The sequence below is a fragment of the Lepidochelys olivacea genome, assembly GCF_965140295.1.
Source record: "Lepidochelys olivacea isolate rLepOli2 genome assembly, chromosome: 8".
NCBI classification, from domain to species: domain Eukaryota; kingdom Metazoa; phylum Chordata; order Testudines; family Cheloniidae; genus Lepidochelys; species Lepidochelys olivacea.
In genome coordinates, this window is record NC_140418.1 from 43847707 (window position 1) to 43953852 (window position 106146).

General features: G+C 50.7%; 1 protein-coding gene across 2 annotated transcripts; it reads right to left on the reverse strand.

Annotated features, from left to right (window-relative positions):
* Positions 1–43905: 43905 nt before the first annotated feature.
* LOC311524627 (cysteine-rich protein 2) lies at positions 43906–102221 on the reverse strand. 2 transcript variants are annotated; one of them, XM_084635912.1, is made up of 9 exons: positions 102062–102167; positions 66061–66140; positions 64093–64187; positions 53334–53391; positions 52448–52585; positions 50229–50297; positions 48722–48816; positions 46881–46938; positions 43906–46028 (listed from the first exon to the last, which is right to left on the reverse strand). In XM_084635912.1, exons 5-9 carry the CDS (start codon positions 52536–52538, stop codon positions 45961–45963), a joined length of 381 nt encoding a protein of 126 aa, XP_084492038.1. In that variant the 5' UTR covers positions 52539–52585; positions 53334–53391; positions 64093–64187; positions 66061–66140; positions 102062–102167; the 3' UTR covers positions 43906–45960. The 2 variants fall into 2 exon arrangements, with proteins under 2 accessions (XP_084492038.1, XP_084492037.1); XM_084635911.1 differs by lacking the exon at positions 66061–66140 and having other exon boundaries at positions 102062–102221.
* Positions 102222–106146: the final 3925 nt, after the last annotated feature.

Consider the following 106146-nt stretch of genomic DNA (forward strand, 5'->3'; position numbering starts at 1 on the left):
GTTCTGCGGAAAAGGACCTAGGGGTGACAGTGCACGAGAAGCTGGATATGAGTCAGCAGTGTGCCCTTGTTGCCAAGAAGGCCAATGGCATTTTGGGATGTACAAGTAGGGGCATAGCGAGCAGATCGAGGGACGTGATCGTCCCCCTCTATTCGACACTGGTGAGGCATCATCTGGAGTACTGTGTCCAGTTTTGGGCCCCACACTACAAGAAGGATATGGATAAATTGGAGAGAGTCCAGCGAAGGGCAACAAAAATGATTAGGGGACTGGAACACATGAGTTATGAGGAGAGGCTGAGGGAACTGGGATTGTTTAGTCTGCAGAAGAGAAGAATGAGGGGGGATTTGATAGCTGCTTTCAACTACCTGAGAGGTGGTTCCAGAGAGGATGGTTCTATTCTCAGTGGTAGAAGAGGACAGGACAAGGAGTAATGGTCTCAGGTTGCAGTGGGGGAGGTTGAGGTTGGATATTAGGAAAAACTTTTTCACTAGGAGGGTGGTGAAACACTGGAATGCGTTACCTAGGGAGGTGGTAGAATCTCCTTCCTTAGAAGTTTTTAAGGTCAGGCTTGACAATGCCCTGGCTGGGATGATTTAATTGGGGATTGGTCCTGCTTTGAGCAGGGGGTTGGACTAGATGACCTCCTGAGGTCCCTTCCAACCCTGATATTCTATTATTCTAGAAGGTGTGGATGTGTCAGAGACTGAACCTGCTCATGCTATAAATAATAGGAGAAAAGACCCTGGTATTTGGGTTGATTTCAGTACCGATGACGTAGCTTACTGGATAGATCGTGGACCAAATGACTGTCAACACCACACTTGGCCATTTGAGAAATCACATTGGACTTTTACCAATGGCAAACAAACAAGATATTGTCCACAAAAAATATTTTTCAGCATGAAAGAGAATGGTTAGAAATACACTCGAGAGTGGCTACTGTATTCACCATCAACAGGGTCTGTGTACTGTTTTGTTTGCAAACTTTTTGCATATAAACCTTCAACATCCTGGTTTGCTGCAGATGGATTTAGTGACTGGCGGAATACGGTTTTAATTGAACAACATGAAAATAGCATTACCCACAGAGATTCAATGTTGAAATATTTAAATTGAAGACAGGGCTTTGGATTGACACAAAAATTGGACGAACTAATTCAAGGGGAGCGTGAATACCGGCAACATATCTTGCAGCATGTTATAGCAGTTATTCAAACATTAGCTGAACGTGGTCTGCCTTTCTGGGGATCAAATGATACATTTGGATCATTGCAGAATGCAAATTTTCTTGGGATTGTTGGAGCTTGTGGCTCAGTTTGACCCATTTTTAGCAGGCCATATCTCAAAATATGGGAATGCTGGCAAAGGTAACCCATCATACTTATCCAAGACAATATATGTGATGAACTCATTGGTCTAATGAATGACAAAGTTTGTTCAGCTATTGTGGATGAAATAAGTACTGCTGGGTACTCCAGTTTATCTGTCGACTCTACACCTGATCTTTCACATATTGATCAATTGAGTATTGTATTAAGATGTGTGTCTCCCACAGATGTAAAACCAGTTGAACGATTTATAACATTTCTCAATTTGAAAAGCCACACTGGTGAAGAAATGACAAATCAAGTACTGCATTATCTGTGCCAAGTTTGCAAAATAGATTTCTCAAAGTGCAGAGGTCAATCTTCTGACAACGCGGCCAACATGTCAGGGCGTTATCAAGGAATGCAGAAGAAGCTTTTAGAACAGAACAAATATGCCATATTCATACCATGCGCTGCACACTCTCTCAATCTTGTTGGCTGCAGTGCTGTTGATTGTTGTCCAGTGGCAGTAAGTTTTTTTCCCTCAACAGTCCAGTTACTTTATACATTTTTCTCTGCCTCAACACACTGATGGCATATTAAAACATATTTGGGCAATGATCGTGTGTTGAAATCTCTAATACTCGCTGGGAGGCACATGCAGTGGCAACAAGTCCAATTTTGGAGTCCTACTCAAAGATTGTGGATGCATTAGAAAGTATAGCTGAAGACCAATCACAAAAGGGAAAAACTATACATGAGGCAGAAAACATTGCAAACAAGATGCAAGAACTAGAAGTTGTATTCATGTTGACCATGTGGAATGAAATTTTACAAACAAACACTTTTACAACACAGCTCAAGCTCTCCAAGAAAAAGAACTGGATTTGAAAACATGTGCAGACCTCTATCAACTATTAGCAGACCACTTACATACCTTGAGGAATGATTTTGAAAGATCTGAAGACATATCAAAAGATATCTTGCCTGATACTAACTACAAAGAAGCCCAGTCCCGCAAGCGAATCAGGAAAAAACAAGCAAATGATAGCAGTGCAACAGAAACAGCATTGAATCCTAGAGACAAATTTTGCGTATCTACTTACTATGCTATAATTGATAGACTTGAAGTTCATATGAAGAGGAGAGGTGAAATGTACAAAGAAATATCAAGTAGATTTTCTTTTCTAAACGACATGGACTTATCTGACGAACAATAGTCCCAAAAGCTAGTTGACTCATACCCTGTTAACTTGAACATGAATCTCTGTGGAGAAGTACGGCAGTTCCACTGTTATATGCACGCAAAGTTTAATGAAACAGGAAGAATGAAATTCAGTCACATTGATCTTCATGACACAATATTGGAAGACGGAATACAATGTGTATTTCCAAATGTAGAGCTCGCACTACGTATTTTTCTAACACTGATGATTACTAACTACTCCACAGAACTCTCTTTTTCTCAGCTGAAAAGAATAAAAAACCCTCAGAGAACAACAGTGTGTCAGGACAGACTTGAATCACTTTCCCTATTGTGTATGGAAGCGGACATGCTTCGTCAAGTCAGTTTCGATGAACGTATCCAGAATTTTGCAATCAGAAAAATCTAGAAAGAATCTATTTTAATTTCAGCATACATGTAAGTTTTGTGCCATTTCGAAAAATAAAATGTTATTTTACGGTATAATATTGTTTTTATTTTGAAAAACATATGGGGGGGGCACCATAATATTTTCAGTGCTTAGGGCCTCTAAAGGCCTTAATCCGGTTCTGCCCACACCCTGTGGGGGCAGCAGGTGGGGGCTCCAGCTGAGATCATGCTTAGGGCTAGTCAGGAATTGTTCAACAAAACATTTGTTGTCAGAAAACACTAACTGGTGACACCAGAACCTGCTGGGGGATCACGTCAGTTTTGATTATTTCTGTTCTCAGAAAGGTTTGTCAGGTCCCAGATGGAATTTCTGGTCAAAACCAAAGCCAGAGAGATTGGCCACCAGAACAGGGATTTGAACCTGGTCTCCCACATCCCCAGGGAGGGCCCTGTCCACAGGGCTATTGGCTAGGCAGGTTGGTGGTTTCTCTCTCTGGAAGGTCTCTGTGTCACCCCAGTGCAGAATGGGAACATTTTTGAAATCTTGACGGTTTTCCTGGGAGAACTGTTTCCTACAGAACTGGATGCATAGACAGGGAGTGAAAGCCAATCCCTGCCCTGAAGAAGTTACAATCTAAACGGAGAAATGAGAGGAGGGAGGATTACTGACCCCAAGTTACACCTGGGGAGATATGGGGCTCAGAGTGGATGTAATGACTTGGCTGAGGTCATGCTGTAGCCCTCAGCTGACCCCTGCGTTCTTGAACCATTGAATGAAGAGAGCTCCTGCGTCACACCCATTGCCTTAACCACACAGCCATCCTCCCACTCAATATACAGCCCCACTTCCCTGGGTGCTGGGGTCAGCTGGCATTCCCAGAGCGCTGAGTCTGACAGGAAAGCATATTTTAAAAGGCTGAAGGAAGCACCAGGCTTGGATCTGCTCAGGGTCATCCTGGAGCAGTTTGTGTCAAGATAGGAAGCAGGCCCCACACCCTGGGCTCTGCATTCTTAGGGGTGTGGAGTGGACAATGTGTGCTTATTAGGAACATTTGATCATGTTTTCTTGATTATTACTATTATTTGCTATGGGGTTTGCTTTTCTTTTGGAATAAACCCCTCTGAGGAGTCCCAGATGCATTCCTGGGGGAAATCCTCTGTCCTTGCTAGGAAGGAACTCAGAGGAATAGCTAAAGGCCTGTTTTGAATTCAATTATCCTCCTCCTGTTCAGAGCACCAAAGCCAAAAATGTCAGAAGTGAAATCAGGTGCCTAGCTGCAGCCAGCCAGGGGCTGTTGTCTGTGGGTAGTGACCACCCACAATTCCAGGTGAAATTGACAGGAGCTGCTGCTGCTCAGTACTTCCATAAAATCAGGGCCCCTTGGTATCTCAGGTTGGTTTTCTTCCTAGGGTTTACCTCAGCTAGATAGATGAAGGTAAAGAGCATTTCCCCTGCTCCAGGCTTGTGATTAAATCAGGATTAGCTAATAACCTTGATCTAATCTCAGCCTTTCTTCCTCAGCTAGACAGACCCCATCAGAGGGGCATAAACTTGTATGTAATAGGACAGTTCTCTTGCTGTCCTCCTCAAACCAGGGTAAAAGCCAGAGCTCTGTGCTGATTTATAATCACCAAACCCCAGGAAAGGGACCATGGGTGGCATCTGGTCCTTAAAGGATGGCAGCTTTCCTGCAGAATCTAGATTAGGAATGACTGAGTAACATCCTCCTAGCCAACAGTGCTGCATCTCACCCCTTGCAACAGGCGGGAAGTTGGACTGCTGTCCTTGGCACTTAGGGGAACGGATTTTATGAATGAAAGCCCTGAAGCGCTAGGTCTTGGCAACAGTCACTGAACTCAGCAGGACTAATTCTCTCTTATGTAAAGCATGCACTCCCATCCCATTGGCTGGGAGCAAAAGCCTTTGTAAAGCATGTGTGCGGCAAGATTTTCCCGATAGATCATGAAATGAATTTTAGGGGTGAGTCAAAATAGGATGGGGTCTGACAGAGTAGGGTGCGGGAAGGGGTTGAAAGGGGTGCTCCCCCCCCCCCAAGGCCACTGCCATGTATCACTGACAGCCATCTTCACAAAAGAACAAGTTGATGGGCTTCTACCAAAGTCCCCATAGAGCCCTAGCTCAGACCTCAAGCTCCAGGGCATGCTCTGAAATCCCACCCTGTCGCCCAGGGATTGCTCTCGCAGAAGGCCAGCAGCACGATCTGGAATTGGATGACTCCCATTGTAAAACTGCTTTTAATGCTTAGACTGGACCTAGCCGCTCCCCGAGCCCTCTCCCATCAATACACACCATGGCCACAGCTGGGAGTGGGTGCTCCCAGGCCAGCACACAGTGACAGTGCTGCATTGGCAGAGAGCATCACAGTTGGTCCCACCACATGGCCAGTGCAGTCAGTGTCTCTCTTGGGAGCTTTACAGCTCAACAGCTCAGGAAACTCCACCAGGGAGCAGTTCTCTGTCCGACCAGTGGTGAGACTGACAAGTGGGGTAAGACTGATTCCCGGGGCTCCTTCGAGCCCAGTGACCTATCTAGCCTCTGAGTCTGAGCCCTGGTCTACCCTATGGGGTTAGGTCGAATTTAGCCGTGTTAGGTCGATTTTAAAATGACTGCATCTGCACAACCAACCCCATTCCGTCGACCTAAAGGGCTCTTAAAATCGACTTCTGTACTCCTCCCCGGTGAGAGGAGTAGTGCTAAAATCGACCTTGCTGGGTCGAATTTGGGTAGTGGAGACGCAATTTGATATATTGGCCTCTGGGAGCTATCCCAGAGTGCTCCAATGTGACCACTCTGGACAGCACTTTGAACTCCGACGCACTAGCCAGGTACACAGGAAAAGCCCTGGGAAATTTTGAATTTCATTTCCTGTTTGGTCAGCATGGCGAGCTCAGCAGTACAGATGACTGTGCAGTCCCCCCAGAATCGCAAACGAGCTCCAGCATGGACCAAAAGGCAGACACTGGATCTGATTGCTGTATGGGGAGAAGAATCTGTGCAGGCCGAACTCCAAACAGAAAGAAGAAATGCTAATATATGTGCCAAAATCACACAGGGCATGGTGGAGAGAGGCTACACCAGGGACACACAGCAGTGCCGCATGAAAGTTAAGGAGCTCAGGCAAGCCTACCAAAAGACAAAGGAGGCAAACGGTCACTCTGGGTCAGAGCCCCATACATGCCATTTCTATGATCAGCTGCATGACATTCGGGGGGGGGGGGGGGGCTGTACCACTACCCCACCACTTTCTGTGGACACCTGTAAGGGGGGAGTTTCACACAACAGGGAGGAGGATTTTGTGGATGAGGAAGAGGAGGAGAAGAATGCGCAGCAGGCAAGCGGTGAATCCGTTCTCCCCGGCAGCTAGGATCTTTTCATCACCCTGGAGCCAATACCGTCCCAAGGCGGGATCCCCGACCCTGAAGCTGGAGAAAGCAGCTCTGGGGAGTGCACATTTGTAACTACAGTAAAGGGTTTAAAAGCAATAGTGTTTAATGTTTGATTTGCCCTGAACAATTGGGATGTATTCGCAGCCAGTACAACTACTGGAAAAAGTCTGTTAACGTGTCTGGGGATGGAGTGGGAATCCTCCAGGGACATCTCCATGAAGCTCTCCTGGAGGTACTCTGAAAGCCTTTGCAGGAGGAGGTTTCTGGGGAGGGCTGCCTTATTTTGTCCTCCACGGTAGGACACTTTACCACGCCAACCCAGTAGCAAGTAGTTTGGAATCATTGCAGCACAAAGCATGGCAGCGAATGGTCCTGGGTCGATTTTATAGAAATTGATTTTATACAGTCGATTGTGTATGTCCCCACTAAGCGCATTAAGTCGGCGGAGTGCGTCCTCAATACCGTGGCTAGCATCAACTCACAGAGTGGTGCACTGTGGGTAGCTATGCCACATAGAATATCAGGGTTGGAAGGGACCTCAGGAGGTCATCTAGTCCAACCCCCTGCTCAAAGCAGGGCCAATCCCCAAATCCTTCCCTATAGATAGCTGGTGTCTTACCCCCTCTGTCTCCACTGATGAAAGTATCTGGTTTCCTTGTTGCTTTGTCCCATCATCTGACTAGCCCTTAGTTGCACAACTTTTTAATATTATTTACTCTAAAATTCCCTGCCACTATAGCATAGGCCCACAGAACTGTATGAATTCCAGATACTGAAGCCAGGGGCGTTAGATCAGGAGTGAATTTGGTCTGTTCTCAAACTAAAAGGCAACAAATAAAATGGGACAAAAGGAAAAGAAAACTATACATGGAATACAAAGTTAGCCAGTGGAACTCACTGCCACATGGTATTAATCACCCATTTAATTATCCAAATGAGTAAGCTTCAGAAAAGGATTAGAGTGATGTTTGTCACCCAGTGTAGCTTCTATTCCAAGAGCAGGGGCCCTGGAGTTCGGGAGCAGCATTCCTGCAGCTTGGCTGGTTCTGCCTGGCTCATGGAGAGCCCACCCTGAACCACCTCAGTACTGCCCTCGACTGGCTAATTCACCAACATGTGGATCTTTGATTCTCTGCAGTGTGCTTTGATTTCTTCTGCCTGCCCACGCTTCGGGCCTTCTAGTGTGGTGCTGGAAACGTGCAACCCTACAAGAATGAGCAAAGCTGCGTGAGACCCTTCCCTGCCACAGGGAGAGAGGCTACCTAATTCTCTTGGCAGGTTGATGTGGGAGCATGAGGATGGGAAAGGAGGGGAGAGCTCTTTCCCATCTCCCCAATCCCCTCTCTGCAGCGTTCAGGCAGCCCCAAGGAGCAGGGAGCAAGTGGGGATAGGCAGATGGGGGAGCAGGGTTAATGGAGCAGAGACGGGATGGGGGAATCTGCTATATCTGCTCTTCCTGCAGGTCTGAGCAGCACATGGCTTGTGCATTTTGCTGCCATTGCAGAATTTTTCCAGACAACTCAGGCCTGTGAGACACCTCTGGTTTCCTATGGCTTTAGAGTCTCTCTCAGCTAACACGATCAGGAATAGATATCCTGACGGACAATGCTCCCAAACCAAGGTTCATGTGTCTGCTAGGGAAATAACTGAGCCAATGCCAGAATGCCAGCGGGGGTCAGCCTCAGCAACCTGCAGCCTTATCTTGTCTAGAGACCTTGGTTTAGCTAACATAGACATTATCAGGATAAAATGTCTATCTAGGCAGCCCTTAATCCAAATCAGAGGGTGGAGCTGGGTATAGGAGCATCAAGTCCAAACTCTCCCAGAGGTACTAGGAGAAGGTGACTCAGTTCCATGCAGCCCTTTGAAAATACAGGCTGGGCTGTTTGTTTTTGTTTAAGGAATGTTGTTAAGGAGGTGACGCAAAAACCAGGGAGGGCGGAGGCTTCAAACGATCCCCTCTGGGCTCATCCCATCCTGCAGAGGGACTGTGGAGCAATAATAATAATAATATAGTTGGCCTCTTTATAGCACCTCTTATCCAAGCATGTTACAGCACTTCTCTAATAACTCCCCCTCCTCGCTCCCCTGAGGGCTGGAGGAATTGGAAGGTCTTCTGCCCCCTCTACCCCCAAAACGTTTTCCCCATCTCTGCTCCTCTAACCTCTCGGAGTAGGGTTACAGAGGAGAGAGGTGCCTTTTCCTTGCCCCTAGGTTAGGAGCCCTCAAAGGAGGCTGCTAGGTTTTGGTAAGCTATAATGGTGTGAGGTTGTGGAATTGCATCTGTTTACACTAGGGCTCAGCGTTTTGAAGCAGAGCCAGAGGACAAAGGGCAGGGGCTCATATACAGAATGCAGATTATTCTAATCTCCCTCTTAACCAGGTTAGTATCACTGCTGCAATTCAGGGTTATCGACAGAGCCATGCGTTTTCATGGGGCAGTGCAAAAATCAGCATGGATGGAGAGCCAGGAGCAGAAGGAGACACCACAGGATGAGAACACCATTTCCCTGGACACAAGCCCTTCTCCCAAGGTTTCCATTGAAACAGACCCTACAGAGTGACACTGGTCAAGAGACAGCAGAGCTCCAAGATTCTCCAAATAGACAGCTGCAGATTCTGCAGAATTCCTCTCCTCTTAGCCATAGTTCAGAAAAAGTTCAATTTAAAAAAAACCCAACTGCGTTTACAGTTTGGCACATGATTTTAATTTGACAAGAAAGTTACAAAACAGCTCAGAAAAAGGAGCAGGGGAAGCCACCAGAGGTGTGATCTGATGGAAAGGCTGTCAATGAGACAGGCCATTCTTCTGACTACAAGACAGAACACCAGTGCCCTGGGATGTGGAACAGGATAGTTCTAAGAGCAGACACAGGCAACTATTCATGTCAATCACAGAGATTTATACTCTGCTAATCCTATTCTAATCTGTACATGGAAACCACAGAATTAAGTAGACTGTAAAACCAAATCATCCCCTAAGGAAAAAGTCTGGGAAATGTCTTAATAAAGATAAATGGGCAGCTAATGTTTTTGGGCAATGGGAAACAGAAAGTGATGATAAAGCTATTTTAGTAGGACTGCAAACTCACCTGTTCAGGCCATAAACCATCTTCTGTCTGACAGATGAGGAGGCAGGGGGTTGGTTAGCCAATAACTGTCCACTGCAGGGTTTCTTGCACTTTCCTCTGAAGCATCTGGTGACAGCTACTGGCAATAGCAGGAAATTGGCATGGCTGGACAATTGATCTGAGGAGTATGGCCAGTCCCATGTTCTCTACGGAGCGTGATGAGTAGGACTGGGGACAGAGGGCCAGGTTTCACAAGGGACCTATCTCCATCTGACGCCAGAGTGCTCAACGATGCAAGCTGGGTCAGGCAACCAGCTTTCAAATCCGACAGCCTGAGCATGGACCACAGGCCTCTCGGCATGCATAATAAAGATCTTTTCCCTACAACTCTGCCCTCCTGTAGCATCACTTATTGCTAACAAAACACCCCACAGGACCCTGGGCTCCAGGTGCTGGGGGCAGCAGGACCCTCTCCAAGGCACTGCTGTTGCAAGGGTTGGCCACCTTTGCTGTGAACAGGAGGGAGGCTGACAAGACCGGGGGTGCCCCTACCCTGGCTGTCCAGAGAGGAGCAGCAGCAGCGGCACCTGGGGAGGAGGGGTATGTCTGGCCACCCGAGGTGAAGTGGTGGTAGCCATGGCAGTGATTCCCAGGGCCACATACCTCCCTGCTGGCTCAAGTGGTCAAGCAAAGCTTTCCCAGCTGTGCTGCTCTGTCCAGCCAAGTCTCCTCATGTAACTAGCCCAGCTGGGGTGGGGCTTGGAGGATCAGTCCAGTGGGTTGGTGTGGGGGTGGGGAGAGCTGAGATGGGCCAGACAGTCCAATCTCCTCAGGACTGGGGAGAGCAGCAGCTCTTCCTCTCCCCGTTGTGGTTTAAGGTGGGGCCTGCTCCTTATACCTTCCAGGCTGTGCCTGACGATGTTACACTAGTGATATTGTGTCATGGGATCCCCAGTCTCCATAGATATTAAGGTCAGAAGGGACCATTATGATCATCTAGTCTGACCCCCTGCACAATGCAGGACACAGAATCCCACGCACCCACCCACTCCTGCGATAAACCTCTCACCTATGTCTGAGCTATTAAAGTCCTCAAATCATGGTTTAAAGACGTCAAGGTCTGAGGCTTATTGTCAGTGCTCCTTAACGTGGCCCTACTCCTGGATGGCACCACTCCTGACTCTCCAAGGTAATCCAGCTCTCTTCAGTGGGCCTGCTTGGGTCAGTAAGAGCTACAGGATTGGGCTCTTATCTGGTATCACACTTCCTGCTATAGGATGAGCTAAGTGGTCCACCTAGTGTCATTCCATAAGGGGTAGGAAATGGATACTGGTGCAGTGGTCGCTCCCATACCATGGTGGAGACATTGAGGCAGGATTGATTAGGTAGAATAGGAGGATCAGGTAGGACAGTGAGGGGTGGGGCCTGTTAGAGAAGGATCAAAACCAGACAAAGGAGTAAACAGCAGTGAGCTGGCCTGGGAAAAAACGTGGCTGGCTGGCTCTAATTACAAAGGAAGCTGAGCTCCAGAAGAACAATCAAGTCTCATGATACACAAGGTTAAAGGGAGAGGTTTGTAACAATAACACATCCTAGGAGGGCTGTGGCAAGCATGTGGCATTGGCTGGCAGTGACTGATGTAGACGCAAGGCATGAGGAGGCCCATGGATCAGTACAGAAGTCAGATTAACTCCTGGCAGAAAGTCAGGTACAGGGGCCTGAGGGTGGAAAGTCTGCCCAGGCAGGTGGAGGGGATGTAGCAACCCCGGCACACATAACCCCTCTCTACTAGAGGGCTCAGCGCTGATCAGTGCTGTTCCAGAAGTGGACATCAGTGTCTGGATTGGGGGTATGACCAGGGCACCTGGACATATGTTGATTCAGTACTGCTCCCAGGCAGCCTCCTCCAGCAGGTCTCCTGTGAAGCCCCAGCTAAAGCCATTCTCCCTGGGGTCAGAGCAAACATCACTGCCTTCCTGTGGGCCACAGCTGCCCCTGCTAGGTTAGGGCTGTACTAACTTCACCCCTTGTGCAATGGTTTAGAGAAGTCTTGTAGCCCAGAACACTCCAGCGTCCAGGGCAGCTGGGAATCTCCCCTGGGGGTTCACATTGTGAAAAGCGAGTCAGATGAGTAAAAGCCACTGCAGAGTCCAGCAGTTTCACATTGTGCAAGGGAAATTTCCACTCAGACTGAGCATCTTCTAGTTGCCAGTAACAGAACCACACAAACTGGGGGCCAACACTAGCTACTAGCTCATAGTCCCCAGCTACCTACCAATGCAGGGATGTGCTCCTGGGACACTTGGGGATTCAACCCAGACCAGCGTGGGCCTGTGTCACCACCTGCAACTCTGGATGCCTTAAATGCTATGCTGCTGCGGCTCACAGCCCTGACACCAACAGTCAGTGGGTCACACCTGCCTTCAACCACCTAGTCACTGTTTGCAGAGTGACCCCCCACCTCTAATTCCTCCCCTCCAGTCCCAAACTTCCCCCAAATGGTCTCCCTGCAGAGCCCAGCCCTCTCCTGGGACACTCACTGAAGTAGTTACAGCTGCTGCCCCTTTAAGAGACAGAAAATGCAGCTTGGTATCTTGAATAGAGCAAACAATCACTTCAATCCAATCAAAGCACTGGGCTGGTTTAGATACAAAGTCAAACAAGTTTACTTGATTAAAAAGTCATAGGCTTAAGTGATACCACATACAAGGAGTAAGGACAGAAAGGGTTACAAGCAAACCAAAGTAAGACTAAAACCATCTAAGACTAAAAGTTTACTTCAGCAAGTTACAATCTTTGCCTCAGCAGGTTTCTCACCTATATTCAGATACCAGAGACTTCACCCCCCTTGGCTGAAGGATCCTCTTTTCCTCTAGCCTCTTAGATCTCCCCAATAACGGATGCCAAAATGGCTTTCTGTCCTCATTGATATCTTCAGCAGGCAAGAAGCCCTCCTGAGGCCCGGCTTCATGGGCCCATGAGGGAGATTCATTTTGGCAATCTCACACACACACACTAGGTTGATGGCTTCGTTTATCCTTTACGTAACTGTGCCTTCATTGTCTCTGCCAGGCTGGTCAGACAAGCAACTGCACATTTCTTTGTCTAAGGCAGCCTAGGCTGTAAGAAGGTAACTCTAGCACATACTGATACACACGCCATACAGTGGTTTTCAGGACCAGAATGTTAGTGTAACCCACACACCTCCTGGATGTGGTGTTTTGTCCCATCTAGTGGCACCGAGACCATTTAAGAGAGAGATTAAGAAGTCTGCTCTACAGCCTTAGCTAACAGACACATGGCTTTTAGCTCATGCAGTAGAGGCTCATGCACTAAGCTCCAGAGGCCCTAGGTTTGATCCTGCCCACCATGTTACATTAGCAGTTAATATATGATCCATGTCTAGTTGGCAGCCGGTATCAAGTGGAGTGCCCCAAGGGTCGGTCCTGGGGCCGGTTTTGTTCAATATCTTCATAAATGATCTGGAGGATGGTGTGGATTGCACTCTCAGCAAATTTGCGGATGATACTAAACTGGGAGGAGTGGTAGATATGCTGGAGGGGAGGGATAGGATACAGAAGGACCTAGACAAATTGGAGGATTGGGCCAAAAGAAATCTGATGAGGTTCAATAAGGATAAGTGCAGGGTCCTGCACTTAGGATGGAAGAACCCAATGCACCGCTACAGACTAGGGACCGAATGGCTAGGCAGCAGTTCTGCGGAAAAGGACCTAGGGGTGACAGTGGACGAGAAGCTGGATATGAGTCAGCAGTGTGCCCTTGTTGCCAAGAAGGCCAATGGCATTTTGGGATGTATAAGTAGGGGCATAGCGAGCAGATCGAGGGACGTGATCGTTCCCCTCTATTCAACATTGGTGAGGCCTCATCTGGAGTACTGTGTCCAGTTTTGGGCCCCACACTACAAGAAGGATGTGGATAAATTGGAGAGAGTCCAGCGAAGGGCAACAAAAATGATTAGGGGTCTGGAACACATGACTTATGAGGAGAGGCTGAGGGAGCTGGGATTGTTTAGCCTGCAGAAGAGAAGAATGAGGGGGGATTTGATAGCTGCTTTCAACTACCTGAGAGGTGGTTCCAGAGAGGATGGTTCTATTCTCAGTGGTAGAAGAGGACAGGACAAGGAGTAATGGTCTCAAGTTGCAGTGGGGGAGGTATAGGTTGGATATTAGGAAAAACTTTTTCACTAGGAGGGTGGTGAAACACTGGAATGCGTTACCTAGGGAGGTGGTAGAATCTCCTTCCTTAGAGGTTTTTAAGGTCAGGCTTGACAAAGCCCTGGCTGGGATGATTTAACTGGGAATTGGTCCTGCTTTGAGCAGGGGGTTGGACTAGATGACCTACTGGGGTCCCTTCCAGCCCTGATATTCTATGATCCCTTACAGAACCCTTTTAGACATGGATCATGACAACGGTGTCAGGTGCAGGGGGCATACCAGGCCTGACAAGAGGAGGGAGGAACAGAGGAAGACAAGAGTTGCCAACACAGAGAAGGGAACCTCTTTGTGACAGTTCCCCAAAAAGTGTTTTCTGGTCCTGTTAATGACATAAGCAATACAGCTTACCCAATGCCCACGGGGGAACAGGGGCATGACACAGTCTCATGTTTTCTTTTGCTACCCTGTATGTGCTCCTAAACTAACCCTGTAACAGGGCATTGCTCTCAAACGCACCCCCTTGCAGCACAACATGGCCCTGCAAGTTGCACTGATTTTCTCCCAGCCCAGAGGGCTGAGACCAGGATTCCCCCTTTGTGGGGCTGGTTTATTAACTCTGGTAGAAGTACAAATGCAGTAGCCCTTCAACTCCACCCTTCTTCTGGGAGCTGATCAAGGGAGTCCTACATTCCAGAGTCCCACAGCCTCCCCCTGGGCCAGGGTAGTAATTCAGGTAGGCTTATGCTCCTTGCATTCCTGAGTAGCACAGCTCTCCTCCTAGGGCGGGCTGGTGAACAGCCAGGCTCTTCCTTGGACCAGGAGTCCCCAGCTCTCCTCCTCGAGCCAGTCTGTAGCTCAGGCCAGCTGCAGGCTTCAGCTAGCTTCTTCCCAGCTGGCTCCTTTTCCCTAGGCAATCCTCCCCCCTGCCATGCTTGGAGAGATTATCAGAGCCAGGTGCTTATTACTGACTTATTTCAGAGTAACAGCCGTGTTAGTCTGTATTCGCAAAAAGAAAAGGAGGACTTGTGGCACCTTAGAGACTAACCAATTTATTAGAGCATAAGCTTTCGTGAGCTACAGCTCACTTCATCAGATGAAGTGAGCTGTAGCTCACGAAAGCTTATGCTCTAATAAATTGGTTAGTCTCTAAGGTGCCACAAGTACTCCTTTTCTTATTACTGACTTAGTTGCTCACCAGTCACCTAATTACTCACTTACACGGGGCTGAGATGGGCTCCTTCTCCAAGTCTGTCTTGGAATAAACAGGACCCTGACTCCTCTTAAAGGGCCCCCGACAAACCCACTCCAGCTTTGGTATTTACACCCCTTATCTTATCTTAGGGCCTGAGCCAAAGATCAATGAAGTCAAGGTGAGTCTTTCCATTGATTTCAGGGGATTTTGGATCCGGTTCTTAAGCCATCCCTGAGCCAAACTATACCTATTTCGCTTTTTGAATAGTTTATCCTAAATCAAATCCTCCAACCCTTGAGTCATTTTGGCTCCTATTGACTGACTTTCCAGCACTGGGTCTGTATCTTTCTTGTACAGGTGCCCAGAACTGGATGCAGCATTTCAGCAGAGGTAGCACCAGAGCTGAACTGCAGGAATAATGGCCACACTGTTCTGTGCTTTGTCTAACAGGGCCAATATCAGCTTGGCAGTCTGCCATCACCCCTCTCCCGCGCTCCACATTACTGCTTCCAGCAAATGCCTTCCCATTGGGCAGATGTGATTAGATTATCTTTTCCACACACAAATTAGCTCATATTTGTCCAGGAGGAATCTCCTTTTGGTGTTTCCTGTCCACATGTCTAACCACTCCAAGTCCACGCAAGGTTTTCTGTCCTCTGAACAGGTGCTCCCCAGTCCAGTAGCATCTGTGAATGTCATTAATATGCTGTTTGCTCTCTGCTCCTGGTCATTAATGAAGATGTTAAGTGAAACCAGACCAAATCCCACTGCATATGCTATCTAGGCTTCCATTTGAACTTCTGCCCCCCCTCCACTTCAGTTCCACCCCCTTGAGGCAGACCAGAGCAGTCAGCTGTACCCAGGGCTCCATCAATCAATAGCCATGCCCCAGCCCTTTGAAGGGGGCTGCTATCCCCCAGGTGTATTGATTAACAGCCTGAGGCAAAGCAGAGTGTGGGAAATGTGCCACGGCACTGGTTATTTACATGGGCTGGGATGGCTCTGGGCCACATCTTGCAGCAATGTTGCTCATGCATCTTCCTCTGCAGTTCCCAGCAGAAACGCTGGCCAAGGCAGCACTGTTCATAGAATGATACAGAACCAGGCTTATGTTTCTTGTGGCATCTCCATGTGTTGGCGGGGAGGGCCTTGGGGGTTGTGTGCACACACGCCCCATTCCCTCATCCACTGGAGCTATGAGTCCAGCAACAGAGAAAGGCAGAAACCAAGCGAGTCTGTGATTGAAGGGGCCTGAGGAGCTCAATGCTTCAGGGGAGGTAGAATACAAATCACCCCCACAAAACCCCAGGAGCTTAATACTCTGCAAGCCAGCGCATTTGGAGCAGGGGGTAGTTAGGAGACCCAGCGAAGAGGGCCCACCACAGGCAGGAAGAGAAGAGCATGCTGCATGTACAATGATTATCTGGGAGACCCAGTGGGGGCGTGTATACGTATAGACAGGCCCTAGGGGAAGTGACTCAAGCCCTCAGGTGCATGCCTAGATCCCCAAGATTTAAAAGTCTGCTGTCAGGTCATGTCAGCTGGCTCTGTCTGATGCTTTCTAACACTACAGTCTGGACAAGGCAAGTTAGCCAGTTTAGCAGATGCTAAAGTACGAGTGAGCTCACACTTCACTTGGCCAGTTTAGCAGGGGTCAAGGTGTAATCTGCTGTGTCTACACAGAGTCCTATGTGTAGTCTAGGCAAAGCAAAGGAGCAGGGGTCAGGACAGGGTCAGATACCAGTGACCTCCTAACCCTGCTCTCTTTCCTAGTGCAGACAAAGCCTTAGAAGGTGTTAGTTCAGCTGAGCCCTTAAATCCTGGTCAAGACAAGGGCAGCTTCACTGTGCTAGGGTCTGACTCGGGGACAGAGCAATTCAGGAATTAAACAGGCATCAGAGAGGCACAGGAAAGCAGCACAGCTCTCTTCAGCTCCTGGCACGGCACTCATGGAGCACTGTCACGAGGGCACAGCCGCTCCCAGCACTGGAAGGAAAGAGCCAGTTTGTCCCTTTCTAGAGAATAATTAGGTTCCCGAGTGAAATGCTGCCCCAGCTCCCCCTGTTCTGGCCATGCGTGGGATAATACAGCCTCTTCCCTAGCCAAGCCCAGCTTCATGTTAGCTGGAGCTGGCAGGTCAATGAGCCCCAGCTGTATCTGCTCCCTGAGTCCCTTCCTGCCTGGTTCCAAGTCTCTGCATGCCTGAAAGGAAAAGGAGGTCTGGGGCCTTGCCTCTAGCTACAGCCACCGCTCTACTGCCCAGGGCCACCCTTGCTCTAAGACAATGATCCTTGTGATGGGGCGTGCTACCCTCCAAACAGAGGACGAGGAGAGTGGTCATGCCTCCTGCCAAGGGCCCGGCAGGGAGCAGGCCACTCTGTCTGTAGCTATACATTGTGGAAACTGCATGTGTGTGTTGCTGTCTTGTATTCTCACGTGGATTCTAGCGGGGGGGGGGGGGGCGGGGAGGGTGTGAACTGGAGTCTGGGTTGGAGGGTGCCCTAGGGCTGCACACATGGCTACACAAAAGACGTGGCTAGTTGTGCTCTCTCAGCATACTCCTTCGCTCCGATACAAGGTCAGGCAGCTTGTGCAGGGGACAAACCTGAACTGGGACTTGTTAAGTGTTAGGGTTATTTAGATAGCTGGAGGCTGTTGTTTTGGCAAAGGCTAGGGCAGATTAGGATGACATGTAACAGAACTGCCACTTTGGGAGAAATACTGACATTGCAGCTGGGGTCCCAAGTATGAGAGACAGCTGCTACTGGATAATAATGACAATTATTTGGGGCTGTTTGCTTTAGATCACTGGTCATGGTGCATTTCCCTAGGCAATGTCAAATTCAAAACCTCTGCAGCTGGCACAGCGCATGAAGTGGTGCCTCACTTGTGAAACAGGCACTGAATAGGAGGGATTTCTGCCCTTCTCACTGCACCTTTGGACGACACTGGGACTCACTCCACTGAAAACCTTATACCCTTGGAAATATTTAGGTGCCTAACTCCCATTGACTTCATTGGAAGCTCAGAGCCAAAATACCTCTGAGGATCTGGGTCTTAGTATCGTTCCCTCCTACCCAAATCCCTGTAGATGAGGTCCCCTGTCCCTCTGCAGCCCCCCCCCACCCCGACCCACATGGCAACACTCGGGTTTTTCTAACTTAATAGGTTGCTAAAGCTTCCAGCTTCTCTTTGGCCTTTGGCACTGACCTGAAGGGTAACTGGTATTAGAGAGCCCTCGGGCAATGCAGTGTTCATGGGAAGCCCAATACAGCCCAGCCACCATTCATCCCAGTCTCACAGTATCACTTGCTTTGCCTTTGTGGTCTATGTCACTACGTAAAGAGGCCATGATTCTCCTCGGCTTGAACCCTCCTTAAAAGGTACCCATATCTCAGAGCCAGGGCAATACAAATCGGTGATGTTTTTGAAGATAAATAAATTAATAAATCAGATTTTTTTTTTTTTTAGAAAATAATCATAAGTTTTTCTTTTTAAAAATAGCCCTGTTCAAATGCAAGCTGAATTTAATACAAAATATGTTAAGGCCTACTCTTATTATAAACTCTTACAACATTTAAATAAAAAATAAATACGCTCAATCCATAAGCCTCATAAAAAACTTTAGTTAAAGGCTGCTTTTTATGTAAAGGAAATCGGGGGGGGGGGACGACATCTAACTTTGGAGGTCAAGCATTACAAATATGGCATGACAGGTCATGCACTGTATTAAGGACTTGATTCTGTGGGGACCCAGGAGCTGTGCTACTGGGTGCAAGAGACTGGCAACGTTGTCATGGGTTTCGGGACCTGGCCTCTGACTCCAGGAGATACCATCATCCACTGAGCCCACCTGGGTGGTCTCATATTCCTATTTTAGAGCTTCTCCCTACCGGAGCTCTGATTGGCTCGGTTCTCAAATTATGAATATCTATAAATCCACCCATCATTCACCATTTTCTAACATACTAAAAATATACAATTAAAAGAAATCTGAAAATACTAAGCTATATAATTGCTTAAATATCATTATGCCAATCCCTCCTAGGAAGCAAAAACATGTACCAAATTGAGTGTCCAAGCTCCATTTAGTTCTAAATCAACATGGTTTCGTGTTTAGATCTACCACTGGGAATGCACCATTCTTTAGAAACTAATTGAAGTACAACTGGAAAAGTTGATTAAAATCCATGATTTAAATCGAGGCTTTCTACTTGGCATTATAAATAATGATGTAAATCACTGCTTTAAATTGCTTTGATTTAACTCAATCTGCCTGCTCAGAACAACCCTGGCTACCGGAAGAAAACCTCCCCAGCCCTTTGAAATGTTGGCTGCAGTCCCTAGTGAGCATTGCACAGCCTCACCCCAGATGTGACTGTGGATGTGCACACACAGTCTAGCATCTTCCACCCTCGATCCTGCTCTTGGGAGGTGGCTGCCCCCATCTTGCTAACTCTGGACCCCTTCAGTCTTCAGGCAGACACTGCTGCCCGGCTTCGGTTGAAGATTCCCAGTTTGAGCACATGGTGGTTTTCCAGGCCAGGCTGAAGGTGACTGTAGCATGGGGGGGGAAGGCGGCTCACTACTGAGAGACAGAGCCAGCTCCTGTCCTGGCCATGTCTCTGTTACAGAAACAGGATGGCAGCTGATTTCTGGCACCATCTGAGCATTGCACTAATTTGATCTAATTTTTGTTTTATAGTTTCCCCCTAATAAAACTGTCAAGGGAAAAAGTAAAAAACCCCAGTAACTGAAAGTCTCCACATGTGAGTAATCAGCCAGCCCAAGCCCGGGGAGGCTCCTTTTTCCATTTTCTTAAGTGCTGTTTAACTTTAACCAGAGCTGGCGTGGATATGTGCCAACTGGCTGCCGGGGCCACCGCCCAGCATGGCAAATAAACATTGACAGGAGCAGGGTTGAGTATGTTTTCGCTTTCCGGTCACCATGGCAACATAACACAAGAGTGCGGGCAAGGCGTGGCACTGCAGATGGCAGGAACAGAGCCTGCACTCCCAGGGCAGACCAAGAGGCCCAGCATGGGACCAATAGGGAGCCTACAGAAATTGGCTGAAGAGAGCACAAGATGCTTTCTGTGGAGCTTTGATCCTCGCTACAGAATGGCTCAGAACCCCAATGGACAGGCGACCATGCTCTGGTAGAAGCCTATAGGGCAGCCCTGCCAAGACTCCCACCTCGGGATGGGCTGTTTCAGGATTTGGGACTTTTCCTCTGCTCCCTGTAGCCACCTTAATCTCCTGCCACAAAGTGAACTCCCCCAGCTCCAGCGCTGCTCAAGCTCGCTCCACAGCCACAGCAAAGAGCCAGGCCCCGATGCAGGGCACGTGCCTTGCTCTGTGGAACAGCTGGGTGCCTGGCTCCCAGCTCCGAGAAGTCACGTCTGGGCTGCCTGAGGGAAGGGCTCTGTAGCTCTCCCCACTCTACCATCAGGCCTGGAGAGGTGGGGGAGGCTGGGAAGAGGGGGCGACAGGCTTAGAGATCAGAGAGGACCAAGAAGTAAAGGAGCCAAGGCCCCATAGCAATCCCCCTTAGGCATCTGACTGACCGCTTTGTATTTCATCTGGACTCCATCTTCCTCCTGCAGTGCCACTGGCCACGGTCCCTCTACACTGGCCCCCTCCTCCTGCTGACTCTGAACTGGCCAGCGATCCCTGCAGCCTGCCCCGACAGCGGACAACAGCAGGGATATCAGAGGAAGGTGAACATCACACACACACACAATACACCTAACTGCGCACTATTTGCCATGCAGAGGCACGTACTGTTGACCCCACCTGTGATCAGCTGAAGTCCTAAATGGTGGAGCTGGGAGCCCTTGTTATTTCACCCTAGCCTTGCAGGGCTCACCACTTGTGCAATAACAGAGAGCTGTTACCAGCACCATCTATTGGTGGAAAGGAAAATTGCAGCAACCACTGTACATTTCTGGGATTTTCATCCGATTTATTTGGGAGCTCAGTTTTGCACACATGGACACCCCCAGAGCAGCAGATGGGGGAAGGTTCACTCCTCATGCCTGCTTCCTCACACCAAGTATAGTGAATCCTGCCCCATTGAGTGCATGACTGCACCCTGGTCTCCTCCCACTGCCACTGGCCACGCCCCCATACTTCCTCCCTAGCTCCGGTCATGATGCACCTCTCTTCTGTTCTTTCCAGTATGGGGGTACAGGCTGGAAACAAGTAGCTATGAAGAAAAGCAAGTCACATCTCCTTTGCCCCACCCTTCCCTATCACCCCCAAATCCACTCTTCTCCCTGAGGAATTCTGGTGGATGAGCATTCTCCCGCACCCACAGTGCTGTTACAGTCCCTTGAAATGGCTGGCCAGGTCTTTCTTTTCAGAGGCTCCCAAATCCTCTCTAACTCCATTGACAAAGCCCTTTGGCCACACCCAGGTTGTCTCTTGCCCTGGCTGCAGTAGTGTTCTTTGCTCTCCCCACCAACTCTGTCCAGAACTCCCCTGAGAGAGTATCTGTTTCCCACCCCAAGGACTACTCCACTCGCACTGCGTCAAATCCAGCCATCAAATCCTCATTCATAAGGCCCTCCATAGCCTTGCCCTCACCTGCATCTCTCCTTACCCCACCTCCAGTCCCTCTGCTCTTCCTATTCCTTTCACTTCCCTCCTCTTCCCACGCTCAGCTTCATGGCTCCTCTACCATGGTTCCTCTACCCTGGAACTGGAACCCTCTCTTCTTCTCCTTCACCAACCTCCTTTTCCTCCTCTTTCAAATCATGCCTCAAAACTGTTACCATCACAGTGCGCACACAGAGAAGCTGGAGTATTTTATGGCTTTATCCTTCGGGAAGGTTGCAATGTAACACGATTGTACTGCTTAGAATCCAGAACCCAAACACACAAGACCCAAAACCAGAACAGGACACAAAGCCAGCTGCTCCCTATGGCAGAGAGGCACACCTCACCCCCACCCTGCACTAGGCTAGCTCTTTGCAGAGTGACTGCTGAAGACGCAGATTGCACACTGCCCCACAGAGCCCCCAGCCTGCAAGCAGGACCAGGAAAACCCCTAAGAATTTACAATGGTGGCATAGCATTTTAACACAGTTTACAATAAACCCCAAAGCCTGTCTCGCCAAGCAGGACCTTCTCCCTCCTTCTCATCAGCTATACCCTGTCTGAAGTACCACCCTATGTCTCATGTTTGATTTGTAAGTTCTTATGGGCAGGGAACATACCTGATTTGGGTTTTGTGAAGCAGCGGCTCACAACCTTTCCAGACAACTGTATCCCTTTCAGGAATCTGATTTGTCTTGTGTACCCCCAAGTATCACCTCACTTAAAAACTACTTGTTTACAAAATCAGACACAAAAATACAAAAGTGACACAGCACATTGTGACTGAAAAATTGCTTATGTTCTCATTTTACCATATAATTAAAAAATAAATCAATTAGAATATAAATATTGTACTTACATTTCTGTGTATAGTATATAAAGCAGCATAAACACATCATTGTCTGTATGAAATTTTAGTTTGTACTGACCTTGCTAGTGCTTTTTATGTAGCCTGTTGTAAAACTGGGCAAATATCTAGATGAGTTGATGTACCCCCTGGAAGAGCTACGCATGCACCCTTTGTTGAAAACCACTACAGTAAAGCACAGGGTGACTTTACAGTGCTATGCAAATGTTAATAACCATTATACTTAATGACTAATTAGTATGGGATGTAGGTCACTTAACACTAGCCAATTGGCCAGTGCCCTGGCCCCCCTCACCTGGGAATTAGACCTAGCCTCATATGTGTCTCTCAGGGCTGGTCTATGAATACTTCATTCACTGCAAGCTTGAGTGTAAATCTACTCCACCGTAGTGTGCCGGGGACCCTGCTGCTGCACTCTTAAAGCTCCATAGTGCACTTTGATCAACGCTGCTTTGAAAGGGGAGCAGATTAAAGCGCACTACAGAGATTATAGTGTGCAGTAGATGTATACCCCAGCATGCCAAGAACAACGTGTTCAGACAGACAAGCCCTCAGTCATTAACTTTTAGCTAAAGAATCAGTACAAGCAGGGTGCTGGGACACGACTGGGAATCTGAATGCAAGGAGAGATTCACTACAGGGGACCCTCCTGCGGACAGGTGCCTAATCCCCTTCCCTGACCCTGAGCAGTAGTCGGGACCCTGGCGCCTACTGGCTGCACAGATCAGCCACACACTGCACACCTGTGTGTCTTCACTCCACTCAAGCACGTGTAAAATACTTTGGTAAAACGATGTGCTTGGGCTAGGCCCACATTGTATTGTGCTGTGGCAGAAAACACACTGCTTTTCTGATGCAGTTCTCCTGTAGTACAATGCTGTTCACACATATCATAAGTGCCACTCATAATAGTTACCCTGCTCCCTTCAGTCATCAGAGCCGATCGGGGCCAATTTAGTTCTTTGCCTTTCTCATCTCAAGCTGTCCCTGCAGCCCCTTCATAATTTGTGTTGCTTTTCCCTGGCCCATCTTTGCGCTATGGGGCTGCCTAGGGCTGAGCTACATGGTCTCCCCGGAGCCATACAGAGAGAGGCTGTGAGCACACATGCATACACCCAGAAATGTGTGGTATACAGAAGCTCAGACAAGCTGATCTAATGGTTCCTTCTGGCTTTAACTTCTGCAGAATCACATCGGCTTCTTTCCTGTCTTACGGGCCAACCTGGGTCAGATAACGCACTCAGTGTCTGACTGAGCCTTGGATGAGAGATGGTTGAGGCTCACCCTGCATAAGATGGAATGGATGGAGGAAAGCAAACAGAAGGCATAGCAGAGAGTAGATTACCCTCTTTGCTGACGCAGTGCCCATGCCTCGCTATTTAGCGCCAAGGAGCACAGTTCAGAGAGTGCCATAGGGGTTTGGCCACACAGGTCACAGCTGTAGCCAAGACTGATCCTTTCGCTTTCCCTTGGCATGAGAAGGGAGCAATCTTTTCTGGTAGGTGCTGACCTCACCCCAATTAGCCACACCTCTGTCACCTCAAGACTTCGCAGCTGAGTGTGCTTCAGGTATTTCCCCACACACCCCTGCATTTCCCCAACACCCCCCCCCCCCCGCAGTGGTCAACCAGTTACATGTAGTGTTGCCAATTTAGTTGTTGGTTGGAAATTAGAATTGAAATTGAAACATTACTACACTTGTTAAAAGCATATACAGTATATAAGAAAATACTTGTACCTGAGAAAGCATAGTGGGTTTGAAAAGTATGAACAAAGACTAGCTTCCTCATACAGCTGTTATTTATGACAATGTCAGCACATCTGTTTTGGCTATATGTTTTGGCTATATTGGCCTAACTAACCATTTCAAATTATGATTTGAAAGCAAGGTCTGAATGAGCTCTCCCTGACAGCTAGTGATGAGCCAGGGGAGGGTGAAAAGGCTTCAGGACCAGACTGTATTTATATGAACACACCTAGTCTGCCAGCAGACAGAGCTGTGCTGCCCAAGTGATCAATTTTGGCTGGTGTTGGGTTACAAATCATTTTAGTACTGAATGTGGGGGTCATGAAATGTTGTTATCCTTATTGTGTAAGTAAAGGGCTGCAGAACTGTGCTTAGTCTGTCTGAATGAGAGGGTCTCCCTCAGTGCTTAATTTGTGCTAGGGCTTGCCAGGGCTGAGCCCCGGCACCTCTAGGTTTGGCTGTTCATAGCCCTGGGACCTCTGGGCTTGTCATGTCAGTTATGAAAGTAACAAACTTGCTTAAGCCCCAGCACCTCTTTCAGTACAAATTGAGTACTGGTTATCCTTACCTGAACTGCACTCGCTAAGCAGGAGGTTTGGATGCCAGATCCGAGCGAAGCAAGAGCAAGTGGGGCATAGGTATTTTGCTTGGTGGTGTGGTTTCTGCCTAAGAGTCACAGGCACTATTTGACCTGCCCCTCTCTCCTATTTAGAGATAGAGGTGATTACGCACCATAGAGAGTCTTTTGGTTTGTTAAGTGACTACTAGAGCTGAAATCACTGATTATCAGGTCTAAGTGCTTAAACCTGCTATGGGATAGTGTTTCTGTGGAAGAGACAGCCCAGCCAGCACTAGCAGCAAGACTCCCCCATGGAGAGCTGAAATCACAGAGAGCTGAGTGGAACCTCAAGAGACCGACTTGCAAAGGTCACGCTGGCAGGTGGCAGCAGAAGGTGATTGTGCAGGGCCATTGGGGATGGAGCAGTGGAGTGACGGTGGCATGACAAACAGCGGCCAGAGAATTTGTTTGGTGGAATATGTTTTAGTGACTTCACTCCAGAATGCTAGATTTGTGACTGGGAAACTTATATAAATATACATTTCCTAGTAGGCCAAGATTTTTAAAATGCATTATTTGACAAGGTTGTTATCTCACATGATTGCTATCTCGAGATGTTTCTGTACTAAACTTTTTTATTATTATAATTCATTTTTATGTAAGAATGGCCATATTGGGTCAGACCAATGGTCCATCTAGCCCAATATGCTGTCTTCTGACAGTAGCCAATGCCAGGTGCTTCAAAGGGAATGAGCAGAACAGGGAATCATCAAATGATCCATCCCCTGTCATCCACTCCCAGCTTCTGGCGAACAGAGGCTAGGACACTCGAGCATGGTGATGCATCCCTGCAAATCCTGGCTAAAAGCTGTTGATGGACCTAACCTTTATGAACTTATCTAGTGCTTTTTTGAATCCTGTTATAATTTTGGCCTTCACAACATCCCTGGCAAAAGGCTCCATAGGTGACTGTGCATTGTGTGAAAAGTACTTCCTTTTGTTTGTTTTAAACTTGCTGCCTATTAATTTCATTGGTTGACCCTTGGTCCTTGTGTTAAGCAAAGAGGTAAATAACACTTCCTTATTCATTTTCTCCACACCTGTCAAGATTTTATAGGCTGCTATCATATCCCCTCTCAGTTGTCTCTTTTCCAAGCTGAAAAGTCCCAGTCTTTTTAATGACAGGTTTCAGAGTAGCAGCCGTGTTAGTCTGTATCTGCAAAAAGAACAGAAGTACTTGTGGCACCTTAGAGACTAACAAATTTATTAGAGCATAAGCTTTCGTGGGCTACAGCCCACTTCATCAGATGCATAGAAAGGAACATATAGTAAGAAGATATCAATATACATACAGAGAAGGTGGAAGTTGCCACACCAATTAATCTTAATTAATTAGCCTCTTACAGTTTGTATGGCAACTTCCACCTTCTCTGTATGTATATAGATAGCTTCTTACTATATGTTCCATTCTATGCATCCGATGAAGTGGGCTGTAGCCCACGAAAGCTTATGCTCTAATAAATTTGTTAATCTCTAAGGTGCCACAAGTACTCCTAGTCTTTTTAATATCTCCTCATATGGAATCTGTTCCATACCCCCAATCATTTTTGTTGCCCAAAATTCCACCAAGATTCCACCACCTCCCTGGGTAGCGCATTCCAGTGAATATTTATTCATTCTGCAAATAACTATTAATATTAAGCATTGTTCCAGGCCGAGATCCTGGCACAGTCTGCTCCGGCTTTGTTAGTTTTGAGCTGGAATTTAAGCTGTTGGTTTTGACTTACGAAGGCCTAAACAGTTTGGCATTTGGCTACCCATGGACCAGCTCTCTCCTTGGGATATGGCTGCAGTTGTGATCAGTGGAGGCAAGCAAACAGCCCCTTGGTTTAAAAGGGAGGGGGCTGATGGCAGAGCATCACCACTCTGGGTGGGAAGGAAGTTCCTTCCTAAACCCAGCCAGTTACTAGTTGGCATAACCAGCATGGAAGCAAGCAGGTTTATCCCCTTTCTTAATAGTTACTCCAACTAATGTAACTGCAGAAAATACTAGACTGCCAAATCCTTTTGTGAATCTGTAGCAAGGCTTAGCACATGGGTGGGCAAACTACTGCCCACGGGCTAAATCCTGCCCTCCAGACATTTTAATCTGGCCCTTTAGCTCCCATTAGGAGGGCAAGCCCCTTTCCGGTACTTCAGCCGGGGAGCAGGGTCGGGGGCTGCTCCGCATGGCTCCCGGAAGCAGCAGCATGGCCCCCCTCCTATGCATAGGGGCAACCAAGGGGCTCTGCTTTGCACGCTGCCCCTGTCCCAAGTGCCACCCTTGCAGCTCCCATTGGCTGGGAACCACAGCCAATGGGAGCTGCAGGGGCGCTGCCTGTGGTCAGGGCAGCATGCAGCAGAGCTGCCTGGCTGCGCCTCCATGTAGGAGCTGGAGAGGGGACATGCTGCTGCTTCCGGGAGCCATTTGAGGTAAGCGCCGCCCAGAGCCTGCACCCTGACCCTCCCTCTGTGCCCCCACCCCCTGTTCCAGCCTGAATCCCATCCTCCAAACCTCTTGATCCCAGCTTGGAGCACCCTCCCACACCCCAAACCTCTCATCCCCAGCCCCACCCCAGAGCCTGCACTCCCAGCTGGAGCCCTCACCCCCCTGGTGCCCCGACTCTCTGCCCCAGCCCTGATCTCCCTCCCCATTCCGCTAGCCTGTGAAATTCACTGCCGTCCTGGGTCCTCAAAGACTCCTGCTGAAATATGGGCAGGGTTTTCTAAGTTAACTGTTGTAAATAAAGTTTGTAGTAAGGGTAGTCACAGCTTACATCTCAGGGCATCAGCTAATCAGTACAGGCAAGATCAGGAAGAAATTCAGCCCCCTCTCTCCTCCTCTCCATGCACAGCACTGCACAACAGGCCAGCTGCACCAATGCGAGTTCTCGACTCCCCCAAGCTTTTGCAGAATCAGGGCTTTGCAACTAGAACTGCTGCTAAATGGAGCATTGATCTGACCCAGTTCATCCTCCTCTCTGTATCCCTCTTCCCCCTCAGAGCACAGTTCTGGATCATTCACTACAGTACATTCTCCATGTCTGTGTCCACGCAGTGTGGATGACACATACACACTAGGATGTCCCCACTTCCCTGGGAGCCCATGACATGTATAGCGTAGCTCTTGATGTGGGGATATTTGCCTCAGTTTCATTTCATCCCCTTGCTCCTACAGTCATTACTGGTGCTACACCCTGGGGGTTTGCACCCTTCAGCTACTCACAGCCCTTGCTCAAGTCCCCTCCTAGCCATCACGCACGCTAGCTGTGCGCATTCAGAACCTTCAATCATACCGCCACCACCTGCTCATTCTAGCTGCTTGTCCTCCACGGGCCCAATCCCATTCCCATTGCTGTCAACGGCAAATCTCCCACTGCTTTCCGTTACAGCAGTGGGAGATTGCAGTGATCATTGCAGTGAGCATCTGAAGCCTGGCCCCGGGCTGTTGTCTTCACCAAGTCAGTCACAGAGCGGGATTCCCCTGCATATAGCAAGGGGAAGCCACTCAAGGGTGCTACAGACTAAGATACACTAATACCATGCTGAGCTGTTTGGGAGGTGATCATTATCATGCTATCAGAGCCAGGAGTAAGTTAAGAGCCTTGAGCTGCTGGCTTCTGGCACCATAAGGGCTCAAACAACAGCCAGGGATCAGCGCACCGTAGGGGCACCCCTGCCATTTCTTGCAGCCTGCCCCTGCAGTGAACCTCCCATGGCACAGGGGTCCTTGGGGACCTCTTTGCACTGGGACACTGGGTGATCATCCCAGTACCAGTTCTTCTGGGTTTATGGCCAGGATCCACCAGTAGCGTGGCACAACACAAACAAGGACCGGCACACGGGAGGGACTGGCTCATCATTTCCTGGCACCACTGGGTGATCTATGCAGCAGCTGGGCTGTTCTGACCCACTTTCAAAATACCCGCTATCTGGCTGAGCCCAGGCAGCTTTGCACTGTTAGAGAGCTTATTCTTTCACTCTCCGACTTCCCCGGTCCTTCTCGCATGAACAGACAGCAACAATACCCAAAGTCCGAAGGTGCAAACAATTCCATGTTTATTGGGGTGACCTTCCAGCAAGCTTAAATCCAAGTTCCTTTTTCCTTATTTTCGAATCCCAACTTACTTCCTGTTTGCCCCTAATTTATATAGTAATATTCTTAACTATACCTTAACCAATCATTCTACTGAAATTTACCTGACCAATCCTAACATATTGTAACATATTTAGCTAACCAATTATGTCCCACCACCTTAATTAGTTTACACCCAGCAAAATTAATTATACAACAGACAGAAACAATCACAGAACCAGACAGAGACCATGCAAATAAACAATAGTAAAGGGGGAACTATAATGATAAAACAATACAGAAGTGAGGATTTCACAACTACATCTATAAAGACATAAGGGTTTCCCAGCTGTGTCTATTGAAAAGTGAGTTCTTACCAAACAGAAAACTATCAAACTAAATTTCCTTTTACATCTTCTAGGCCAGTGGTCTCCAAAGTGGGGTGCATGCATCCCAGGGGGTGGGCAAGATTATGCCTGGGGGTGCATGGCAGGAGGAACGCTGCCAGCATGCCTGCGGCAGCTCCTCTGCATAGCAGCTCTTCCCTTTTTTTTTTCTTCTTTGGCGGCACGCCTGTCGCAGCTCTTCCCTTTTTTCTTCAGTGGCACGCCTGCAGCAAAAAAATTTTTTTCCCTGGGGGTGCGCGATCAAAAAAGTTTGGAGACCACCGTTCTAGGCTCTTCCCTTTATCTAGAGGTGATAGATCAGATCCCCTTTCTAACAGCCCCAGATTGCCTTATTTCAATATGACTAGTTTGGGATGTGAGGATGTGACCGGTCGCTTCCCAGCTTATGGCTGCCTCTGCTGCTTGGCCAAAGGCACTGGCCTAAGAACAGAGCCTCAGACTGTCACAGTGAGAGAAGGCACTTACACAAATTCTTTCTTTTATACTTCTATAACTAGCTAAAAGATAAACATATACCTAAATTCTTAAAGTATAGGCCTTTACAGACAGGCCTGAATATCTATATCCTAACACTCCCCGCTTTTTTTCTTTTGGGATCCTCCTGCCCAGGTATCCCTGGAAAAGCATAGGACATATGGCAACACGCTTCCTAATAGGGCCAGGCATCATGGTGGAAGGAGTTGATGCTCCATCTGTCCCACTGCCCCTTGTGTAGTACAATGCCCTGCACCTTCTCTCGTACGGGCATACCACACCTATTCCAATTAGTGTTCCAGATTTCCCATTATAGTGGTCCCGAGAAGGTTGGGTCCAGGTTGTCTAGTACACTGGGGGGAGGGCTTACTACATTACTTATAGGTTATAATTAGTGGCTGTTTGCTAGGGGGTTGTGCCCCCGTTGATCGTTTCCATATGCAACGTAACACAAATACAGTTAACAATACACCAGCTGCTATGATAATCCACAGCAACACTGAGAGTCCTGACCACTGCAGTATGGTCCAACATCCTGGCCACCATCAAAAACACTGCTTCTCCTCCTTTGATAGGGTTAAAATTTTGTCAGCGCCATCCTGTAGTGTGTATTGTAAGTGTGTCCAACTGTTGGCACTTGCAGCAAGTTGCTCTTGTAATCTTTGTGTACTTTTGTCCATATTGTGTGTCCATTGAATATCCACAGTAAAATTTGGTATTGTCCAAACCAATTCAGCTGCTTGGTACAGCATGGAGTAGTAGGTGCTGGTTCGATTGTTTACAATGATTAAGTCCACTGATCCATTGGTGCTCCATAGTCCAAGTGGCAGTGCATAGAAGTTCATAATTTGGTCATATACTGGAAGGATTTTGCCTTCAAGTGTTATATTGCTGGATTGCATACATTCCCAACAGAATACATCATACCCCATATACATTACCCCTAACTGCCTCCCCTTTGCAATAGGCCATTGATCCCGCTCCTCCATAGTCATAGGAGAGGGGCATATCCATATTCCTCCTCTGGATATACAACTGCTTAACACGTACAGCCACATGCACACAGCTTTAGGGCATCCAATACGTGTGCACAAGAGACAATGACCAAAACATTGCATCGTCACAAAGACTAGGCACGTGACAGGAGAGGCCTGCTGCTGCAAATTCAGCCCAGGGTGAGCCAGCTGGTAGAGGAGGATAATTTAATAGGGAGGATGACCCTAGAGCCCCAGTCTTGAGCTCTGAAGCATTGGTAACAGAGTGGCTAGTGGCTGTGACATGAGTATGGAAGGGGCGTGCAGAGAAAGCTTGTATGCCTGCTGCTGTGGGTAGCAAAGGTCTACAAAGGTCTACAAAGCAATTAGCCACCCACTGCTGGCCCATGCCAGCCAACTTGGGCACACAGGGCTGGGGCTGCGGGGCTGTTTCTTTGCTGTGAAGGCTTCCAGGTTTGGACCTGAGCCCAGGTTCTGGGACCTTGTGTGGTGGGAGGGTCCCAGAGCTCAGGCTGCAGCCAAAGACTCAACCACAAATAAACAGCCCCACAGCCCAAACTTTGTGAGCCCAAGTCTGCAATGGGTGTCTACTTGCTGTGCAGACATACCCCAAATAGGAAGCACAGGATGGAACCCAGAACTTGTTTGATTTCCCCTCTCATTCTCACAGTACGTACAAGAAGGGAGCGTGTCTGGGCTGCGTTTGTGCAGTGATGGGATTTTGTCTCAGCATCATGGTAATGCTTTCCTCTTTGGCCCATCACAGCATCGGCCCAGGTGTGGCTCTGATTAGCTTTAGAAGAAAGACCCTCCAGCGCTCCTCATTCCATACTCCAGCTATCATTCACTCTGACCAGCTCCCCGTTGCCCTGGGAAGAATGAAAGTGGTTGGGCCAGGCTCAAGGCATTGCAGTCAGGAGACAAGTAGCGGGGTTGGGGTGTGCTGGGTCAGGATACCAGCAAAGCAGAGGCAGGCAGGCAGGCGGCAAGTAGCAGAGTCGGGGACAAACCAGGGTCAGAAGCCAGACTCGAGGGTCCCCAGCAGGGCAAGTTCTGAAGCAGCAGCAGGCAGGCTACATCAGTGTGCAGACAGCTCCCTAGAATGGCTTCCTGGTTTACATACTGGCATGAGCCAATCACACGGCTGCAGGGAGCCACCACTCAGGATCTGCTGGGCAGTATTTTTTGCAGCATCTAGTTTCACAGGGCCCTCCAGCCTAAGCTTCCAGGGGTGATGCAGAAGCATCAGTAGCCCCAAACTGCCCATTGTCCTTCCAGTCCTGCAGTCTCTTACAGAAACAGAGGCAGGGTGTGAGAAGCCGCAGCATGACAGCCAGTGTGTCTAAATCCCAGAGGATTAGATTGGAGTCCAGAGTCAATGACTCACTAGACTGGGCATGAAAGATCCTGACTGACAGCATCCCATTGTCTGACTCTTCGCTGGGGAAAACAATTATCTCACTCAGCTCTGCGCTCAGTGAGAGCCTTTGCCGGGATGTTGTGTGGCCAGCACTGAGGCGTCTCACAAGCTTTATAGGAAAATACTGGTATCCCAGCATGCAGCCACTCAGCTGGCTTTGCTCCTTTGCAGAGTCCCATGAAAGGAGAGCTCAGAAGAATCACACGAGAGAGACAATCTCACGGGGGATGCTGCCACGATTTTCAAAAGTGACTGGTGAGGTTAGGTGCCCAACTTGACATACCTTCGCAGGTCTGGATAGCCAGCACAGGGGGTGCCTGGTGCTGTCTGGCAAATTGTAAGTTGAGCACCCAAAAACGAAGGTGCCCGAGTCACTAGTCACTTCTGAAACTCCTGGCCATGGGACTTCAAAGGGTGTCATTTGATAACGAGGTGTGCAGGGGGGAGGGAGGTCTATGCACTGGAGCAATGTCAGCCATTTTGTTAAATTAACATGTTCACCTATAATGCACTGCCCTTTTTAGCACTAGTATCCCAGAATCCACCTCTCTAAGCACTGGATGCTGCTGGCCATGTCCCTGACAATTCTCGTTCAAGCAAGCTGCACTGGAAAAGCTGCTCTCTTTTCTGGGTTTTCCATGGCAGTGGTGCCCACAGACCCATTGTGCCAGTGGGGATCATTGCCCGTGTGCCATACTAAGCATGACAGGGCCACAGCTTTGCAGGAACTCATGAGGAAACTTGCACAGCTCCTTGCTCTTGGGAACCCACCAGCCTCACCTAAGTGATGCTTTTAGAAGCAATTCCAGTAACCTGCTGAATCAGCATGTCAGAGATTAATGCAAAGCAGCGCATTGTTCTGCTAATGCCTGGAGCTGCTAGTTCTGGCAGGCCATTAATTCAAAGAACCCTCAGAGGACTCATAATGTCAACGATGTCTACACGGCTTCACTGACTCTGGCTGTGGGGCTCTGACCACCCGCAGGAAATGTCTATACAGTCCCCTGTACAGCTTTGCAACTGACTTGGACTTGTTGAGTGAGACGTTAGGGGAAAATTTCCTGAGAGTGAAGCAAAATTGGTGCTGCTGTAAGAGTCCAACAAAAAGCAGGATTCAAGTAGAGATTAGAGCCAGCCTTCAGAAGGCCACTAGTCACCCAAAGTCCTTGCTAACCATCAGCTCAGATTTCGCATGTGCTTTCACCACGTTGTGGCAAGTCATCATTACACGTGCCTAACCCAGTCATGGGCTGGAGCCACAGCCCTGTCATCTGTGCTCACCCTTCTTTCTAAAGGGCGTTCCCGGGGCTAGACCAGGGGTGGGCAAACATTTTGGCCCGAGGGCCACATCGAGGTTGTGAAACTGTATGGAGGGCCAGATAGGGAAGGCTGTGCCTCCCCAAACAGCCTGGCCCCTGCCCCCTATCTGCCCCCTCCCACTTCCTGCCCCCGACTGTCCCCCTCAGAACCCCCAACCCATCCAACCCCCCCTCCTCCTTGTCCCCTGACTGCCCCCTCCCAGGACCCCCCATCCCTAACTGCTCCCCAGGACCCCACCCCCTATCCAACCCCCTCTGCTCCCTGCCCCCTGACTGCCCCGACCCCTATCCACTACCCCCCCACCCTCCAACAGGCCCCCCCCCAGGACTGCCACGCCTATCCAACCCCCCGTTTCCCATCCCATGACCACACCCCCCAGAGCCTCCACCCCATCCAACCCCCCCTGCTCCTTGTCCCCTGACTGCCCCCTCTTGAGACCCCCCCCACCGCTAAATGCCCCCCATCACCCCACCCCCCTATCCAAACCCCCCTGCTTCCTATCCCCTGACTGCCCTGACCCCTATCCAGTCCGCTGCCCCCCGACAGGCTCCCAGGACTCCCATGCCTATCCAACCCCATCCTGCTCCCTGTCCCCTGACGGCCTCCCAGGACCCCCTGCCCCTTATCCAGCCCCCCCTCCTTACCATGCTGCTCAGAGCAGCAGGAGCTCGCAGCCCAGCTGGAGCCAGCCACACCGCTGTGCAGAGCACTGGCAGCACAGCGAGCTGAGGCTGCGGGAGAGGGGGGACAGCGGGGGAGGGGCCGGGGGGCCGAGTCTCCCTGGCTGGGAGCTCAAGGGCCAGGCCGGACAGTCCCGCAGGCCAGATATGGCCCTTGGGCCATAATTTGCCTGCCTCTGGGCTAGACTGAGGCCTAGCGAAGAGCAAGTCTGTTAAAAGAGGTGAATATTATATGCCTGGTCATAAATTAACAACAGGATATTACGGCTACAGACCCAGCTTCTCCATAAAGCCAGAGCGCCTCGTGCCACTGAAGTCACTCTGGATTAACCGTTGTGGTGGCACTGAGTGCAGACTTTGGGGTGGAGAAATGAAGAAAGACGTAACAACTGTGTCTCCAAACTGCAGCGGGCATTACTACTCAGGGGGATGTTCTTAATACACAGCAGTGGCTTTATTGAAAGCAAACACAATGTGCCCTAGGGAGCTGTATGTGACAGCATGGCATTTCGGTTTCTCCCGGTCTATTATAGCCCGCAACCTGCCACAGTTTATGCTCCCTGCAGATGGTTTAGCAAGGTCACACCTCCTCCTCCCAGGATGGAGACTGCCATGTTGGCTCCTCCAACATCAATCTCTGCTGAGACAGCCTGAGAGTCAGGAAAGGTCCCGGAGACTGTGCTTGCTGAAGCAGCTGTGTTTGCGACACATACAAACGAACACCCCCATCACTGGGTGCTAGTCTCCATGGAGACACCTTTGAAACATAAACACACCCATCAGCTTTCCCCTGGCAAAAGAAATGGCTTTTTGATGAGATTTCATAGTGTCTGGGAAGTTGGCCCTGACTCAGGAAATCTGTTTGTTATTTCAATCCCTCCAACTAGCTGCTGGGAAAAAACAGCTTTTGTGACTTGTTTTGTCACTGAATTCCTCCTAGTTCCCTTTATGTCCATTACATATCGCTTGAACCCTGCAGATTTAGATTTCATGGCTGTGGACTTCGTTGCAAATGCAACAGCTTGAGCTCCACACTCCAGCATGTTCTTTCCATTAAGAAATGACTTCTGAATGTCCTCTTTGAGAAAAAAAAAAGCCTTAGAAAGGAGAGGCAAGTGGAAGCAGGGCAGAGCTGATCAAGAAAGGAAACGCCACTTTCACAACAAGTTTCAAAATTGTTTCCAGTGTGCAGGTTGGAAAATGGATAATTGGAGCAGATTGCAAAATGGCGCTTCCCCCCTGTGGAAAATGTTGTGGTGGCAGCAATAAAATAAATAAATAAATAGATTAAGTAAAAGAAAGTATTTTGGCCAATAGCAGAAAATATATTGATCTGGAAATTCTGCTTCAGTGCCTCACGATCCCATTTTCTTTATGGGAGAGACTTGCTGGTTTGACTACATCTCCCATGATGCATCATGATCAGCCTTCTTGCAGGGTGTATTGTGGCAGTCGCTGTGTTGCAGTGCATCATGGGAGGTGTAGTCTAGGAAGCACAAACCATACAGGAGAGGGGGAGCACACCCCAGTCCAGTCCAAATGCAACAAGGAAACTCAGAGGAGGTGAGCATCAGCTAAAGCCTAGGAAGAGCTGAGGAAGGGAATTGGGCCACTGAAGAAGGCAGATCAAGTGGAAAGGGTGCTAGGCTAGGACTTGAGACAGCCAGCTTCAAGTCCCTGTTCTGCACAGGCTCCCTCTGTGACTCCAGGCAAGTCACTTGAGCTCTGTGTGCCTCAGTTCCCATCTGTACAATAGGACTAGCAGCACTGCCCTGCCGTGCCCCACAAGGGGTTGAGAAGATAATTACGTACATTAAAAGATGGTGACAGGCTCTGAAACTATGTAATGGTGGATCTAAGTACCATACAGAGATGGAGATATCTAGAGACATCGAGATAGATGTATGTGTAGTGCTGGAGAGGAGCTGGTGGTCACAAAACTGGGTAATTGGGCAACAAAATGGCAGATGAAATTCAGTGTTGACAAATGCAAAGTAATGCACATTGGCAAACATAATCCCAACTATATGTAGAAAATGATGGGGTCTAAATTAGTTGTTACTACTCAAAAAAGAGATCTTGGAGTCATTGTGGATAGTTCTCTGAAAACATCCACTCAATGTGCAGCGGCAGTCAAAAAAGGCAAACAGAATGTTGGGAATCATTAAGGAAGGGATAGATAAGACAGAAAATATCATATCCATGGTACACCCCCATCGTGAATACTCTGTGCAGATGTGGTCGCCCCATCTCAAAAAAGATATATTGGAATTGGAAAAGATTCAGAAAAGGGCAACAAAAATGATTAGGGGTATGGAACAGCTTCCATATGAGGAGTGATGAATAAGACTGGGACTTTTCAGCTTGGAAAAGAGATGACTAAGGAGAGATATGATAGAGCTCTATAAAATCATGACTGGTGTGGAGAAAGTAAATGAGGAAGTGTTGTTTACTCCTTCTCATAACACAAGAACTAGGGGTCACTAAATGAAATTAATAGGCAGCAGGTTTAAAACAAACAAAAGGAAGTATTTCTTCACACAACCTGTGGAACTTCTTGCCAGAGGATGTTGTGAAGGAAAGACTATAACAGGGTTCAAAAAAGAACTAGATAAATTCATGGAGGATAGGTCCATCAATGACTATTAGCCAGGATGGGCAGGGATGGTGCCTCTAGCCTCTGTTTGCCAGAAGCTGGGAATGGGTGACAGGGGATGGATCACTTGATTACCTATTTTATTCATTCCCTCTCTGACACCTGGTATTGGCCACTGTCAGAAGGCTAGATGGACCTTTGGTCTGACCCAGTATGGCCGCTCTTAAGTTCTTATGAGGCTGTGGAAGAGGGACCTCATGCTGCTGGGAGGCCCAGAGCGGTGGAGCCTTTGTCCCTCCCTCCCAATTGACAATATCTACTGGGGTCCCACCCATCCTGTTGTTGCTGGGGAGAGGTGTGCATGTATGGGTGTGTCTACAGAGACTAAACCCTTCCAAGTCAGGCCCTGGTGGGTTAGGATTAAACTCATCCCAAGGCCCTGACCAGTGTGTGGGTATCACCCTGCACGGGTTGGGTAGGTCCAACAGAGATAAGATGAGACAACTCACCTGCTTCTTGATGCCCATAGAGGGCAGAGGTGGCCTTCAGCGCTGGTAAATGCTAAGCAAAGGCCTGCCATACAGAGGATGTAACAATGACTGGTGCTTTAGCAGGTCCAGAGGTTCTCCCTGGCCGAGGTGAGCTCCCTCCAGTCTAAGCCACACCATGCCCAACTCTCTCCTGCTGTGCTGCTTGGGCAGCCATTTGCCCCTGGGCAAAGTGCTGTGGCACCCTGCCACACCACAATGGCAGAGTTTCACACCCGCTTGGCACTGGGACAGGCAACAAACATACTGCAGGGCAGGGACACAGGGGGCCATTCCTGAAAGTGGCACTATGGGGCCCTAGCGTGGGCTGAAGATGAAGCGGCAGCAGCTTGCTGCAGTCTGTCGGGCCAAGTCTCCTCATCGCACCATTTGACACTGCTGTAAAGCCATTGATCACAGTGACTGCTGGTGGCCCCGGTGTACAGGCACGGCAAATATCAGGTGCTAGGTGTGTGGTACAGCCGCAGAGTCCTCCACTGCATGCCCAGTCCACTACACGTCTTTGGATCTCTCCATAGTGTGGATAGATAAGGTACGATTGCTGGTACCGACACACACTCACTTTGCTGAACCCCCTGGGCCAATCCAAGCATGAGCACAGTCTCTTCCAAGAAGCAGCAGGCGCGACTGACCATCGCAGAAGTTCCCATAGTCACTGCTCGGCTTGGCAGCATTAGAGTGCTAATTAGCAGCACCACATCGTTCCCAGAGCCCAAGGAACTATCTTACGAGAGGGGACTCAGAGCATTGCTAATCAAACGAAGGCTGAGGGGAGATAGGATTGCACTCTATAACTACAGCAGAGGGATAAATAACTCCTCTCCAAGAACAGGTGGCTATAACCTGGTCCTCAAGAAGTGTTGGCTCAAAATTAGATGACAGTTTCTAACCATCAGAGGAGTGAAGTTCTGGAATAGCCTCCTAAGGGGAATAGTGTTGATGTCTGAAGCTGGGTGTTGGCAGTAGCTGTTGTATCTCAGCAGTAAAAATGCAGCTGCCAGGGGTGAGCAGCTGGCCAGCAAGCCCTGCTCCTCCTGCATTTCACTCTAGCGCTGCTGTGTCCAGTCTCCAATTTCATGCCAGACTCTAGAACAGCAGTTTCGGTTTGCTCTGGCTGTGCAACAGTCCTCTGAGGAGGACTTGTTTTTGTGTTGCTGCTAAAAGAACAGAATAAAGTGGGAATACATGAATTTGCTGTACATGTGGTAGGGCCTCACCATCCCGGCGTCCCATGGCCAGTGAGCGGGCTGCTGCTGGTGGAGCACCTGAGCCATCACGCTACCACATTCACTAAGCATTGGCGCTTTCTAACGTGGTGCCACCCACATGCACAGAAGGTCAGTGTCCCACAGGGAACGGCCACAGCACTCCAAGCCTTGCTCAGGAGACCGATGTAGTAGTGGGAATCTGTGCCTTTAAGGGCTGAGCTGCCCCACCAGAGCGGCTGGATGAGCCCGTGTTAAAGCCCTTGTTGAGCACAACCAAACACAGAGCAAAACAAAGCTCTGGCAAGCACGGTAAGCAAGGCGTGAGCTCTGAACACCACAGCCCAGACCGTGCTGGTGAAGGGAGTGGCACTGAGCTGGCACTGGCCTGGGAACTTCACAGAGCAGAGTGGCTGAGCCAGGAACCCCCATTGCCTGCCTGGCCCCAGTCACACTAAAGAGATGGCGCCCGGGAGAGGAGCAATGGAGCGAAAACTCAGATCTGAGAGGGTACAACGAAGAGGTGCAGCCACCAGGATCTTGTCCCAACAGCAGCAGAGACTTTTAGCTGAGACAAAGCGATGGCCCCTGCCCCCGCAGCCCCTTCCCACTGAAAGGCCCTTCCCAGCAGTGGCCACTAGCCACTCTCCTTTTATTGTATTTGTTTAAGTTGCACCCAGCTCACAATTCCCACTCAGTGAAGCCTCCCCCTCCCCGCCTGCATTCCCCCTCATCCCGCCCCCTCCCTGGCTGAAGGCAAAGAAAGTGGAGCTCAGTAAATACTCCTTGTGCACCACAAAAGCCCTTCAGCTAAGAATTCAGCCAGGAATGGCCCTGTGGCGCCCTTGGCCATTCCTGTCCCTCCCGAGGAGGCCCAGGCTGCTGTAACGTTGGGCTCATCCTTGCGGCAGCTCCAAGGGAAGGCTGGACCCCAGCAGAGCCAGCCGTGCCCTCTTAGCTTTGCCCCAGCTCATGTCCCAGTTCCTAGGCATCCAGCAGAGGTGCCCACACAGCCAGCTCTGCAGCTTCATGGTGGGCTACACCAAAGCCAGACTATCTTCATCCACACCCATGCGGGCTGGTGGAAACAGCAGCAATGAAAGGCAGATGCAGGGCATCCAGAGAAACTGGAGCCACCCCTGAGCCAAACGCTGAGACCTGTCCTGTTGCAGGAACCCACCCATCACACACCATTTGGCTGCAGTAAGCTGGTTCCCAGCGCAGCCACAGCCAGAAGCAACGACCGAGATGCAGTACAGCTGCACATGGCAAGAACACGATTGCCACGAGCTACAGGTACAGTATATCCCAGAGCGTGCCCAAGCAGGCATGTAGCCATTGCCGTAACACAGACACAGCCAGTGCCAAAGGGCTCTCCCCTGACATCCATCAGGCAGCAGCACTGCCCTCGGCGCTCACCACCCACCACCACGCGTCCATTGAGCCCTAGAGAGTGCCCTTCCATTCCGGCCCCAGCTTCTCTAATACAGCAATGCCATCCAGCTGTGTCATACCCTGATGCCCTGGCTGGCTGCCTGGCCAATAGCATGAAGAGACTATTAGCATACTTATTAGCATAGGCCAATAGCATACTGTACCTGGATATGAGTCAGCAGTGTGCCCTTGTTGCCAAGAAGGCCAACGGCATTTTGGGATGTATAAGTAGGGGCATAGCGAGCAGATCGAGGGACGTGATCGTTCCCCTCTATTCGACATTGGTGAGGCCTCATCTGGAGTACTGTGTCCAGTTTTGGGCCCCACACTTCAAGAAGGATGTGGATAAATTGGAGAGAGTCCAGCGAAGGGCAACAAAAATGATTAGGGGACTGGAACACATGAGTTATGAGGAGAGGCTGAGGGAGCTGGGATTGTTTAGCCTGCAGAAGAGAAGAATGAGGGGGAATTTGATAGCTGCTTTCAACTACCTGAAAGGGGGTTCCAAAGAGGATGGCTCTAGACTGTTCTCAATGGTAGCAGATGACAGAACGAGGAGTAATGGTCTCAAGTTGCAGTGGGGGAGGTTTAGATTGGATATTAGGAAAAACTTTTTCACTAAGAGGGTGGTGAAACACTGGAATGCGTTACCTAGGGAGGTGGTAGAATCTCCTTCCTTAGAGGTTTTTAAGGTCAGGCTTGACAAAGCCCTGGCTGGGATGATTTAACTGGGAATTGGTCCTGCTTCGAGCAGGGGGTTGGACTAGATGACCTTCTGGGGTCCCTTCCAACCCTGATATTCTATGATTCTAAGAGAGCTACAGGGGCAGAGAAGGGCTATGAGGATGACTGGAGGCATGGAGAACCTATCTTACGAGAGGGGACTCAAAGCATTGCTAATCAAACGAAGGCTGAGGGGAGATAGGATTGCACTCTGTAACTACAGCAGAGGGATAAATAACTCCTCTCCAAGAACAGGTGGCTATAACCTGGTCCTCAAGAAGTGTTGGCTCAAAATTAGATGACAGTTTCTAACCATCAGAGGAGTAAAGTTCTGGAATAGCCTCCTAAGGGGAGTAGTGGGGGCAAAACTAACTTGTTTTAAGACTAAGCTTGATAAGTTTATGGAGGGGATGGTGTGATGAGATTGCCAACAATGGCATGTGGCCCAGCCATGTCGGCTAAAGGCAACTATCTCTAGTGGCTGGTGAGGGACACTAGATGGAGAGGGCTCTGAGCTACTACACAGAATTCCAGTGTCTGGCTGGTCAGTCTTGCCCACATGCTCAGGGTCTAACTGATCACTATATTTGGGGTCAGGAAGGAATTTTCCCAAGGTCGGACTGGCAGACTTCCTCTGCAGCATGGGGCACTTAGAATCATAGAATATCAGGGTTGGAAGGGACCTCAGGAGGTCATCTAGTCCAACCCCCTGCTCAAAGCAGGACCAATCCCCAATTTTTCCTCCCGATCCCTAAATGGCCCCCTCAAGGATTGAACTCACAACCCTGGGTTTAGCAGGCCAATGCTCAAACCACTGAGCTATCCCTCTGCCCAAAAATCAAAGAATGAAACACCTGATCCTGGCATGATTTGAACATACAACTTTCTGCTCTGGAGTCAGACACACTACCATTGCGCCACAAGATCACTTGCTGATTTGAGCTCAAGTAAATGATTGAATGTCTGTAACTTGAAATCTTTAAATCAAAATTTGAGGCCATCACTAACTCAGCCAGAGACTCGGGGTCTATTACAGGATGGGGTGGGTGAGGTTGTGCGGCCTGCAACATGCAGGTCAAACGAGATGACCATGATGGTCCCTTCCAGCTTATAAGCCATTGGTGCTGGGCGACTGCTGGTTCATGTTCAAGGAGCTGTCTTCAGGCCTGCACACCAACAGCAAAACCTTGGGCTGTGCATCAGGACCCCTGCTTGCTCCGCCAATGCTACTTAGTGCCCATTTCCACACACGTTCTGTGGCTGGGCATTCCCTTTGGGGGCAGGAGGGGAAGGTTTTGGCTCAGCCCACATGGCCCTTTCAGCAGTGAGCTGACTGAGTGGCCTGGGATGGCGAGGCTGAGAAACAGGGGAAGCTCTAGGCCAGCTAGCTAGAGTCTGGCCCATACAGCACTTTTCCATTAACCCCTGCACCTTTCAGCTCCCTCCAAGGGTTTGACTGTCCAGAGCAGTGCAGGGACAGAGAGGCGAGCAAGAAGCTCTCTCGCCCTGGCTGCACAAGGGTTGCTAGCCAAGTTCCTACCTGCACCTGCCTTTCTCCAGAAATCCTGGCTCCATAGAGAGTGAGGGAGCGGCTGGGCCATGCGCAAAGCATGTCCCACCCTCTGTACCATGCACAAGGAGCAATGCTGGGAACTGCTAGGCTGGGCCACTTCACATCACCCCCACCTGCAGGGCTGAGGCTTAGCCACCATACTCCAGCCCCAAGCCCCAGCCGGGCTATTCGGGCTGGAGGGTTAACGTTGGGGTGCGGCTGGGTTCTGGGTCCAATTTCCTTTACAAAGCCACATGAGGCCAATAACGTTAGGTGAGCGGCCTCTGAAGCAGGGGGCCGCTTGCCCTTAGCTAGCTCTGCTCATACTCCCTGGAGCCAATTCTCAGCACTTGGGGTTTCCTTTTTCCACTCACGCTGGGCCCTATGCACCTTACGCCGACCAGCTTACAGCAAGCTGGGGAAGTTCTTCTCAGCAAGAGACGGCTTGCACTGCAGAGCCACCACCCCCATCCCCACAAAGCCCCCCATCGCTGCCCTCTCTGTGTACTGCTGGGGCCCAACTCCCTAATACATTCTGGCTGCTTCAGGAGCACAGCGGTGGCTCTTTGCCAGAGCACAATGCCGTAGAGAGAGCACCTTATGGGGCTGCTTCGCTGCATCCATGGCAAACAAGGGAAGGACAGAGCTGACATAGTGAGACCTGGAGGGGTTTGCTACAGGCTTGGAAACAGACAAGGCCCCCCCGCCCCGCAGACCCTGGAGAGAAGAGCATGTTTGTGTAAGCTTAGGAGCCCCAGCTTGCCAGACCCACCCAGGGGAATGAATTTCAAAGGGCCTCCGTAGAGAGTTTGGGATGCCCCTTTGAAGAGCTCAGGAAATAAGGGAAGGCAACTTAGCAGAATGTGGACAGGGCGTTTGCTCCAGGGATCCTCTCCCTGGCCAGGATACAGAAGGGGGAAGTGCCCATAGCCAGGCACTGGGCACTCAAGCAGGGGGGGTTTCAGACCTCACTGCTTGGCAGTACAGCACCTGGCACTGCTCTGCTCCAGGTATCAGTCACACTGCATCCCTTCCCTAGCATCTCCCAGGATCCTTCTTTGATCTGAAGCATCATGCACCCTACTGGGGCAGCATCTGAGTAGACAGTAAAGCCCCACAGCAACAGAAACGTGTGGGTTGGAGGTAGACGACAGGCCAGCATGAGAGTGATTTTAAGACTGTTTCCCATGTACTGAGCTGAAATGGTGCAGAGAATGAGAAGCAGTTAAGAGACAATTCCTGCATATTCCACCTCCAAATGGAGGCTTCCAGCAGAAACCCCACTGTACAACACAAGTCCTTCATGTCTCACCCCATCCAGACAGCAGTGTGCTAAGACAGTCGGCTCCATTGAGCTTCTACTAGTCCTCAGGGCCAGATACCAGGGAGAGCAGGATCTGTGAAGGGGGTAGAAGCCCAGGACTCCTAGATTAAAATATCACCCCCCGACCTGTGTGATGCCAGAAACTCTCCAGAACCCAGGGTAGAGCAGGCCGGGATCTCCAACACAACTTGTCAGGCCTCCTTTGCATTATGCTAGCATCACGAGTCCAACTGAAATCAACAACCCACTGTGCTAGGCGCTGCAAAGATAGTATGCGACAGTCCCTGTCCTCAAGAGCGTTTCTAAACAGACATGAGAAAGGGTGGGAAGGGGAAACTGAGGCACAGAGCAGGAAAGAGTCTTACACAAGGTCACCCAGCTGGAAAGCGGCAGAGCCAGGAATAAACCCCCAGTCGGAGATGCTGCCTCTCCATCACAAAGCAGCTGAGACAGGTAGAGTGTTACTACATGTCTGCTTTTCCAGGTTGCCCTAGGGGAGCAAAGGATCCTGACTCATCAGTGCTTGATATGTGTTAAACCCGGGTGACAGACATCAAGGACACATCCCCCACACAGTCAGACCACGCCACTTGTTGTTCAAAACTTTTATTGTCAGCAATAACAACAGGAAATCAATTTTACTGGCTTGCTTCAGGTGCGTTCTGGTTGGCCTGTACCTGGTGGGAGCACAGCAGCTGGCCCTGCAGGTCATGTTAGCCTAGGGTGATGGGCCAGGCTAGAGGCAGAGTGCAAGCTCCGTAGGTTTGCTCTCAATTCCCACATAGGGGGTCAGTGCGAATGGCCAGTGCAGTGATCTGGGGGGTGACCTGGGACACCATTCACCGAAGCAGAAAGCACATTTCTATCCACTTATAAATAGACTAAAAAACAAACACACACCATGAACAGTCTCCTCCGCGTGGGCGAAGGTGGGAACCCTGCACACTTCACACCACTCAGCCAACTTCCAGCCATTGTTCCAACACCCCTTGACTCTCCCACCAGCCCCTCCCAGCCCATTCCCTCACCAGGGCGATAGTGTGCTGTATGGCACAGACAAAGGGACCTGCGCTCCCTCCTCCAACACGGGCTAGGGCCATGGACTCAGACCCTAACATTTATCTCCCTCCCCTGCAGGGCCCATGTCACAGGGACCCTCCCATGGTCTTGGATACAGCGCACTGCGAAGTTCAGTGTCCCTGGCGGTGCAGGCTGGGGTACATGTGCTCCCACAGCAGCACCCTCAGCTCCCAGGCCAAACTCAGCACCCCAGCTAACACATTTGGGATCACACAGATTGACCACCCCTTGCAGTGAAGTGCGGAGAAGCAGCTGTTTAGGCAGTCCTGAGGGTGCACTAAGTTGCTCGCAGCTGTTGGGAATGGGCATGCAGTGTACATACTAGGGGCTGGCATCACACATGTACATCCCAGCTGTTCCCAGAGTCCGAGCTCCCAATTCTGCCACCTGCTGCAGAGAACAAGGCAGGCGGGTGGGATTCAGGGCCAAGGAGGCACTAGCCCTGAGCAACACGGCAGAGAGCACAGATACCAGAAACGGGACGCCCATGCTCATCAGCACAAGGCCGTCGTGGTCACCTACAGTAGGACTGAAAGGAATATAGGCCATATGGCCTCATAACCCACCAGTAGCTAGGATGCTGTGCCCTGGCTCTGCCCATGGCTCCAGGCAAGGACATGAGCAGGAGGGCAGCTACATGGTGTGTGCACAGAGCTCGCAGACTGAGGGCACAATGGAGCCCAAAGCCATTTAACTGGGCTTGAAGAGAACGCCTGCCTATGGAACGACTCCCGCACTTAACACAACTGTTTCTGAGGTGCAAGACTGCCATCCTACACAGCCAATGGGCCATTTGTTCCTGACTGGCCTCCCCAGAATGTCAGCAGCCATTGGGCCTAGGGCAGACCCAGCTGGAGGGCTGGCAGGCCATGGGACCATTTGCTCAAGGCTGGGCGACTCATGGGAGGGACACAAAGTGGGGAACCAACTAAAGGGGGCACGTGACCTCCCCACGTGACTCCTCCCCGCCCCCTCCCCATACCATGTTACCAGGGGTGGGGGGCAGAAAGAGGAGAGGGGCTCTGTCCTCCTGCTGCAACAGGAACCGCAGTGGTGAAAGGAGCTGCTGTTAGATATGGATGAGCTGGGACTGAGCTTGCCCCAGCCTGCAATGCAGCATGCGCCTGCACTGGCTGCACATCATCCAGGGCTTGCCGACGGGCTCACTTGGAGGGGGCTACCATGAACTGCGATGCCAGGTGCATCCCAGTCATGCCCAGGAAGCCTCCATCCCATGGCTGGCAGGGGGCAGAGGGCCTGGGGGATAAGGAACCCCACGGGAGAGCTCAGGAGAGTCAGGCACATTGGGAGCGACCAGAGACACTTTCTACTTCTGTCTTTAACATCAAAGCTTATATTATATTATAAAATCCAGAGGGCAGGGCCGCCCCACCCAGAATATAAACAGCAGGGAGCACAGCTCTGTAGCCAGCCAGGCTCAGGGCTGCTCCAGCGCATGGCTTGGCCATCCTGGAACTAAGCTACTTCTACAGAGGGGAGCGGAGGAAAGAGGGAGCAGTGTGAGTGGCCTGTGGCAGGCGGGCAGGAGAGAGGCAGAGAGCTCCTTAGGGCTGGTCCTTTGCATCAGGGTCTTTATCGTAGATGTAACTTCCAACAGCTCCAGTGTTCACTCCTGCAACAGAGAAAGAGCCCCACGTAAGGGCAGGGCCAGGAGAGCCAGGCAGGATGCTGAGCACAGATACCTCTCCTTAGCCTGGGGGCTGCACAGAGCCCCAGCCAATACGGCTGTGGAGAAACGGAAGGGGAAGGTCAGAAAAGGGACGGAGGGTGAGTGGAAGGCCAAGAGCCTGGCCATCCCTGCCTGGGATCTAGTAACGTGAGCAGCTTGCCCTCCCACATTAGGGAACTATGCCCCATAGCCGAGGACTCACCGCTCCATGAGCTGGGAGCGTAGGGAACCCAAGTGGGGAGCAGTTAGTCAGAAAGGGCCAATGGAAAAGTGGGGGGCTGAGCAGTAGGGGAAATATTTGCATAAGGGCCCTCGCGAAGGAGTCAGAGGATCCTCGCCCAGCTGAGCCCCGTGCACCCCCTGGCCCCTAGAGGGAACTAGGGGACTGTGCTCAATCTGTGTTCTGCTGGCCTGGTTCCAAAATGCAGCAAGCCTCCCGTTTCATCCATGGGCCCCACAACACTTCCCCTGTCCTGGGCAAAGGCTGTAGCACAGTTAGCAAGGGACTGCCCTCCCTCTTGGAGCCTCTGGGTGTACTGGGGCACCTGGAGTACCCCCCTGGGCTATCTGCTCCGGGGCCCTACAAACCAATAGATGGCACGGCCAGCTGGGGGGAGGGTGCGCGGGTGAGGACCTTACAAATGGAAGAATATCCTGCAGAGGCAGCAGGCCCAGTCACTGCTGCCCCATGGCTCCCTCCCCCTCCCTACACTCCAACCTACCCCTCCCTCCCACGCCCCCATTCTGGCCTCTGGACACTTCCCGCCCACCTCCAGTTCTGTGCAGCACACTCACCCTTTGGCCCAAAGAGGATCCCGTAGCAGGGCTTGTGGCAGTACGGCTGCCCATCATGCTGCGAGGGGTCAAAGCAAGACACACATCAGTGCCATCCCAACCCAAGAGATGCAGGAGAACACGATGCAGATGGCCGCTCACCCATGCCTCTCCCCGGGGCACAGCCTTGCCATGGCAGCACAGTGGGGGTGGGCTCCCCAGCATCCCACCCCAACTGCACAGGACTCCTGGAGAGACATGGTTTGATTTCCATTGCCCTGAAGCTCCCAATGTGGCTGGTTTGCTACTACAGCCCTGGCCTCCCGACAGCGCCGCCAATGGCCTCAGGCCTGGGCTGCTGTCTCCCTGCTAGCTCAGCACTTGCTCTGCCCGTCTGCCCCTGGAACCTGCCCTCCGTGGCATATACAGTCCCGCACGCATGGAGCACAGACTCCATCTCACTGATGTCCTGCATCACTTGGATCCACAGAGCCCTTTGTGCTGCGAGCAGCCCAGCAGCGCTGAGCAATGGGAACCTCCCCGAGGTGTCTGCACTCGCCTTCCAGCAGCCAGGGCTGCCCCCAGCCAACAGCCCCAGCTTTTCATTTAAGTCCAGTCTGTCCTCTGGTGGGCATGCCTGGGATCACTGGAGCACGCGATGGCAGGAGAGGTGCTCAGCTCACAAATGTGGGGAGTGCTCCCAGCCCTGGGATGAGATTACGGGGTGCAGCTATTCCCATGAGACCTTCATTGGGGAGTGGGGGGTCAGAATGTCATGGGATCAGAACATCACGGGGCTCTGCCCTGCCCCTGCTGCAGCCACTGCTACATGGCCATGTAGGCCACGAGCATTTTCCACCCACTGCACACAGGTGTCTGTCCAGCACAGGCCAGGCCCTTTGTGCAGCCCTCCCCTCCAGTGTTGCAGGGCCAGAAATGCTGCCTGACTGCAGCATCCTCCCAGGAGAGAGGCCAAGGCCTCAGACCTGTCGGAGCAGGAGCAGTCGGGGGCAGAAGGGGCCTCCAGTCGTGGCTGGAGTCTGAATGCAGGCAGTGATGGGAGTCTGAAGCTCCAGCAACAATGGCGAGGCATAGAGATAAAACAGCGCTAGAGGCCCAGGACTGCTCCCGGCAGCCCCACACTCCACTCTCACTGCACCTAGCGCACGGGAGCCACCACGACAGATCAGCTCTGGGGGAACGGAACTGCTACAGTACATCTTTTTTCCCTTTACACTGCATGAGCCCAGGCCTGGCTGTTGGCATGCAGGATTTTGGGTACTGGCCTGGGTCTACACCTGGACTCCTCAAACCACCAGACAATTAGCCAGCCAGGGTATACTCAGATGACTGACTCTGCCTTAGGGGTCCCTGGTGATCCCCAGGCGCAGGTAACAAGCACCAAGGACCGGGGAGAGATCACAGGCGGAAAAGCCATTGGCCAAGCTGGGCGAGAAGCAGGGGGCTGTGCCCAGCTGAGCAGCAGGGGTGTGAAATGAGGTGGGAGGGTCAGATGGGATGCTAGCCAGGGGTGCAAGGACACTCTCTGCTCCAGAGCTGAGGCCAGCTCCCCCAACATATCCCTTCCTCTTGTCTGGGTGGGTCACACCAGGCTTCCTGGGATCACAGCTGGGTGCAGCCCAACTCCAGACACTGCCCCCCCAGGGCACGGGCCATCACTGCTGTAAAGGCAGCAATCGGGAGAGGGGCAGGGGAACGAAACATCCGTCCAGGGGTCGTACCCCATCCCTCGCTAGGCCCAACGTGCACATGCACCAGTGTGAGGGGAAGGAGGTGGTGGCAAAAGTCTGCACTAGAGCACACATGGGGCAATCAGATCACAGCATGTGCTCAGTCCTTACCTCCGCGTGGCCGCCAGGGGTCAGAGTCTTGCTGCAGCGCTCGCAGCGCAGGCAGGGGCGGTGCCAGTCCTTCCCCAGTGAAGTCACCTTCTCGGCTGGAGCAGAGACAAGAAGGGACATATTCCAGTGGGAGCTCTTCGTTCCCTGCCTTGGCTTGACCACGTCCAAGCGGGGGTTCCACAGCGTCAGCTCGCCCACTGGCATCAATCCACACAGCTACAGGCAGGCTGAGACCACCCCGCTGGGGCAGCCCAAGGGATTGTGGGTAATCTCGCAGATATCCCAGTTGGCCACACTAGGGGAGCCTTTGCCTGAGAACTGCCCCTTCCTAGCCATGGGGCAAGAGAGCCTCAGCGCTCACACACCGCTCCCACAGCTGCCAGGCTCCTAGCCCCTTAGCCCTGCTGCCCAAAGAGCCAGTGTCTGGGTCAAGCCAAGAGGGAAACCTGCTGGCAGCAGTGCGACAGCTGAGCCAGCCTGCTCTTGAATCAGGCCTCCAGCAGCGAGAGGCTGCACAACACCCTCTCCACAGGCAGGCTTTGCTCTTGGAGAGCTGACGTGTTACTAGCATCCCATAAAACCTTTGCAAAGAGCTGCTTAGGCCTTTACTGAAGGGTCTTTTCCTTCTCCCTTGAGGGAGTCAGCTGCACCCATACCCTGACATGCTGCTGAGCATGTTACTGAGCCTTAATGAAAGCTGTCTCCTACCCAACCACAGCAGCAGCAAAGAGGTAAAATCAGCCCTCGGAAGTGACAACTCCAGCGCCTCCCGGGGACCATGTAAATATTAATCTAGGTAACAAAAGAGCCAAATTCCCTGCTGGCAGAATGTCACTGACTTCAGAGAATGTAGCCCAAACCTTTGTAACATTAGTGGGAGTCATGAGATGGCGCTCTCACAAACAGCCTTACAAATTCTGCGTGGGTGACCGGATGAGCATGTGTGTGTTGGAGACATGCCTATTGTTAGTTGTGGTGCAATTCCACTTAGAAGGTAAACATGTTACTACCTGTACAATCTGTTCCTCTACCTACAGCGTTGCATCAATTTAGGTAAAAATGTGATTTTAGACTCGCCCAGACCTAGCCTCCCAGATACCTCCTCCCCAAAGGCCCCACAACCCCCTCCACTGAAGCAGTCACATCCTCCAGGCCCCCCATTTAAGAAGCTGAAACCCTCCTGCAGAGGAAGGACTGCCTTGTGGCTAAGGCTCCCAAGTCTCAGTCCAGTGACCTGGGTTCCACTGCTGGAAGTGCCAAAGATGCTCCATGTGACCTTGGGCAGGTCATATATCCTCTCTGGGCTTCCCAGCAGTAAAACAGGGCTAGTAATCCTTTGTCGGCCATTTCCACTTAGCCTAAGTGCTGCGGGGCAAGGCCTCTCTCTTCCTATGTGTATGTGCAGCACCTAGCCCTGATCTCTGTCAGGAACTTCCCACAGTGCAAACAAGTGACCCTGGGGCATAAGCAGGAAACACTAAGGAAGCCGGCCTGCCCTGGTCCTTACCGAAATAGACTCTTTTGCCACAGCGCGGGCAGATGTTGGGTTCCCCGGTGAAGGTGGTGACACTGGAGGCTGAAAGACAGGAGAAGAGTTTCTTTAACGCCCTAAAGAAATCAGCTACATGGATCCCACACACACACCAGTGCTACTGCAGCACCCAAGGGACCTCTCTCCAGGTAAATTCAGAGCTCACCATCTCCAGCTGGCAACCAACAATGAACCGTGCTCTTGGAAGGGGGCTTTTGTTCGCTGCAGAAACAACAGGCTAAAGCTACCATTAAAGATCAGAGTCAGGCCAGGTCTACACTATAAACGTACATCGGTATAACTCTGTCGCTCAGGGTTGTGAAAAATCGGCGTAGACAGTGCTATGTCGGCTGCAGAGCTTCTCCCGTTGACAGAGCTATTGCCTCTCATGGAGGTAGATTAACTAAGCTGATGGGAGACGTGCTCCCATTAGTGTAGTAGCATCTTCACCGCAGCGTTTCAAGTGTAGATCTATCCCCAGTTTCTTTAATGAGCATAGGGCCTGCATTAAACAGCGCCCTCCCTTCTGCCCTGAATCCTCCACCAGACGAGATCTCAGCCCATTGGTACACGTCATTATTTGCTTTTGAAAGTGGCGTGGGGGAGATAGCTCATCGGTGACTGAGTGATGGCTCTGGTGCAAAGAAAATAGCATACGGTCATGGTCATTTCTGCTAAGCAGATTAGGTTGGGTGGAACATGAACATGGAGATAACACTCTCAGGGCTAACAAGCCGGGGGGGGGGGGGGGGTTGCAACATGGGAGATGCACAGCTAGGGATGGCAGGGAGAGAGACAGAGCAGTGTGCAAGGGGAGAAAGGCCTAGGGCTGGTGAAAGATGTGGAGGGCCAGACGCACAACAAGGGGAAGGGGAGCACCCCAAGGGCAGAGGGTGAGAAAGTTCAGACATGAGCTCCTCACAATGCTCTTTAATCCCCGAGGGTATGTCTTCACTGCAGTTAGACTGAGCAAGAAACAACACTCGAGCAACACACAGCATCAGGTTAGCAGATGATGAGCTGTGCTAATGCAAGCGGCAGCCTGTACCCCCAAGAGGCCAGCCACTTGAACTCTAGTTCAAGCCCCACTACACTCAGGTTAAGGGTTTGTGCATGTGGACGAAGCTTGAGTTACGGGCAACACTCGAGTGAACTTTGCAGTGAAGACATAGGCCTTCAAGAGCACCTGGGAGAATTCTGCGGGAGCAAACCCAGTGACGCACTTTAGCTTTCAGAGCTGGCAGGCAGGCCAAGGGTGGGTGAATCTACACTGGGGACATGCACTGGCAACAGCCAGGCTACCCCCATGCGACGACTTTGCTTTATAAGCATCTCAGCAGCAGCCAGAGCAGACGAGCTCCCAGCAGGTCTATGAGCCAGCTCACTCTAAGGGGTTTCACTCTGGAACTGGTTTGGTGCCAGTCTGGATGTGGACAAGCTGATATAGTTCTGACAGTCCTACTGTTACTATCCCATAGTGCCTTCTGAGCTATCCCCGGAGCACACTGCTTCTGGGAGCTGTGCCAGGAACTGTGGGGTAAGTACCCAAAGGGCACCGCATCAGAAACAGCTTCAACCAGGGCTACCACAGGGCAATCCTGCAAGGGCTCTTTCAGCAGCTCAGCAAGGACACACATGCTCTGTGGGCTCAAACCTGCTCAACCCCCTGCTATAGCACCCACTCAGCCCTCAGGGGTTGTGTCAGTGGGGACATACGGCCTAGTCCCTGCAAAGACCCCCACCAGAGCGTAATCAGGTCCACTGTACCATCATCCAGGCCACGGTGTGGACCCACATGCACCTGAATGCAGGCTGCAGCAGCTCCTGTCTGGAGTGACACGGTCCTTCTGGAGAGTCCCACAGCAACACGTGCACCGTGTGCTATGGGTGCCCCCTAGTGGTCATTCCAATCAGCGCATGCAAAGCAAGAGGGAGCACCCAGAATCGCTTCAGTGCCCTCATTCCACTCACAGTGGAGCTTCACTGTCGCTGCGCTAAGTCCCTGGCCACGCAGCAGCTAGTGGCACACGTGCAGGTCTGAACCAGGGCCATGAAGTCTTAGCTGCCGTCCCCACCCAGCCCTCCCTTGCCTCACCTTCCCCCTTGCCGGAGCTCCCCGGTCAGCTGGTGAGGTTCTCACGGCAGAGTGCAGTTCCATGCTGGCTTTCCAGCCTATTTCCCACTTCGGCACTCACCTCTGCTGGGCCCCTTCGGTGGGCCACTGACTTTCTTCTCTTCTACCTTCGGAACATGCTCAATGGGCCCAGAAGCCGGCTGCTCTTCCATCTGAGGCTTCTCATAGATATAGGAGCCAGCTCCACCGATATTCACACCTGCAATGGGAGTATCAGCATTTAAGGCTGTTGGATCCAAGATGCCCTTCTGGTCTTTCCACCTCTCCCACAGGGCCATTACGAAAGGCAAGCCTTGGCCAGTCTGCACTCCCAGCTCCGGCTGGAGCTGCCGGTCTCTCCAGCACTCCTGCTCTGCCGGCCCAGGGACATGCCCTGCCAGATGTGCTCTCACCGTACCTTTCCCGAGATGTACAGCTGGGAAGGGGGCATGTCTGCAGCCTCCTACAAATGGCCTCCTGTCCCCTCTCCTGTCCACAAGCTGGAGGTAGTCACCACCACAGCTCTACCCCACATGGCTCTCTCCTGGGACTGTTTTACCTCCTGGGAGGCAAAGCTGTCTGAGCGACCAGCCCTCCCTGTGGTTTGCAGGGGAGCTGTCATGACTTCTCCCCTGAAGCATCTAACCTCCAGCTCTGTGAAGAGCAAGTTCCACTGAACTCACTGCCGATCTGGAGCCACTCAGTGTGGGATTTGGAGCTGTGAAGTACTAAGATGGTGGCTCTTTGGATTCCCCTGGAGGAATCCCTCACACAGCTTTGGCCTGTGCTGTCCTGAGTCTGGGGCAGTTGTCAGGGCCCTAAACTCTTCTGTTAAAACCTAGGACAGGATAAATGCTCTGAATAGCTGCATGAATCACTGCAGCCCTGAAAATGGGCAGCATTCATCTTTCTGCCTCTGGACGTCCATTTCTCATACCAAGGGGAGGCTGGTCAGGAGGCAGACTTACCTTTTGGACCAAACAATGTTGCATAACATGGCTTGTGGCAGAAGGGCTTCCCGTCATGCTGAGGGAGAGAGAGAGAAGGGGCGTTAGAAATAGAGGTTAGTAGGGGCTTTTCCCCTGGCATCTCTAGTGCCAGACACCAAATCCCTGGGACACACTAGCTGCAATACCAGGCATTACTGAGGGGCAGGAGCTTACGTTCATTAAGTGTCTGTAAAATATACATGAAGAGACAAAAAGGGAATGAATTGGTAAACCAACATTGAGGGAGTCCTGTTACACATACTCGTCAAACAGTTTACACAGACAGGCAGAGCATTCTGGGAAAGAGGAGGGAACGTCACAGCAAGATGTACTGCGCTCTCCCTCTTACGTACAGCGTTCCTCACAAAAGACCTCCAGCCCTGCCCAAGAACACCTCCCATAGCCCACCATTACCTTCATCTAGAGCAGGGGTGGGCAATCTACGGCCTGCAGGCCGTATCTAGCCTGCCAGTTGATTTAATCCATCCCTCAAGCTCCTGCTGGGGAGCAGGGTCTGGGGCTTGTCCCACTCCCACGCTCCAGCTGGGGAGCGGGGTCAGCAGCTGGCTCCACGCGCGCCTGCCACAGCTCCGCACAGTTCCCGGAAGCGGCGGCATGTCCCCTCTCCGGCTTCTATGTTTAGGGGCAGCCAGGGGGCTCCACGCGCTGCCCCCACCCAAAGCACTGCCCCCGCAGCTCCCATTGGCTGGGAACTGTGGCCAATGGGAGCTGCAGGGGTGGCACCGGTGGACAGGACAGAGCGCTGAGCCACCTGGCTGCACCTCCATGTAGGACCCGGAGGGGGGACATGCCACTGCTTCTGGGAGCTGCTTGAGGTAAGCGCTGCCGGAGCCTGCACCCCGAGACCCTCCCATGCCCCAACCCCAGCCCTGATCCCCCTGCCACCCTCCGAACCCCTCGATCCCAGCCCAGAGCACCCTTCCACACCCCAAACCCATCAGCCCCAGCCCCACCCCAGAGCCTGCACCTCCAGCCAGAGCCCTCACCCTCCCCACCCTAACCCCCTGCCCCAGCCCGGAGCCCCCTCCTGCGCCCTGAACTCATTTCTGGCTCACCCCAGAGCCCGCACCACCAGCCAGAGAACCTCACTCCCTCCTGCACCCCAACCCCAATTTCGTGAGTATTCATGGCCCGCCATACAATTTCCATACCCAGATGTGGCCCTCGGGCCAAAAAGTTTGCCCACCCCTGATCTACAGTAATATCAATAGCCCACCGGCTTTCCTTTCTGATAGCCCAGCAGTTACAGCACTATCCTGGGACCTGAGACACCCAGGTTCAATTCCTGCCCTGCCCCAGACTCCCTGCATGACCTTGGGCTAGTCACTTTTTGCCTTAGTTTCCCATCTGTTCAATGGGAAAACAGCAGTGCCCTGCCTCACCGGGTAGTTGTGAGGAAAAAAGCATTGAAGACTGAGGTGCTCAGATACTGTGGTGACAGAGGGGACCTTGCAAGGCTCTAGATAGATTTCTCAGGTTTACATCCCCCTGTCTGAGGTGAGCAGGTGAGCACCCCACTGGGGGATTGAACCACAGAAATCCAGAGCTGGAAGCATGAATGGGTACAGCTTGAGCTCAAGAACCAAGCCCCTGTCGCTGAGGGCTGTTACAGAGTAATATTCTGTGTAGATCAACACTGAGAGGGATCCATAACACAAACTCACCACTGGTAACACGTACAGACCCAGAGATGGCTCGCCCCGCCCCCCGTGCTGGAATTGTGGAGCCCCACTCCAGTGAATCAGGGGCCTACCACAAAGCACTAACTGAACCAAATGTAACTCATCTGTCACTAGCACCTTGTGCCCTCCTTCAGGTATCTCAGGGCTACACACAGCTGAATCCAGAGCCGAGCACAGCATCCATTTCAATAACTAACACTCTAAATACACAGCCCCGGGCGTTCACTTCTGTGAATATTCTGGGGGTTTCATGTTTATGTATCTCCCAAAGGAATTCAATTATCCCATAAAATAACCACATGAGAGAGAGGGCACATCAGAACTCACGGGCAGTTCAGCTCAGCGGGCTCTCAGAGCTGAAACTCTGCAACATGACACAAGGATCCGGTAACATACGATTTTGCTTTTTAACGTATTCTGTGGATTGGACTTCCCTTGTTTATATGCTTATTTTGGGGGATTATTTAATGTCTTGGGAGCCACACATCCTGGTGAGACCAGACCATTTATTTTAAGTGATTTCCATCTACTGTGAAGTTCAGATTGCATTATTACTATAATACTTTTAGACTTGGACATGGGCAGTTTGTATATGTAAACAGAGGTCAGATTTTCAAGCTTTGGTGCTTAAAAGTGACACCCCTAAATCCGTATATAGACCCCTAACTAATTGGTCCGATTATCAGCAGTCAGAATGTCCATAGTTCCAGCTCTCTGTTTTGAATTTGGTCACCCTTTGTTGTGCAGCCTGTGGAGCTGCAACATAGCTTCATTTTTCGGTGCTCATCTGTCTTAATTGATTTTGGGGTATTTTAATTTCCAACTGGTCAGTTTCGTCACACCAGGGGATATTTCCAAATGCATTTCTTTTGAAACAAACACAAAGAAAACCACTGAACGATTCAGCTGAAAACGTCAAAGGTTAAAAAAAAAAAGTCCTGTTTGAAAACGTATGGAATGAAAACCCCTCCCAAAATCTCTGAAATTCCCAGTGATCGTTACCATGAGAACTTATCACACACGAAGGCTCAGATGGAGCAGAGGGGGCCAGTCCATTTAAAACAAACAAACAAACCCTCCTTTCTAAATAGCTTTTCTGCAACATGGCGGCACGTGCAGGGGGAAGGACTGGATAAGGTATTATCAGCCTGCATTTGACACCATGAATAACTCACTCGTGCATAACGCATCCATCCCGAATCATATCAATAAACCCCTTTATACATGCCATTCTCCTGCTGCTGCCCTCATTCCCCCCATCTCCACTCTGCACCCCAGTCTCACTAGCAAGACAAAGAGAGAACATCTCCAGGAAGCCATGATACCATTCCCTCCTCGGTCCCTCCCCAGGCATGGTTGCTATGGTGCTTGCCTCATCAGAGCCATTATCTGCTCACATTATCGAACAGGGGCGGATTGCTTAGAGGAAAAGCAGTTTTCTCTCTGGACAGAGTGATAAGGAGCAAGAGTTTTCCCCCCTTATGTCATGCCCTTATCACGAGGACTGGAGCATGTGCACTGCCATTGATTGGAGGGGCAGGGTGGGACAGGGGCTGGGACAGCCAGCAGGCAGGAGAGAATGTTATTCCAGCTCCCAGCAGCAGTTTCCCACCAACCAGTGGGAAGTGAGTCAAAGAAAAGAGAAAGTATTTGTGGGCTCTGGCAGCTGGTCTCTGCGAGGGCTGGGATGCTGAGCACACACCGCTCCGCAAAGAGCCAAAAAGGAAGTCAACTGGCCATGTGTCTGTCTCCTTGGTAAATGTGGAATGCATCCCCAGGGGCCGAATTCGCTGCCTCCCATGCAGTACACTGGAAGGCCTGGGTGCATCCAGATGGGACTCTGGAGAACCAAAGCACATGCCTCCGGGGTGAGTCACCAACAGAAGCGTTCTCCTCCTGCTAGGCACTGGGCACTCTCAGCCTTCCTGGAAGGGGGAGAGGTGCAAGACACTTCGCGTGCCATGTTGCTTTGCTGGTTTAAACGTACCAAGATTTTCCACACATTTCACACCCCAAAAATTGTTCTATTTGCTGCAGCATATCCTGAAACGGAGTAACGAACAAGTCTGACTAGGAGTCAGTGTAGCACGCCAGCTCTGCCAGCCACACTCCCAACACACCTGTCTTTGACCTGCTGCGCCTCCTGCTGTTCCATTCTGCTCCTTACCATCCCCCTGTACTTCACTATTCCATTTCTAAGCCCGTCCCCCCACAGCTTCTCACCAACACGTCTCATGCTGAACTGCATCACCCTCTGCCATTCCAGACTTGGGCCCCACTAAGCTCTGCCAGTCATCCTCAAGCCTCAGCTACCATACCCTCTCCTGCAGTGGTGCAAGGAGCTGTGATTGACCCCACCCAGCCCCAGGTGGCAGTGCAGCATGGCAGTCACAGAAATGGGCAGGGTCTACACTAGGGAATCCTAAATCGGAGGGGGATGAAGAGCTTGTCTGGACTGGAGCACTCTTCCTCTGATCCCAGACCCGAGACTGAGATACAGATCAAGGACTCCGCAGTAGCCCCGAGCTTTGGTCATGGTGTATATAAAGTAACATAAAAAGACAGCCACAAACATCCCCTGGGCTCTCTGTACCCCAAGCGCTCCCCACCACCAGCCCCATGTCATTGCTGACAAGACCCTCTCCCCCATCTTCCCATTTCAGTGTTCGGATCAAACTCCAAACAGCCAGGAACTTCTCCCAGAAGCCAGTATTCCTAGGTCAGCCCGAGAGCAGGAGCGGCTGCTCTTGGGTCCCTCACTACCTGGAGACTGTTATTCATTGGGCTCAGGTTGTCCTGCTTGAGGTCTGGCAGGTTCCTAGGTTTCTAAACAGAGGAGCAGTCAGCAAAAGAGCAAGCAAGAACGAAAGCAAGTGACCAAGAGGTGCGCAGGAAGAACCTGTGCCAGTATGCCACGCTTTGGGACAATGCAAACCATGCACAGGTACCAGTACGCCATGCATTACTAAGCCCTGCGGGCAGGCCACACTGCATTCTGGGCACTGCACCCCTGACATTGGGAGAGGGAAAAGCCCGAGCCTTTCCCTCATGGTGCTGAGCCCAGGATCCTCCCTGATGTTGAGGGCATCCAACGATTACACCTCAGATCACATCAAAGCCCTGCCCAGCCTCCCCACAGGAGCCCCGGCCCATGACAGCTCTGCCCATCCTCCCCATGCGAAGCCCAGCCCACAGCTGGGATCAAGAACTCTCCTCTATGGAGCCTGCCCAGACAGCCCCACCTGTTGCTCCTCATTTCTATTCCACAGTGTTATCACAGATGGGATCCCCTCGCCCTCGAGCGTAGGCAGGTGTGCCTGGGAGCCGCCTTCTCCAGCGCTCCAGGATCGGAGCGGAGTGAAAGACACTCCCATTTGGGTGACCAGATGTCCCTATTTTATAGGGACAGTCCCGATTTTTGGGTCTTTTTCTTATATAGGCTCCTATTACCCCCCACCCCATCCTGATTTTTCACATTTGCTGTCTGGTCGCCCTAACTCCTGTGTCACCCATAATCACTCGCTTCCGGCTTCACTCTCTTGGCTGGGCAGGATGGGCCAGTTGCCAGAGAGCATCTTTCAGTTCAGAGCCCTTGAGGCCAGTGGCCTGTTCCGTCTGTTCCCGCGCCACCTGGATTGAGTGGGGGGACACAGAGCTTCGCACCTCCTCCCCACCTTGCAGGAGCCACAGCCACCCCAGCGTTTGTCTTGACAAGAGGGGCAGAGCATTTCCATGGTGCTCAGACCTGAAGACCCAGCAGGCTACGCGGCAGCTGTCATGTGCCAGGTTTTAGGACCCCCTTCCCCAGTGCCTCCTGCCCTGCACCACCAGGAAGAGACAGTTTCCCCATGGATGCTCCCCCTGTCTAGGGTGACCATACATCCTGTTTTAAGCCCTGTCCTGGCCATCCCGACTTTTTTGACAAACATGGGCATTTGTCCCATTTGCTCTTGCCAACTTGATAAAGAAAAATGGTGTCAAAAAGTGGGGTCCGGAGGAACATGCGGGGTGGCAAGCAGCGATGCCAGCCCTGCGCAGGATCCAGGGAGGCAGAGCTCAGGCAGGCAAGCAGGGCTCGAGTGAGCAGCGACACCAGCCCAGCATGGGGAGGGAGGCTCAGGTGAACGGCGCAAGCCAGCCTTGTGCAGGTGGAGGGACAGGCTCAGGTTAGCCCCACGCAGTGTCTCATTTTCCTTTTGGGAAATATGGTCACCCTATCCCCATCTGCAGCCTGGGGAAGCAATGCCACACAGCAGCGGCCTTTGTGCACATGGGACTATGCTAGCTCTCTGCTGCCCGGGGGGCCTGGGCAGCACCCCCCTAGTCCAAGGAATATTAACTATGGAGTTATTGCACCTTCCTCTGTGGCATCTTGTGCTGGTCTCTGCCAGAGACAGGAGTCTGGGTTGGGTTGATCTCGAGTCTGTCCCAGTCTGGCCATTCCTATTGTTCCTATAGCCTGCCCCACCCCAGGACTCACACATGGCAGGGGGAGAGGACAAGTGGGCCTGCCAGGCCTCAGGATGGGCCAACGCAGCTTGCCAGCCTACCATCATTGGCACTATCTTGGCTGACCAGCAAGCCCTTTAGGTGGCTCATTAGCTGCAGTGTACATAGCCCAGGACAGGACACCGTTTGCAGTAACACCAAGATGGACAGCCATGAGAGCAGAGACCAGCCCAGCTTCCAGGGACACAGATCCCCAATTTATACAAAACAGAGACTGAGTGACAGCAGTGGTGATTGTGGGACAGCTAGCTTCCTCTGAGCAGGTGTTTGGCTTAGGCTGAGCCTATTCCCATGCAGACCACACCTGGATTCTCAGTGTTCCAGTAAAGTCCTGGCAGATTCGTCCCTGGATCAGGGACACCTGCAGCTCAGACCCTGTGTGCTTTGGCCAGACTTCACTGACTGCGTAAGCCCAAGCACAAAGCTATACCTGGCCTTGGAGAGAGAAAGACCTGCCACCTTTGAGCAAGATGGCATAAACTCTTCCTTTTCCCAGTGCCCTCCAGTCTTCACCTGGAGGGGAGGAAAGGGAAGCCCTCCTGTTCCAGGCATGCCATCTCTGCCATTGCCTCGGGCTGAGGCTGCAGTTTGCCATTCATGGAAGCAGCTAAAGCTGCCTCCTTCCATTTTTATTGTGACACTGGCTTTAGATGGATTGAGCAGAGACATCTGAGAAGGCTGCTTTCTGCTAAGCTCTGCCAGGTCCCCATCAGGGACTCCCAGGTTTCCATGTGCACCTCTGGACACAGACACAGCACACTCTGTTCCCAGCAGCCCCCCCCCCCCCCCCCCACACACACACACCAGCTTTCCAAGATGGGAACACAGGCCAAGAGGAACCATTTTCCGACACAGGCTCTGTTACTCAAGCAGCAGAGCATGGAATCAGACAGATCTTAAAACTGCTACAAACAGGTAAAGTGTCCTGTGAATTCAGTCTTAATACAAAACAGAGTGCCATAAATCTGTCTCCAAGACACAGAACAGCTTGACATAGACCCACGTGCCACTGTTCTCACATCTGCCTGCAGTAGTTGCCACTGCAACATAAGGACTGTAATGACAGCAGATGCTGAAGCACAGAGGAGGAAGCAATAATCACAGTATAGCTCTGTTGGCCTGGGTTCTGTTAGAAACACAAGGAAGAAGCCAATGAGCCAAACCCACTGAGACAGAAATGGGATTGTCAGCCGTCGGGGAGGGGCTCCCAGGCTGCGAGAAGGGAAAACTGAGCGGAAAGACACAAGCTTTGCAACGAACCACTGGCCCTTTATCCTAGTACAAGCTCACAGCAAGACAGAGGGGAAAACCGGCACCATCCCAACTCAGAGACTTCTCTTAGATAGTTCTTCATTGCAGAACCTCTCTGTGCTGTTTGATTCCACAGGAACAAACAAATGGGACCAGCTGGGAAAGCATGCAAGCAGAACAGTGGGAGCAAGGGTAATCCTGACAACGAACAGCTCCCAGTGGCAGAGCTCAGCATAGTATCTGTTACCCAGAGGTCCAGCTCCTCGAGGGCAGAAGGCTACGAGGGCAGTGTCTAGCACCAGCTATGTGCACTGCATGGTGAATTTTCAAAAGTGCCTCAGTGACTTGCAATGGGGCTCACGCTGCTAAGTCAGTTCTGAAGGTCCTCCCATACACCCGCATCTCCTGTGACAAGCAGGGGCAAGATCAAGCAAACCTTGCCTAAAAATGAGGAGGCGACTTTGGGTCCATGAGCAGGGAGAGGACATAATGCAGCAGAAAAGGCCTGGCAGAACCACTGAGCCTCACATGGGTTCCTTTCCCTAACCAGCTGCTGCCCCCAACGGAAACCACATAGCACACGCTAAAAGGGCACTAGGACTGCAGGAGCTTAAGGGAACACCAGGCTCATGTCCAGGGGGCTGACTGGGAGCAGACTGCTGCAAAGGCTGGTGTGTGATAAACTTTAGTGTGCTTTGTATTAGCAAATTGGAGAGCAGAGTAAGCATTCAGCTATTTCCCTGGGCCACCTTTATTGCCCTGAATAGAGGAACAGATTTCTGAGAAGGTAACGGAGGCCCAATTCTACTCCCACTGCAATCACTGGGAGTTTGGCCGTTTACTCTGTGGAAGTAGCACCAAAGGACAAACCAAGGGCTGAGGATCTGGCCCAAGGGTCATTGCACAGATGGACAGTTTTCTATTCCAGTTGTCTTGTTAAATGTGTAACTTATTACCATTTAAATTGTTAAATACATACCAGAGATACACAGGAAGTGAAAGTGGCCCAGCCAATGCTACCATGACAACCTTTATTCTTTTAATTGCCTGCTTTTTGGCAATTTTAAAAAAAGGGAAACTGGTTTTAATTTCCCTTTTGTTTTTGCTTTTTAAAAAAGACCCAAACAGAAATTGCCTCTGTTTAGTAGCTTCAGTTCAGATGGGATTGTCTATGCTCTTAGAATTTGTTTAGTTTTAAGTCCCCCCTCAATTTTAGGAAAGATGCCAAGCCTCAGGACAATGTGTGACGAGCTTCAACTCTTCACTGTTTAAGTTATCTGCAGGAGAAATACCTAGTGGTCAGGCTAACAGAGACCAGACTTCAGGGGTGCTGGAACAATTTGTATAGAGGGGTGCCGAGAGCCATTGAACCAAACTGTAAACCACTTTAAGCCAAGGACTGCAGCAGCACCCCCAGCATCCCTAGTTCCAGCTCCTATGCCAGATTTATCACTCTATTATAGCAACTGCAATGGCTGACTGAACTATGCTCCCGTTTCCCAATGGAGTTCTCCTTTCAGCTGAGATCAAGCATGGGAAGGAGGGGAAAATGGGGGTTACAACAGAAATGGTTCTGTTCTGCAACTTTGACTGGCGTGTTCACTACCGTATCAGCAGCATCAAGGTCCAGAAGCCTCACAACGGAGCCCACTTTTACCAGACATCCAGCCCGGTTTCCAGAACCAAGAGATTCAGAAAAGCAGTACAAAACCACCAAGCCTTCTGGGGAGTGTCATCTCCAGCTACACAGCACAGGTTTACATGGAGGCTGTATGTCCTTAGAGGGGAGAATCTGCAGTGTGGCATATAGAAAACCGTCTGGTCCTCTAGGGCCTCCAGTCGACCCCTCCCCATTATACGTCATGACCATGGGTAACCATCCACTCACAGCCCCATTTACCCAACATCTCTATTCAGACCTTCATCCCCCAACATCCCTCAGAACCCTATTCCATAAATTCCCCTGCTCACTGGTTCCTAAAGGGCTTCTGAAGGGAGTGGAGTCCAAGTGAGAGTTAAACAAGATGATCCTGGCACTGCGCAAGGTCATTCCCCAAAGTTCAGCAGGGCCTTGGTTCTTATCTTTCTCCAAATATTTACATTTGAAAATGAATTCAGATTTTCTTATCCATTAATAGCTGTATGAAGAATGCAAATTGGAAAGCTCCGCATCTCCAACTCCTGCCTCGCCTGCACCCATCTCTGAGAGCTTGGGTAACCCACTCCTTTTCATTTTAACTGGGTGGGGACTCTGCAGACAGGGTTTTCTTTCTATTGCTTTACCATGGCTGGGTGGAGTGCTTTGGAAAGGCTGTGTTTGAACCTGTCTAGCTCAGAGCCAGCACTGCTTGTCTTGGATTTGCCCAGGGCATCTTCCCAAATGCTGATTTGAGTTTGGTGATTGTGCTATCTTCCATTCCTTCCCCAGCAGCTCTCTCACCTTGCACACATGGCAGAACGGGCAACATTTAACCTAGTGAAAACACCTGGGATGATAACTCAGGTAGCACTAGGAGCACTCTGTGCAATGGGAAAGTAAAGGGCTACAAGAGCTTCCCGCTTTCCCAAACGTCCGAAGATCCAGGACCCTCTGAATTAGCAGAGCACAGTGAGGCCTTTACACTCAACTCAATGGCATTCCTCCGTCTGTTTGCAACACAATAACTTTTGAAAATCTCATCCAAGCTGTTCCAAAATTTCAGGGAATGTTTGAGGTACCAATGGGCAGAATCCTACTGGTTTTGGTGAATATCATAAAACCGGAAGAGCCTGTTTTCCACCAACCTAACTTATGATTCTACAAGTTGAGATACAGGGGCGAGGCAGCGACCTCCAGGTCAGGGCACCAGAGAGCCATCACCACCCGCAGCACCACACAGGCACTTTGTGGGCCTGGTTTGAGTGGAGATCAGGCTGCTACAGGCCCCTCACTCCCTACCCCCCCACCCCCAAACCAGGCCTCCCAGCTGGGCAGTGCATCCACATGGGGGGGGGGGGGTGAGGAGGTGGCTGAGTGTCCAGCTCTGCCTATGTAAGCAATGAAGCGTGCAACCCTCTAGTATATTATTACAGCCAGTTCTTATCCCCTGAGATGAGACCCGGTTATTGGGGTAATAGCCCTACCCTGGTGGGCTTCCTAGCCATCCCAGCAGAAGCAACAGCATCTTCTGACTCTCCATCATCTCAAACTTGAGACCCACTCACATGCCGCTGGGACGTTTTCCCCAACCCAGGGTGGGGCAAATGCATAACTGATGCTCTAATGTTGCTCTTACCTCAGCATGGCCCCCGGGGGTCAGGGTCTTGTTGCAGCGCTCACACTTCAAACAGAACTTGTGCCAGTCCTTGCCTAAAGAGGTCACTTTCTCGGCTGCATGAAAGACAAGAGAAAGAGCAGGGTTAGCCAGCTTGGCTGGAGAGAGAAGGCAAAAAGCAAACACCTGCAGAACAGGGCCCAGCAGTCTCACTCCAAGCTAGAGGGGCAGGATTCAGGTCTGTTGGAGTCTGTATCTAATGGCAATTACTGCTCTTAGCAAACATTACTAAACATACTGACTTTGTCTGCAGCATGAATTAATCACCTTGCTTCTCTTCTCTCCTGTATTATGACCTATTAGGGAAGCCTGACTTATCAGGGAAAGTTAAAGGACAGGACGGGGGAGGAAAAATTCATTGTCTGACTTTCACTCCAAAAGACCCCACAGCTCTCTACCAACTAGACAGAGGCACAGGAATCACTTGGCTCACTAACAAAATGCAGTTAAATTGCTCAGAGTGACACTTCCCCATATTGTAAGGTCAGGAAGTGCAGAAGAATCCCTTGTTTGATGGAAGTTTTATTCTGCAAGTATAAATGGTGCTTTACAAAAAACACAAAAACAAAAGCTCTGCAGGATGAAGTCTACACTCTAGGCAGACTACAATTCCCTGGAGCTAGATTTTAGCCAAGACTCCGGAGTTAACGGCTGATGCTTGTGAAAAGCATCATGGGATCATCAATAACCACAAATGGTCAAGACTTTGGATTTTACGTCTCATCTGTCAGCCTGCTCTTCCTGCATCACAGCCCCCCAGCACCATGGTATGTCCTGGTGAAAGGAGCATCTCCTTACTGAATTGCTGACTCCTAATACATTTCAGTGTAGCTCAGCGCTCCCACCACAACACTGAGCAGACCTGAGCTTATGAGCGAAGATGGGAATTTGCCCCTTTTCCTCCCATCAGCCCAATTCCCAGAGGGACATTCTCCCTGGTGAGAACCTTATATGCATAACTGACAGAGACCTGTGAACAGAGCCCTTTGAGACAGCTGGAGTGAGGAGGGTCTGAGGGCACTGCCAGAGGGCACTGCCTCACAAGTCAGGGGTGGGCCTAGTGTCTCCCCCCTCCCACACACCTCTCTGCAGCACTGCGAGACTGGAGGGAGCTCAGGATCTCCCCATACAAAGGGTAGGTTTGGGGATCAGTCCCGATTGCCTGCTAGTCCCAGAGGATTTTTAAGATGTCTTCAGGAATGCAGCTTCCTGGGAGTCTCCAACTGTTCCAGATTTTCAAGAGAGCTCAGCACCCCATGTTAAAATCGGGTGTCCCAGCAGGAGCTGCTGGGGGCAGAGCACTGCTGAAGGTCTGGCAATTCTGTAGTTGTTTAAACGGAGCTGGGCTCTTTGGAAAAAAATGGCCCCAGCTGTGGGAGGGAGTCCCTTGAGAATCTGGGCGTTGGCGACTATTCCAACCATTTCATAATCTCACTGGCAGGAAGATACAGGCTAAATATCAGAGATGTTCCCTTTTATTTATTGATTCTCTTTATACCTCTTTGTACCGCCCTAAAGATCCCGCTGCTATTCAAATGTTTGTAGTCCATTAGCACTTCCACTCCAACTCAGCCCCTTTTGTCTACATTACACAGCTTTTAGCGACACAGCCATGTCACTAATAAGGGTATATCTACACTGCGAAGTTGTCGATAAAACTTGTACTTTCACGGGTACCCCCCCCCGCCATGAAAGACAAAAGTTTTGCCGACAAGTGGCAACGTGAACGCGGTTTTGTTGGCAGGAGCACTCTCCTGACGACAAAACTAACAGCGCTTGCGAGGCTGGAAGTATTTTGTAGGCAAAAGTGCCGACAAAGAGCGTTTACACACAACTGACTTTTAGCAACAAGGCTGTGTCCAATCCATCCCTAAAGGCCCTGGGTTGTCAGCATTCTTGGAGAAGGAGCTCAGAAAGGAACACAGTCACCTAGGTGTGGTCACATCAGAGCCATATATAGTAAGGGACGATATTAACCACACACTTTGGAAAGCATCTGTGTATTCAGCCTAAAAAAAAAAAAAAAAAATCACAGTTGCTTGTGCAGTACAGTCACATTACAAGTTCATCTCTCTGACCCTAGGTCAGTCTCTCTATCGCTGCTCCCCAGACTTCTCCCACCTACTGAACAGGAATGGCTTTGATTGTTTATCCCAGATGCATTCGCTTAACCGGGCCAAGTGAAATCTCGTTTTGTGTTTCCTGCCCATACATCTAGTATCTCTCCTCTCCCACTCAGCACACTAAACAAAGATGTTATGTGAGACCAGATCCAGCAGCAACACCGATCTTATCTAGGCTTTGCAAGGTCACCCTTTGCTGTGCCTTCCACAAAGATTAAACATTTCAAACTCTCTCCCCCCAGCCCTGCTGGCTAGAAGGAGCAGAGCTTACTAGAATTTTTCATTATGTGAAGCAAGGATGCCTCTGTGCCTCTGGGCCTCATGAGGGGAAAGCCATGCAGAAGAGGTAGGTTCTGCATTTAGTTTGCATGTGGTAAGGGTGCTGGTCTCTTATGTTGAAAGGCAGCACATTCAAGAGCCTGAGTCCAGGTTCTGGGAAAGTTCTGTGTCTTGTGGAAACGGGGCTCCTCTTGCTTGTTGACTACTTTTCCCCCAAGGGAGCAAGCTGTTGTGCAAGCTCATCACCGCACGGAAGAGTTGGAATTCATATATCCCAAGGCCAGAAGGGACTGTTGTGATCAGGTAATCTGACCTCCGGTAAAATCCAGGCCAGAGACCTGCCCCCAAATCATTTCTAGAGCAGATCTTTTAGAAAAACATCCCGTCTTGACTTTAAAATTGCCATGATAGAGAAAATTATCCCAATGGTTTGTAACCTTCACTATTCAAATTTACAGCCTATTTCCAATCTGAATTTGTCTAGCTTCAACTTCCAGCCACTGGATCGTGCTAGACCTTTTCTCTGCTACACTGAAGAGCCCATTATTAAATATCTGTTCCCCATGTCAGTCCCCCCTTAACCTTCTCTTTGTTAAGCTAAATAGACCAACCTCCTTGAGTCTCTTGCTACAAGGCATGGTTTCTATCCCTTAACTCATTCCCGTTGTTCTTGTCTGAACGAACCCCCTCCAATTTATCAACACCTTCTGAGGCCACTACTATGCCAGGCTTCGAAAGCCAGAGCAGCAACCTTGAACTGGACTCTGGTTTCAATGGGAAGCCCACGCAGTGACTGGTGATCACACCAATCCATGTTAGTGAGCAGCCACGTTGCTGCGTTCTGGGCCACAGATAGCTTCCACAGAGCCCAAGGCTCCATTCCCAGGTGTAAGAGATGGCAGGAGCTGAGTCTTAAGGCTACAGTGTGTATCAGGTTGATGTTTAAAAGGACCAAGGTCATCCCCTGGCCAGGCACAGAAGGAAGGGGGTGTTTCTCACACTGTGGCTATCTGTGTGTTCAGGCACAGGACACAGCCAAGGAGCCCCCATGGCTGCGGACAGATCCAACAGGTGCCGTCTGTGGCAAGGTCCCTCCTCCTCCACCATCACCTCAGATGCATCAGGGCTTAGTCCCAACAGCTGCAATCCCTCCTTTGGACTGTGCTGTGAATGTGTGCTGTCCAGGTACTCCTGGCACTGCGGCCCTGGTTCTGTGCTGGCTCTCCCTACAGCTCCAAGAATATTGGACAGGAGGGGGAAAAGGACTGAACCTTGGAACACCAGCCAGTGAGGGCCCAGGGGGCTGAAGAATAATTGCCCATAATGACTCTTGCTGTACCCTGCTCCAGACCTACCTCCTGCCATCCCTACGCTCTATGTTGCTATTTAGCATTACCCCCAGCATCCTTGGGCAGCTAGCAGGCCATGTCACTGCACTCACACCTACTCTGAGAAAGATCCCAGGCCCCAAATGCCTTCCCTAGAAGACCATCCTCCGCCCTCCAGTCAGCCATTAGCCTTCTAAATTCACCGTGTTTGCCTGGGAGGTTTAGCGATCCGATTCCCCCTTCTCTTATACCAGGTTAACAGAACTGGAACCAGCGCATTATACCAGCACACAACTGGAGCAATGCAGTAGGCAGGCTGGCTGTGTGCGCCAGGCCCACTTCTCACTCGGGATTCTAGCATCCTCTTGCCGCTTAGATCTCTCCCCGATGTTTGTCCACTTCCTTCAGCAGAAACCCAAGCTAGAGTTACCAGATAGAAACGGGTTAGGCCATGCTGCCTTTCTTTAGGACTGGTGTCTCATCGGCTTCCTTCAAATGCTTAACTATCTCTTTCAGAGTAACAGCCGTGTTAGTCTGTATTCGCAAAAAGAAAAGGAGTACTTGTGGCACCTTAGAGACTAACCAATTTATTTGAACGTAAGCTTTCGTGAGCTACGTGCATCCAATGAAGTGAGCTGTAGCTCACGAAAGCTTACGTTCAAATAAATTGGTTAGTCTCTAAGGTGCCACAAGTACTCCTTTTCTTTTTACTATCTCTTGGTTCTCTCCTTAGAATGCGATGGATCATTGTCAGTGGCTCTGTAAACCCATAAATCAGTTCCTACAGCATTATAAAATTGGACACACGTCACCCACACCTGCAGACACATACACAACATTCTCCCACGCCCTCCATCAGGGTTACTTCATGGGGGTTTTTATCAACAGCTACCAGCATATTGACAAAACCTTCCTTATTCCCTCTTTGCCCAGGCATCTGTGCTTTATATTATTAAAAAGGAATCTAAATAAGCACAGTATCTCTGCTGTTTCTGAATCAGTTCCATCCCACTCCACCCTCCATCTCTCTTTTCCGCCCAAGATATTTATATGAAAGTCCTTTTTGTTCTACCCCAAACCCCTTCTGGCAGCATTAATTCATTTTGCTACCCTTATCTTTTCTTCGCATGCCTAACCAAGTATATTTGTTACGCTGCCTCCCACCTCTTTCCCATTTTCTCTTGAGGGCTGGGATCCGTCTTTGTTCTTCACACCCACTAATTCCCCATTTTTGTTTTTTCTCTCTCTCTCTGACACATACAGACGTGGGTGCACACACTCTGGGCACTGCACAACAGCTGGAATATGGTAAAATTCAATTAAAGTTGCCATAAAATGAAGTCATAAAAAGCCAAATGAAATATTTAACAGGCAAATAAAGCAGCAGGATTGAAGTGCACTTCTATTCTAAATGCGACTGAAAATGGCATTATGGGTTTGTTTATGTATTCTCATTGGCTTCATTGTGGGGGGAGGAATGTCAAATTTGTTTTGCTTACATGTTGTTATACTGGAACATGAGAAAAACCACACTGGAGGTGGTGGGTGTAACAGCTGCCTTCCATTCAGACTAAATGAGGGAACAATTAAATGCCCCTCTTGTTTAGGGATAGCCAGAACAACAGGAGCCACCCTCCAAAACAACAGGCGGCTTAGGGGTCTGAACTATGTGGGCGGAGGGGTTTCTCTGTGGCGTGAATGTAAATACCGGGATAGGGAACTGATTTTGATTCCAGCTGTGCATGTGGGAGAGAAGGGGCTGGAACACCACAGAAGTACATAGAGAAGGCACCCCAGACACAGTGAGACTAAATAAGCCCTGGTAGCATGACCCTAAGAGAAAGCTAAGAAAGGGTTTTTGGGCAAAGTGCTAGCTGGAAAGAAGCTTGGAACTGGAAGCAAAGAAACTACCTCCTGCTGTGTAATCCCTACTGCGTTCAGGACTTTATGCAACTTCTTTGTAAACAAACAGAACTGCCTCCAAGAAATACCTGAATCCATCACCAATTTCTCCTCCTAATGGAAACAAACTGGTAGTCTCTGAACTTTGGCGAACGCCTTGGGTCAAAAGGGGGCAAGACAAGAGGTTTTTTCTACCTGTCATACCTGCACTATCTGGGATCTGAAAGCTGAGCTGGGTCCTTTCTGGTTCACTCAAAGTCCCCAGTAACAAGGACTTTGCAGACCACATTCTGCTCTCCATTATACTTGCACATCTTCATTGACTCCAGTGGAGCTGCACAGGTGAAACGTAAGAATTTGGCCCAGAAGCTAGAACAGTGGTTCCCAAACTTTTCAGGATTGCATCCCCCTTACTCCTGTCCACGCCTCCCCCCGGAGCCAGCAACTCAGACAAGGCCAGGCATCCCAACAGGCCCTGGCCACTGGCCCTCAGAGACACAACCAGGCGGTGCAATCTACAGGGCAGTAAGGCTCCCACAGGTCAGGCTTGCCCTGAGACTCTGGACTGGGGAGAGTCACCAATCCAATATGGATTGCACATGCACCCAGGGACTCCCTGGCTCTGCTGAGTGGGGGCTGCCCAGCTGCATCAGGCATTCCCCCTCGCCTCTCTGTTAGGAACCGGACCATCGGTGGTCTCACCTCATGGTTAGGGCGGGAGGCTGGCACAGAAGTGACCAGGCCTAGCAGCCAGATCCTGAATCAAGAGCCAAGTTACCAAGGCAAAGGAGTGAGCCGGAGCTGAGAGCCAGGAATCAGGACTTGAGGGTCAGAGGGAACATCTACACTATAATAAAAACCCACAGCATCAAGTCTCAGAGTCCACGTCAATTGACTCAGGCTCACAGGGCTAAAAACTGCAGTGTAGACATTTGGGTTCAGGTTTAGGCTGGAGCCTGGGTTCTGAACAGACATGCCAAACCCATAGAAATTGGGCTTGTTTTGGCTTAATTGGCTTGTGAGATGATTGTTGGCTAGGTTTCAGAGGTGTAGCCATGTTAGTCTGTATCAGTAAAAACAATAAGGAATCCTTGTGGCACCTTAGAGACTAACAAATGTATTTGGGCATAAGCTTTCATGGGCTATAACCCACTTCATCAGATGCATGGAGTGGAAAATACTGTGAGTAGGTATAAATATACAGCATATGAAAAGATGGGAGTTGCCTTACCAAGTGGGGGGGTCAGTGCTAACGAGGCCAATTCAATTAGGGTGGATGTGGGCCATTCCCAACAGTTGACAAGAAGGTATGAGTATCAGAGGGAAAATTATTTTTTGTAGTGACCCAGCCACTCCCAGTCTCATTCAGGCCTAATTTGATGGTGTCAAGTTTACAAATTAATTCCAGTTCTGCAGTTTCTTGCTGAAGTCTCTTTCTGAAGTTTTTTTTTGTTGAAGAATGGCCACTTTTAAGTCTGTTATTGAGTGTCCAGGGAGACAATTCTTGATGTCTCTATGCAAAAGAATAAATGTACACAAATCAGACATCAAGAATTGTAACATTCAAAAACCAGTAGGAGAGCACTTCAATCTCCCTGGACATTCAATAACAGACTTAAAAGTGGCCATTCTTCAACAAAAACACTTCAAAAAGAGACTTAAACGAGAAACTGCAGAAACTGTTTTTGCTTGTTTTCTAGTTTTTGGCTTGTAGCTTGTTGGACTTGTTGCAGGTTGTTGCTTCTTTTTTTTTGATCGGCTCCCTGCAAGCAGAGGCAAGGGGGGACAAGAAGGGGCAAGGGAGAAGAGAGAGTGAGGGGTGCACAGCAGCCCCACAACAGTCCCAGACTGCACGCCAGACGAATCTAGTCACTTAGAGTGTTGGGATTCTTAGGGATTGGCTTGTTTTGGCCTTGTTTTGAAATGGGATTAGCTTGATTTTTGGCTTATTGTGAAAGTCAGGGTGCTTATTTACCACGTGAAAGTTGGCAACTGTGGTTCTGAGGCCCCATTTTCAGGGAGGGTTTCAGATCCCAGGCTCCACCCTGAACCCAAATGTCTACATAGCATTTAACCCCGCAGCCCAATGCCTGTGAGCCCGAGTCAGCTGACTTGGGCCAGCCACGGCTATGCTGCAGGTCTTTTACTGCAGTGTGGACGTTCCCAGTGCTGTGGTTAGACACTAAATACCATGTCTAGGCAGAGAGATGAATCTGAGGGTCAGAACCTGAGTATCAGCCGGACCAGGGGGTAGCAGCCAGCGGGAGGAAACCAGGAGCAGGAGCCAGGAACAAGGAGTGAGGGCCAGGAGCAGGAAGCAGGACCAGAACACAGCTGTGGGCATGGACCACTACTGAGCGACCAGAGACCCAGGGTGGCTGCAGGGTTTAAGAATGGCTGAAGACACGAACAGACACAATAAGGATGCCAGGTTCATTGGCTGAACCAGCTGAAGGCAATGAACTGGGTCTGGGTTCAGATGTGGGTCCCTAACGCTTCCTGTCACCGCAAAAGCCCACTGCCCCTGACCCATATAATCCAGGGCAGGGAGCCAGCCCCCACCCCAACACAACATCAGCGAACCCAGGGAAATGACGTGGAGCCATTCCCTGCTCCTGAGGAGCAAGCTACAAGGGCGCAGCACTACAGCGGCACCACACATCACAGCCCAGCATGCAACAAGGGCCTGTGCTGATCAGGGCTCAGAGCATGCCCTCCCCCCCAGCTCCCAGTTGCCTCAGGGGATGGAACCTGCGGTGCCTGTAGACAACCAAAGCTACGTCACAAATAAACCATTCTTAGCCTTAAACAGCTTCATGTCTCTCCAAGCACTTTCCAAAGGCAAGCATGGCTCCTAAGCACCTGCTTCCCTCTGCCCTGGGTCACAGCTGGAGGCACTTTGCCACCCCACAGGCAGGCACACAGGGCCTGCCTGGCATTACCGGGCCCCCCACAGACCTCCTGGCAGGGGAAATGGAGCGTGAAAGCTGTAAGCTGAGCCTGGTGTCAGAGCACAAACGGCGTGAGCAGCATTGTCATGGTGGAGAGAAGGTCAGGCTAACCCCTGGATTGAATTTCAGCAGCATCAATCAGGAACTCTCCTCTCCCCACTGCTCTGAGCATCAACAATAGCCATCACCCTCTTACAGCAATGAACTGCAGCAGGAAATGGCCAGAGATCACGACAAAGAGGCTGTCTCCATTACAGCCCTGCCACCGGCCAAGTGCGTTTCCACCCCCACGCCCAAGACTCTCTGTGAGTCTGGCAGCACTGGACGGCTGCTTTTTAATATTTCAGGCTGGTTGTTCACAAGGCGGAGCAGGCACGGCTCAGCTACTGGCCGTGACCACACTGTAACCAGATCCTTAGGGAAGGACTCTGGACTGTGAAGGGTCTCCAAAGCCCATGCTCACAAAGATGGTGGGCTAACACCACAGAGGTGGGACGCTTGGCACCCTCTGACACAGGAAGGCCTGGGACCCAGGGGGGTGAACACTTTGTCTCACTCTGCAGCGACCCCTGAGGGTCCAGCAGGAGCCATATCCAGGGCACCTCAGCACCAGGCAATTCTCCATGAAGCCAGGCCTGGCGGTGGGAGGTGAAGTGGAAAACATGGGGGGTGGAGGGAGAGGAGAGCTTTAAAGCTCAGAAACCCACCCCCCACCCCACACAAATAGCAGAGCCCGGAAGGAAATCTCCTGAGATCATAACCTGCCATACACTCAGGCTGCTCACGGGCTAAGAACTCCTCCTCGGCACCAGGGAGTGGAAGAGACTCCAACAGGACCTCGCAACCCCTGTTAAGGAGGTCACTGGGGAGTAGGAGACCTGCTAAGACGTCATCCCCCTCAAGTTAAAGGAGTAACTCTGACATCAGTGAGACCGTACACCTCAACATGATGGGGGTAGGGCATTCCGCCCAGCCCAGATCCCTCCATTGGAGAACAAAGCTCTCAACCAGACATCCTGCTGGGCCACAGTGCAGTCAAGCCCAGCTGAGCTCTCTGATTCCATGTGGCAGATGTTTACAGAAAGTTATCTTGCTCTGAACAATGGGCCCACGGCTCCCCAAGGGAGCGCAAACAAGCCACCGCTTAGCCAGGCCGTCAGCCAGTGGATTAGCAAGGGAGTATTCCAGGCTGCATTGTTTACTCCCAACAGAGGAAATAGCTTGGAGACACCCAACCTACTTCCAGGGCACTGACATCCCATTTGTGTTCAAAGTCCTATAAATCACCACTCAGAGAGAGAAAAAAAAAAGAGTTCCAATTTCCTGCCGCTTCGCCGTATCTGCTCTATGCTCTATAAATACACAATCGCCGTCCCCTTCCAGGGTACAGCTTCAGGCACAGCACAGAGTTGAGACTGCAGCCCACTCACCATGACCCTCCTGGGACCAAGCAACATGCTGAGATTTCAGCCAGCTCAATATTTGCAGTGAGTCTCTTCAAGGATGGTCTTGGGCAAATCAGATCCCAAATCCAGCCAGTCCTCTGTGGGGACAGCGACAGTGCAGGCTTCGCATAAGTTAATCAAGGATTGGATGTGCAGTGAGATACCCATCCACCCAACACAATGTACACTCATCCACATTCACATCCACTGTTTCTGCCACCAGGGGCTCCTCTACAGCTGTATGCCTGAAACGATGGGGCTAGTCTACCATGCTGTCCGCTTGGTCCTTTTGCTATTGCACCATGGCACATGTGCTCCGTTCTGCCTCCCTTCCTCAGTTTCCAGGCCGAGGAGCTCAGCCTGCAGCAAGGCCCCTGGTTCCCCTGCAGCGTTACATACATGGAAAACAGCACCAGAGAGACTTATGGCCATTAGAAGTGAGAAAATCAGTAAGACATCAGGTATGTTACTATAGCAGAGAAATAGCAAGGTATTAGGTTTGAGAAATAGCAGGCCATTTGTCATTTAAACTCTGCATCATAATGTGACCTCCCATGGGGCAGAGTTATGGTTACACAGGAACATGAAATTTGGTATTTCCTGACTCAAGCACTTCACTCTACGTCCTCACAATCCCCCCAACATAGTTCTTTGTATGGGACCTTCCATTGCAGGGAAGATACGCACTACTCTGAAACAGATCCTCAGTCAACTTAGCCCTCCTTTAGCCTCTCTGTGCATCTGTCCCCTGTGCAATGAGTCCCCTTGGACAGCTGCCTAGAGCACCTGCTTTCACACCTGGGAGGGCAGGCACCCTGCCCAACATCCTCTCCACTTGTGAGCTTGTTCCTTGTTACTTACGGTGGGATTGTCATCTCAGAGTCAGCTCAACAATCACCAGGGTCCTGGCTCCTACGACATGCACTTGGCTATGGATCATCTTGGCCAGGGCACAAAGCGAGGATGGAACTGGATCAACAGCAATGCTCCCATCACAGGGGATGGGGGGGAAATGATCCCAAAGCTCTTGAAAGCCATGGCTGCATGGGTCCCATGCCAGCCCAATGCTGCAACAGACACATGGAATTGGAGATGATGCAGGAGGGAGATCAAGGGCCTGCAGTGCAGAGGAGTTAGCAAGAAGCAGCTCCGTCAGAGACCCTCTTTATGCCAGTCGGGGTCAGTACTAACCAGAGCACATACCGAAGTCCCCAGCACACTGTTCATTACACTGACATGCTGCCCTTGGAAGAGTTACTTTGCCATCAGGACAGAGAAAGGAGGGGCTGCCTTATAAAGATGCAGCATTGCTACCCAGCTGTACCCTGGTCCACTGGTTTCCTCTGCATTCCACCTGCATTTCCTGAAGATCCAACAGGACTTCACTCGCTCCCGTCCACACACAGCAACCATCTCCTCCCCTCTATCAGCAAGAGCAGAGATGCGCTGGAGCGAGTGCTCGCGTTACCAAGACTTCAGCACTGCTCCCAGTCACACTCAAGAGTGCTCACAAGCCGGCTAAGGATGGTCATGAATAATTAAACCCAACTGCGATGGGTAAGACGAACAACTGCAGGAATCTCTGAGACACTAGCCCTGCTCCAGGATTGTGTTGGTTCTTGGAATCCAATTTTGTTACTAATTTGAATGGGTCTCCCATCATTAGGGTCATTTAACAGGGCTCTGCTCAGTCTACCTGACAACCAGCCCCAGCCTTTTGCTTCTTTCCAACTCCTGGCCCTCCCACCATTGGATCCCAATGGTAAGCAATGTGATGTCACAGCACGTTGCCATGGAAGTGCATACGGCGTGGCTGCAGCATAGCACAGCAAGTTCACAGATGACACTAAGATGCGGGGGGGAGAGGTAGATACAATGGAGGTTAGGGATAGGGTACAGAGTGACTTAGACAAATTGGAGGATTGGGCCAAAAGAAATCTGATGAGGTTCAACAAGGACAAGTGCAGAGTTCTGCACTTAGGACGGAAGAATCCCATGCACTGCTACAGGCTGGGGACCGAATGGCTAAGCAGCAGTTCTTCAGAAAAGGACCTAGGGATTACAGTGGATGAGAAGCTGGATATGAGTCAACAGTGTGCCATTGTTGCCAAGAAGGCTAACGGCATATTGGGCTGCATTAGTAGGAGCATTGCCAGCAGATCTAGGGCAGTGATTATTCTCCTCTATTCGGCACCGGTGAGGCCACATCTGGAGTATTGCGTCCAGTTTTGGGCCCCCCCACTACAGAAAGGATGTCACAAATTGGAGAGAGTCCAGTAGAGGGCAACGAAAATGGTCAAGGGGCTGGGACACGTGACTTACGAGAAGAGGCTGAGGGTACTGGGCTTGTTTAGTCTGCAGAAGAGAAGAGCGAGGGGGGATTTGATAGCAGCCTTCAATTACCTGAAGGGGTTTTCCAAAGAGGATGGAGCTAGGTTGTTCTCAGTGGCGACAGATGATAGAACAAGGAGCTGTGGTCTCAAGTTGCAGTGGGGGAGGTCTAGGTTGGATATTAGGAAACACTATTTCACTAGGAGGGTGGTGAAGCACTGCAGTAGGTTACCTAGGGAGGTGGTGGAATCTCCATCCTTAGAGGTTTTTAAGGCGCGGCTTGACAAAGCCCTGGCTGGGATGATTTATTGGTGTTGCTTTGAGCAGGGGGTTGGACTAGATGACCTCCTGAGGTCTCTTCCAACCCTAATCTTCTATGATTCTATGACTGGGATGAAGGCTAAAAATGTCCCTTACCTCAGGGGAGACATTTTCTTGTTTCCTTTCCAGCCCCATTTGCTTTCTCCACACTGGTTGAGAATCACATGCCCAGGTGCTCCAACAGCCCTAAAACAATCACGGATTAACCCAGGAGCACAGCTCCAGCCCCGGCCAGCTTCACGCACCCACCCAGCGCCTGTTCTACTCGCAGCTGGACATTTCAGATGGCTGTTTCTGAACACCCCTCCCAGAAGGGGCGACTCAGGACTGGCAGTGGGGTGATGCTCTGATGGCATACCTAGGAATACCACCAGCACCAGAGTCAACATCCAGGATGGCGACAGTCATGCTGCTGACTCAGAGGGAATGTATCTGAGCACACACCCACACGCATCTCAGAAGCACCTGCCAGACTCATGGCTCTTGGAAAACTCAAGACCTCAGAGGCACCTGCTGCAGGAAAGAGACTCGACCCACAGCACCCAAGAGTCTGAGACTTAGGGGCTCCCATGCCAGGCCATACTGGTTTGTCCCATTGCAAATCATAACTGATTTAATAGCCAGGCTGCAAAGACCAAGGGATAAAATAGCCTGGGGAGTTGCACAGCAATGACTTGCATGGCACAGCAGAGACAGATTTACTAACCTGCTGCAGGTTGAGCATAACTTCTGCAGTTCTGTCCTCTTCGCTGGCCCCCTATGTTTTGGGTGATGGGGATTTGACATCTGAAATCAGCCAAGCACCCACTTAACTCTTGTCCTGCTTCCCATCTTTAACAGATCGGCACATTGTAATTCTATTGCTTAAAATGCATTAAATTCCTAAAGCCAGATCCCGGCCCCAGGGGCTGCTCTCAGCTATAACGGCCCCAGAGGGGATCACCAGAGTGCAGCATAGCCTGGCCACAGTCTTTTCCCTCCATGGCACATCCCTTTTGCTGGGCTGCTGAGGAGCCAGAACCAGGTAAAGAATCAGGGAGGGCAGCTGAAGCCAGCTTCTGTCCCCTTTGCACCACTGATGGAGCAAAATGTAAAACTTAGCCCTTGAATCTTACTTCTTCCTTTAGATTTTCCATGGCTGATTCAGACATGGCCCCTGCTACAGCTATAGCTGCTTTCAGAGTCTGATAAAGAGATGGCCTTTGTACAGACATTGCTGCAGCTACAGGTTAGCAGGGAATTCAACCCATTCTGAATGCTACTGGCAGGGAACAAGGCTGTATACAGCACTGAGTGGCCTCTGCATCCAGGAGGTCAGACCAAATCAGGGGTGGCCAACCAGTGGTTCCGGAGCCACATGCAGATCGTCAGAAGTTAATATGCGGCTCGTTGTATAGGCACCGAATCCGGGGCTGGAGCCACAGGGGCCAACTTTCCAATGTGCCTGGGGTGCTCACTGCTCAAGCCCTGGCTCAGCCCCAGGCCCTGCCCCCACTCCAGCCCTTCCTGCCCCCGCCCCTGAGCCTGCAGTATCCTGGCTTCTCCTCCCTCCCCTGCAGAGCCTCCTGCATACCACAAAACCGCTGACCGGGAGGGAGGGAGGGGATGGTGCTGATCAGTGGGGCTGCCAGTGGGTGGGAGGTGCTCGGAGTGGGGTGGGGGAGCTGGTGGGGGGCTGCTGACGTATTACTGTAGCTCTTTGGCAATCTACATTGTTAAATTCTGGCTCCTTCTCAGGCTCAGGTTGGCCACCCCTGGACTAGACGATCAAGTGCTCCCTTCTGGCCTTCAGCTCCATGGCTCAGGGCTAGGGAACGTCCGGGGGGAGTGTTTTCCAGGTATATTACTCACTCACTCAGAGTAGGAGAGACAGCCGTCTCAGCTCACAGCTGCCCAGCAGAAGCTGTCTGTACTCCAGGGGCCACCCCAACCAGCAGACATAAGACCTTTTCTGCACTAGCCCCCTCTCATCAGCCTGCGAAAAGTGACCAATGAAAGAACGGAAAGTGGGCTTTGTGCCCTTTGTTGTGATTTCTTCTCGCTGCTGCAAAGATTCTGGCAAATAAGTAGGTGCCCATTTGGAAGTGGTCTATATGGTAACAGATCTACACACACCTTAAGCAGGGCTGAAGTGGTATGAGGCCTTGGGCTGACCCCTTGTGCCAGGTATCTGTTAGCCCACCTGAAACACACTCCAGGCTGCCTGTGCAGGTGGGAATTGGATCCGCTGCCCCTCAGGTTCAGAGAGGTGAGTCAGCAAGGGGTCCCCAGGTCTCCACCAAGGAGGTCTGCTAGACTCCAGCAGTATCTAGGAGCAGGTTTTGTTGCATCTGGGGCTGTGTAACTTGCACAAGAACCTCCCTCCAGCATCCAAATGCCTGGAGAAGAGGAAAAATTTTAAAAAACCAAATTCCAAACCAGAGTTCTGTATTTAGCAGCCAGATTTCCAGCGCAGGATGCGGCAATGATGTAATGTTCCACTTTCAGAATCCAGCAACGCTCTGCCAGCTGCCTGCACAGAAGCTCAGTGTTCCCTCCAAAAGGGGAAATGAAGACACTCAGAAAACACTACAATGTGTTTTTTATTGCACAGAGTGCAGCAGTAAAGAACTCCATGTTCCCTCCCCTTAGCCAGACTCATAATCACCGGCACAGACAAGATATATAAGAGACAGCTGCTGGAATTGGCAACAGCAATACCTGCCCAAGGTGCAATGAAACTCACAAAAGGTAAACCTTGCGATCCATGTAAACTCTCTGATTGCCAATGGTGGGCAAAGAGGAGGGAAGCGCCTTACTCCCTGCAGTCTGCACTTGCAATGCCCTTGGATATCACATGTTGCAATCAATCAACAGGTAAAGGCTGTGGCTCCAGGATGGACATGCTCAACTTCCAAACTAACCTTCTGCAACATCTGATTGCTCATCTTTCAAACAACACCACAGTCTTCAGAGAAAGGTGGCCAACTGCCTTTGGCCACAGATCCCCTGGCTGTGAAATTAATCCTGGGGCCTCAGCTGGATCACACATATAGTGCCTGATGAGCAGAGCTGGTGTGGCCAGCTCCCTGTCAGGCAGGATACTGCCCCTCACTCAGCAGAGAGGGCAGCCTTGGGCACGACATCTCTCCTGATAGAACCTTCCTGGGATAGAACCGTGGCAGCCTCTAACAACATCTCTGCTCAGCACAGCCCCTGCAGGTCAGTGAGGAGCCCATTTTAGGGGGTGATGCATAGGGAAGGAAAGAGCTGGACATCACAGCAGCCAAACCTTGACCTAAGAGGCTGCACTTCAGGCCTGGTGGAGAGAGGGTTTCTTTCAGTAATCTCCTGAAGTGATACCTGAACCCCCTTCATCTACAACATTTCTCACTGAGCCCCACCAGCATGGGGAGGCTGCCTGCTTTCCTGGGTCCAATTCCCTAGCAAACTCTTGTGGCAGCTGCTCTGTTCAGAGCTAAGGAATCCCTAGAGCCACACAACAACTAGCCTCGTGATGGAAAAGGGAAAGTCATCCAAACCCCAACTCCCCTACCAATGATCTGTTACAACATGATCAGAAAGGGAGGGACCTGGGGTATCTGTCCCCATGCCAAGCCAGGGGTAGTGACAGCAAGGGCAGATCAACAACATACATAGTACCAGCTCCTCTGTAAGGGAGGCATTATGCCTATTTTATCTATGGGGAAACTGAGGCACAGAGCAAGGGAACAACTTGCCCACTGTCAGAGAGCTGGGGCAGAAAGTCTATATCTCCTGACTCTTAGCTCCTTCCTGTAAACTCCAGCATACTCCCTGAGAGAAGTAATGGCTTCAAGCCCCCTCCTCTGGTCGCTGACATGCTCCCAGCTGGCACAGGCTGCAGTAGCCCTTCTCCAGCCCCACTACCAAGCCCTGCTCCATTCCGGACAGAGACGTATTCCCCAAGGCCTCTCTGCCCTGCCAAGGCCATGGAGGAGTGGTCACAGAATGACAGACAGCTTCACCCAGCTGAATGAATCAGGCCTTTGTCTGGAGTCTTGGTTCCCTGGAAGCTCAGCTCCCTGCGTCACTGCTCCCTCTCCTCCAACAGCGGGTGGATCCCTACCAGGAGAGCTATGGCTGCCCTGCTGAAGGAGGGGGTGGGGGACACAGGGCAGCACTAGCATTTCTGCACTTCCAAGGGAGAGCCAGGAAAACCCTGTGGGGCTGCCCCAGAACTGAGACCCAGTCCACAACTCATGGCACAGGCTGGACTGACGAGCAGGCAAAGCACTGCCTCTGCTGGGCTCAGAGACCAGGGAGTATGCTCTGGATGGCAGCCTGGCACCCCCACATGCCAGCTTTCGACACTTCAGCTTAGAGAGCACAGGACAGCAGATGGGGTGCTTTCACCTCCCTCCCAGCCCAGCCTGGATCAGTCCCCACTCGTCATACTCAACAGTGGCCCCATCCCTCCCTGGGCCTCACATTAGGGAGACCATATTTTCCCAAAGGGAAAACAGGGCACCCCATGGGTCGGCCAGAAGCCCACCTGGCCCCTTACCTGTGCGCAGGGCTAGCCTGAGCCCTCCCTACCTCTTGCCTGGGGCTGGCTTGAGGTCCCCGTACTCCTACCAGTGTAGGGCCAGCCCGAGGCCCCCCACTGCCCACCAGCACACAGGGCCCCCCTCTCCCTAGCTCTCCCTGCCTCCCACCTGCACGGGGCCAGCCCAAGGTCCCCATCCCTCCCAGTACATGGGGCCAACCCAAGGCCCTCTACTGCCTGCCCACAGTCCCTCTCCCCATGGTGGCCTCCCTCCCCCCACCCACGTGGGCCCGGTCCCAGACCCCTGCTGCCTGCCCATGTGCAGGGCCAGCTGGCCCAAGCCGCTCTCCCTAGCTTCCCCTCCAGCACAGGGCTGACATTGCTGCTTGCCCCCATCTCACATGTTCCTCCGTGCCCCACCAGAGGTCACACCGCACTTTTTTGGCAAAACTGGGCATTTGCCCTGTTTACTCTTGCCAACTGATCATCAGGATAGTTCAGCTGTTTGAGCATTGGCCTGCTAAACCCAGAGTTGTGAGTTCAGCCCTTGAGGGGGCCATTTAGGGATCTGGGGCAAAAAGGATTGGTCCTGCTTTGAGCAGGGGGTTGGACTTGATGACCTCCTGAGGTCCCTTCCAACCCTAATATTCTATGATTCTATGACACTCCCTGGGACAAAGACCCTGCCAGTGGCAGTCCACTGAGGCCAACAGGCACACGCCAGGCCCAAGAGCTTTAGAATCCTTTTGATCTCATTAAAAATGGGGTTTACAGGCAGCTGAGAAACCACTGCAGCCTGGCACCCAAGCTCTCTCCCCTGGGGGGCTATAGGGCCTCTGCCTGGTTCTGATCCAAAAGGGAATGATCTGGAAACGGTGTCCACCCTTCCTCCCCCAGCCTCAAAGACCCACACTGCTGCTGCTCTACAAATCAGCCCGTAGGGCTAGTGCCTCCCAGCCTCTCCAAGCCTCATATCAAGAGTTGTGGGTATGAGCCACCCAGAGAGCCCCTCTGCAGGGGCACAAGCAGTTGCCTGCCTCCCAGCAACCTGGCATGTCGGAGTCTTAGCACACGCACTTTGGTCTCTCAGCTCACCCAGTCCATGCCGCACCTAAGTGTGCACCATGCACGGGGAGCACCGTCAAGTCTCTGCCTCTGGGAGCGTGCCTATGGCCAGGACAGGGGAGGCTCTGCACACAAGCTGCTCAGTGCCTCAGCTCTCAAGAGCTCCCTACCACTCCTGTTGGGTGGCTCCTACGTGTGCTACCCAGCAGGGATCGAGGGAGCAGCCTGGCCCAGTGAACACACGCAGGAGATCAGACTGCATTTCCCTCTCTGCCCCAGGAACGGCACCTCCCGGAGGTGCCCATGACAGCAGAGGCAATCCGCGCACTGCTCAGTCCTGCACTTTGCCTGAATGTGCTGCTTGTGGTGGCTGCATTGAGAGCACCTCGCCTGCTGCAGGCTTCACTCCCACCTCTTCCAGGTGTCTCTCCGCTCCAACAACCTGGCTTCAAGCACTGACTGTGGACTAGAGTCAGGGCAAAAACATGGGAGCGGCTGCCAAAACCTCCTGCAAACCATCTCAGAAAAAAGACGTAAAAGCCGACAGCCCCTCTGGGGTCACACTGCAATGCTCAGGGCAGCAGGGTGAAGTCCCTCTCCCAGCTTCTTCACTGGGAGGCTCCTTCTGCCCAAGTGGGAATGCTGCGTATGCAGGGCGTGTTTCCCATGTCCCCCTCTGTCCTGGACACTGGCAAAGAGAGCATAGCTGTGTGGCCAAGAGCTACTTGCTCATCTGAGCATCACGCAAGGAGGATCTGCTTGGATTGGCTCCTGCTCTAATGAGCAGGCCAGGTCAGCCAGTGAGGGACAAGAAACACAACAAAAACCAGGCCATCTGTCTGTAAAGACCCTCCTGCTGACACTGCCTGCCCCCATCTTCTTGCTGCTGAGAAACAGTAGCACATCTGTGCCTGGCTGCAGCTGTGGGAAGCAGCTGGTACGGATCAGACACACTCCCGCTGAGCATGAGCCTCCAGGACCACCACGGGAACTATTTCAAAGAGCAACACACACGGTTTGCAACCATTCTGAGTGCATCCCTCTGCAGCACTGCGCTTGGAAGACACCATCTCCCATAGCTAGCAATGTCATTACCAGGCCACAGGTCTGTGAGCAGCAATTGACCGAGTAGCTGTCCAACCAGCAGAACACAGAGCAGAGAAAACCGCAGGAAGAGCTACACCGAATAGGTCTGAAGCTACACTGAGAGGAGCAGGTGGCAGGTGATTACTCACAACACCTGCAAGCTTGGTCTGGTCCATCGCTACCAGTCCTCCCCTCGCTCAAGGATGGGGGCATGTATCTGGGGCAGGGCCTGCGGAGCACAGCATGGCGCTGTGCATAGGAAAAGCAGTCCTCAGCCACACACAGCATGCAGCATGGCAGGGCTCCAGTAGACCATCCCAAGTAACACACAAAGGACAAGGATAATGGAGGAACAGGGATCGAACCCACCAGCATGGCGCAGTTCTCTGCCGTTCAGAAGCAGAGTGGCTGGCAATGCAGCACCTCATGGACACTCAGTTAAGAGGCAGTGTCTAGTTTCCTGCGAGGCTCCAGGTATTAATCCGATTTTCCAGCTGGTTTCACAGAGGTGCTAAGAGGTAGCAGGCCTTGCCTGGGAAGGGGAGAGGAGGGCTACACTCAGCCACCGCCCTGCATTATGCCAGTCACTAGATACACACATCCCACGGATTGCTAGCGGGGGAGCTGGGTTTCCTTGTGATCAGCTGGCAGGGCACATAGAGGCACTGTCTGACTGGACACACACACACGGATGCTCATACAACTCCCCTGCCTTTGCTCAGCAGGGCTCTCATAGTTTCACCGATGGGGAGCCCATCCAATCCGCCCCCTCAAGGGCATACCAGGGAACATATCATCCTGCGGCTCCTGAGAAAGCTTTTTGTTTCAGCATGCACACACCCCATCCCAGCCAACGGCTGCATCCAGTGCCCTCTGGCATATGCTAGCCCAGTTAGGAGTAAGCCACACACATCTGTGCTGCACAAGTGCTCAGACAGCTATACTCCACAGCCCTCCCTGGTGAGGAGAAGCAGGAGGTGCCTGGCAGAATATCACAGACCTCTTCCAGACACTCAAACTCATGCTACACATGGGCCTGTCTTGGCTCCAGCCAGCACCCAGTCTGACCCTATCAGTTAGCCAAGCAGAAGGCTTGGGAGCCCCTTCTTTTCTCCAGTTTTGTCTCCCATAGCTTGGTTCAGCTACATCACTTCTCCCACGTCCACACTACGGAGGGTTCCACCTTCAGCGTGCGGCCAGGTCTCCTCTCCACCACCTCACCGTCCTCTCAAGTGCTCGGGTCCCGCCCGGCTCTCCACTCAACTGCGCCTCTTGGCCAGTCCTTTCCTGGCCCTCCCCCCACAGCCGTTTGTGCCCCAACCCCTGGAATGCTATTGTGACCCACAGCTCAGCTGCCATCTTTCACAAGGACCAGCTACAGAAAGTAACTCAGGCCACAGCCAGCAATGGGGAAATTCTGAAAAACTGGGCAAAGGCAACCAATTTAAATTGGGAGGGGGGGGAATGGAGGTTTTCCCCAGCAAATTCTGCCATGCCACAGAAGGTTTCAAAGGCTCTTTTGCCTCCATCACCGCCTCACACAGGCTTTCTCCCTCTCCAGGCAGGCTCCCACACACAGAGTCAAACCCCACCCTCTTTACTCCCATGAGTAAGATGGGCAACAAGTCAGTTACCTTATGGAGCCAGGTTCCTAGCTGCCATTCAAAAGCAAGTCATGCAAAGGCACAGCGAGGAGTTGGCATGTGAATTTGAGTCCAAGCTGGGGTGTGACAGGTGTGACTCTAAGTGAGGAGTTTCAGAGGGGTAGCCGTGTTAGTCTTTATCAGCAAAAACAACGAGGAGTCCTTGTGGCACCTTAGAGACTAACAAATTTATTTGGCCATAAGCTTTCGTGGGCTATACAGTAGGGAGGAAAATACAGTAGGGAGGTATAAATACACAGCATATGAAAAGATGGGAGTTGCCTTACCAAATGTCAGGAGGTCAGTGCTAATGAGCCAATTCAATTAAGGTGGAAGTGGGCTATTCTCAACAGTTGACAATAAGGGGTAGAGGAGTGTTACCCATCATGAACCGCACGTCAGGAAGCAGTGTGCCATGCAGGGATATTTATGGCTGAGGACTGCTAAGAGGAAAAACGCAGACTACAGGATTGTCAGATGAAATTCAAGTTAGTGAAGGAAACCTGTCTGCCGAGAGATTGTTCCAAGAACCCCACCCCGAGAGACGAAGAGACTCGTTCCTTCATTATCCTGCCAACCCTCAGGCCAGGCAGCCACCCTTCGCATAAGGCACAAGAGCAGGAGTCTAGAGAGGATGGGCCAGAAAAGGAGGGTAGTGTCAGGGCATGCAGCTCCTCAGGATGGGAAGTGGAAGGGATTAGTTAGTCCTCCCAGCTTCACCACAGAGAGGCAGCCATCTTAACCTGGGTCCGTGGAAAGCTTGATTTCCTCTGTGCATTTCCACCACTGGACTCTACTCTGTGCTAAATAACGCTCTTGGTGAACTACTGAAGGGGACTGTCGCCTTGAGGGGGTTTTCATTGGAGACTGGAGTTGGTCCTCACTAAGGAAAAGACACTTAAGTGTATGTGCCCGTCTTCTTACGATCACAGAACCAGAGGGTTAAAAGGAATCGCAAGGGTCAGCTAGTCTAACCCCCTACCAAGATGCAGGATTTGTTTTGTCTAAATCATCCAAGACAGGTGACTATCCAGCCCTGTTTTGAAATCCTCCAGTGAAGAAGCTTCCACAACCTGTCTGAGATTCAATGGATTCATTTTGTCTGGCCAGTCTGAAGACTAAAAAGAATATCCTCCAATCCATGCCCGTCACCTTGCCATGGCTCAAATGTGGGAAGCAACAGGTGAGACCCAATACAAGGGCCACACAAAAATTAGCCATTGCCAGAACTGGACAGAGCTGTGGGATTCCTTCCTTTAGTGTAAAGGACTCTGTCTGTAACCTTGGGCCCACGCCTCTCCATTCCTGATGTAAACAGCAGTGTTCAACTGTAGAAAGGGAAAGGGAGATCAGATCCGCATGACACATAAGGACGAAGATGAGCAACAACCCTGAAAGAGAGGGAAGCCTTTGAAGTGTGTCTAGCAGTAATTCAAAGAGTTCTAGGCCTAGAGGAAATGGAGATAACAGTGGAAAATGGGACCCAGTAACAGGCTACATTGAAAACAAAGCCAACAGAAACACCAGGCAGCTGAGAATATTAGCTGCTACTTCCATTCACAGCAGAACATCCAACAAAGCCACTGCACATGCAAGATTACAAGCCCCTAGTTTTCTTCCATTGCCAATACCTGTGTCCCATTGGTCAGAGCCTCCAGCATGATCTATGGACTCATGCCTTCTTCAATACTTTGTTGGGAAATTCAAAGCATCCCCACATTTGTAGGTCTCCTGACCCACCCTCTGGTGTCTCAGGATGGCTGGGCTTTCCTCCCCTTCTCCTTTTGGAAATCAGAAATGGGAGTTAGAAGAGACTTATTAGGTCAAGTTGTCCCTCTCCTGTGTGCAGGGGGCACCGTCCTACAGAATATCCTCCAGGGCTCCAGTATTAGGTGAACTACGCTACTGGCCTCCATCCCGTGGCCTAACAGACCCTCAGTAGGAAATCTTTTCTGACGTTTAGCTGCATTACACTCTCACCCCTACTTCCTCGGACTTTTCTAAAAAGAAAAGGAGGACTTGTGGCACCTTAGAGACTAACCAATTTATATAAGCATAAGCATAATGCTCAAATAAACTGGTTAGTCTCTAAGGTGCCACAAGTCCTCCTTTTCTTTTTGCGAATACAGACTAACATGGCTGTTACTCTGAAACCGGACTTTTCTAAACAATTCTTCTCCCTCCTTCTCATCTCCAGCCTTCACATATTTGTTGGCTGTTATGTCCCCACTTCTTTGTGCAGCCAAGACATACATAGTTCGTTCTTTACCAGTAATTCAATCCCTCCGGCCCCAGAGTCACTGTTGTTGCTCTCTCTCTGAAGTCCCTCCAAGACTTGCACAAAGCATTCTCGCAGTGTAGTCTCACCCACGGAGAGGAGAACTATCACCTCTGTGGGGATCAACCAGGAATGGCTCCAAGCGAGTTCTCCCAGCCTACCAGAACACCACTGTGAGTGGGATCAGAATCAGGATCTCGCTACGCAGCCTAAAATTGCTCTGACCTTTTTTGGCAGCCACGCTGCTTGTCTGATTTGTGCTCCATTATTACCCCAGTGTCTCTACATCATTGCGTTCCAGATTTCCCACTCCTACTGAATAGCTGTCTTCCAGATTATTTTACCCCAGATGCTTTAGCTAGCATTTCATTTTATTTCCTGTCCAATAACACTAGAACTCTGCATTAATGCATTCTGCTTTTTTGCTACCCTTGTCTATTCCCTTTAATCCTTAATTAACTTTGTGCACTCTTCTTCCAGCTCATCTGGGAATTCTTCACCCATTTTCCTCCTGTCCTGGGGAATCTGTTGCAGTTGCCCACTGCAATTTCTCTATTATTTGACATTTGGCTGCCATACCCTCCTTATTAAATTGAATCAGACTGGTTCTGAAACATGGACACTTCTTGTTCTAATGTGTTGTGTGGCACTGCTGTGAGCTGTTAAGCATTTGACTCACTCGACCCCAGAAGTAGGTGCATTTCAGTAATGGATTCACTTGACAGGTATGGCTACTGTGCTGTAAATTCTGTGATGTGCTGTGAGATTCTTTTGGATCATGCAACACCTTTCACCCCAAAGTATACTACTCCATTTAATGTTGAAGGCTAGTGATATTCAGCACCAGCCTTCTCCTACTGCACCCACGTACGCTAGCATTCCAGTTCAAATAACTAGCCCAGCAGGTTTCGGCTATGTGCACTAGGACAAACTCCATCCACTACAAACACTTCCAGATACTACAGGGGCAAACTGCTGCCAGTTCCTCTGGGGTAGATGAAGAGCATCTTCCATCTGCAGCGTGATTTGCAGGCGGGAGGCCCATGCCAGTAACAGTATGAAAAACAAAGTCCTTTCCCAGTGAGGCCATTTCCTTTTTCCCTCCAGCTGGGAAGAGAAAGGGGCATTCAAACAGCTTGGAGCCTCTCAGCAGCACACCAGGAGAGCGCCTGATAAAAGCCTGATGGGAGACTCACAGACTGCTGCACCAGGCAGCTGATATACAGAGCCTGGTACTTTAGTTTGCTACTGTGGACTGTGTTCACAGACACCGACTTGGAGGGGGACCCCGCCAGACACCCAGTTCCTGAGCCTCCACAAACCCACTCCCTGGCAGGGCCCCCCAAGGACTTCTGAGAACTGAGGGGGGCAGAATCTTTTGTAGATTTCTGTCTTCTTTGCAGTGGCTTTGGGTGGGGCAGTTGCACTGATCAGATCTTAGAAGCAGGCTGCATGTCACCCACACGTCTGTCTGAGGCAATTCCAGTGTGCCCGTCACCACTGTATCTAGGCACCATCCCATGTCATCTGTGGTGAATCGAACTGACTTCACTGAGTGGAAGTTTTCTATTGGGACTTCAATGGGAGTTTTCTGCTGGCTTCAATGAGAGCAGAATCTGGACCTCAGCTTGCGCCTCTTTATTTTAAAAGCTTTTTGTATAAGAAGTCTAACACCTCCTCCCCCCAGTTCTACAAACTCTCATGCATGCAGATCGAGTGCCTCACATGTGTAAGCGTTTGCCAGGTCAGGCATAATATGAATGCAAATACACTGCGCCAGGACAGTGCAACTAATGTAGGAATCCATATGTAAGAATGAAGAATGCTGTCACAAGATGCTATCTATGTTTATCTAAAGTGCTAGTCAGAACTGTAGGATATTGTTTTGTATTACAGAAGGAGCATGGGACCAAGGAATTAAAGAGACATCATGAATCTGAAACTTACTCTACTCCAAAGAAGTTTAAGCTTGTGTTGGTACCACACCAGCCTTGTGTCCCCTGCCAGCCTCTGTAGCTTTATCATCACATTTTCCTTTGTGGCTTTATCACCATATTTTCCTTTTTCTAAAGGAAGCTTCTCCCCCTCCAGCTGCTGCATGAGACCCACACAAACAGAGGGAAAATCTAATCGCTCTGGTCCTGAGCCTGAACTCATAGGACTCCCTGCAGTACAAGGGCAGCACCACTTTTCAGGATTGGGGCCTAATACCACACCGGGGAAACAGCAGAACTGAGCATACAGAGTGCTGTCAATCACACAAAGAAGAAAACAATAGAGGAAAATGTTTTCCCCACCTACTCCCTTGCAGTGACAGTCATCTCAGGAGCCTCAACAAAATACAAGCAAGAAAAATTCACACTGAGATGTGATTCTTTTAAATTGCCACAGCACCTGTATCTAAGTGTCTACACACAAGGGGGAGGGCTACAGAGGTACGGCCATTCTGAACCTGGGCGTTTGCTGATGCCCGGGGCCTTGGCAGTGCAGCGTTAGCATTCGGTTCAGGGCACTTTCTGTGTTTCTTAGTGTATTTCCCAGCACTCAGGGAATGGTGAAAGGTTCACCATTCTGCCCACAAGCTCAGGACCCGTTCTGTCTTATTTAATCATTTGTGCGAGTGTCCAAACAAGAACATCCCAACCCCAGGCACAGCTCCTCTCCCCCTCTTGCTGCTGACAGGACCCAGATTAGCAGAGTTAAAAATACACAAAACTAGTTCAGAGGAAACGATGACAGGCAAAGGCGGAGAGCTCAGAGTCAGGCTGTGACCCGGCCTTTCCTAACGGTATGTCTGGACTAGGATGAGAGGAGTAGGATTTTAGATCATGTTGCTTGCACCTTCTAACACAACTTCAAGTCTAACCCAGGCTCATCCCACAGGTCAGCTCAACCAGCTAGCGCGTGTGGGGATACAACTTGCCTTGTCTACCTTCATGTGTTAGAATGTGGTTGCTAACATGCTCTAGAAATCTCCCTTTCCCCTTCGCCAGGACAAGCCCTAAATCTCTCACTCTCTCAGGGACTTCCTTCCTGCAGGCAACAGCCCACCCTTCAAAAGGGAAGCCAGCCATGTTCTTCCTGCTCAGCAGCAGATGCCAAAATTATCAACCTGCATTCTGTTTAACCACCTGAATCTTCAATTCCCCGTCCTTGGTGGGGGCCCGATCTCAAATCCGGGGAGTCCATGGAGAGCTTCCCACAGACATCCGTGAGAGCTGAATCAAGCCCTCCAGGAGACAGTGGCTTCTTCAGGCAGTTGGGGCCCAATTCTCCATTGCCCTGGCACTGTTTTGCACTGGGGTGAATGTCAAATGTAAATAGAAAAGGAGGACTGGTGGCACCTTAGAGACTAACCAATTTATTTGAGCATGAGCTTTCGTGAGCTATAGCTCACTTCATCGGATGCTGTAGCTCACGAAAGCTCATGCTCAAATAAATTGGTTAGTCTCCGAGGTGCCACAAGTAGTCTGTATTCACAAAAGGAAAAGGAACAACACAGCTGTTACTCTGAAAAATGTAAATAGTTACCACTCCAACTGAGTAACATTTTGCACCTGCTGTGTACCTGCCTTCAGCTCAGCGTCCGAGGGTCTGGCAACATCAGTTACTTTTAAACTAATCAGTTTCTTTTAAATATAACAGGTCATGCTGGTAGCCTGAAAAATGGCAGAGAAGGACAGCTGAGCGATGAACCTCCATGCTTGCTAACTACTAGGGCCTGAAGCTGAGGCTCTGCATTGCTCTCTGCTAGCCAGGAGATTTCCTCTAATACGCAACACTGGAAAACAGAGCAGCTCTCTGTAACAGCAGCAAGACTTGCAGGAAAAACACACAGCCCTGAAAGGTAATGGAAGAAGGAAATCATTCTGACTAGCTGGGTTATATGCATTTGTAACCCACCTGCTGAGAATCATTTAGGCTGTCCCCTCTGTCCCCACCCTGATGTATATCCATCCACTGCCATTCACATTTTTAATCTTTTCTCCAATTCGGAGCCCAGGCACTGCCCATAGGATCACTATCATTGTCAAGCCCTCTCCACCACAAGCCTGCCGAAGCTGCAAACCAAAGTCAATCAGTCAGTCTTCTGGCTGATGTTCTCTGTGCACCAGACACACTGCGGGGCCACAGGGATGGGATCATAGCTGCTGCTGACATCTTGTTGCCATGGCTTGTTTTATTTTTAAAAAAAAAAAAAGCACTAAAGCATCTGCCTGCCAACACGGGTCCATAGAAAGTTACATAGATTTTGTGACCAAACATAGTAAAAGAAACACGGCTGGTCCAGTCAGTGACCCCCTCCAATCCAGCATGCATGTCTTTAATTGGCTAATTTGTCCTGTGCTCTCCTCAGGTTTGGGAGAAACCACACTGGTCTTTATAGCATCCCGTTCCATGGCAGGGAACACAAGGCTCTAGACTGATAACGCTCATGGCTAGGGCCAAGCTCTCTCTGAAACCTGCCCTGATTTGCTCATGACCGGGGCCTGCTTTCTGGAGCCCGTTGGTTTGGTGAGGCAGAGAGGTGCTTCATCTCCTCATCACCTTCCAAGCCCCAGAAGGAAGTTCTACACTCTTCATTCTTGCCCTCTCCCATGGAAACACACCAGGTTTTCAGTATGCCCCATAGTTTCCAGGAACTGCAGCTCTAGAGAGACAAGGACCAACACCCATTTTTAAGGGAGGAAACAGGAGCAGAGTGGGGTCTGGAGGCACAATCTGACTGGCTGGTCTGTGCCGATGAGAGCCCAGCACCACACAGGACACCAGGAATCCACTGGCCAAAGTGTTAATACAAACATGGAGTCCACATGGCATCACACACTGCGTGTACTCCTCATCTGCTGGAGGCCCTCCACAGCCTTGGACCTGTTGCTTCACGATGTATCCGAGCCTTGAAAACTGCACATACTGGCTGCCCTTCCACTCATGTATTCCTACAAACCCCTAGTGCAGGGTCCCGGAGAGCTTCAAGCTACCCACAGATAACGCCACACATTCGCTCAGGGAACAAAAGATCTGCTAATTACCCTTCACCACTGGGTGGAAGTAACTGAATGACGGGGCCTGCTGGTGCAAAGTCACCTGCCAACACAGTGTGCAGCGCAGCCAGGTTTCCTGCTGAAATAGGCAGACAAAAGGTCTCCTTCCTTCCAGGGCTAGGAAGGGACCCGTGCCACAATGCATTGCAGGCACTCTCCTTTTTCTGCAGGATGTCACCCGCTCTTCAAAATTATCCATGCTAAAATTAATCAAAGGAAGCCCACTGGACCAAAGAGTCAGGTGTCAAATGCCATGTGGGCTCAAGTGCTAGGAAGGGAAGCCAGAGACATTGTCAACTCCCCTCCTGCACCACTCTTTCAATAGCTTCCCAGCCCAGAAAGGCATTGTCCCCTCTCAGGCCTGCATGGAAAGGTGAGGGTGAACAGGGTGGATGATGCAACAGCCTGGAAACTCACGTGGACAAATTTAACCAAACCCACTTGGCCTGTCAGCAGGGTTTGAACCCAAGCCATTCAGTGCTATAAGCCTTTACCGCTGGAGGACAAAGTCCATTAGTGGACTCAAACTTTGTAGAAGAACCAGTCACTAGAGGGGGACAAAGAACCCCCTCTCCTTACATGGGTTGCACAAGCACAGAAAAGATCACCATGAAGCGATGTGCCCAGGGACATCTGTAGGGTGTCCAATGTAATTTCCTGCATTTTACAAGATTTAAGACATTTTATTTTTTAATCTACCTGCCTCCATCCTGGTAGAAAGCCAACAAAACTCCATTCTGACCCAGCCGCCTTTGGGTCTTGTCTGGTATAACCCATCAGGCACACACAAAACCAGGAAGAAAGCCATGCAGAAAGCCAACACTAATATTAGAGGGGAAAGCAAAATCAGAGCAGGTTCTCTACTGACCCGCACTGGGCACCTGGGACCCAGCTCCCATTCTCAGCAAGGTCTCCCAACCCTTGTCCTCAGTACTGCTTATACAGCACCTTCAGCATGCATAGTGCTGTAGTAAGAGCAGGATGGCTTTTAGTCTAAAGGCAACAGAGGTAATATATATTAGGTACTAGGCACAGATCTGACCCTGCATACGTAAAGTCAGACCTACGTGTGATGTAACAGAAGCTATTCATTCTTTGTGCTTTACTGTAACATTTTCTTAATAACTGTATGGAAAATTTGTTTTGCCTCATTATTTTTGTTTCTCTCCCCGCCACCCCATTTTATCTGCCTCTTTTCAAGTTGTGCCTCTAACTTTTCTTCCCCCTCCATTCAATTTCCTTTCCCCCTCTCTCAATTTCCCCTTTCCTATTTTCTCTCCCCCTCCCTATGCTCTGGACAGTGATCAATAAATGAAGCTCCCTTCTAACTGCTTGCTTGCAGCCTAAAAACTAAGCTCCTGTTCCTGAAGACACTTGCACAGCACACAGGAGCGTTCCCTGGATCAGGGCCTAGGCTCTCGCCACACCTGCTGTCAATCAGCAGTTCAGTGAGAAATGGAAGCACCACTCACTCCCTGCTGACCTAATGAGCAGTATGGAAAAACTAGATACTAGTTGGCTTGCAGGGGAGTCTCCTGTCAGTCCCAGGCACACCCAATCTGTCCCTCAGCTGGGGAGTCTCCTGCCAGTCCCAGGCACACCCAATCTGTCCCTCAGCTGCTCTGCAAGGAGAAGCTGTGAGCTGGCTCCCAATGAACAGCAGAGGAGGAGGGGAGCCACTGAGAACTGCAAGGATGAAACACAGCAGCATATTAGGTGCTCTCACCTCCTGCAGGGGTTTCTGCAAGGCTGGGTCTATGCTAATTGTGGGATGGAACACAGGTAGGAACAAGTATCCGGGAGTAGCCGTGTTAGTCTGTATCCACAAAAACAACAAGGAGTCTGGTGGCACCTTAAAGACTAACATTTATTTGAGCATAAGCTTTTGTGGGTAAAAACCCCACTCTTCAGATGCATCAAGTGATAGGAACAAGTGGTTAATTAACCAGGCATGTTAATTAACCTGTCCAGATCTGCTCTAGGAATCATTTCAGGGAAGTTCTCTGGCCTGGGTTACACAGGACCCAGACTAGACGATTACAGTCATCCCTTCGGGCCTTGGAATCTATGAAACACAGTTAACAACTGGCATCTTGTCTTTCAGACCACAAGCTCTTTGGGAGCAGAGCTTGCATTTACATCTGCACCGCACTGAGCACAGTGGGGCCACAGGCGCCGACTTTCCCCCTTTCCCGTGGGTGCTCAACCCCCCTCTGGCCTCAGCTCCGCCACCACTCCACCCCTTCCCTGAGGACCTGCCCCTTCCCACCCCTGCACCGCCCCCATTCCAACCCCTTCCCCAAAGTCCCCGCCCAACTCTGCCCCCTCCCTGCTGCTATTCCAACTCCTTCCCCAAATCCCCACCCCAGCTTCCCCTCCTCCCCCTCCCTCCCAGAGCGAGCTAACACTGCCAAACAGCTGTTTGGCGGCGGCTGAGCGGGAAACCTTGGGAGGCAGGCAGAGGATGGGGACGCAGCACGCTCAGGGGAGGAGGAGGTGGTGATGGTGGGGCGGGGATTGAGGGGAGCTTGGCTGCCAGTTGGTGCAAAGCACCCACTAATTTTTCCCCATGGGTCCTCCAGCTCCGGAGCACTCACGGGGTCGGTACCTATGAGTGGGCACACCCTGATGTGACCCTTAGCCATTACTGCTATAGAAATGTTTGCTAATAAGCTGCAGACATACCCCCAGTGAAGAGGCAGGAAGGAAGGTTAGGGGCTGCTACTACAGGAAGGCCTATGTGATTTTCTGTCATTTGTAGTATTTGTCCAAGTACACTACAACTGTGCTAGTCACCCCACTCTGCAGCTTTGGGCAATTTCCTGCTCTCTAGGACTTTCACAGCTAAATCCCCGTCAGCTGCTTGTATTCTGATACCGGAGTCAGGCGGCAACTTGCTAGAAACCCTGTCTCCTTAGATGGACACACCCAGAGAGCAGCCTCTCAGACATCAAAATAGGAGATTATATAAGAGCCAGCTTCCAGGCCATCAGCATTATCCCTGGCAATAAAGCAGCTGTGCTTAAGTCACCCATATGGTCTCTGCCATGCAGGCTGTGCTGAAGAGAAGGCTGGAGTTTTCTCAATATTTTAAGAAAACCTATAATACACGCACAGACAAAATCCTCACACTCAGCCATGCAGAGCCGGCCTGGGCTGGAGATTTTCAGGCCATGGGCACTGGAAAACAGCAAGCATCTATTTCCAAGGACAGTGGTTACTTATTAATAGCAGAGCTGGTTCTGCTCTTCTAGCTTGAATTTCTCCAGAGCAAACAAGCCTGCACAGAGCTCTGCAAAGCACAGAAGGAAGCGGTACTGGCCAGGACATTGTATTCCTAAATACAGCGGCAGGAGAGCTGATACACAGATGACCGGTGTAGCAATGATGGGCATTGGGCACTTTGACACCAGCCAATGGGCCCGTTTACTCAGCTCAGACCCAGCTGCAGTGACCATGGATCAAGGGGTCTGCTCACCTCTTGCTAACACTTGTTCCCCTTTCCTGTGATGCTGGGCTGCTGCTTACCAAGGATTCCCCTGTGGGAAGCTTGGACTGCTCCCCCAGGGTATCAGTGAGAGGCAGCTTGCCTCCATTCTTCTCCTATGGTGCTGGTTACTGCTGGCCCAAGCTACAGAGGCTGATGCTGGGCTGTGAGCCTTATACCCTCCACCCCCCGCCGCCCAACTCAGAAGCACTCTCCAACCTCAGACGCTGGCCAATACTGGCAATCAAATGATCCCAAGCTAAAAGCCTCTCTCCCTGCTGCCTCCAGACAACAGGCTCCTCATTCCACACATACAAAATTTCCCCCCAATACCTCAGCACTCGCTGCTGCTGCCAGTTGCACAAAAATGCTAAATTCTGGGGCTATTTGGCCACTTCTTCCTCTGGCATGGGCTGGCATGTACCCATAGGCATTTCTTTGGACAAAGAAAAGCCACCCCCTTGCAGCAAAGCTCCCTGACTCTGTAATTGCATGCGCGTTCACACACCCACCGCCAGACGAGGTCCTTTAGAACAATGCAATCAAGAACAAAAAATGCCTGTTTGTTATCTGCCTGCCTGGGTTCCAGCAGATGGACAATAAATCGCATGTACTTGTTACATATTTTGTCTTTTTAACTTTGTATTCAAGCTCAGAATTCTGTGATAAACATTGCACAGAGAAGCAGCAAGATGCCAGCTGCTGCAGTTTTCTCTCTGCAGTTCACTAGTTTGAAAACAAAGGCTGGTAGAGAGGGGCAATTCAGAATTTTCCCCCAGGCACAGGCCACAAAGGCAGTGACCCTGCAAAACTCACTTGGAGGCCTCTCTTTTGTATTGGTAGCTTAGGAAATACTCAGTTGTTTTGCTTCAGGGTGACTGTGACCACCAACTCTTCCTGGTGGAAGAGACCAAAACATGGGCTATTTGCAGTTAGGGGTCTAGGAGTCAGCTACGGAGAATTAGCATCAAGCAGTTACTTTTTCACTTAAATAGTCCCAACAAGTATTCACTGGATCTTTCAAATCACATCGTAAAAAAAAGGTAGACTAACCAATGGCCCAGCTGCTACTGGGAAAAACATCCCAGGCCACAATGTGCTTTTTCAAAACAAAAACAAAAAAAAAATCTATTTTTATGTTTTCCTGTACTTTAACCTCATTCTGCACTTCAGGAAACACCCACATCCCTCTCATTACAGAGGCAGGATCTGCCAGATTTTTCCGTGGAGTAAAAGGCAACAGGAAGACTGAAAGTTAATTTTCCATAAATAAAATTACCGTTATTTCTGGACAGCTGCCCATTTCAGTACATGAGCATCTCAACAAAGTCAGGCAGAGGGAAGAGAAAAATAATTTGGTTACATTTTCCTGAGATTCAGAATCACAACTCCTGTCATCTAAAATAATTATAACCAAGGGTCATTCATCACAAGGAAGTAACACTTCCAAACAAGCAGGACTTTATTAATCAGTCTCCCTTAAGAGGCAATAAAGGAATTCATGCACACACGCAACCTGTGGAAGATACTTCCACTATTGCTTTCCCACTAGGTTATGTGATTTATTGGTCAATTGCAGTGGAAGTTCAAAATAAAAACTGGCCTTGGAAACAAGAAGCAGGAAAACACCTCTTCTTCTGCCACTTTTCTGATATGTTTGGACTAGATCTGGTCAGGAAATGATTTCCCCAACTTGCAGAAAAAGTGTTTGATTTGTTTTCATACCAAGAGAAATGAACATGTTTTGATATTTGGGTTTGGGGGGGGGGTGTTATATGCAAGATATTTCAACAAAAGCATACTGTTTTTGCAACATTTTCCATCAAAAAAGTGTTTCAACAGAAAATTTTGGACCAGCTCTGACTCTGATTGCTCTCGCCACTCTTGAACACAGACCACCTTGGCTGGCATAGAACCAGCATTGGCTCTGTGGCACAGTCTCCCCTATACCCCTTTCCTCAGACCCCTCAGAAGCCCTCCCCCACAAATAAAGCCAGGTCTCCATGGGATGTCAGGCAGCGGAGGCTGAGCTGGGGCTGGGAGGAGCAAGGGAGCAGCCACAGCCCATGGCATGCAAAGATGGCTTCTATCCAAGCGGATTTCTGCATGTTGTTGCTGCAAAGTAGGGAGCATAGGGTGTCTCTTCTCTCTAGGTTATTACCTGCTCCATGCATCTAGGCAGCTCATTTATGTAGCTGTGGGTGGATGACACCTGCATAAACCCATCTTCCCTGGGACCGTGGGGCAAGAGGGCGGGGAAAGTAAAAGAGCCTAGAGCTTCTGCAGGACTGACGCTTCCACTCATCACAAATCCTGGGAATGCTGACCTGATTCCTCCCTAAACGGGGAAGATTGGAAGTGAACTCTGCAAGATCATGGTTCCTCTGGCTCACTCCCATGGGTACTTCTGCTTGGGCAAAATATGGCCCCATCTCCCTGACTGCAGCTGGGGCAGTCAGGAGAGGACAGTCTTCTCCACTACCAACAGCAACCAGTGATTCCACAAGAACAGAGTCACCCAGAGAGCAGGGAGAAAGAAACTAACATCAGACTGGGGCCTCCAGGAAAACAGACACGGTATTTTCAGCTTAAAAGGGAAAGATTCACACACAAGGGAAGAAATCCAACAGGCTGAGTTATTCCCGCCCCCACAAAAAGACTTAGAAGGGGAGAAAAAGCAAATTCCTATTTCTCAATGTTTACTTGGAGATGGCTGCAGCGGAATGAAAGTGCACAACCCTTCCCAAAGCTTTGAACGCTCAGATGCTATCATAACCCCATGGTATTTCTCTACCAAAATAAACAACCAGGAGCAGCAAGGACTGGGGAAGATGGATGCTTGAGCAGCCACACACTTTGCTACATGGCAGTAGATCATAGGAGGGAGATGGGAACTATTCTCCAGGGTGGGAATAACCTGCAAGCAGCACTAGCCAAAACTAAGCCGGAATGCAAAGCTAACTAATTCAATCAGAAAGTGATCTGGGTAATGGAGATTAATTCCCCATGCCTTTAAAATTATCCTAATCTTCAACAGTATTTCTTAGGACTCTTAAAACCATGACAGGTTGGAGAAGGGAGCAAGTCAAAGCTAGGTTCTAGTTGGTGCCAAGCCACGGTCTGGACCATGTACTTTTCACGTAATAAAAGCGGTATTGGAAGAGGTAAGTTGTCAAATGGTGGCAAGGCACAGCAAGGAGTCAGGAGACCTGGGCTCTAGTCCCAGATTGGCCACGACCAGCTCTGTAAACTGGGGAAAGTCACTAAAATCAGGATGCTCCACCGGAGACGCCCAGGGTCTGACTTTTACAGGTGCAGAACAGCCATCTCTTCAACTGCAGTCAGCAGGAACTGTGGGTACTCGGTGCTTCTGAGAATGGGGTCCAAGGTGCCTCAGGCTGGGCACCCCAAGAATGGATATCCCCAAATTCAGAAGGCACTTTTTAAAATATAATTAAGTGTCTTTGTGCCTCAGTTTTCCCATCTGTAAAATGAAACTAATACTGCTTTACCCACCTTTGTAAAGTGCTGTGAGCTCCATTAGTGAAAAGTGCGCTATAAGAGTATTTTACATAAATTTACAGTAAAGGAGAACAAAGCAATTCAGAGATTTTGGAAATGGTTTGGATGAGAAATGCTCTGTACTTCAACATGCAGAATTGAGGGGTGGGGGGGCACATGTAGTTAACCTTTGCATTCTAGCTCTTTGCTGTCTGTAGATGCTGCTGGAACTCATTTCTGACTTTTACCTCCCATTCTTCCCACTACTGCCAAGTTCTCCTGTCTTTCCAAAAACAACTTTGCCCATCCTCTGGAAAGTCAATGTGTCCTAACTCAGGCGGGCCTCCTGGCACCGCCATCCTGGCAATACTGGTCAGATCAAAGCTACTCAGCACCCACAATCAGTGTGAGATTTGCAGATGATTACAGACCAGTCAGCCTAACTTCGTTCTCTGGAAAGATACTGGAACAAGTTATTAAACAATCAATTAGTAAGCACCTAGAGGATAATAGGGTTACAAGGAATAGCCAGTATGGATTTGTCACAAACAAATCATGCCAAACCAAAATAATTTCCTTTTTTGACAGGGTTACTGGCCTGATGGATGGGGAAGAAGCAGTAGATGTGATACACCTCGATTTTAGTAAGGCTTTTGACACAGTGCCAGATGACATTTTCATAAGCAAACTAGGGAAATGTGGTTTAGATGAAATTACTGTAAGGTCAGTGCACAACTGGTTGAAAGACTGTAGTCAAAGAGTAGTTATCAAAGGGCTGCTGTCAAACTAGGAGAGTAAATCCAGTGGGGTCCCACAAGGGTCAGTCCCAGGTCTGGTATTCGTCAATATTTTCATTAATGATTTGGACAATGGGGTGGAGAGTATGCTTATATAATTTCTGGGAGACACCAAGCTGGGAGGGGTTGCAAGCACTCTGGAGGACAGGATTAAAATTCAAAACAACTTTGACATATTGGAGAATTGGTCTCAATTTATCAAGATGAAATTTAATAAAGACAAGCTCAAAGTACATCACTTAGGAAGGAAAAACTACATGTACAACTACAAAATGGGGAATAACTGGCTAGGCAGTTGTACTGCTGAAAAGGATCTGGGGTTTATAGTGGATCACAAATTGAATCTGAATCAACAATGTGATGCAAAAAAGGGTAATATCCTGGGGTGTATTAACAGAAGTGTTGTATGTAAGACATAGAAGGTAATTGTCCTGCTCTACTGGCACTGCTGAGACCCCAGTTGTGGACACCACACTTTAGGAGAGATGTGGATAAACTGGAGGGAGTCCAGAGAAAAGCAACAAAAATGATAAAAAGGTTTAGAAAATCTGACCTGTGAGGAAAGGTTAAAAAACCTGGGCATGTTCAGTTTGGAGAAAAGACGACCGGGGGGGGGGGGGACCTGATAGTCTTCAAATAAGCTAACAGCTGTTATAAAGAGGATAGGGATCATTTGTTCTCCATGGCCACTGGAGACAGGACAAGAAGTAATGGGATAAATCTGCAGCAAGGGAGATTTAGGTTAGACATTAGGAAAAAGTTTCCAACTATAAGAGTAGTTAAGCTCTGGAATAGGCTTCAAAGGGAGGTTGTAGAATCCCTGCCACTGGAGATTTTTAAGAACAGGTTGGACAGATACCTGCCAGGGATGGACTAGGTTTATTTGGCCCTGCACAACCCAGGGGGTTGGCCTTGATAGCTTCTCAAGGTCTCTTCCAGCCCTACCTTTCTGTGAGTCTATGATCTCAACACACTGGGTGTGGGACAGACGCGAGCTGTTTTGAAAAATCTGGTCCGAGCTGCAGAACCGAGCACTTGAGAGATTGGCCCAGCCACGCACACCCATCTGGGCAGGGGATCAGACAACACAGCAGAGATCCCAATCACCCTGTCCCAGTAAGCGCACACAGGGACTCTCCCAGGGAGCCGGTACCAGAAGACCAGATCAGGTGGAGCCCTCACAACTTTACAAATACAAACAACGCAGGTGTTTCCCCCCTAACCAACCAAAGCAGCAGAGGTTTAGCTCTAACCCTTTCCCTGCCACGCCCTATCCATATAGCCTCTACTCATCATGTTAAATCCAAGCAGAGAGCCACAGACCAAGGTCTAACATGCTCAGCTGCCCTCTGTTCCCAGAGAGGGGGAGCCTGCAAACTGGAAAGGGGGTGCACCCAGGTTGGGGATGGGCTCAGCCCCCTTATTCCCAGGTAGGGGTGCACAGAGGGTGGGGAAGGGAGACACCAGCTGCCCGCCCCGCCCCCGGGAAGAACGCACGGACTGGCGATGGGCTCAGCTCTCGGGAGGGGGGGTGCAAGGGGGGGGGGAATACAGGGCGGGGGGGGGGGTCGCAGCCCCTACTGCCGGGTTGGGGCTGCACCCAGGATGGAGGGAGAGTAGCCTTCCCTTTTCCCAGGCTGCGGGGCGTGTGTGAAAGGGAGGTACTAGTCCCTCCGAGGAGTGGGGATGGGGGGAAGAGCTGCGGCTAGGCTGGGGAGCGCAAGGGGGTAGCCCCTGTTCCCGGGCGGGAGTGCCCCAGGCTGGGGAGCGAGGGCGGGGGGCACCGGTCCGTGCCCGGGGGATGCCCCGGGCTGGGGAGGCAGGGGGCACCGGGCACTCACCGAAGTAGACGGTCTTGGTGCACCGGGGGCACTTGGCTGCCATGCCGCGGGTCGCGCAGCCGGGGAGACGCGCTGCTGTGTGCGGGCTCCCTGCTCCGCCCGGCCCAAGCTCCGCTCCGCGCCGCCCACAGCCCGGCTCGCCCGCCCATTGGCCGCGCTGGCGAGCTGGGGGCGACTCCGTCCCCGCCTCGCCTTCCCTCCCTCCCCGCGCTGCGCCGCTGCTGAGACCGACGCGGGGGCCGGGCGCGCCAGCAGGTGCAGGGAGCAGACCCCGCCGCCCAGCTGCACGAGGCGCCCCCTCAGCACACGGGGCTGCGCTGTCTGCACCCCCCGAGCGCGGGGCCGGAACCGGGGCCGGCTGGAGACAGCTGCCGGGCACCAGCGGGGGGTTGCCCCTGCTGAGCGCAGAGCCAGGGCGGGAGGCTGGGAGCCACAGGGCTCCTCGGACCCTGGCCCAGAGCGAGCTGCACCCTGCCCGGGGCTGTGTCCGGTCCCAAACACCTGGGCAGAGCAGGACAGGGGCCCCCCAGGTGTCCCCTTCGCACCCTCCCCGCAGCCCAGCCACGCTGGCCCCACCTGAACAGGGAAGGCAAGTTCCCCTGGATGTGTAGAAACGCCAGCTCCCAAGGCTGCAGGGAGTGACAGGCGCAAAACTGATAGCAAATTAAGAGGCCCAAGCCCAGGAGAAAGGCATGTGCGATGGGAAGGCACTGACAGTGAGTCAGGGGGCACAGCGCTCCTAGCCAGCTGCGGAGGTGATGGTTCCCACCAGCCCTCGGTGGCAGGTGGCAGTGAAAGGGCAAAGAGGAGGATGGGGATAGGGGAGACGAGCAGGATTGGGTCCATACCTCTTTTTGAAATCAAAGGAAGCAGGATTGTGCTCAAAATTACCTACAACAAAACTCTTTGATCAATTTGCTTAATTGCAACCTCTTTCCTTCCAGCAGAGCCCGGGCATGAGAGCTGAAGGCGATCTAACTACAGGGAACGTTCCAAAGGGAACCAACCATCCATTTTCAAATCAGGAGGAGGAGACAAGAGGGATTTTCTTGCTCCCATTCACATAAATGGGAGTTGAATACCCATGGAGAGCAGGATCAGGCTCTGGGTGTGTGTGCACATATTGCTCATAAGGGTTCTGCAATAGCCAACGCCTAAACCAGATCCATTCTACATAGGTTCTTATGCCATGTTCAGCACTATAGTAGCTGAGTGCCTTCCTGTAGTGCACCTGACTAGCATCTGTCATGGGTTTGTTCTCTCATCCTTGCCCCGTAGGGAGAAGGGTGTGCAGGGGAGTGTTTTGTTTTGGAAAAAAAATTAATACACACACACATATGTGGCTCTATGTGTCTATTAGTGAAGGCATGTCAAAGAAACATGCCTTGCTCTTGGAGCTGACGGTGGTGAGGTTTAGGGTGATCCTTAGTTTCTGCGGGAATTCATTCCACAATCTGGGACCAGCCCCCACAAAAGGTTTGGCGTCTGCAAAGACAAGCCTTCCCCTTGGGCTAGAGAATTCCACTGTGGCAGAGGAGTGAAGTTCTCAGCCATGGACCTCAGCCTGGGCTTTAGGCCCTTTCATGCACCTTGAGTCCAGGCCATGGAGCTCCTTGAAGGACCAAGACCTTGAACCTGACTTGATAAATATGGGAACCCAGTGTAGGGAGTGGAGGGCAGGTTTGATGTGCAGGTGGTTACTGAGCCTGCATTGTTGAGGAGACGCACTGCAGCATTCTGTACTAGTTGGAATGTCTCAAAGGCTGAAGGCTTCATGCCCAGCTGTATCACACTGGTGTCATCCAGACAAGAGGTGACAAAGGCAAGAAGAACTGAGGCCACGTCTCCATCCGCCAGAATGGGGTGGAGGCTCCGAGCCAAAGATGGTAGAAAGCGTTACTCACAGACGCATTCCTACACTAGGGACGTTTTTCTGAACATATTGCTTTGTCTGAGTAAGGAGGCCTGTTAAAGACTTATAGGTAAATGGCGCCATTTGATAACCTTTACAAAGCATCTAATGCTTCTGTGCATCCTTTGAAAACATCCCACCACACCATATGAGATACAGGTAGGTTCGAACACTGCCTCCAGCGAGAGGCAGTTTTCAACAGCAAGAATAGCAAAGGGTTTCGGAAACAGTCCTTCTTTGAAAACTAGACAATGAAGCTGAGACACGCAAAAAGTGGCATTGATGGGTAATGTCTTTGTTGTTAGCCTGCACCTTTTCAAAGGTCAAGGCAAACCTCATAACTGCTGGAGTCGGTCCTTCCCATCAGTTCCCACTTGGCCTAGGATGAAAAGGCCCAGATCCTCAAAAGTTGTTAGGCTCCTAACTTCAACAGAAATCAATGGGAGTTTGGTGCTTAAATATCTTTGAGGGTCTGAGCAAAAAAACCCAGTTCTGTTTTCCAGAGGGGATAACAGAAGGCCTGATTGTCCCCGACGATGATCCTCGTGCAGTTATTTCTACCCGAGCACAGTCATACCCAGTCCAAATGATGGCATTTTACTCAGATGTAGGTTACAAGGCGGCAGTCACACAGACTGCCTAGAAGATTTAAGCAATTTGCAAAGGTTACATAGAAAGCCTATGGCAGAATTGGGGAAAGAACACTGAACTGGGAAGTGATGGGCTCACATCTGAGCCACTGGGTCACAGTGCCTCTGATGCAAACAGCTTAATGCCTCTGTACTTATTTAGGCTACCTGTAAAAATACGGCTTTTTGACCTCTACCAGGGGGTAAAAGTACTGTGTATGTGCAATGTATTATTATTAGCTGCTTTTCCCAGATATAGGATAATTTAAAAAACCCCAAAGATTAAGTAGCCTGGACACGAGGCCTGGTATCACAGTGGGTAAGGCATTGGCTGTGGAAACGTGAGCACATAGGTGGGTGTGCCATCACATTGACTAGCCGGTATTGAAGGTGCTGCTCACTCTGCAGGGCTAGATTAGCTCTGTAATGGTGTCAGGTGTACAATGAAGGATATAGTGCTCCACAGGAGCCATTTTCTCCTTGTCCAGTGAATGCCACTCCTTAACCTAGCACTGTGGTGACTCTTCTAGCTGATTTATTTAACATTTAGTTAAGGTGGTTGTGATGACATGGGTTTTTTAACTGCCCGCAGTACGAGTGTGTTTCTCACGGGGCAGTGTGGGATAGATAATGTCTTTAATGAGACGTTCCCTGACTTTGAAGCAGGTGGGTTTAGTATTTGCTGGAAGAGCTGGAATTCTGTGAAGCTCAGAAGTGTTGGTTGTCACACAGTTAGCTTGCCCCAGAGTAACCAGGTCACCTCCACACTGTGACCAAGCCAGCAGCTCTCTCCAGCAGTCAGCACAGCCCCACCCTCCGGGGTGTATGATGCAGCAGGGCCTAGTCGCAAATGAGCTCCCCCTGCCATGGCCTTTCAGGCCCTTTCCTGCCTGCTTCTGACTCCTGCCAACAAACCCAGGAAAGGGAGGAATTCCTGCATCTCTTGAACCCCAGATGAGTAGCAAACTCTGTCACACTCATTGCTCAACTGTGGGTCCTCAGTCACATCCCATATGGGGACTGCTGGGAGATGTACGACCCCCAGAAGCTCCAGGCCACCATGTCTTGTGGAGATCTGGGGAATACAGCTGCTTCACCACCCTTTGTTTCCAAGGGTGAAGGATCTGCCCCCATGCCCCTCCTCACCCCTGTGTGTCCAGACTCTGCCCAGAGCTGGGAGGTACAGAGATATGCCCTCTTTCCCTTCCAGGACCACAGAAGCCTGAGCAGCATCAAGCCCTTGCAAAAATAAATTAAAAGGATTATTCCTCATTTATTGCCAGATCATCAAACAGCTAGCAGTGCCCAGGGACTTGCAGCAGAGTTTTGCTTGGTTACCATGGCAACTGCAGCATCAAAATTCCTTCAGCTATTTATTAAACAGAGAGAAGACTCAAGATGAAACCCTGGAGATCTGACAGAGACCTTGTTCTTTGTTCAGAAGGGTCTGGCTAGGGTTTTTAGCAAAGGTATTGGGCAGACGGCTCCTTGCTGATATTAAAAGGGACAGCGGGGGAGAGACAGGTTAGGCTGGATACTGGATT

Excerpts from the sequence above, each read along its gene's own strand:
- LOC311524627 (XM_084635911.1), bottom strand. The coding sequence starts at position 102,104 with ATGGCAGCCAAGTGCCCCCGGTGCACCAAGACCGTCTACTTCG. Across the intron at positions 48,817-50,228 it reads TGGCAAAAGAGTCTATTTCG|CCGAGAAGGTGACTTCACTG; the intron begins GTAAGGACCAGG and ends TCTCTGCTCCAG. Across the intron at positions 46,029-46,880 it reads GATCCTCTTTGGGCCAAAGG|GAGTGAACACTGGAGCTGTT; the intron begins GTGAGTGTGCTG and ends TCTCTGTTGCAG.